At 46.4% G+C, this 144179-nt stretch overlaps 1 protein-coding gene across 3 annotated transcripts; it reads left to right on the forward strand.

The window, feature by feature from the left end:
• Nucleotides 1-1904: 1904 nt before the first annotated feature.
• Nucleotides 1905-114364, forward strand: MCFD2 (multiple coagulation factor deficiency 2, ER cargo receptor complex subunit). 3 transcript variants are annotated; one of them, XM_085612751.1, is made up of 5 exons: nt 1917-2040; nt 2912-3026; nt 21335-21498; nt 56513-56672; nt 111968-114364. In XM_085612751.1, the coding sequence occupies exons 2-5, from the start codon at nt 2940-2942 to the stop codon at nt 112097-112099; spliced, it is 543 nt and encodes a 180-aa protein (XP_085468877.1). In that variant the 5' UTR covers nt 1917-2040; nt 2912-2939; the 3' UTR covers nt 112100-114364. The 3 variants fall into 3 exon arrangements, with proteins under 3 accessions (XP_085468878.1, XP_085468877.1, XP_085468879.1); XM_085612752.1 differs by lacking the exon at nt 2912-3026 and having other exon boundaries at nt 1905-2040; XM_085612753.1 differs by lacking the exon at nt 2912-3026 and having other exon boundaries at nt 1926-2052.
• Nucleotides 114365-144179: the final 29815 nt, after the last annotated feature.

Raw genomic sequence — 144179 nt, forward strand, 5'->3', positions numbered from 1 at the left:
AATTAAGGGCGTGGCTTAAAATCACCTAAGCTAAAAATCTGTGCTTAGCATAGTGTGCCCCCGACTTGTATTTTGCTGTTTCTGTCATTGCATCCAGATATATGTTACACCTAGTAACATCATACCTACAACACTTCAGGACTATTGGCTTTGTCAATGGTTGTTCGTTGCATAAGATAAATAAGCAGCAACTATGGCTTGTATATAATATTGAAAAAGCTTCCACTTAAAACCCTGGTGACACCACGACAATGTTGCTGCTCTTGAGTTTCAAAGAGGGAAGGAAAATCCAGAGAGAAAATGACTCTTTAAAGGGTTTCCCTTCCCCTAGAACGCTTACCTGGCATGATGTCATGCCGTAACTGCTCCACTAGTGAGAAGTGAGCAGTGTGAGCACGCGCACATGATGTGCCTGCTGTCACTGCAGTCCGGAAGAAAACGGACCGCCTGCGCCAGGGCACAAAACAGAGCCCGATAGAGACCCGTTTTGAGGCCTCCTTTAAAAAACTGCTGGTGCTCAGCCCCGGTGAGACCTGGCCCACTTAAAGCACTGTATATAAGTACATACTAAAGTATATATACTAAAGTATATACAAGAGGCCTCGAATGCTCGACCTAAAAAATTAAGTCCCTAAGCAAAAAGCAATTCTGGTGTTTTACTGGACTCTACTGGTCGTTTTCTATCAAGACCGTTGAATAGAGGCAGTTGAACAAGCAGAAAGCAATTCTGGTATTTTACTGACCTCTACTGGTCGTTTTCTATCAAGACAGTTAAATAGAAGTAGTTGAACAGAAAAAAAGTCCTTAAGTAGAAGAAGACAACTCCTAGGGCTGATCTCCAGAGCCCACAAAGTACATACACATATAAGTATATACTAAAGTATATACAAGAGGTCTAGAATGCTCGACCTAAAAAGGATGTAAAGAGGTAATTCTCAAGGAGGAGTAAACCCAAAATTGCCAAGTTGGGACACAAATAAGAACCAGCCAAATTAGGGTGTAAAGGAAAACCAACCAATGGTAAGCAATAGGAGGGCGCAAAGTGATTCTACCTTCTTTGTAAGCCACAATATGTCTCGCAACCAGCAGTGCATGTGCGTTCAAGTAAACTTGGCCCGAGAATGACACAATGATGAAATAATCCGATCACAAAATGTGCACCATTATGGTGCATGTGGTATCCACAGTTAATGCCACGCGCCAGCCCTGGCGCTTGACAGTAATTGTCCACAGACTCTCTTGTGCGAGAGCCTTCACTGTCATTCTCTCCTTTCCCATTGGCTTCCCTACGTTCCACATTCCAACCCGACATCACCTCTAGCTGTCAACTGTCCTAACGGCATTCTGTTCCCCTCCTGGGAACCGCACACTGTTTGGGGTTGTTATAGAATAAAGCTTCTGAACCTTATACGCCTCCGCTTCGTTTCTACAGTGCATAAATTAGTCAACCCTGCCGAATAACTTATTCCTCTTCTTCCGTATAATTTCAGGGGTCCTGGTTTTTAACAAGGACTATCCCGTCACCTGCATGGACCTGACCCCGCAACATATGGTTACTGTCCAACCGTCCAGCCATCGCTCAGTCACCACGTGAAGCCATACTCCGCCTTGCACTACCTCCCCTCGTCCCTCTAGCATGGATTGCACGGCTCGAAACAGGCAGGAGGCAGCTGTCACCAACCGGCTAGTATGTAGTTGTCTTGTCTTCCTCAATAGCTCCAGCCCACCTAAACCCCGCACACTCGAACTTGGGAGGCATATGATACGCCTAGGCATCGGACAGAGAGAGACACGTCTAGACTCTACAGCCAATCAGAACCTCTGAATTCTGCCTGGCGCACCAGGATTGGCTGGGCTTCTCCAATGCTCGAATCCAAGGACACCTTACATATTAGCAGCACTCCCTGACAATTCACTGAATATGTACAGACGTGGGATTGGACATTACGCTGCCCAGACGAGCTAAAATTATTGCCAAATGATATGAGTTAAAAGCATAGCAGTGGACTACGGCTATGAGGCTGAACTCACTGACTGTCCGTAAGTATACAGGTAGTCTCCGTAATCACGGTAATGGGGGCTATTCTAATTCAGAATCTATCGAAGTTGCCAAGCAACTCATGGCAATAAGAACATAACACGGAGCACAAAAATCCAATGGGTTAGAGTTATTATTATGTGAAAGTACATCGTCAGTGAGTGTTGAGTTGTTGGGTGAATGACTGCGAGAAAGCAGCACCGGGGGAGCGAGTACATTGATGTCTTAGTGTAGAGTACGACGATTAGTGTAGAGATGATGGATGAACGGGTGAGTGAATGGTGGGCGTCTGGTTGGATGCGTAGATCAACGAGTGCACACTTCATTAACGAAGGAGTGTGTGGCTCAATGAACTGGGTGTGCATGGTCCAATTAATTGAGTAATTCCTGTATTGGCAGCTGAATTTGTGAGTGCTAGTATGGCGAGTCAGTGTATGCTAAAACATTCGCATGAAAAATAAGTATTTTCAGATGTAGTAGGTTTGGTAAGTACTTATCTCTCCTAGATTTGAGCGACAGGTTTGGTTTATACTACCACACATGTACATAGTGTAGTACAGAACGATGGCCCTGGCGCCTGCTTAGACTATCCACTGATTTTAAACTTATGAATATGTTTAATACTTGGCAGAACTGCGCAAGAATTTCCACACGTAAACCCACAAATCATTACACAGCTTGTTATTCTTGACTTTAAGTCGTTTATCCTGCAGCCGTATGTTTCATTTCTTGAATCCCAGTTTAATTCATCTGCCACGTGGTGTGTGGATAATAACTTTTTCAAAACTTTGAAATTTGACACGTGCTGTCATTCATTAGCTTGTCTTGCACTGTTATTACTGAATCCTAATCGTGATCCCTCTCACCACGTAGCAGAAAGAGTCACTGCTGCATACCGTAAATGCTAAAACGTCCAAAAAGTCTTGCAGGCTCCCAAATCCCTGTGACGAGGCGGCAGAATATCCGGGCATTGTCTTCTTTGGCTTTGGTAAGGCACAAAAAATGCAACCCAGACATCTTGGCTATCTCTTGCCTTGTCTGGGTGATTATTTTTTATGCATTTTATATATATTCACTTTTATTGGACTCGTCTTTTCTGAAACAATTTGTATTTTAATGTATTAAAAAATATTTGCACGCATACCTTGGCAATATCATGCCACAGCTGCCGACAATAAGCCAGGAGTGCCTATCATTAAGCTTGTTTCTACTTTAATACTGTTTAGGCAATATCATTTTTTAGTTTTCACATGTTTACTGTTGATATGGTGTAATGTGTCAGACAAGTTACCATTACGTAATTTTAATTATACTTAAGACGTGTACCATTTTAAAATGGAATAAATTATTGCATATTCAAAAGGAGGTCATGTATTGTGTAAAAAGAAATAGGAATACATGCTCATTAGTTTAGATGAGTTTAGAAGAAATGTATTTTCTGTTATTTCCCAAAGGAGAGGAGATGCGATTTGAACCCTGAGTTTGGATGGTGGGGAAGTTCTTAGCGTGGATGCCAGCCGGGAGTAGCAGTGCTTCATTGCTAAAAATGTTTTACATTTCCGAATTTCCAACTGAAGAATGTCTATGCTTTGTAGTCTTTTTAGACCTCAAACACAAGTCTTGCTAGGTACTTTAGGGTGCCCAAATGCATGTGTCAGGAAGCTAGTCATTTAGAATTTTTTTTTTGAGTGGGTTGGAAGTTGATTTAGTTTTGGGAGAACAAGAGTAATATAACTGAATTTTCTGCTAGAAGAAATGCAACGTGTTTCGGTTTTTAGTAACCAATTCGTTAAGGGCTGTGCAGGGTGCCAAGAGGGAATCTTTGAGAAGGAAACATTTAAAGCCTCACCAGCACTTTATTGTAGTGCCGAGACGGTGAGGAGCAGCAATGACCATCTGATTTATTCATGTCAGGTTCTAGTGTTGCAAAGGTTTTATGTTTTTTTTTGTTGGGTCTCCAGGATTTTTAGATCGAGCATCAGCGTGCATGCGCTGTCTGCAATACCGGCAGTTAAGCATAGAATGACTTTCTTCCCGCCTGCTACTTACCATATGCTGATGCCAGTGTCTATCTTCTTTACCGCCTCCTGACTGGTTCCTGCAGCTGCTATGTCACTTCCCTTGAACTCTGCAGAGCACTGGCCAAGCACAGTTACCTTACGCTTTGAAGGCATCTCTGTTGGTTGGACAAACTCTTCTCCTGCTGCTGTCGTTCGCCGTGCTACAAGTCCAGCTCCTGTTTGGTGCCCATGCACCTTGCTACCTTCTCGCTCCGTGCCCTCTCGCTCCGTGCCCTCTCTCACCATTACCTCATGTCACTGTTTAAAAAAAAATGCTTTTCTCGACATAGATGCAGCTATGCGCTCTACTCCCTGATGGGAGGCTTAATCATCCTGGGATTCTGGGCGAATCAATTCTTCCCTAATCAGTTAATAACCTAATTCCAGTTAGTAATGCAAAGACGTGTGAGATTAGTTTTTTATTACTTACATAACTATATTTGAAGAAGGTATGTGCGTTACTATTTGGAAACACTTCCGGAGGGCTAAAAGTAAAAAGGCTGTTTTGGATTACTTCCGAGTGACTATGGTACGTTTCCGATGCCAATGTAAAAACATTCCGACCCTTCCTCTGGGTCACGGCGTAAGAAATCGACTTAAGGAGGAGGAGCCAGCGACCATGATGGCCGCTCGGGGCTGAGGCTCCGAGGGGAACCTGCACGCCAGTAGCCGGAGCAGCGCTTTTCCGTGGTCAAACACCTCCAGAATCACCAGTCCAGTAATCGGAATGCTGGCGGATCTCACAGACTTTTAAACCGCCTTTCTGCGATCCTGATCAGCCGAGTTATGAGCTGTGATGTCCCTGTGAGAAAGTGAGCTAAGATGGCCGTGTGGATGTAATCTAGGACTGCTCCGCTGCCACCGATTTGAAACTGCAGGAAATTAGCCATCAATCACCGGCTTTTTACAGACAAACAGTTCATCCGTGTCCCAGTGGAAATCATGGGGATTCCGGCGGCGCCCGGGGCCCGTGCGAGCCCGGATGGACCTGGGGGCTACTGAGCATGGTGCACTTGAAGGCAGATGTTTTGCACACTAGCGAGCAGGGAGTCGTGAGGACCCGCTGTACAGGAGCACCGGTACCATGGCGAAAGCGGACCCTGCAGGGACCGATGCTCCGGAATGACTGCCTCATTACGGTGGTCCCCTTGGCTGTACCGGAATAGGCGGACGGTACTGTGAACATGCCGGAAACCGGGGAAACGCGGCCCTCAAGTACCTAGCGTTCAGGTGCCACGACTGGCAGTGTTCCCACATGCACATCTCAGCTGCACAACGCGGAGGTACTGTGAGAAGGGGAAACTGCCTGGGCTACGTTCCATCTGTACTAAAGCTAAAGCCGTGCCTGATGCTAAGATGGCGGCTGGGTGGCCCGTGAAGAGGCTGTGAGTGTGAGGATATAGATCCGGGTGGCAGGATACTTCTGGAGGAGACCAGCTCAGCTGAAAGCGGGTGGCCCCATAGGCAATCAACCCTGCTGACACACTTGAAAGCCTAAATGAAGTCATTGACCCCTGTGCCTGACCCTTACATGGCGACTGGAAGACGCCATGAGATAGAACAACAGCCTGAGGTAATGAAGGAAACCAAGCATAGTGAGCACACCGAAGAGACACCAGCGGGGGAGGGGTGGGAGACGCACTTTGAAACCAGGATCTGGAAGCTGAGAGACCGTCTGGAGACTAGTGCAAGCTGCATCTGAATGGCTTGCTCTGATAACATATACATTATAGAGGATACATATATCCTCTTATGGAAACAAAATTAGGTCGTTATGGCCACCTCTGGGGACAGCTGACACACCAATTTTCTAATAATAGCCACCATCAGTGCGCCCCTTTCCAAAGTACTCCTTCTCCCCTTGTTGGGGAGGGATCCAGCATTTATACCCTGGAGTCTCAGATACCCCTTTGAGAGATCCTACAGCGACTAGGGAGTCTCACACTGCAGAGGCCTGGGTTTTTACTCCATTACCGCTGGGAGCACAGCACCGTACATCGTGACCGGCGCGCTCAATGGAACTTTTTGGACTATGCCCCTCTAGGCGGAAGCTATAACCTTCTTTGTATGTACTGTGGTGCCCAAGCAACCTTTGGCCGATGACCGGTGGAGCTGTCCCACGCAGCTATAGAGGAGTTTGGCTTAGGTTCACCCCTCGGCCGTCACCTTCCCAGCCGGACGTCGGACACTGTTTTTCCTCGTCTCCCCGTTGTGCCTCCTATACCCTCCCCCGCCATTATTCTTCCCTACCTCCCCTATTCCTTCCCTCTCGCCCCTATCCTTCTATCCTCTTGCCTATTTTTTTTCCTCTTGTTTATGCTATCTATGCTTTTGTACTCATAGAATTCCTGTAACTAAGCTCCAGAAACTGATGTAACTTTGTAACCATGTTCCTCATGTAAAGCGCTCTGATACCTCTGGGTATAGCCAGTGCTATATAAAACTTAATACATAAATAAAACAGAGGGCAGAAGAACAGAGAAGGTGAAGTGCTCCTTATACTGGGAGGCCTTTATTTCATGTAGGCTGTTTTTTAAGTTTAAATTTTTACTTTACCTTTAAAAATAATAATTGTCTCAATGCACCCAACAGCCACCTTCTTTCCGTTGTAGCATAACATTACCTCATGCGTGGAACTTTTCATGACCAAAACAAGGATTGTGGTTGTCTAGTTGCGGACGTGTGGGGCGGGGTGGGAACAGAAGAGCACTTACGCCGCTAAAAGATGGTTCAGTGTAAAAAATGGTACTGTTTAAGATACGTATTACTTGAAACTATGCTATAAAAGCGAGTTTCTTTGGTATTTGCTGAGTTTCCTGGCAGAAGTGCAACGTAGGATAGAGTGGGGTCATCCTCGTCTCCCTGTCGCAGAGCCCAACAATTGCACAAGTTCCAAAATTAGAAGGAACTGAATATAAAGCTGCCTCTATACCTTGTGCACAAAATAATATCTAAAAATGCAAATAAACAGAACTACTTCTAAGGAGGTACCAGACTAGTTCAGTGAGCTCATTTGGTTGACAATATATTCATATTTCAGTTTTTTTTTTTTTTAAATAACCTGATTCTTGCACTGTTTGTATTATGTCTGTTCGTTCATCAGCACTCAGGAGTGCACAGAAGAAAGTACTGGGGTGTGTCTGGTAGTGCTGGCACTGGCACTGTCCTCCCTGCTGCCCATGCAGGTAAGCGCAAACAGTGGTTCGCAGGGAGTGCATTTATTGCCAAAATTAAAGTGTTGTCTGTGGAACAGAGAGAAAACGCTACACACGTAATAAGTGCGCAGTAAATTGCAGAGATCTTAACTATCAAGAGGGCAGGACGGGTACCATTGGTGCTCAGAGACATGAGGAGCCCCGTTCAACCACTGCGTGTTTTTTTTTAACTACCCAAGTAGGGTTAGGAGCATTTATTGATAAAATGCAGAGAGTGTGGTGTGCACATAGAACATGGACAAAAAACTGCACATATTAACTGAATTAAAGGATCACAGGCATCAAATTCAGCAAAACGTTGGCCAGGCTGGCACAAGTGGTCTGATTTATTTATATATACACCTATATAGTGCTGCCCTTACTGCCAATACATCTTCAAGGTGCGGAAATTATAGCTTACCTTCCCTTTTTAATAAAGAGGCTCTTTATTTATGTTTATTTTAGAACATTTGTAAAACTCTTTATTCCAACATATAAACTATTTCATTTTCAGACAATTTATGAGAAAGTAGCAGAAAAGGAAGAACAGGTTAATCTGGAAGAGGAGAATAAGCAGGACGAGTTGGTGATAAAAATATTCTTAGGTGTAAATTTCATTGGTTTTCCGCATATCCTGCATAGGATCCTACCATAATTTGGCGAAAAGACATTACCATTGGCAAAACCAATAGTTCTCTCATTGCCGTTACCTATTGGCTATGCTTCCTACCAGACCTGCCCCTTACATGCTGCTAATGTGTGGCTTTATTTATAACCACATCATGCCGTAAAATTCAACTGCACACCACGTAATTAAAATCCACTGCATACCAATTTACAACACAAAATACCATTCTAACTAATTACTCTTCATAGCACACAATCCCACTTCACATATTTCCATTACACTCAATACCACATAATTACTATCCACATAATTCCACAGCACACCATGCCACATAATTCAGCTACACAAATCCACTCCACACCACACAATTACACAACTAAATAATCCAATCGAACCCACATAATTGCACTACACACCTCATACACACACTCCATAACACATAGGTAATAGAGATTGCCATTAGCTCTAACTTAAACAAATCCGAGACCTATTGCATTTCCAATGCTTGTTCATTGTTTGTGAACACGGCAGCAGAGCAACATGCATTTTTGCATGCACTTGATTACTTGGCTTGATGTTGGATTATGTTTCAGTGTTGATTTAAAAGCTTGATGTAGAATGCTGACTTTTTTTTACAGATTTTGAGTCGTTGTTAACCTTTGCCCTTGGTGGTGTTTACACTACCGTGTTGACCAGGCAGTGTGACCTCAGTATTTATTGATTTGGTTACTTTCATTTGATTTCATGATCGATGCCTCTTCTAGTATCAGGAGTTTTGATTTATAATCTGAAAAACAGTGGCAAAAGACAAATGACCATTTAAACATTTCTCTTAAAGTCACAGTAAAAAAAAATAACAGAAATGCTGCGACAAAAATAGTAATGTTCACTCTGCGCTGTTCTTGTCCAAAGCATGTCTTTACTGGGCATGCTGTCTGAAATCCGTGTCCAGAACCTACTCAATCACTTAGCTAAATATTTAATATGAATCTGTTCGTAACTACTGCTTGTGCCCCTTAATATCCTCCTCTTGAGTGCCACTGAAGAAGGTAGAAGTGTGACACTGAGGGGGAGTCAACACCGGGACTGGAATGGGCACAGACAACTCCTCTAGTGGACTGTGTCAGTCTTGCAGTTCAGATATTTATTGCACATCTCAAACTTGTCTTTGAATGAAAATATTTGACAGTTACAATTGAGCATATACAATGTATCGGGTAAGACAAATGTTGTACATGTCTTTTCAGGGCAGAGGGTGCATATAAATTGAATGTAGGACAGTGGGTCAGGCTACGTTTACACTACTTGTAACAGCATGGTTTTCAGCCATCTTAACTTGTGTTTGCATGGCATTCTAAATATGTCGTCCTCTTTATTAAATAGTTCAGCTCTTTGCTTTGGTCTGGGAAGTGGGTACGATAGCAATAGACGAATAGTTTGAAGTGGGTACGCTAACAATAGACGAATAGTTTGATGTGAACTCAGAAGTTGAATTCTAAAGCACGTGGTTGGTCAAGTCTAGGACTAGATGGGGTGTGTGGATTTGGGGGATGGGGAGTCATCCAGGACTGTTGGTCTGCCTTTTAACCAGTAACTAAGCCTGGAAATACATGGCCCTTAAAAATCTACAACTTGAAATCACAACATGTCATTTGCAAAACTTAGGTGGCGTCTCACGTATCATATGCTGTACACACTTGTATACTTTCTTTTTTTCTATTGTTATATTTAAACCTTTTTTGTATCATAAAACTCTAAATAACATTTTCTGAAATAAAATCACGTTATTAGACCCACCAGGCTTCCATTTGAACTTTTTATTTATTTGATTAAGTCATAAAGTATTTTATATAGCACAACATCCACTTGTCTGGCTTTCAGAAAGCTGTACAATACATCTTAAAACAGTCCGACAAATTACTTTTAGATGCATAATACAAATTATTGAGTATCAATGAGAAATAATCTCTTAATGGGAAAGGAACACATTTTGCTTATGAAGCATGTTATAAGCATGTTATAAATAAAAGCCAATGATTTAAATATATTAAGAAGCTTTGTAATATCCTAGTGCGACCAGAGGTTTTTATCCCTCCAAGTTCAATTAAAAAGGGACACCATTTGAGGCCAAGGAATCTTTTTCTCATTCTAGCAGTGTGAATATATAAAACAATTTAAACTAACAAAATCCTTTGTAAGATCTCCTTTATTAATAAAAGCTATGCTGAGCATTGAGACACATTTAACTTTTGTATTAAGCTATTTAAATTTCGTTTGAGTTGTATTCACCGGCACTTTTTGTTCTCTAAAGATATCTTAAATTATTCATACTAATTCTTGGACACATCATTTTTTATCAATGCCTTTGCTTTTTATATTTTGGAAATTCTATATTACTGCACAATGGAACTATATGGTCTCTTTACTAAGATGTGGTTTTACAAGGTGTAGGCTAGCTTTCCTCCGTTTACAAGTGTTGCAGCCTCCTTTGGTTTGTTTGCCCAACAGCCAGTTCTTTCCTGCTGCTATAAAACTGAGGGATTTGTTCGTTTTTTGTATGACTGGTTTATATTTTTTAAGATTTGACGTTTTTCATTGTTTTGTTTTTAATTGTGTTCATGAATCTATATGTGCTTTTATAATTTTATTTATGTTCCTATGGTTTTTATTAACCAAAATAAATTATTCTGACTGACTCTGTATGTTGTAAAGTGGATGAAAAATGACCATGCTTTTAGTAATTGAGTACGACTAGGAGCAAAATCTAGTTCAATGAAGTCTTATAGTAACTAAGTTTTCATCTTTCTAAATAGAAATCTTGGTATAAGAACTCATAGATTTTTAATAAACTTTTCTAAAAACAAAAAAGAGGAAGCGTTTTTGATGTGGGTGAGAAAAGCATTCCATATTTTCGGTTCACTACTTATGAAGGATCTGTGTAGTCTGCTCTTATTCTTGACCGCACAGGTGGGAAGGAATTTCGCCATGCATGGTGCAAGAGCTTCTAGATAGTGTCAGTTTATGTGTGACATATCTGGGAATGTTGAGTTTTAGAGCCTCGTGTGTGAGACTGTTTTCATAGAGCATCTGTACCTAGCCATTTAAAGGCCTACAGAGAAGTAGTAATTGACTCCCATGAGCCTTTCATTTTTTTTGTTCAGCAAAAATCCAGTTGTGTGGAGGATAGCTCTGATCAGTGCAAGTCTGTCTTCGGTTAGACGATGCAGATGGCTTAGCCATACCCTGGGCTTGAGATTAGAGGTCCCTTAATCGCTGATTGCAAGTCATGTGCAAACTGTACATTTGTAATTGTTTTTTTAGGGTGTGAACATTTTAAGTTGAAATTGAATTAACATAATCATTGCATGATGTGATCTTTGAGATATATCCGGACGAAAATCCTGAGTATTTTTTATTTTAACAAAAGTAGAATTAAGAAGTAAACTTGATGGCTTTTTCCGTTTAAGGAAAACGGGCTGCATTTAAAAATTAAAACCTGCTTTATTTAAAAGCAGTCACAGACATGGTGGTCTGCTGAGCCCAGCAGGCCACCATCGCTGGGAGGGCCAGCCATTCCCAATAGGGCCGCAAAATGCGAGTGCCTCATTAATATTAATGAGCCTCGCATTTTGAGACCCCATTGGGAATCGCAGTCAGTGTCTCTGACACTGTTGTGCATAGTAAATTGCGACTTGCAATTTGCAACTCTCAATTGAGCGCAAGTCGCAATTTACTAGGGTCATACATCTGGCCCTTGGAGTGCTTTACTACCAAGGTGAACACTAATCAATTAATTTAAAAAATAAAATATGTCTGTAAATCGTTTTTTGCACCTCTCAGAGACTCCTGTAAATGGAAAATTCAACAAATCTTAAATGTGTACCAAAATGTTACTATTTCCAAATTGGGAATGTATTTATAAATAGAGAACATAGGTGGTAGCCTGAGTACACGAATTTGGAAAGGTATGCTGGACTTGGGAAGAGATTTCTCTTTAGCTACTTTAGTGCCTTTAAAGTTTATATTATGCCTCAAATGATTAAAAAAACTATTTTTTCTCTACAGTTATTTTAAACAGTGTGTTTCATATCTGCATTAACACCTCAATGTGCATTTACTTTAGGCTTCTCCAAAGTGAATTCTTTAAATTCAACAATTCCTGTTCCAAGAAAATGAAGTTCAGGAGTGCCTCACTTTTGTTTCGAATACAGACTGTAACAGGGCTCGAAAAATCATATACATGTTACTAGACCTGCAGGTCTAGTAACTTTAATAATCTACTCGACCTAACTGTAACGTACTTGACCCGTGAACATATCTCAAATTGTGTGATCCTAGGCAAATATTTTGTCTTATGGAGCTGCCTTTTTCTTTATTATTACTTAAGAGAGCACATTCCAATATGTAAGTTTACTATTTCTGCTGTACAAAAAAACCTCCTTTTATTTACAAGACTAAATGTTTTTTCTATGTATAACAAGAATCAAGCCTGTAAATCGGGTACACTTGATTTTTGGCTTGCCTCTTAGTCCACTAATAGCATTATTATCTGGGCAGGATCTGTAATAATTCCCAGTTCATGTTAAAAACTAAATTTCCCTAAATATATTACCAAAGCATGATGTGGTAGTGCAGTGTCATTTACAGATAGCATATTTTCCATTGAATGGCCACAAAACTTTCCCACCAACATCTAGTTTTACTAATAATAGCGCAAAAGCATTGTTTGGAAATTGGGTTTCGGCAAAAATATTTAAAATTTGCACATCACCAAGTAAAGTGTTCTAATTTGTTTTGATACTATAAAAATATTATTTTCACCAAAGAATTACAAAAATGGATCTTCATAACTAGTAAAATGTATTTGAAATATTTGAATAGTTCACTAAGCTATTTCAGTGTTAGAAAAAAAACTTGACACCTTTCATTTAACATGCTTTGCACAGTTCAGTTGTCAAAGTTCACTCTACAAAATCCTCTAACTTAAGTCACAGAAAGAAAAATAAATGTAATAAGATAAACTGACTTTTAACATCTGTCTCTGAAAGCCAGCAAATGTGACAAGATAAGAAGATTGCATGGCATTTTTATTGCTCTTTCACTTTATGACAGTGGTTCCCAAACTGTGCGCCGCGGCACCCCGGTGCGCCGTTATGAGTAGCCAGGGGCGCCGCGGCACGATGTGGGAAATTGCAGCCACAGCGCAACTTACGGGGGAGAAATGCCACCTGCATGATCAGGCAACATGGTTTGGCCCAAGCACTACCGCCATACGTGCGTGCGTATGTACGTGCTTTCACAGGCGTAGTCTCTGCATTACGCATATGCAGCTCTGATCGTTTAAGGCGCGTTATTGCTGCCCGCCATGCTCTGCTGTGCTTCGTGGGACCCGCTTCACATAGGACAGGTAAGTTCAGACCAGAGGCGCAACTAGAGCCAAATTTCGGGAGGGTGGGGCTAACCAAAAATTTCGGGGGGGGCTAAATCTTTAAACAGTAGGCAGAGTGGTGCTGATTTCAGGGGTGGGGGGGCTGAATCTAGGCAGAGTGGTGCTGCAGGGGCTCTTAGAAGGGGTGAAACAACAGCGAGGTCTCATTAACATGCAAATGGTCTTTTTAAAGACCTGTGAAGTGCTCGGGCGCGGCTTTGTGTCTGCCCGGGAAGCGGTCTCATCCCGGGCTGCCACACACGACGGGGGGGACTCTCCATGTCTTCCTTCGGTGTCTTGGGGCTCTGGGATCCTTTCCTTTTACATCCGACTCCACTACCTCTTCCTATTTGAAGCCCCGGCATAAAACCCCAGAAGCCAGAGTGAAGGCCTTTGCTTTTATGATTTCTTTAACGAGCTCCGTGGAGCCTGCCTTTTTACTGTAAAAATAATGCTGGTGATACTACTATTAATCAAATGCCATGCCGATCTTCTGTCCAAAATCAGTTTTTTACTAACTAAAACTAGATTTTGAATACTGACAAGATCGTGTAAAAAACAGTACTGGTGTCAAATCTAGTTCAAGAAAAAACTGAGGTTGGGCAGAAGATCGGCATGGCATTTGATTAATAGTAGTATCACCAGAATTATTTTTACACCAAAAAGGCGGGCTCCATGGGGCTCGTTAAGGAAATCATAAGGCAGCCTTACACAGCCTCCGTCAGTGCCGGCAGGGGCAGGGGCAGCCTGGGCCATTCGATACCTGTGAGTGGATATTTGTGCTCCTTCCTAATTCCTCTGATAATTACAGGGCTGGGAGGGAGGGGACCGGCCAGGGTGAGAGAAACATGGCGCCCACCCTCCCCCAGGGTCAGGGACACGACAGAGTCTAGAGAATCTTCTCGGGTACACCTGAGCCCCTGGACGTCACACCCTTCCCTGTTTTAGAAACTGCGTTATTCTGTCAGGAAGTGAAAGGAAAACAAAGTTGACCAAACCTTACCCTTGTTACCTAACAAGGCCCCAGAATTCCTTTCCATCACCTTCGCAGCTGCCCTGCGTCTAGCTCGGGCAGCTTGCACTCCAGCGTTGGTGGGCTGCAGGGCCCAGTGCTCAATTTGAAATATGAGTCCGGCACTCTTGGGTGTCGACATGCTCAACGCCAAGGCTGCCACGGTTTGATTCCACCTCATGTCTCTCATCCACCAGACACTATTTGCCTCTTCATCTCACTCCTGCAGGCTCTGTTTTTCATCTCGCTTTCTTCCTCGCTGTTTCGCTTTTCTCTTCCTCTTGGTTTTCCCATTTTGGTTTTTTTCTCTCTCTTGCTCTGGGTCATGTATGATGAGGGAAAATAAGTGCCGCCCCCCAACATGAGTGCCTGTGTGCCCCACATACAATCACCGGCTCAAATAAGCACTAGCTTCACCTGATGTGGAAATCCGTTTTACACATAATAAGGCTTATCACGATCATGGTGTGTATATATCTTCAGCATTTGTATGCGTTTGTGTGAATGGTAGTGTATGTATGTGTGCTCTCTTCTGTTTGCTTCGATGAAATGTGCTCTGCTGCATTTGCTACTTGGATGCGTGTGTACAGCTTGTCTCTGGCCTGCTGTATTTGCAGCATTGGTGCATGCAGGCATGTGTGAGCTCTGTTATGCATGCTGTATTGGCATGTTTGTGCTCCGTTTAAATTTGCTGCATTCATTAATATCCTCCTCTTTGCGGTACAATATGCTTAAGCCCCCGGCAAAAATGATGATTCTATTACCGATTTTTACCCTGTTTCCAAATTAAGAAAGTAAAACATATTAATTAGCCATCAATTTGAAAAATGAAATACAATCAACAGGAAGTACTCCCGCGGTCGGGCATACATCCCCACCCGCCTACCGGTAAAAAATATAGTGGGGAGCCACGGCCAACTGCCAATTAGGTCAAGGGAGCCATAGGTCAAAGTTTGGGAACCACTGCTTTATGAGCAACAAAGATGCCTTTAAATATTGTTATGTTGTCACATTTGCTCTGCTTTCAGAGACTGAGGTTAAGAGTCAGTTTGCCTTCCCTTAAATTAGAGGATTTTCAAGGGTGAGTAGTGCCTAAAAGTAGCTGTCCTGAATAAATCTTGCTGGACAATGCCAGTGGGTGAGTGGATTGTTCGAGCCCTGAATGTCAGCACTCTATTTTGTTTCCTTAGAGCTCTGTGGCGAAGTTGCAATTGAAACTGGGGAGTCAACTGACAGGGTCCTGTTTGAAGTGCATATTTCACTCAGCATGACAGACTTTATTTTTGACATGAACGAGTAGGATATTTGAGAATTTATAGGAAACCAGTCCTCTTATTAGCTATCTAGAGCACTATGCATAATTTCAATGACAAAATGAAACTTCTTATTCTGTTCATGTACTGCAGTCTCCTCCTTTAGAAATTTCTTCCAACTCTACAGCTTAGATTGTTGTAAAATGGAATTCTGGTATGCCTCAGATTTGGTGTGACTGTATAATACTAGTGCTCTTGCTCATTGAATCCTTGTGGAAATGCAGAACAACATTGGGAATCAACCGACAGACTGCTGCTACTGCTGTTGTTGGAAGTACATCTTTTATTCAGCATGTCAGCCTTTTTTTTTCTCACATGGCTGGAGAACATATTTGTGGATTTTTAGAAAACGTGTTCTCATTTTAGCTTCTGCAGCGCCTTTCATAAGTTCTATGAGGAAGTCATGTGAGAAAACAGTTTTCCTTTAAACATAGTTCAACAAATACCATCAAAGGATCAGCATTTTCTCCAGGTCATAACCACCTTGGAACTCACCACAATTCCTAAAATTAGTATTAGCGTTTACAAATTATGTGTTCTGTCAGGGAAATCTGCTATGGATTTCTATATGCTCATTTGTGTGCCCCCCAACCCAGACTTTCACAATAATCCATTTCAGTGGGATAAAAATGGCAGAGCTTTGTCACAAAAAAATCTAGTAGATATGTTTCTTATAAAGTTCAATCTATATACTCTCATCAGAAAACACAATGTGCAAATGAAAACCAGTCCCAAATAATGACATTAAGGTTATTCCCATGAAAAAACACACCACCTAACAAACACTTTTATGAATTTCACCACTAATTTTAAGTGTCTGATTTACCATAGCAAAGGTATACATCGCTCTCGTAAAAAGCCATTAGTGTGAATGACTAAATTCTAAATCCAGTAGTTCACTGCTATGCTATAGCAACGATGGGTCATCCAACTTGTTAACCACTGTTGCTATGTCATAAAGCAATTCCAAGCTACTCAGGCTGGGCTCTCTGAGAGCCTGTTAGAGCAGTGCAGGAAAACAGAGACTGCGACTTCTTGAGGAGAGGCAACTCTTATGACCCATGGGTGTGGGCATATTTCTATATATCATCTTCAGATCCAGGTAGTTATTGTCTGGATTAGAGTAGGGTGTTCTGCTTCTCCTATGGCCCTCTGACTCCATCCTGGTTTAGAACTACTTAAGACTCCCCTCCCCCTTTGATAATATTGGTTATTTGCAATTCTACATCATTTTCTTCCCTGCTTTCTGGTTTTAAAAAGGAATACACTGTCTTCCTATTTCCTTCATTTTTTAAATGATTTGTTGGGCTTTTTTGTGCATTTTATTTTAAAATTCTTTCCATGACTGGCTTTGATGCTGGTTTTCTGATGTTTTCCCCATTTTTTCCCTTCACCTTGGACTTGAAATGTTTTCTCTCATAAAAGTTTGGATTCTCATAAGTTGTAGTCTAATTTTTTCCCCATTAAATACTTAAACAATAGAATGCAAATGGAGACGGTTGTCTTCGGGGGTTAGTGGCTCACTTGGGAGATCTTTGAGTGCCAATCTTATCTATTGTATTTGGTGTGCTGCATCTTTAAATATCTTGTGGGTTCCTTGTTATTAATTAAGCTTGATCATTTATATTTTTCAACGTTATACAGCTTAACCATCTTACCTATTAAATTATTGGGGCGCTATTTTCCGTCATTTTATAAATTGGTTGTGCCAATTTAGAAGATGATTGACCTTCTTAGGGTTGGTGTGCCCAAGCATAAAGAGGAGCAGTTAAGCCTCAACTATTCAACCTGTGCTTACTGTGCTTTTAAACTCCAGTTGCAAATTACTTGCAGAGTCTGAGAAGGCTAAAATGAGACCGGAGCTCACCTTGTGTGGAAGGGATGTGATGTAACATGTAATGCCTTTTGTGTGGAAAGACTTTTGCATGGGGTTAATCCTGTTATTGGCCTAATGAGCTAAACATTAATGGAAAAGCTGCCCCCAAGAGTTTCTCACATTCTCAGAACCTTTACCTTAAACAGCTTGTTCTGTGTACCACCGCCATATGACGTTGGCAAATACTGGTATTACTTTCGCCGTTCTACACCTGCTGAATGTCTTTCTAATTCACTATAGAGATTAAGTTCAGTGCTTAACACACAGAACTTGCACACAAAACTTACCGCTGCAGGATAGCATTGTTTAGTTTTTGCTGGCCAAAAGAACAGAACAATGACAAGCTCACATAATATCCATAGCTGGCCAATTTCAGGGAGGTATTGTCACCCTGCACTGTTTTCCTAATTTCTGGTGAGCTTCTTTCTTAGCATATACTCATCCTTTAATTACCCCCTACTCTGCACCTAGGTGGGTCTCTGCATGTTATTGAATTAAATTATAGACCACCATCCGGCTCAAAATTGTTGCAACTAGATGGACTCTACTTGCCCTTGCCATACGCCATCCAGAAACCTCTCCACACTTCAGTGTTCAAAACCTTAAGATTCTACAAACCACACCAGCTCTCTTTGTAAAGTTGGGTGGGAGTACTATCTTCTTTCTCTCGCTTTCTCCCCCAGTTTGGTCCATTTTAAGACTAGCCAGAAGTATTTTGTGGAAGGGAAGCATGATCATTATGGTGGTCTGTAATAGTAAGGGGCTGACGTTTACACTGTTACATATTTCCTCTATGGCAGTGTACTCCAAAGTAGGTCGTGGAGGGCCGGATCCATGGCAGATTTTTAAGATAACTACATTTATCTAAATGGAGATATGCTAAAAATCTGGCATGGATCCGGCCCTGCAAGACCGACTTTAGAGAACCCTGCTCCATGATCACCTTTTCAACATTGAAATAGATGCTTATGTTTCTGTGTGCTTTTTGTTTCAAACTGAGTCCAGTTTTATCAGCCAAATAAAAAAGCAATTGATAAATATTAAAACGGCATGCCATTTAAGTCCTCCGCTGTTGTATTCTATAGTCGCCCGGGTCAGCCTTCTCTTGTAAATTAATTATTTTACACCTGCATTTTGAATCCACAATGCGTCCACACTTATTAATTCATTTCACGGATTTTCATTGCGCATGTCACCTAAGGAATACCTAGGCTGTGTAATTAAATATTGTGACACTGGGTCTACATAAAACTGAATATGCATAGAAACCATTCTAAACAAGGTTTAATATAACCGGTTGTGGCGGGGAGAAGGGAGTAAGATGGAGAGCAAGGAGAGAGAAAGATTTGCAGGTGGAATAGTAGACTGGTAGAAGGAAGGGGGGAGAAGTTCAAATCTGGAAGAGGGCCTAAAGATGAGAGTGGAGAAGTTGGGAATATTGGTTACTTTATCAACAAATCAGACAGAGTGGGGTAATTAGATCAAGCTGCAGGAGCAAGTGGGTCAAGTATAGCTTGAACAAGTGAATATTTTATAGTCGTTGGAAGTTGGGTTGGAACTGTTGTGATGTCTGTGGCCAAGGAGTTGTAGAAGGATGAGTCAGGTCTGGAGAAGGAATGATGTAGAGTGTGAGAGGTTCTGAATAATGGTGCTTCCAGGAGCTAGTTTTCTCTGCCTCCCAAGTTCCTCAAACCACCTCATGTCTTAAGAAGGTGGGTCAAGTAAGACATGCCTTTTGCATGGATTGCTCTGAAGGCTAAGAATCACAGCTTAAATTTGATTCTGGTCTGGATAGGGAGCCAGTGCAGATCCACGAGCATTGGGTAGATGTACTTGAGTTTTTTTGGCGAGGAGAGTAGTCTGACTTCTTCGTGTAAAATGGCTTTACGAGGGTTCCATGCATATTTAGTGGCCCAAGTAAAAACTGCATTGCCAAAGTCTAATTTAAATACCATCAAAGATGTGCAGCCATTTTCAAGTGATCAGACTGTAAGATTAGTTTAGTTTCTTTAGCATTTGGAGCTGGAAATTAGTGCTTTGAGCAATTTTGTTAATGTGTTGAACCATGGTTTATGAAGGGTCTAGCATTATTCTCAATAATCAGACCATTAGTGACAAGTATGGGGTGAAATCTGAAACTGCCTTAAAGGATTCAGGATGAAAGTGTCTTTTTTGGGGGGGGCTGGGGTTTTGGGGTGGGGGGAGGGAGGAGGGGTGTTGAGAGAGAACCAAACGATTATGGTCTTTTTAGGAAAGAGTGATAAAGTTTATATTTATCCATGTGTGAATATTGAGTAAAGTTATTCTGAAGAGGTGGATGTCAATCAGAGTTGAAGTTTTCAGGTAGATTTCGGTGTTGTCAGGATACTGGTGAATGGAGATTTAGAGGGACTGATTCACAAAGGTGTGCTTACACTTTAGCGCCATTCTGAAAGGAATTTTACAAGTAGTAATTTTTCGTCTGCAGTCTTTGCACTTGTGGATGAGACTTCCAACATTAAAAGGTAGCCAGTCATAAAGATACTACTAGTAAATTTGCTTTCTGAATTGCAAAAAATCGTAAACTTATACTAAAGCCCAAGTTTACCTTTCTGACCCCGGCCTGGTGTCTTAGAAGATTTTGGCCAGTGGTTCAGCATAAGGGTTGAAGAGTGTGGGGGATACACTGGATCCTTATGAGACTCCACAAACGATAGGTGATGGGTCAGAGACCCTGTTATTGATGTTTTTTACAATTTGAAAGCGTTTGGAGAGGAAGTAGGTTAACTATTTGAGGACGCAGTCTTTGAATCCGAACCATTGTTTCAGTACGCTGAGTAATGAGGAGTGATTGAGTGTGTTGAAGTCTGTGGTTAAATCCAGTAAGAGGAACAAGCAGGATTCAGATTCATCTAGTGTACAGTCTATGCCATCTAAGATTTGTAATGAGGCTGTTTCAGTTTTATAACCAGCTCTGAAGTCTGTTGGTGGACTGTTAGTAAGTTTTCCTTACTTATGAATTCCGCAAGTTGAAAGGAGATGTATTTTTCAATGGTGTTTCCAAGCCAGGGGAGGTTTGAGATTGGTCTGTAATATTCAGGGAAGATGGGATCTAGGTTAATTTGTTTTGAGAACGGGTGAGATTTGATTGCTTTTGAGGGAGTCGGGGAAGGTGCCTAGGGCGATGGAGCAGTTGATAATTTTGGCCCAGGTTTTAGAGAACAAGGAGAAGTAAGCCTCGATAATAGCCGCAGGGATGACGTCATTGTAGTATGGGAGACAACAAGGTTATTGACCAGGCTGGGCATGTTCTCTTGAGAAATGGTTATAGAAGTCTTCCCGGTGTTTGTTGATTTGGTAGTGATTGGAGCCTGGAATGCCAGGGAGAGGTTGGCCAGTGTAACCGAGATTTTGTTGTTGAAAAAATTCACTTGATCAAAAAGAAATTGTGTTATTGTGGAACACATATCTACCTGTGCCTTAATTTATAAAACAAAATTTATGTAATGTGCATATATGAAAAAACACCTGTACTGTTCCAAATATAGGTTTCCCTCCCTACTTTATTACTTCTGGAGTTCTGTGATCATTTCTCATTTGGACCCACACGCAATGGTTTTCTATTACAGCACCCTATGACCCAGATGGCCCATTTACGTATATAAACGTGCTGTAAAGCACTACACTTATTGCTAGGTTCATGCTGTATTAAATTCCTGAAATAATTAATTTAATACATCATTTTACTGGTGTTGTATTAGAAGCTTGTCAACTATTTTTTAATATGCTGTCATTTTATCTGGCAGGTTAAGATAATGGCTGCTTTAAGAAGTTATAAGAGTCTTTTCCTGTGCAGTATTGTTTCTGCACTCTGGCTCTTGGTTTCGGCTGAAGAACATGTGCATCCTGATGTGCTAGAAGGGAATCGCGTGAATACCCGATTCGACAAAAATATGGTTCAGGATAAAGAGTAAGTTGCATTTTCTGTGTTTAATTGCTAGATCTTTTCCCTGTTCACGTCGTCCTCCCTTTGATGTCAAAATTTATAGTACACTTTGTATTTTTAGGTCTCGTCTACGGCCCTCTTTAAATGTACACAGCAGGTCTTTTGACAATAAATAATGCCAATACTTTGAGTAGGGTTTGGGGTTCAGTCCTCGTTATCTTAAGTTGGCTTTCTCAATCTCATTTCCTTGTTTCTCATTTGGTGCCTTTCGTTTCTCTTCATGTGTCTGATCCGCCCAAGGAGCATAGCTGTTAAATATTGCTCCTGATGGAATAGTTCCACTTCCTACAGTCGGGGAACTACTTGTTTTTTGTTTTTTTTTCTGCACTCCATAAAAGTGCATGTTTATTTTTCTCTTCCACCCCCCCCCCCCCAATCAGTTCCTCCATTGCTCTGCCGCTCCTCCTTTGCCTGTCTTTTGGTTTTCAGCAGCCCCCCTCCAACAGTTTCTCAGTTGCTCTACCCACCCCTTCCTGCTTTTCTGGTGATTTTATTTGTATCTCTACCCCAACGCCACCTTCCAGATGGGTGTACATTTGTTTCTTGCGGGTGAACTTAGGTTCTTGATGCCAGAGTAGGGCTATGGAGCTGAACGTGTAGAGGGGAACTGGGTATAAACCAGACAGGCATGTGTGTCAAAGCCAAGCCAGAGAGAATAGTGAGTCCATTGTGTCTTTGGACTGGGGTTCAGGGACTCCTCTGCCAATTTGCCCTGACATACAGGATTTTGTTGGAGGGTGATAGAAGGTAGTGTGAAACTGGCTAACATATGAAGGAGTAGTTAGGAAAAGAGGGGTTTGATGCTGTGAGTGTAGATTGGCTACATTAGGATCAAAGGATTTTTAACAAGTACGAGTGCAATGAGAGTTCCATGTTGAAGAGTAGCTGATGCATGTTGAATGTTGATTGAATAAAGTGGGGAGTAGGCTTTGTTTTTTCCCCTGACTGAAATCTCAAGGAGGAAGGACAAATAAGGGGGAAAAAGTCAAGTTCTACACAGAGAGTACTTGGGGCAAAGGAAGAAGATACAGTACTGCAATGTGAAGAGAAGGAAAAGCCAAGTATGTTATCAGTGCTTTCTAGAGAAACATGGGCAGGGTCCGTAGAAGTTAATGTGTTTCGGTAGTCAAAACCTCTGCACACTCTGAGTAAATGGATGCAGGCTGCATAGCCTGCCCAGGTTTTAGAGATGGTAAGGATTGAGCTTGCCTTTTATGTGTGGTGAGTGTTCTATCTATTGTACAAGCCTGTCCTCATGAAGAGCTTGTCTTTTGATTCTTGAGGGTTTCTTGAATGTGGAAACCGTTGATGACTTGTACTGGAGCTAGTTTCTGACAACTTTTTCAAGGGAACGGAGGCAGCGATCGGATCCTTGTATATGGAATTGTTTGGCTACAAGACATGGTGGGGAGTTGTCATGTAGCCAAGGAGGCAAGCCCATCTAAGGAAGGTGGCAACGAGTATGGATGTGGCTGACAGCATGGTTGTTTTATGGCAGTGTGGCCCTGACCGTGTACTGTCCACTCAATATAGTGTGATGGTACACTGGTTGCTCAATATTGTATGTGGGTACAGTTAATTCATTATTGCCTGTGGAAGCAGTATATTGCCATTCACCTCAGTATGACGGGACACTGGTCACTAATTACTGTTGTGATACACTCTTCATTAAATATCAACAAAGGGGTATGGAACCTGTTGTTGACCGTGGGCCCACATACTAAGGAAATTATAACCCAGATGCAGTGTATACAGTGCTGGAACTGGGCACGAGCACTTGAGCTCTTTTTATTGGCAGGCTAGGCTGTGTCCAGCAGGACACAACATTCCTCCCAAATTTTATTAAAAACAAAAACCAAAAGTCCAAACAGCGGGTAGGAATGAAAAACAACTAAAAAAATGTTACGTCTAACCGCTTTGGGAGGCAATCCGCAGAACAGTGGTGGACAGGTGCAGCTGGGAGCACCAGGCATCTTGGCATGCCTTCATAATTTTACCAGGTACCTGTGGACACGAACACGGTGCTGATAAAGTTCGGATCCCTCTGCATCACATCAGTGGATGACAGTTCACCTATGTGATGTTGATCAGTCCAGCGTGCTCTCGCTGTGATTCAGCTGGTGGTTTACAATTCAAACTTAGTACATCAGGAGAGATGGTGGAGTCCAGTGCGTATGCTTGATGATGGTGTTGCTTGATCCACTGAAGACTGTCTTGGTGTGCTGTGACCTGTGGAAGTCTCTGTTACGTGGCCTGGCTACCTCCTGTAATTCATTGATGGGGCAAAGTCAAGTCTATCTCTCACGCTTGGGGAGGCCCCTTGGTTGAGTTGCCGTGGACTGCCTTTGTGCTGCAATGGGGCTGCATATGTGCCTGCATCTGGACAGTTGCAAGAGCAACTCAGAGCCCCTACCTGTATCCTGGTCAGAAAATGTTCTTGCTACCCGGATCAGGATGCAAACCAGGTAAGCAGATGGTCACTAGTTAGGTCGAGCCTGTAGCATCGCGCATGCGCTGCCCTGGCGAGACTTTTAGTAAGGGGCTTTCAAAAGCTCACCACACACACGCTCGTGCGTGTGTGGCCTATTGCTTGCGGTTACCCGCACGGACGCCATATGTTTTGAATTATCGTGCCCAGACACGTGTGCGATAATTCAAAACATATGGCCTGGTGCTCGCTCTTACGCACGCTACTCGTTGGTGTAGCCACATAAGAGTGCACAGCTATGGATTGGTATTGTTATTGATTTATTTGTAGTTTGGACATCTTTGTTATTAATGTGCAGTTTCTACTAGGGTCTGTGCACCTCCTGAATCTTTCTTGCCTCAAGCTCACCTGGTGCTGGCTAGTGGTCGTGGAAACGATAAGGGGGTGTTCCCTCTGATTGTCCGTTTTGTTACCTGTTCTTGAGCCCTACAAGTAAGGTTACCTGATTACTCCATGTCATCAGGGACACAAGCTTGCAGTCCTCTGCTTTCTTAAACAGCCCGTGAATTTTAGTAATTGCATTCCTGGTTCACAACAGTTGAACCAGTTGGTCTCATACACCTGCAAACAATGATAAGGAAAATTTATCTTCGCGTTGGACCATTGTGTCCCTGGGGAATAGGGTAATATGATGGCATCTCTTTGGAGGAGGCAGGATTGAGGGGGGGCCGGGGCGGTGCGAGGGGGAGGGGGGGCCGGTGCGAGCAGGAGGGGGTCTTCTCCCGATGATCGAGTCCAGAAGGCAGCATGGCAGGCAGAGGCTAGAAGACCTTTCTTTGTGCCCATGCTGCCTCCTTCGGTCCTGTGCCTGGGCTTCCACCACCAGGACCAGGGCTATGAAATGCTCCTCTTTGTCCAAACTCCTTCACTATGAATTGTGGGATTGTCTTTTTAGTCAGTGTTTTGAAAGTGTTCATTTCATTTATAAACCCGATCCATGAGCTTTTACTTGTAGCTCTGTGGGAACGTTTCTAAGAAGTACAAATCATCCATAGTTGTTGTGCTTGGTTATGTGATAGCAGTGGGCTGAGTATTGGTGGCCTTATCTGGTGTGAGAGGGCTCTACACAATGCTCTGCTCGGAGTATAAATGCTAATTGTGTTGGAAGGGAGATCGTGCCCCCTAGAAATGCATTGGCTAGTCAAAATACCACGTCCTTGTCCCAATTCCCGACATTACCCGAAAGTTTACTCTGTTTCTGATGGCCCTTGCTTACGATTAGGGAATGATTCTATGTAGTAATTGGCTTAGAAAATTAAATAGGTGGTTGTCATTCCGCTCTCTACTTATTAGAAAAAAGGTGCAAGTAAATTAACATTTTCAAAACTGTTGCCCTTCCGTGGTCCATTTTTAATTCATATCTCTTCCATAGTTCCAACCCTGTCCTTATGTTTTTTATAAAAAGATTCAGAAATTCGTAATTCCTAATATATAGATACATTTGTCTATTTGAATGAATATCAAAGTAAAATAAAAAAGCGAATCTTAATAGAAACAGCTTTCAGCATGTAGCATCTGGCTGTGCTACTGAATGACAGCCATGTTTGCAAGAGATCCCGGTGCAGCTGTCGAGTGTGTGCATTAAAGGTTTGTTTGCTGCATGTGCACAAGAAATCATGTTTTATGTCAGTGTATTATATTCTCTTTTATGTTCTGTTAGTCCCCTGTAGCAGAACGTTATCGTGCCACAGTGGCGTGCTAGTAGTCACAAAGATGCTCTGCTAAAACTGCTGGGGTCTGTGCGATTGGGACTCTTGTGTGTAGGAACACAAGTAAAAGTAAATCGACATTTTTGCAGTCTATACACGATGTCTGACACACTAGGACAACGTGTTAGTTCTACAAAGATTGAGATCTGATAAACAGTTGGGGGCCTCAGGAAGTCGTGTTGAGTTCGAACTGAAGCGTTCTGGCTGTATATTAAATCAATGTAATAAAGATGCAATTATGGTTTTCTTGTACCGATTAGTTGTCTTTGTGCCTTTGATGATATGAATGCATTAGCTTATACATTTGGGCCTGCTTTTGAATCCAGGACTGGAAAGGATTTTTGTAGCTTGCATTAAACAAGCATTGGCATAGCCAATAGGTCTCACCTTTGGGACCTTATAAGTGTTTAGCCATGCAACACTTGATGTTGTTGCACCAAGGATATTGTGCTGGATAACTAAACACTTATAAGGTCCCAAAGGCGAGACCTATTGGCTAAGCCAATGCTTGTTTTTCGGATTGTCACTGGTGCTTTTTGTCAGTTTGTACTGTAGCGTGCAGGACTCCAGTCTTGTTACCTGATGTTCCAGGGGTGGTGGTGGTGCACATCGCAATGATGAAGTGGTAGAGGACCTGGACGACAGGTGGCGATGACTTGCATGGGGTGAGTGTGTCTGGAGGGACTTCGCAGACACATAGCTCGTTGCATAATTGGTGCAGGTCTTCTTTGACATTTGCATTTACATGCAGGGATGCCGTTTTTCCAAGCAGCTGTTTACAGGTGGCTGGATGGCTCCATTGTGAAGCGTGGGGAAGATACTGTTCGCGCATGCAGGTGGCTTACGTTTGGTACTTCCGCTGAGCTGTCTCCTGTGATGTCACTGCACCCCAGTGGCTGGCTTGTGTTAGCAGGTGCACTCGGGCAGTGGTATGAGTCATTGTTCTTGTCCCCTTGTTAAGTTCTAAATTCTCCTGCACACCTGTGGACATCCATTCTTCAGTGTGACAGGATTGTCGCACTCCTTTCTCTCCTGTCCTTTTTATTTCTTCTTCATGACATGGCAACGTGCCACGCTTTCCTCTTCCTCGGTTCTTGCTTGCAGAATGACGTGGCATCCATCCACATGTCTCTTTGCACTTGCTGCAAAGTGGCGACAGGCCACGTGTTGTCAGCTCTTCTCACTGGGACCTCCTGCCAGTCATGTCCGTTTGACTGCGCATCTATTCCCTTCAGAGACCTCTTACAGTTCCAATCCTGTCTGTAGGACTGGGTGTCTTCTCTGGTGCGTCAGCGATTTCATGGATGACAGAAGTAGGTGTGCTTTGATGTATCTGCAGTCTCTTCCATAACTTTCATCACCTCAACAAGGTATACCATGTGCAACTCTCGATCGCTGTGGAAGACGAGTCTCCTTCCATATGCGTTGGTGGCAGCTTGCCACACGGGTATGTGCGACTCTCCTCATGCCTGTAATGGGCCGATGTGCGACGCGGTCTTAAGGCCGTGTTGGGGGGAACTCCCTGAATAGTCTTTGACTCCCTGCGGGGCGGTGCTAGTGCAGTTAGGGTGTAGATGCTGTCCTTCCAGGATTCAGACCACACGGGCCCCTCCTCTGGCATTACCTCAGTGCTTCACTTCGTAGATGTTGGGCAACCTTTCTTCCGCCTCCACTACGCTCGATAGCATTGTGCTTGTGCCTGGAGACTGAGCTGTCGTGGTGCTGGGTCCTGCCTCTGTTCGCGTGCACCTGGCAGGGTTGGTCACTCCATGTAACATTCTCCTTGATAACCTAACTGTGGCTATTCACTGCTGGGATGGCTGGCTGGCACCTTTTCCTTTGTGCACCCATTCATTGTCTATGCGCCCAAGTGAGTAAATGCTCAGTCTGTCTCATACAACGCGCATGGTTGCCCCTCCTCTCTTTAGCTTTCTGCCACTGACGACCATGAGGTGCTGTTCCACCACTGTGGAGTACTAACATCCCTCATCGTCTCTGGGGAGTGCTAATGGTGCTCATGCATCGTCTCTTCCAGGGTGCCCTTTTCTGGCACTCTGTCTACCTGTGTCATCACTCTTGCTTGCTACTAGAGGCCCTGCAGTACTTTCCTTATTTGCCGGGCCTGAATGTGGCGGCAGCCGGTCGCCGCCAAGGGCGGGGGGGGGGGCGTTCATGCAATGCTCCATTTTGTGCTGATTTGTGCCTGCAGGTACATGGGTCTGGCAGGGAGAACAGTGCAACCCTTCTCTTTGGTCTGGTCTCAGTGTGCGGTAGCAGCTGCTATTTTGGCTGTCTGTGGCGATGTCACAGGACCCTGCAGGCTCTTTGGTGATCGGGGCCGAAGGGAAGCTTTGTTGACAGCACACGTGCAATTGGGGCTGTTTATTTGCAGGCTGTGTGCTGTATTCTGGAGCTGTATTCTGGTGAAGTAGCTCAGCCAGCCTGTAGATAGCACTGCTGCCACTCTTGTCAATGCCATGGTAGCTGAGAGGAAAAGCTCTCCCTCCCGTCCTGTTTGCGGGACTGGTCTTTGGCTTACAGCATTCCTCCCAATCCCCCAGGCCTCTTCTCGAGTGATAGTACACTACCAGCAGTCATGCAGGCCAGTGTGCTAAGTAGCGATAGTGTTGCTGTGGATGCCTACCACACCAGGGCACGAGGCCTGCAACCAGGAAAAGTGAAGAGTACGGGCAAGAGGAACAGGCTGGCAGCATGAAGGAATGAATGTCCACTCACACGCAGGTAGGGACACAGTGCCGGTTTTCAACAAAGTGCCTTGTGATGGGCAGTGTCGGTTTTTTCAATTTTATTGCACCGTTGATGGTCCTGCTGAGAGCCACGTACTCGCAGCACACAGACCGATTGCAGTGCATCTAGCGACTGCTAGGCCACCTCTCCCATGTCAGCTCTCCTCAACTCCGGGCCTCCCTACAGTCTCCTTCGCTGCTTCAGTTGAGGGTGTGCGGGCTCTTCTGGCTATTAATGCTGGGCTGCTTTGCCAATTGAATGAATGTCGGCTCCGTCGGGGCTTGCCTCGTGACTTTCTGCTGTCACAGTCGACTGTGCCGATGTGGTGTGAAGGCAAACGCTAGAGGCCCTGTAGCGGCTTCATGAAAGCCGTGGCAGTCTCTTCGATGTTGTGGACAACGCAGGGCTGTATGTGCCAGCGCGGGGCTCTACTTGGCACTAAAAGGAGGCACAAGTCCCTTCCCCTGCTGGAGTGGCATCTCAAGCGATCGCAGCAAATTGCACAGACTACGGAGAAGGTAGGTCTGCTGGCTTTGTCCTGGTTGGACCATGGCCGGCGGAAGCCACTCCCACGAGCTCTTCAATGCAGCCAACCAGCTTGGGGCTCCCGATCTAATCTGCCTTACTGTGGAGGAGACTGGCAGTGTTCAGTGGGGGCTCGTTGTAGCTGCAGCACCTTGCCACCTTCCACGAGTCCACGCGGCTTATGTTCTGGGAAGCTCTAACGGCTTTGTTTGTGACTTGGCATCATCTTGAGGTGACTGGTGCATCAACCATCACCTTCCTGCCGATAGCAGTACATGGGCTTCCGCACGCTATTGGAGTGGCATCGGGCCATGATTTCTTTTGGTGGCCAGATTGGGTTATCGAATCTTTGCCCTGCTGGCAGGTGAGATGCCACACATTTGCAGTTTCCATCAGAGGCAAGGTCACAGGGGCACTTCTCCTTCGGGCAGTAACCTGACTGAGTTGCAGGGAGCTCCGTAGGGCCTTGTCTTTCGTCCCCGCTTTGCCTTCTCATGCCGAAAAGTCTGTCCGGTCATACTGGCATGTGGGCAGCACTACATGAGTTTCTTGGCACTGCTCACCTTATCAGGAGCGTGCTGCTCCTCTCTTCTCCGGCTGTGACAGGTGGCGGCAGACTGGAGCTGCCACAGGCACGCTGTTCGGTATGGACATAGCATGACATGGGCCCGAACATACCTTGTTAAGCACGTCCTCGTAGGCTTCCTGCCAATGGCACTGCTGATCGCTGTCCCTTGCTACCTGCCTCGCACCGTCACTCAGTAGGTGGACAGCAGCAGATGCAGCTTTCTCTTTCCTTCCAGCAAGGAAAAGGTCTGGCCACCTTCTTCTGGGGTTGACTGGCTCGCTGGATCGCCATAGACCTGCCCTGCCAAGGCTGGGTTGCCTTTGTGTTAGCAGCAGGTGCGTGGGTGCCTTATTTGTTCACTCTACCCTTCCCCCCCCCCCCCCCTTCCCCACACACCTCCTCCTCATGACAACCGGAAAGACTGCTGACAGCCGGCACGCGGGGTCAGACCCTCTCGTCTCCATTGATGTGTTGTGTAAGCCTGGGCGGAGTTCTGCTACACGGAACTCCGCGGAGTGGACTAACAAATCAATCGCTAACATTAATTAATTGGCCAACCAGCAAGTGACTTTATTGGTTACCCTAGGCACAGGGGGATTTAATGGCTGCTCTACTTGCACGTAGAATTCCATAGCTCCCAACTACCCGAGGGAATTCATTGGCTCCCCTGCCACTTGTGGGATTTATTAGCCAGTCAAGGGATTCACTGGCTCCCTGTAGCAAATTCGTCTTACCTTCATGGTTGCCACAGATTTTGATTTTGGCATTTCCTGGACCTTTTGTTTATTGAGTTTTACTGACTTTAGGTCTGTGTGCACTTTGCCATTGCTGAACAGTAGTAAAATGCCTGTGCTTCCCCTCTAAATCATATGCTGTACATTAGAACTCCCTATTCGATCTATTTCTCTTCCCTAGAAGTAAATAGCTTTTAAATGGTGCCTTAGATGCACCTATGGCATGGAAAGGGACTGCGATATGTGGATTGCCGTGTGTATTTGCACCACCCACATATGACAACAATCTATTTCTGCCAATAGCACCACTCTAATTTGGCTATGTGGCAGTTTAAATGCGCTCAAGTGATGCATGTCAAGGAAGAATGCCTTTGCTTTTTAGAAAAAGCCTAATGTATGTATTTATAATCACCCCTAAAATTGCCTTGTTAACCCACTTGGCAGGGTGTTCAAATATAAAAGTACTTTTAGCACTGCCTCCTTTTACTTTGCAGTGCCATGGAGGGTTTGTCCTATTCATTTCCTGAACCCTCTTAGAGAGCCCGTTCCTAGTCATAGTAGGAGCAAAAAACAGTCCTGCTCCTATCACACTCCTAAAGCTGGAATCCACTTCTTTGGTTGGGAGAGAAAACAACTCTGGCTCAGAGGACAGTTGCTTGCCTCTCGGTCCAAGAAAGGCCAATGGATGTTAACGGATGACCTCTTAGTGGGGATTAACCATCTGGGAGTGGTATGAACAGTTTGCAGAACAAAGGGCAGCTTTAGCACTACCTTTGAGATGCCAAGGAGAGTTATTCTATTCATTTCTAGGACCCACCTAGACAAGATCAAGTCGCAATAGAAGGAAAACCAGTTTTGAACCGGTCAGGTAGGGGAGGGCCAAGAAGCTGAAGATAGCCCTGCAGCTAGGTCCAGCAATCTTGAAATGGAATCCTAGGAAATTTTACAAAAGGCAAAGAGAAAGTGCCTCAGTAAGAAGTGGGGGTCTATAGGAAAAATGTTTGAATAGGGCTCTAGCATTCCTCCAGGCACTGGCAAGTGTGCAAGATACATCTGGCACCTCTACTACCACCCCTTAGAACAGAACTGGTTCTGGAAAGACACAATCTGAAAAAGGTATTGCTGGAAGAAGAATCTTAACCTCTGATTCTCGAGGGCTGCTGAATGAAAGACTCACACAGTGACACAAAGACCCCTGAATTCTGCTGGCATCCAGAATTTGTAACTGGTCTCCAAGGGTCAAGTGGTTGGCCTCTTGTGTCAGGGAGACAAAAAGTAGAAGCACACAATGTAAAAAAAAGGGCCCCCTGCGGGTAGGTGAGAGTTCCTCTGGGCATGGAAAATTGGAAAGCTTGCAAAACCTGGGTAAGCTCGCAATGATTCACAAAAGGTATGGTAAACCATATACAGATATAAAAGGGCAACAACACAATAGTGAAGATTAAATGCATTTATTTGATCAAGACATTCATAAAATCTAGATAGTACAAAATGTGTTACATACTGATTCACACCCACACTCCAGTCGTATCTACATTCGCACTCAATCGAACCATATAATAAAGGAAGGTTCACAAACTAGTATGTGGAAAAATATTTAAAGAGAAGTACTACATATGGTGCTTAATGTGCAATGCAAAAATGTTCCAGCAGGATTAATGATTTATAACAAGTAGAATTGTTTAATCAAGAAAACACAAAGGATGGCTCAACAATGACATTTCTTGCGTCCTCGATGCGCGCTTCGGCACTGAGTGCCTTCTTCAGGAATGCCACTGGTACCTGTAATTAAATAAACAATGTTGTCCCTAAAAAGAATATTACGTACATTAGGAGAAACATTTACAATGTTTGTGTCTATAGGCCAACTAAGAAAAAATTGAGAATGAAGATGAAAGAAAGAAAGAAGACCAGATATAGAGCCAAATAATACCTGGAAAAGTTGATGAATAAACAGACTTGCAATAATTATTAATTCACTAAAAGTATACCTCAAAACGTTGTACCATGTGTAAAATGAAAAAAGTACCCTGCAACTAAACTATTGAAGAGGCAAAAATATAAACTGGTACTGATGTGTATCTCCAAACGCCTTTGGAGAAAAGTTCCGAATTTGATAGTTTAAATGGGAAGGTGCCAGAAGCCTTTGGAGAAAAGTACAGATTCTGGATATTTGAAATATAAAGATACTTGTAATGAATGAAAGCAAAATGCATAAACATAGCTGAAGTGCAATTGCCTGTTCGTGTAGGCTGTAAGCACCCAACATAGGTAGATGAAAAAAGGGGGGAAACTGGTTATAATTGTTAAAGGGAAGCTGTTAATTCAGTTAACCTGTCATGAAATGAACAAAGTAGCCAGCCCCGTTAAATAGATGTATGTGGGCTAGGATGTTACCTCTGTTAGGTGACGACTATATAAATCTGTATCCAGGAATCAGTAAAGCAAGACATCTGTAGAACGACCAGCCAAGCCGTAGAAGAATACACAGCAACCAAAATTCATGCAAGTAGAGGAGCCGAGGTTGCCTGTAAGGATAAAAAGCCAAATTGAAAAGAGCTGGCATGGATCGACTCACCGATTGTACAATGGGTAGGTGAATACAAGTTCAGATGTCGCAAAATGGTTAAAAGAAGCTGATTCAAAGAATCTGCAACAAGGAATATACGGAGTCTATATTTTGTATTCTATAGCGTCCATCGGAGTACAAGTCAGGACGGACACGTCATGCGTCATCTGTCTAAAGGACTTATGATTTTCAGTTTTATTGTGTTGTGCTCTTTATTTTAAAAATGTTTTTGTGTGTGTTTTTTTCTTACATCCACTGCGGTTTCTCCTGAATCTGCAGGGTTTGCTCTGTCTCCTCCATGCATGAGGGATCAGGAGTCTCTACAGAACTCCATTCTCCTTTTAATAAGGTTTTCTTTTAATGATAGTTCCTGGTGTAAAATCAACCAGTGCCCCACAATTCCCAAATGGAATTCTGGACCAAAAGGAACATCTAATACGACAACCTGTTAAGACTCTGAAGTTGATATAAACAGAGTTTTCAGCCTGGAAACAGGCTATGACCAGAATGATATTGAAATGGGCTCTGACGAAGAGGCAGTGTCACTGCAGACACCAGAAGTGGAAGCAGTCCATTTTTTTCTCATGCTGAGGAGGATCCAGGTAACAACTTGGCCACCAAGATGACTTTGGAATCAACACCACTGATTTCACTAAATACCTGTTCATATTAGCTGCTGATTTCCAGTGAAGGATAATTAATTGGACAAAGTATAGGTGTCCCACTAGCTAGTCTAATTGGGTGATGGGAAGTCATCCATGTCATTGTACTTCAGAGAATGTGAGAAAGCGGATTATTAGTTGCAGTGGATGGTAGTCCACACAAGTAATACCACTAGTCTCTTTAGGTCCCGTAAAGATTGCATGGCACAGAGTAGACAGACTTAACTTAGGAAAATGTGCAAAACGTTTAGAAATATCAAAATGGCTAAAAAGTTAAAAACAACACAATAAAAATCCCACTCCAAAATATAAAGTATTTTAACTAACAAAGAGCCCCCAAAACAACAAAAATCCAATAAAACAATGCAGTGCTATGAATTTCCCAAGCATAAAAAAGTACAATTTGCCAACTACGGGCAATTGGTCGCGCTAGACAGAGATGATTGAAACTTTTCAGGCAGATCATGTTCGAGCGTGGTTCGGATACCAGATTTGTCCTGGTAAGAAAGTTAACCTCCTTGACAGCCTTCAAAGAAAACTGTCCGTGAGCTAGCGCAGACAGAAGGGGATGAAATTGACTGATTCCCGCATCAGGATGGAGCCTTGCTGAGACCACTGTTTTTGGGTGGGAAAAGCTAAGGCGAGATTACTTCATGTTTATGAGCCTTGAATGTTTTCGGCAGTGATCGGGTGGTGCTCGTTGCTGGTGGCATTGATTGAGCTGAGGTATGGAGTTCAAGCAGTGTCAACAGATAATGATGTCGAGCGGATAATGTTAAAAGAGCTATGCTGAAATCTGGCCCACTGGTGATGCAGACAGAGGATCAGCTGGCAGGTTGGTCCAGAACCCTCGACTGTCCTCGTGAAAAAAGTTTGTGAAAAGTCTTTACGTCCCTAGATTTAAGGTTAAGGAAGTGGAGTATACTCTTAACACCAGCCAGGGGTTCCAGAACCTCAAGAACAGCCATTTACATGGAGTCAGGACTCCCTCCCTACAGAAGCCACAACCAGGGTCCAGGTCAGGTCCATTTGAAACTGGTCAGCTAGGCTCCAACTTCTTTCTCTTGTATTTGAAGTGAGATCCACATTTAAGACACGGACAGAAATTCAGATGTTTGACGGTGAGGAACTGGTTGAATTTCAGGAGGTGGTAAAAAAAACTCGTCAACAGATTAGATGTCCCACCAAGCCTGGTAGTTTCAAGGCACAAATTCTTCAAGAGAGCAGAAAGTGAGTAAATACATTGACACATATCAGTATTATGCAATCCGGTGGCAGAATGCCAGTTTGATAACTTTAGTGAACAACTCATTTGTGACCAATTTATTTATCACTGCACAAATGGGGCAATAAAACATAAGTTGCTATCTATGGGAAATCCTTTGTTGTCCGAATCATCAATCTGAGTTGCAAAAAGCATAGGAACTTCTATCAAATCTGCAAAGGAACTGGATGACAAAACCCAAGAACACGTAAATCCTGTTTGATGCAAATAAGGTAAAGGAAACCAGTTTCTTTCAACAAACCCTTCAGTGACTAAAAATGAATTTTATTGACTAGATTTAAACAGTCCAATATATGCTTTAGATGTGGTAATCCATCCCATGTAAAAAGAGGGAAATCATGCCCAGCAAAAAATATCCAATGGCATCTATGTCGTAAAATAGGTCATTTTGCTAAAGTGTGCCAGAATATGAAATGCAAAAGTAGCAATGTCGCAGCGGTGTGTGACGAGAATGAGAGAGAGATGGATGATCTGATCAGTGATGTGCAAATGGTACTAGTTCTAAATGAAGGTGTAGTGAAACATGGTGATCCGGCACATTGTGTTGATCCTTATGTCAAAATTCTGATTGGAGACAAAGTGGTAAGATTATTAGTGAACTCTGCGGCTAGGATTACTACAGTCACACAAGAATTATTTCAACACGCTTGATGCAATCGACCATTTACTCCATCGAGCAGATCCCCAATTTCTTATGAAGGATGGAAAATGTAATTGCAAGGATATTTGAGGGTATCTTGATGTTTAAAGGGAGGCGCGTTCATGGGAAATTTTATGTTGCAGTGAATGAATTAAATATATTGGGGTACTTTCTCCAAGGACTGTTCAGCATGATATTACGTCCTGGAACAAGTAAACAGGTAGCTGTGGTATTGGACACTAGTGCAATTGAATATTTGCTAAAACATTTTCTTAAGGTATTCTCTGGTGAACTAGGGGATATAAAAGGATTCAAACACAAGACTAAAACTAAAGAAAATGCCACAGTGTCAGGGATGATTTAGAAAAAGAACTTGAGGGGTTATGTTACAGGGGCATCATCGAACCAGTGGAGTCCTCTCTTTGTCTTTCCCCTTAATAGTGGTACTCAAAAGAGATTTTGCTTGATTCTCACCCACTTCCAATAATCGACGAGATGCTGTTGACCATTTCCGGTGCAAAATATTTTACAAAATTCTACCTATCCCCTGCAGACCACCAGGTAGGGCTGGAACCTGAATCACGTCAATTGACGGCATTTGTATTCCTATGGGAACCTATCAGTATTGCTGAATGCCATTTGGCCTTGCGTCAGCGGCTTCAGTATTTCAGAGGGTGATGACCACCAGGCTTAAAGGCATAACTAATGTGTCCATTTTTCAAGACAATGCATTAATACATGCATAAGAATGTAGTGAACATGATTCCATTCGCAGACAAGTCCTCACTAATTTTGATAATTATGGTGTGGTTTAGAAAAGGGATAAATGCAAATTCTTAAAGGAGTCTGTTGAATGTCTTTGACATGATGAGGTTCGACTGAAACCAGGTTTGATTGATGCTATACTTGATGCACCACCTCCTACAGGCGAGATTGGTGTCAAATCATTCCTAGGTCGGTGTGAATTCTATTCACGATTTATTCCTGATTTTGCGCCAAGAGTCAGACCCATTTCTAATCTACTTAAGGTCAGGGTCGATTTTAATTGGATCCCTGAGTGTGCTACTGCATTTACTGATATCAAGCAACAACTGTCTAGTGTTTTTGTGTTTTCAAACTGTATGATCATAACCTTAAATGTTGTTTGACGGTTGATGTGAGTAGTTTAGGTGCGGACTATCATAGAAGTCAGAGGATGAAGAGTTCATAATTTGCTTTTCCTATAGGGTTCTCCGGGACACGGAAATCCATTACTAAGTTATAGAAAATGAGATTTTAGCTTGCTGGTGGGTCACAGAAATGTAAAAGTTATGTATGTGGGAGGCATTTTGTGCTTCAGATAGATCGCAAGCCACTCATCTCCATTCTTAGTGGTACTAATACCAAAACGAGTACACCAAGGTTGGCTAGATATGCGGCTAGGTTGTTCCAATTCATTTCGATGTAGTGCACATATCAGGGGAAGGAATATTAGAGCTGAATACCTATCAAGGTTTCCACTCAAAGTTCATTTTCAAGAAGAGGACAACGATGAAAATGAGTGTTGTCTAATTGCGGCTTTTGAGGTTGAAAAAGTTAGTCCGTTCTCGGAAGTAGAATGGAAAAAATGCCGCTGATAATGATCAAGTATTATAACCTATGTACAAGTATATAATGGAAGGTTGTCCGAGAAAAAAATCTGTGAATATTACTGTCTAACCTTATTGTAAAATATCAGATGAATTGTCCATAGAAGATGGTTTCATCATGAGATGGACAAATTATTACCCCCAGAGCTAGATTGGACACATTAATACCCCCATACAGACTTAAAGATCTGATTTTATTTTTTTTAAAAAGCTCCTGAAAGCCCTTTAAGTGCCACACTAACAAATTGCAGAGTACAAACTTAATATTCGTGGCCACAAATGGGTAGTTAAATTGGTCAGTAGGCAAAAACTATGTAGTATGTGCCATATGCGATAAATCTTCGAGAACCTCAACTCAACCACTGTTACAAATAGAATGTCCTTCTGGTAAAAACTGGGGATTGATTTAGTAGGGCCATTTAATGCACTTCCTCATCACTCACTATATACGTACATGCTCATGGATTATTATTTTAAGTGGCTTCATGTCAAGTTTGTGGGTAAGCCAAATTCTGTAATGGTGACATTTCTAAAAGATTTACTCATGTGCGCAGGATTCCCGTAGATACTAGTTGCTGATAGTGGGGTGGAATTTGTCTGATATAGAACACTTTTTAAGAGCTAGCAGCATCAAGCATTTGAAAAGTTCTTTATCACCCACAAAACAATGGGCTTGTTGAGCGCTTGAATTGTGTTTTAGTGGAGTTTTTACAATGGGCTTTGTCCTGTAAATGTGTGATTAGTATAGTGGTTCAAACAATGTTATGGTTTTACAAAACCCTATGACATTCATCTACAGGTGTATCGCCATTCGAGTCACCTAAAGATAGAAATTCAGCAACTCAATTTAGTCCTGCTTGGATGCCAAGATTGTTGAGGAATAAAATATCTGCCCACGGGTTAGATTTTATTGTAAGATCTAACATTAATACTGCTCAGCGAAAGCAAAAAATGTACCATGGTCTTAAGAAAAGTGTGAAAGAGAAACCCATTGTTGTTGGAGACCAGGTACGTACAAAGAAACCTGGATTTGTCAAGAATGGTGACCCCAAATGTTCTGATCCAGTTGTAATGGATTCATTTGTGGAGGTTCTATAAGGGTAATAGGGCGCCATTGGTAGAATGTAGCAAAAGTAACTAAAGATCCTGCCAGTCAAAAAAATGGGTCTCGCGCTTAGTCAAAGGCAAAGTGAAAAGCAGAAGCAAATAAGTCCTTCTTTTGAATTACGGTATACCGTCCATGACTCGCAACCTGTGCACAGGAGTGTAAGATGTCACAAGGTGCCCTTGAGGTATTGATAATGTACATTCCATAAGTATAGCAGCAGGTGATTAGGTTAATGTAGTGGAGCCTTGTTTTTTTTGTGTTAGTATTTATTCAGGCACCTGCTTGTTTCCTTGTAAAAAAAAAATTCTTACACATGCAGTACTTCCAAATGTTAAGTGTAGTTCTTCATAATGCGTCATAATGTCTTCTTAATGTATCATAACCTAGTTTAAAGTAAGCTATGAAAAAGAAGAAAACTCATGTAGTGATCTTAATACACGTCTTAAACTCCTGTTTTAACCAAGGTTCCATAATGGAGTATTAGGTTGTAGGGGTTCTGCAGAATGTTGGGGAAAAGACTGTTGGAGCTCTGCCAGCGATCAACCTGCGGTGACTCAACGTTGTGTGAGCATGTTTGAATAAACTACGATCTGTACACATATTAGTGTGCCATAGTCTCACTATAGACTGCTTACCTCTGCGCCGCCGCACATTTAAGTTCAGTGTTTCTTTTTCAGTGAGCTAGGTTTTTCCATGTGTGGTGAATCGCGGGTACATAATTAATTTGCCTCGGGGCAAAAAACTTTGGGCGCAAATTTTACGTGCGAAATATATAGGGACGACACTGCTCTCATAGAAAAGTTTACAGTGCAACCTTCTGATTTCTAGTATGAACACCAAATTAACAGAATCTTGGCTTTATACTCTTCTAAATTTAATCGCCGACAGAACGAATACAGAAGATTCTCCATTTGGAACCGTGCAAAGCACATTTCTGTTTCTTCTTCCGACAATGTTCATTAGCAGCTCTCTAGCCCCATCTTGTGGCAGTAACATACTACTACTTTGTATTGTAGGCAGTTTTGTCATGCTACAAACATTAAAATGAGCTAAATTTCGCTTGCTATAATTTGATGTATAAATGTATATGGCGTACAGTTCCATGACACATTTGGCATAATGCTCATCTGAGAGAAAACGCATTAAGCATAAAATGGTCATAAAAGCGAAAACGACAATAAGCAAGGCGTGCTAGATGCTAAACAAATGGCCCCAATAGGTAGCAGAAATGGTAATATAGCTGCAAGGTATATTACATTTATTTTAACAACGACAAGAACCTGATGTCTACACAGTCTGGATTACTGTCACCAATGGAATGCAAGACATCCACATGAGATCATTGTATTCTCACATTCTTCACACCCCCCCATCACCCACCCACCACCACTAGCCAGGTCCACTGATCTACCTGGTGATTTTTAGGTTGGTCGGAGACTGCTCGTGCCTGCCTTCTCCTCCGTTTCTCGGGCCAATACCACCTCGCACCCTGCCCATTTGTCATGAATCTGGTCACCTCCTTCCAGTTCCCCTGTCCTGTCTTCTTGCGAATGCGCGCTGCATGTTTGTTGTCCTCTTGGTTCAACTCTCTGCTCCTTTTAGCCTGTTAAACCCGGAGAGCCTCCGAGTGCAACTGTGGTTTCTAGGCAGGACAGGTAGTGTGGTTGCTGCCCTCTTCCTGTGGCTCTGGGGCAGTGCACAGACACCACGCAGTCACCTCTCCACCATCGTAGGCTGTAGCTGACTGTGCTCGTTCCCATCCAATAGGTCTCAGTCCCTTCTGCTTGCCACTTTGCACTTGCCTGAGACACTTGTCAAGTGTGGAGTTCGGCAGGGCTCTTTAAGTCCTACGTTATTTGGTGTGAATATAGCTCCCCTTTCTGTATTGGTTAGATCATTCAGCTTTGAGGTCATGTCCTATGCAGATGATGCCACAATAGTGGTATTTTTTTTCACATAGCGCAACCCCTGCCCAAGAATGCTTCTGTGAAGGTATGTCGGAAGTAGGTTCCTAGATGTAGGTCAACTGTATACAATTCTAAAGCGACAAACATGAGGTTCTTCTGCATGGTGGCCCATCTTCCATAAGGTCTTCCACCTGGTGGCCCCAAACTGGTCTCTACTGCACTACTACTCCTCTTGCAAAAAACTATTGGTGTCTTTGACTGCTTCCTTTCTTTCGCCACCCAAATCACCTTCAGTGTTGCTACCTGTTTTGCGCTGCTTAAAATAATAAAGAAAATCCTCTTTTCTACCACTACCGGCTCTTAAAACCATTATTCAGGCTCTCATCTCTCCTTGCATGGATTATGGAAACTCTCTCCATCTTGGCTTAACTGAATTTGTAACCAGTCGCCTACAGTAAGTACAAAATGCTGCGGCCTGGGTGATTTTAAAAACAGCCCTTCGTCAGACTGTGTCCCTCCATCTTGAGGAACTGCACTGCCTTCCCATTTGAAAGCACTCTGTTTTTCAAGAACTTTGAATGGTTCACAGAGCCTTTTATATCTCGGCACATGCCTAACTTAGGCACACACCTCTCTACTTTACCATCCATTCCCAACTTCGATCGACTAAAGCTGCTAACCTTGTTCTGTTACCTCGTGTAAAGAGTGCCCGGATGGGTGGCTGTTCTTTTTATCTGCTAATGATGGAAGCCCTTCCAAAAGCAGACAAATATCCTCCTTTAAGAAAACACTATCAACTTTGCTTTTTCAGCAAGTCTAGTCCTCCTGTCATTGGTTTAAAACTCTGTCAGTGCCAGGACGTCTGGTCAGGATATTCGTACATTTTACAAATCTTAATAATAATAATACTAGTTGTCTCCTATTTAGAAAAACGCTTACTATTACACTTACTTTGCCACATCTGCCAACAATACAGCCTCTACACACTAACTAAACTAAGCCACCTTGAGGGGAGTTGGGGCACCAGCAGACTTAGGGGCCTATTATGCTGGTGTGCGGATCGCCACCGCCCGACCGTCGGTGGCGATCTGCACGCCATAACTCCCGCCTGACCGCCAATTACCCCCTGCCATATTACCATGGCGGGGGGGTACCGCGTTGGACGGAAAGACCGTCCATCACTCTTCCGCCAGCAGGCAATCGTCACGATTGCCTGCCGGGTAGAAAAGACCCACAATATGGTGGCAGTGCCTTGCAGGCACCGCCATCCATATTATGATGTGTGCGGCGGGCATGCCTTTCCATGGCGGAGAGTCTGCCATTGAAAGGCATGCGGAGATTGACTTTGGAGGCCCGTTTGGGGCCCCCGGGGGGGGATTGAGCGGGGGGGGTGGCTGCACGGGAGGTACTTGTGGTTCCCCCCTACATTGCCATACACAAGGTGGCAGGCACCGCGCGGTGCCTATCACGTAGTGCATTGCAATGCACGACATGCACCTTTAACATTGCGGCGGGTGCTGTTTACAGCACCTCCCGCCGCAATGTTAAAGGCAAGAATGCGCCCGCCAGTGTGGCGGACGCATCCTAATTTGCCGCGTGGGACCGCCGCACCTCTGGCGGTCAGTCTCATTTTCCATTACGGTGGCGGGCAAACAGAGTCCGACCGCCATCGTAATGGTGCCCTTAGTGTCCAAGAGGCTCACAGGCAGCAATCCATGTTTCCTTATAATTGCCACTTCTTGCCACTTAAGCACCACACAAAAAGGTTGCTTTCTATTATATATTTATAAACCGGGAATGACACACTCCCTGCTCCTCTCTCGAATTGCTCAGTAGATGTGGCCAAGGGCTCTCAAATGCCAAATATACTTCTTGGCAGAACACAGTCCAGGGACTGACTACAACGTTTTATACCTACTCAGCAGGCACAGTAAAAAGTGCACAAATGGGAATTGATTTCTAAGATGTGCAACTCTTACTTCCAAAGCTGGAGAACACCAACACTAGATGACCAGATAATGCAAAACATGTACAACACAACTACCTGGAAAGGGTTATAGGTTAGTGACATTTTCGGTCTTTGTCATTTATGGAATCTGTATAATTTCTTTATAATGCTACTAGTGTTGACAAACGCACTCCATATCGCACAACACCACTGTAGGAAAGCTATTGAACACATTTGAAAAAGAATCCGTTTTCACAAAGCCCTCAGGGTTGGCTTTAATGAGCTAATTGATGCAAACACAAACGTGCATACTATTTGTGCAGGGTAAATGCAGCCTGCCTCTTTCTGTATTTCTTCTGTCTGTGGCGTATTTTTTTATATTCCTGAAGATCGTGGTTATGCAATTTGCCATCACCACAAGTTTGGGATTTAAAAACAGCAGTCACACAAACTTTGGGATTAAAAACAAGACATGGATATAGGAGGCACCGAAAAAGACAAGTCACAAAGAGATGTGGCAAAAATAGTCTAGCGTGCCTGTGTTTCTGTGGTTTAGCAGAATAAAGCTAGACCTGTTGGATTTGCCAATATTTTCTTCTTTTAGTTTTTTTATTGTATTTTGAGTTTACAAGAGAACAGAAAGAACAAATGCATCTGAGATTCCAGTTATATCCCATATCGGCGAATAATACAATTCATCACATCAATGACGCATACAACCCAGCCGTTTGATATTTACATTATAAGTAAACGGGCACTCTCAGTCGTCAGCGGCTAACATCCGCAAATACGACATATAGGGGGCCGAGAAGTCCCTCTGCATAAGTCTAATAGAGCCTTGCAGCAGGGTCGCAGCAACCCGGGCACCCAACATGTACTCGCAACCCATATTCTTGCAACTGGAGGGGGTAATAGTACATTTGCTGTAGATATTTAAAATGAATAAATCTCAAGTTGCAGTTCGAACTTAGTTTGCTCATCAGGTCACAACAAAATTCCCATTCAGCCTGTGTAAGGGGTCGCTCTAAAACCGCGTTCCAGTGGTCCAAAGGGACATTTCATTACTCGGGCAGTTTGCGCTGTGAAGCCTTGTATAGTTTGGTAATTAGCTTTTTACTGTCAGTGCAAGTGAGGAGGATCTGCAAAGACCCCAATGCCGCCGGTTCCTGTGGAAAGGAGGGAAACTGAGGCTTCATTGCCAATCGTAGTTGGTGATATGTGAACTGTATAAGTGGGGTACTTTTTTGCGCACCCACAAAGTCAGTGAGCTCGAGGACAGTCCCCCTTGGATACACTTCTCCCATCGACACCAGGCCTAGTGAGCTCAATTGGGACCAGAGTGACCGACCGAGCTGGCTGGTGTAGGAGTGGTAATGCCGGGGTTTACAAGGGGAGTTTGTTAGCTCAAGTGCCTAGTACCTGCCAGGGCGAAAAAGCAAAAGACACACAATTGATGGACGGAATGCAGAACAAATCAAAACATTCACCCCCAGTCAAGAGATCTGGGTTAAATCCATCATTCTTTTTCTCACCATGCCACCCCAGTTTAGACCTGGCCATATGCAAATCAGTCTTGACCCTGTGCCTCATGGGAACAGTCCATCCCGAACTGCCAAGCCAGGTCCTCCCTGGACCGGAAACGAGCATCCTAGGATCGGTTTCTGGGTTTCACCCCTCTTCAGCCAGGATAGCTGAACTGGCATGGTGAGCAAAAAACGATGGATTTAGGCCCAGATCTCTGTACTGGGGTGAATCTATGACATTGTTCTGCATTCTGTCCATCAATTGTTCTTTTTGCATTTGTCCCCCCCCCCCCCCCCTCCCACCCCGAGTGGGACGGGTATGCCCAGACGTGGGTCCCATGCTCTCCATGCCACTGGAGTCAAGTTATCCTGGCTGATGAGGGCTGAAAGCCCGAATCCGTTCCTAGGATGCTTGTTTCCAGTCCAGGGAGGACCTGGCCTGGCAGACAGGGTTGGAGTGTTCCCATTGGGGCGCAGGGTCAAGACTGATTTGCATATGGCTGGGTCCAAACTGGAATGGCATGGTGAGCAAAAAAACGATGGATTTAGGCCCAGATCTCTGTACTGGGGTGAATGTATGACATTGTTCTGCATTCTGTCCATCAAGTGTTCTTTTTGCATTAGTACCTGCCAGGGGCGTGTTGTGCTACGGATTGAGTTTATGTCTGTGATTGAGATACCCAAGCTTGTGTGAGGTAATATAGCCTTAAGGGAAATAGGGTGGGTGTCATCTCTTTCAATTGCGACTATACCTCTGGGGGTGATACCAGTAGTGCGCAAAGTGAGCCTGTGGACATAAGTAGTAAAGGTAAAGATCAGGGGCGCCAAACCCTCCCTGCATGTATGGTCGTGGGAGTGTTTGCCAGCGGAGTTGAGGTTGCTTGCCCGCCCAGGTGAGGGTTTTCATACATGAATTAAGCAATCTAAAAAAGGCCCGAGTCAGGGCAATAGGGATATTTACGAATATGTATAGAACCTTGGGAAGCACACCATCTTCATAATGGCCAATCTGTCAGCCAGGGATAGAGGAAGTCCCAACGATTCACCTGGCCTTCCAATTTCTAAATGGCAGTACCATAGTTCCACCAAATGACCGTCTCGAAGTCTCTTTAAATCCACATCCCCCAAGCATTTTACCGGGTCTCTACACCATTCTAATGGGTATTCAAGGACATGGGGTTCCGTACAGGAGGTCCGTGGAAATATGGTCGACTTGGACCAGTTTATACTCAGCCCGGAGTACCATTCGTACTTTTTATACTCTCGGATAACAGGCGCAAGGTTGGTGGCAGGGTCTCGGGCATACAACACCTTATCACCTGCGTAAAGTGATATGGCTAAGGGCTGCTGTCCAAAGCGCAGGGCAGCATACCTCTTTCTTATTACACACACAAGGGGCTCAAACGCCAGGGCGAACCGGATCGGAGATAGCGGGCAACTCTGTTGTGTTTCCCTGTAAATGCCTAGCGTCTCCAATGTGACACCATTAACTCTGACCCTCCCTTATCGGTTTGTATACAACCGATGAATCCAGCAGAGGAATGCCTGCGGCATACCCATACGGGATAGGATCAGAAACATATGAGGCCATTGTATAGAATCAAAAGCCTTAGCGGCATCAAGTAGTACCGCTGGAGGAAGGGATCCAACCGATGGAGAACTGTAAATAGCGTGCGTAAGTTGTGAGTGGTGGAGCTAGAGGGAACGAAGCCTGACTGATCCAGCAGCACTAATGTAGGCAACAAGGGCTGGAGGCGGGCTGCTAGAATTTTTGCAAATATTTTGACATCTGTATTGATCAGTGACAACAGACTGTATGAATTGCACTGCTCAGACACTTTGTCTGGCTTTAAAAGTGTTATCAGGTTTTCCCTCTGTTGGTGGCAGTGTGCCTTTATCATAGGCTTCTTGATGGGGATCTCGGAGGTGGGGTGCAAGCAAGTCCTGATACATTTTATAAAATTCAATAGGGAGGCCGTCACTCCCGGAGGCCTTTCCTTTCGGAAGCGTGCGGACTGCATCTTTTATTTCATTCTCCGTGATGGGTTGAACCAAAAATTACCTCTGCCACGGGGACAGCCAGGCAAGCGCAATGTCATACAAGTATAGTGCTGCTTCATGTTCAGTTGCTGAGTGCTGAGCGCCATAAAGCCTTGTGTACAAGTACATGAATGTGGCTGTAATGGAGGGGTATCGTAGTATGTGTCGCCTTCTGGGGAGACCATACTCACCACCTGAGTGTGCACCCAAGGTTCTTTGATTTCAGCTGCTAGGTGATGGCAAGGCCAACCCCCCCCCCCCCCCTCCCTTCCCCATTGACACATGCCACCTACCGATTCGGCATGTGTTGTATTTCTTGGTCTGCCATGTCATTGTATTCTGTAATTTGTGTTCGGATGTCATCTAATGTTGCTGGGTCTGGTCGGGCCTCGTATACCCTCTCCAGGACGCATAAGGTGGTCTCCAAAGAGTTCAGTCGAGTGTAAATACATCTCAACACTCCTGCCTGGAGCCAGATACATGCTTCGCTAATGGTAGTAATGAAGGCTTCCCACAATGTGCTCATCTCCCCAACAGTGCTGTTTTTATTTTCAAAATATTGTATCATTGCGGTGCGTATTCCATCGCAGAATACTGCATCCAGCAGCACTGCGACCTGCAGCCTCCACTGAAACTGCTTAGGCGTGTGTGTGCTAATAACAGCTGATAACAATACAGGAGAGTAATCTGAGAGAGCTCTTGGCATATGGCGAACTTCATCTACCCATGTGCTCACCTCCCTCGTCACCAGCCAGTAGTCCAGCCAGGAGCACATATTATGGGCAGACAAAATAAATGTGCCTTCCCTTTCCTCTGGAAGAACAGGAATACCTACCGGTAGAAGAGACGCCACGCATTCAAAAGGCCATAGTCCGCCATATTGGCGCACTATATATACAAGTAAATTGCTTATTCTGCCCGTCCACAATAGCAGGTCTGTCCATATGTGGGTCCAAATAAACATTAAGGTCCTCACCCCATATGACAGCAGAAAGATGCAACTCATGCAGTTGATTCCATACTTATGTAAAAAAAAATGTCAAGATCGTCTATGTTGGGCCATACAAATTTGAGAGTAACAGTACCGCCAAGGTTACTCTGTACAATCACATATCTACCCTGGTAGTCTGCCTCAGCATGTGTCTAGTGAAGGGTGTTCCATTTTTAATCAGGAGGAGAACGCCCCTGGAATAAGATGAGTATGATGATGTTATCCATATGTCTGCCCATTTAGACCCCACCCGCTGGGCTGCCTGTGTTGTAAGGTGAGTCTCCTGAAGGAATGCCACTTGTAGAGCCTGGCGGTCCAGATAGGCAACGTCCTGCTGAACTTTCGTGGGGTTATTTAGGCCCGCACATTCCATATGAGGAAATTAAACTGTCTTCTGGGTTGGGCCATTGAAGTCCTGAGAAATCCTGTTGTAGTGGGTGTGGAACTGTAATCTCATGATAGTATTGTGTCTTGATGGCAACAGCCATCATATAGAGAAGGAATCTCAGATAGCAAACTAATACCCCACCCCGCCCACTTTAGCACTGGAACTTTGCTAAAGCCATCCCAATGTAAAGAACACCAGGAAACGCATTCTAGGAAGAAACCAACAACAACTCGCTGGAAGAAACATTAGAAATCCAGTTTAGCAAACATTTGGGGTGCACCCTCACGGGGGTAGCCAGAGGCCAGAATACCCTCCAGATGAACGGAGGTGGCCAGGCATCTAACTCAAGGTCATTAAGGAAGGCGAGACATATCTGGCAAGGCAACACCGGGGGGCAGCAGGAGCCCCTGAATGACCTTGGCTAAAAGAAATATATCATGAATACAGTTTACAATGAATAATTTCAGCTAAATACCAGGAGCTTCAGCTCCCGTTTATCACAAATGCAATGTACAACGAGTAGTGTCAGCTGAACTCACTCACCAGCTCCCATAAGTGCCCAGTAGACATTTAACTGGTGCAAACTGTGCCAAGCAAAGGGAGATCAAGACAGAGGCGCACATAGGGTGTCAGAGAAGCACCACATATCCGGGAAGCCTCATTAGTCGTCCGTGACGGAGTCCGGCCATGGAGAGCTGCGACTGGATCGTGAGATAGTTTTAGCAAAGTCCATGGCCGCTTTCGGGCATAGTGAAGATCTTCTTTGTTCAGTCATGATCGACTCTGAGAGGGGCAGGGTAGAGCATTGCATACGGCACACTTGTCGTCTGGAGTCTCTTCTTCACTGGTAGGTATTCCCGTCAAGCAAACTGCACCACCGCAGTAAAGTCTGGGAAGAAAGGCGACATTATTTCCCTAATATTTAATTGTCCCTCTTTCTCTGGAGAAACGCAGGACCACATCGCGGTCTCGATAGTTGAGGAGATTGGCAATTATTGACCACGGCGTAAAGCCTGGTGAGGGACGCACCTACAAGGTACTGTGCGTCTTCTCCACGATAAGTGCAGAAGACAGGTGTTCATTTCCAAATACTTCTTCAGCATGTTTTCCAAATCCTTTTCCAAACCGGCTGCTGTTGGTGGACTCGAACGCCTGTAATTTGGAGGTAGCTGCAGTGCGACCGGGCCTCAAGGTCTTTGTTTTTGGCCTGGATTATCACCAACTTTTTTATCCATATTCAATTGTTTAGTGGTAAGCAACAGTATCTCGTCTTCTGAAGTAGATATTTGCTGCTCTGTTGAGGTCAGTTGTGGGGTATACTTATCCAGCTTAGACGCCATACTGTCCATTCTAAGATTCAAGTTATCAATCAATTTACTGTTGATTAACAAGTAACGCGGCCTCTAAGGTGGGAGTAATCTGAGAGGGTGTTTCTTGTTCAGAGTCCAAATGTGCATACTGCGATGATCTGGGCGTGCGTCTCTACTCAAACATGAGTCGGGTCTGCTGTTTATCATGTTTCTCCCCATGGTGAATGGGCTCACAAATGCTGCAGGTAGTAGGGTAGCAGAGTGCCCAATCCCGCCACTTGTGGGTACCAAACCTCGTTGGAATCTACCTCCACTTGCTTCCCTGCTACGCCACCCACCTCTGGGGCATTTGTTCATCTATGTGTACCGCACTTCCTCCGCTGTGTAGGGCTTCAGCAGCTGATGATAGAGTAAGCGTGGCCAGCGCGGCCCCCAGTCGTTGATCGATCGGCGGCAGCTAAACTTTACAATATGGCTGGGTCTTAGGGCACTCCACAGTCCACCCTCTGCCATTCGTCTCAGGGGTCACTTCAGCTAGACCCGGGCAGCCCAGATCTTGGCCCTCTTCTCATCACAGTTGCAGGGGGTCACAAATTGGAGCCGATGTAAGGGAGACAAACTAGCTCGCAATCCGGCTTCATTTCAGCCAGTCTGGCGGCAGGTATGTTAGCCAGGCAGTGTACCCCAGACAATCCAGGATCGACTTAAGTCATCAAGTGGCCCCAACGTGTAAAGCCCAGCACCCCAGGGGGAGAGCTGCTGTGATTTTATAGTACGGGCTAAGCCCCACCTGCCATGGCAGATAAGGCGCTCCGGGCAGGAGCGATCAGCCCATGGTCCGGAGGGCTAAGGTCCCAGTCCTTGCATCGGGTTCCATAAATCAGCAGCCTACTTTGCCAAGCAGTGGGCAGCAACCACCTCTGACTGAGGCGTCGCAGCAGTCCATAGCCCGCCCACCTAGCAATTGTCCAGTGGGGGTCCGCAGCGGCACCCCAGGCTCTTGTCAGCAGGCCTGCCCAGAGGCTGGCAGTCTCCTGGATGCCCCCAGGTGTGACGTGAAGGGTCTCCTCCTGCTGGGTTGGGTCTGCAAGGGCCAGGGCGTTTGCCCCCCAGGTACTCCTGCCATCGCCGATCAGCCACACCAGAACGCACCTTTCAGCAGCGCCGCTCAGCCTGCGGTTGCAGGATAGTTCTGTTGATTAGCTAGTGTGGCACCGCCATTTTTTCACTTCGCCTCTGGTAGGCCCCACGCAGTCACACCGGCCACAACGATGTTATCTGGCCGTCTGCATCATCTGAGCATGGCGCCGTCAAGCCTCGCTGTATAGGAGTGGATGGCTGCCTATTCAGAGGATAATTAACAGATTGGCAAGCCTGGCTGGCAGAGCTACACTAGTGTGCGACCATCTTGCCGTGGGCTCTCCAGCGTCCCACCCAATATTTATTATTACTGTATTTGGGTATTCTAGCTTTTATCATTTCCATCTACAATTTAGCATGGAGAGGGTGAGTTAACGTCATGATTTCGAAAGGAATTACGACTTGTAATGACCAGTCCAATTGGATTAGAAATTTGTATGTGCTGTTTCTTTATGAAAATTGCGTCCTATTGTTCTTAGAAAAGGTGCACTATTGTAGTAAGTGGTAGTCTGATTGAAAGGAGTTCAGGAGGGATGTGGGTGGGTGTCTGTGTCTTTTTTTTTTTTTTAAGTCCATTATGAAGTCTTCCAGGAAGATCTGGTCACAAGCGAAGGTGGTTGATCAGTGCTATAGCCTGCCAACCATCAATAAAATTGCTCAGTTCTGCAGTGTAAGATGTTCAGCCCCAGTGGTTTAGGTGTCTGTTTTTAATCTCCATAGCATGACATTGAAATGAGGAGTTGTTTGTTATTCAGGCTCCATTTAAGAGACTCCTGTTGTTAAAGGCACCCCCTCCTTGCTTGTTTTTCCTGAGGATGAGCAGAACCGGATATATGTGAGCAGAATAGTGTCAAAGTCTTGAATGTACAAATTGAGACCTCGAACCTATGGATTAGGAGGACAGCTTTGCTATAATGTATAGCAGATTGAGTACTGGTTTGAGAGCACGTGATTTCTTTGAGGTTGCTTGGCAATATGGTCTTTCAGTATGTTTAGGACACGTAGCTTTGGAGACTATGGTAATGGGATGTGTTGCAGGATCTGGGCTCTGAGTTAGAGACCTGGAGGAAAGCATTGGAACTGCTGTGAAATTTTGACTTTTGAGCAGCAGGATGTCTTCAGTGAGGTGGAGCTGGCTAGGAAAAGGAATGTAATCCTTGGGAGAAGAGTGTTCTTGGGAGAGGTTTGGAATGTGTGTTTTGCATTCTTTTCAATAAAGCATCTCAAGTATGTGACGCAGTGGCGGCTGGTGAGACTTGAAAGTGTTGAGGCGTAAAGTTTGTGATGAGTGGCTTCCCCTCTCCCCCCACCGAAAACATTTTGAAAAAATGGCAGGAAAATGGCGCATTTTCAATTATATTTGAGAAAGCAAGAAGGTTAGTAAAGCAATTGTTAAATTCTAGTTTTAAAATCAATAATGCTTACTAATATTACTGCAAATAATCTCTCTGACGACCTCACATTTCTCACATGAGTGCCTGTTTTAATCTAAAAGAAACTTTTTATATGGATGTTGCATGAAACAAACACAGCATTTCTCTGAAAAATTTCTATAATAGCCTCTCACACCACCTACATTCAAAATAAATTAAAGGAAAATCGTATTTAAAACAGTTTGTTTAAGAATGATTCAATGTCATCAGTGCAAGAATCTCTGCAGAGCTGGCTCTATAAGGGGACCCATGAAATTCTGGGGCCCGGGGCCAGGGCTGAGCCCACTTTGTCAATGCCTTAAATGGGTCTGGAGCAGGATGGACTGGGCAGGAGAAAGATAGTCACACAGGACCAGAGCATTTGGCGTGGATTATTAGGAGGGGATCCAGAGAGGCCAAAGCAGTGTGAGCAGAATCTGAGAGGTGGAGTCGCACAGAGGGCCAGAGCATTGGGGCACAGTATAGTGGTGACAAGTTCACGAACGAGGCTTCATCCTTCTAGATGGGAGCTGCTTCGAAAGAAAAGGCACTGCCCCAGCGGTTAGGAAATCAAACCAGGCAGTCTATTCTTTGTCTGGGAAGAAAGGCATTTTCTCTACAAAATTGCCAGACTGGCAGATAACCCACCAGGGCATGTATCATGTTCTATGTCCTTTGGTTATTGCTATAGGAGGTAATGTCATTTGGCCTAAGAACGTTTGATCAAAATTATGCGGAGTGGTCTGTAGTGCACCTTCTTGGCGGATTACACAGTTTGCAAAAATTATGCAAGGCTTCATACGAGTCTCATATTTGGGTTGACTGTCTGGTCAGGAAGATCGTTAATATTGATCAAACTATTTAGCATTCACCATTGAGCTTTCAAAAGCCAATTTAAAGAAGAAGATCTTCAGATTGTGATAAAGGGAGATTTGGCTGCTTTGTAAAGATACAAGCAGTGGCTGCCTATTATGAAATTTACAGCCTCCAACATTCGCTATCAAACTGGATTGTTATGAAGGTTCAACAAGGTTTAACTACTAGTTGGAAGTGAAAGTGGAAGTGGCAGGGAATGGGTACTTGCGGAGATATAAACAATTGATCAGTTCTCCACAATTGGAAGTGGCAAAACCAGACCCACCTAAAACCTTCCTGAATATAGAAGTAAACAAAGCCACCTCCTCAGGTGGTGGGCCAGAGGGGTGTCTCTTACTCCGTAGAGGTATCGAGACCACTAGCATTTTGAGGGGCTAAGCAGTCTGCTGTGCCTGTATCTGCAGAATGCAGCAAATTGGTAACTTCGCTGCTGTCACCATTGTCACGCCATGAATTTGGGTGGAGTCTGACTCAAAGATGTTGCTTATCTTCTGCCAGTATTCCTGGGCTGGGCCTGGGCTGGTTTTCATCACCGTACCTGGCCTCCTCTATCAGATGGTGATTCACACCATTAGAATATTTTCATTCTGCGTCCTAAAGTCAGAACGTGGAGCCGGTACGCCGCTGTTATTATTTGCGTAGATATCGATGGAGGGGCCAGTGCAACTAAAGCCTGGCTCAATTGTGTGCCCTGAGGTGGGCATCTGGGGTCGTTTGGCACTAGGTAAGTATCCACTGGCAGTTCCTTAACCAGAGGCCCCGTCAAATCCATGGGGTCCGGCAGTGCACCAGAGGGAACAGATGCACCTCAGAACAGCCTCATCATCACTTAAGTAATAGTGAGAAACTGTGCCGGGAACTACAGACATGCTGAGAGGAGGCCCGGCATCGGGGCTGATGCCAGCTCTTCAGCCAGGGTAATGTCCACCAACTCTGGCTGAAGCTGAAAAGAATTACACTGCAACAGCATTTTCTAATCTGCACAATTGCTTATCATATACAGTATTGGACAAAGTGACATCGCAGCAAAGCACTCGTTAATGGGGTCACTGTGACATCTCTCAGCACATGATTCTGGTAACCCGACTCATAAAATCAAAGCCATGAGTCACTCCTTTTATTGATTTTTTTTTTTTTTTTTCTTCGTGTGGCTCATTTAGTTTTGGAAAAATGTATGACTTGGTACAATATGCGTGGAATACATGATCTCCCCTCTTCTAAAGCGAGTTTAGTCCCACAGCTCTCACACAATAGCGTCATCATCCTGGAGGATAGACACCGACTTGTTCATTGTCTCTGCGCAGTGGATGACGCAGTTACTTGCTTTGACCTTTCAGAACTCCCTGGATGTCAGTGCAAGGCCTTGCAGCATCTCCTTGTTTGTCTGGTCAACAGCGTTTTTTAGAACCACCATTAATGTATACTAAGCAAAGATTACGCAAAAGCTATAATGGTTTGTATTACATTTTTTGTGAAGTAATTTTAGAAACGCAACGAGCTGCGGAATTTTTTAAGCCATTCCAAGAGCATCAACGCCAGTCGTGGCTGGCATTACTGGCAGTGGTTGGGGGGGGGGGGGGGCGTGTCAAGCGGGTTACAATAAAAAATATAAAAACTTCCCCCGGGTCCTGCGTTTTCCTGCTGCTCCTGGCCGGGTCTGCGTGTTTCGAATCCACAGGCATCCTCCTTCCCCTCCGTTTAAGCCAATCACAATGCTGCAATGGCAGCGTTGTGATTGGTGCGGAGGTCGGGCACCTGTAGGGAGGCCTTTTTCTCTATGTAGGCTGCATACATAGAGAAAAGGGAGAGTGCGCATGACTGCTTTGGTTGTCCCCAGAGGGCCGTCCAAACAGTCGGGGCCCACAACAGTGGGCTAGCGACGCCTCCCCTGCTTTACAGCAGACCCGCCCGCTCCCAACCAGGCACTACTGCTTTCTTGCAGTGTGAGAAGCAGAAACATAAAATGGTAGTTTTACCATTTTATGTTTCTGCTTCTCGCACTGTGAGAAACTAGTGGGGCAGCGTCCCTACGCCCTAATGGAGGAGCCGCCCCTGATGTGATGTAGCTTCCATTTGATGTCCACCAGTTCATTTTGGAGCATAGAAAAGAGGGTTGTGCTCTGGTCAGTATCAAGTGACTGTAATGAAAGATGAGGTAAGTCATTTCTCAACAAGCAGTAAGCATGTGAACCATGCTTACTGGTGGTCGAGTCCTTCTGTGCAGTTAGTTTATATGTTGTTGTTGTGGTGTAGCTGGACTCGGTTGAGTTTGGTTGACAGAAAGAGATCCTTTAGAGGGGTTGTGTTAGTTATTGGGAGATGCTGTGAGTATGGTCTTTGGCAGCATTTCTACCTCTGTCATTTATAGAGTTCTTATTTCCGTTTTGTGTTCCAAACTACCTTGATTTATGCTGGCATCATGCTGTCTGCTTTAATTCCTTGAGGGGTGTGTGAGTGATAATGAGGACATTAGGAAGTAGAGAAGTGATAGCTGGTGGTAGCTTAGAAATGGCATCTGTGTTACCGTCCCTAGTAAAGGTAGAATCTTTAGGATATCCACGTGTAGAAGTTAAGGTTGATATCCCAGGACTGGATGATGACCTTCCCATTAACATGCAGGGTGAGATGTAGCTCCCATTTCTCGTTGTCGTAACCTGAGATTTTACCTTTTTTCTGTAAAAGATTTTTGTGTTCTTTGAGACTAAAAGGAAAACTCCTAGTCAATCAGTCCACGCAACTTTCCTTCATAAAAAAAATAATAATAATTGTAATGAAGGACAATATGAGACAACAGCATTTGTCGCTCATGGAGGTTTCAGGAATGGCTGTAAGGGCTCTGTGTTAGCAATATTGGAGGATAGCTTTTGATTGGCCAGCTTGAAGTTGGATATCTCGGGTAGTTTATGATTTATGCAGTGTGATCCAATATGAAAATCTGCTTTTTTGTTTAGTGACAATAATTTTATCTCAGGAAAAATGTGCAGCCTATTGATCTTGGGAAGATTTAATAGGGGACTGCCACGATATGTAGCTGTAAGGTTTAACTGAGTACAGTTAGAATGCAGAAGTAAGAGGTCACGTAAGGGATGCCTCACTACAACCTCAAATTTGATTAACACTACATGGGGTTCAAAATCGGCTTCGGTTTATCATCAAAAGGAGCGTGAAAATACTCTTGGCGAGCATACACAAAGTAAGGGTAGTTAGATGTCACATTAGGTGTAAAAGGTCCTTCACATTTGACTGACATCCAGCTGAGGAGTTAAATCACCTATCGTGCACCACAGCATGATTGTGAAAAACATTCTGGAGCAAAATTTGCTCTTGGCGATGTGATATGGGTTTTTGTGTTTGCATAATGTTGCATTTAATACAGGCCTTGCTGTAAGTTGGCAAGGTCACTATTCGTGCATTGATTTCATTGGAGCGTGTGATGAAAATATATGCTTATTTTCTACGAAGACCCATTCAGTTAGTTCATACTGACATATTATGCTCTATATTGTCACGTTTTCCCAATCTCACATAGAAAGACCCTTCAAATGATATTCCATTCTCTAAACTTCTATAATAAATACGGTATCTGAAATATGGAAGCAACCTTGTAAAATCTGTCTTGATGGAAGAAGAGGAGATACCACCGCTGTATGATTTTGTGTACTGGCCATAATTGATACATAAGTATTGTTCGCTATGTAGCAATATATGTGCTGAACGCAAGATGACCCCTTTCTGATTTCATAGGCTCCCCATGATGAAAAGGATCGACTTTAAAGCCTTATGCATTGCCTTTAGGGCCTTACACCATTCCGGACCGGCATACCTAATACATCGTTTCCTCTGGTATGTTCCACCCAAAAATCTCTGATCCTCCTCCCACAATCTAGTTGAGGTCCCCAGATTCAGATTAGCTAACTGGGGTGGCAAAAGATTTATCACTACGTCTAAAATGTGGAACATCCTTCCCAGCCATTTAACAAATTGCTCAGAACTGCTTTCTTTCAGGAAAGCCCCTAAGACCTGACTTTTTACTTTGTAGCGGTGTTCACAGTAGGTCAGAGATGCATCTGTCTCCTCCCATTTAACTTTGCCCTTATGTTTTAGCACCTAGACACCGCAGTAGGCATTAGTCTGCGCTTTATAAATATAAAATCAAACCTGAAGGCTCCATGGGGCTCAACATAAGATAAAAGTAATACAGCTACACATTTAGTCCGCTAGTTACAACTTGGGGAATTGGACTACTTGATGAGGGGTTTCTGATGAAATGTGACTGCGTACCTAACCTGTGCCCTTTTTCTTTTATCATTGCTACATTCATTCTTATTCAGATTGTATCTGAAGAATACATTATAATAAATGATCATATCAGATGATGTACAATACTGATACTGGTGTGTGTACTGCTTTTGTGGTTTGAGGTGGGCCACCGTCGTATCACCTGCATATTTGTGTGAGTAGTGATCATTGTGTCCGGTGCTTAGTCGAAAAGAAGGGGACCTTGTTTATCTTTCCACCACATTTTCACAATTGCGTAATTTGATAATAATTTTTCTCTATGGTGATAAAGTAAACTGTCAGTTTTTTAAAATGAAAAGTTATTTGGACTTCCTTTGCCATTCAACGTGCACATTCTAAAGTGTTTCCGTAGGTTTTCTCTGATTTTGGTGGACAATTTAAAAGGTGGGGTGGAACCTTGTAGAGGACGCATTGTTCTAAGCTTCATTATCTTTGGGAGTTAAGTGTAACATTTTAAAATTTGAATTGTTATATTTTCAGTCACATTATGGACCACCTAGACGGTGTGATTGACAAACCTGAACAGGAGATGTCTTCCCAAGAGCTTCAACTTCATTATTTTAAAATGCACGATTCGGATGGAAATAATTTGTTGGATGGTTTGGAACTTGCAGCTGCTATTTCACATGTGCATAAAGAGGTGAGCGGGAAACATTGCGCATACATTCCTAAGCCCAAGTGATACTTTAAAATATTGAATTGGCAATACCATTAGTCTTTGTAAATAGGACCAATGGTTTTCACTGCTTAAACAGTTCAGATAATCTTATCGTTATTCATATGGTTGTCATTTACTTGTTAATGCCTCTAATTCTTCTCGAGCAGTCCACTGGAGATGGGGTAGTACTCTGAATTTACATATACAACTCTTTCTATTGAGGATTTACAATGTAATGACCATTCAACCGCCTTGCATGTGGCAACAATATGCATGTTGAATTTAGAAAGCTAGGCTCTGGCGCAGTAACAAACGAATGCTGTGCTGTGCTTTGTTGTAATCCAGGAAGTAAATCCGTTCAACCTGTAGATGAGAGTGAGCCTTTGTTGTACCATCTTAACACAAACCTGTTTTAGTTAAAGTTATGAATATCATACTTTTTAACAGCCCAACCTAGTAGGGACGGAAAGGTCAAAGGTAACCCCAAATCTTCTGCGCTCCCCAAAAGCATGCCTCAGCCATTCTGAACGCCATTCTGAATCGGTATTGCACCACCGCAGAGTGAGTGCCTACTGGCATACCAAATACCACAATATTTCTGAATTAGTACCAAGACCATTAATGTTTCACATGTGTGAATAACAAATCCATCAGGCAATATTGACTTTTGACCCATAAAAGTCAAGCCTGAATTTAACTTGGTGAGGCAGAGGAGAAGGTGTTTAAAGTATGCATAATGTTCGGCTATCCATTTTACTGATGCTGGTGTTATGAACTTAGTGATCAAGGTAGAGAAAAGCAGGTAAGGATCAGTCTCAATAAAAAAGATGATGGGTGAAATACTTGGATTAATGACAACCACTTAGAATTACTCTCGCTTACCTCTGAATTCACCTTATTTCCACAATCTGCCAATATAGAGACTGACCACAAAAAGGGAAGTCCAGCCTGAACTGCTAGGCCATATTCCCTCTGTACGTAGACTGCTCTTGTTTCAGTGGGGCCAAGACCCGTTTTCTGCACATTGGGTGCCCCCTTATGAGTGGGGATAGTTGTTGCCTCTTCAATTCAGGAGATGTGGTGACTAGTGGATTGGTGGAAGTGAGGTTATAGTTCTGGTGCACTGGATTTTTTTTTTATGTGTACCCTGTGAAAAGATTGCCCACCAGGTCTCACCTGAAACGGTCTATCAATACCATACGTGAGATAAAAAGTGTGGGATAAAAGAGGGAAGGAGAGTGAGAGGAATGGTCAAATATAGTATGGTGAATGATGGTGTCCATTTGGACTCTGTGGTTGGTGGATGGGTGGGTAGGTGTGTGTGTTTGTTTTGTACAAAATGGTAGTCTCCTTTTGATTGAGCTAGTGATGGCCATCTCGGATATCCCCGCCTGAACATACACCCTTGCTCTATCCATCTCCAAAATCTTTATACCTGGTGGTTAACAGGTAGATTCAGTTCATTTCATTGCTCTGTCTTCCATTTCCTATAGCTGCACAGTGCAAGTCTACTCCATCCACCAATGTCTGCAATGGTTTATTCAGGGTTTGTTAGATTTTGAGTTTCTGGTTGGCAGAGGTGTGCTCCCTGTCGAAGCACAGACAGACCCTCCGCTGCCGCATCCTCATCGAGCCGTGCAGTCCGTCGTCATCGAGCAACGTGTCAAAGCGATGTCTTTGAGCAGCAATACATCGTCGAGGATGCATCAGTTCACATCGGTGCAATGGAGACGATATGTTGATTGTGCTTAGTCACCACGGAAAACTCACTTCCGAGAGCCCTGGACTCGGCTGGCACCACTTGGCAGATGCCCTTCACACTTCAGAACAGGGGGCAAGACCTTTCAGTCACTCTGGGTTCAAGTGAGATGGATCCAGTCCTTTTCCACAGCAGGGCAAAGGGTAGTAGGCAACAGTTCAGCAAAGTGGCAGTCCTTGTAGGAGCACAGCAGTCTTTCCTCCTGGCTGAGTTCTTCACTGGTTCAGTAGTGCCTAGTTTGGTGGAGTCAAAGAACCAATTCTTATCCCAGTTGTGCCTTTGCAGTGAGGGGGACTTCAAAGACCATTACCGCCAGCGTTTTGAAAACCTTCCTCTCCAACAGTGTAACACCCCCACATTTCAAACATGTAATAGTTACTCCAGTCTTCAAAAACAAAATAGCTTCTACTGAGCTTTCTCTGGCTATTCTACTATCAAAGATGGGGGAAGTTCTGGTAAACTCAAGTTATCCACTTACCTGAAAGGCAGTATTATCCTAATTGCTTTTAACTTAGCATTTTGCTCAAACTCATCTGAAGGGTGAATAATGCAAATATTGTGATATGATTATATCATAAGGATTTTTTTTATAAATTCCCCACCCCCTTCTTCCTCTAGGATAACTAAGCTAAACTTAGCATCAACAGTGGCCTACGTTTATTTTCAGAGCTTTTCATTTCTCTTCTGAACAACAGAACCAATGTTCAGAAAACAAACAGAATCTGCTATTTTCGTCTGCAAGCCTGGCAGATAAGCCAGTCAAATGAAGTCTGCATATGCCGTCTATAGCGAACGAATGGTTTACAGCTCTGTATGGCCCTCCGCCTCGAGTCCCTGCTACGAAATACCTCTCTTGTTACACTCTGGTTTAGTTTATACATTGTAGCTGAACATTGTTGATCCTTTTCAGAATAAGCAATTAGTAGCAAATCCCTTACAGGCTTTCACTTACTTACACTCTGTGAAGCCTTGCCAATTGTTTAACAACAGTACACGAGAAGTAAAGATACCGATTTCTGTGAAGCCATGTTCATAACCTTTGAAGAAGAAATGTAGTGTATGCAGAAACACATGAAAATGTGCAAGCTGACTTAATTATCATGCCTCCCACATGTTTTAATGAATAAGGACATGATTAAATGTGTTCTTCTATTTTAAACATACACCTAAATAAACTGTATACAATTCAAACAGTAGGATACATAGAAGAGAAAATATGATGATTATAAAAGGAAGCCCATAAATAACATGGATATCGCATGTAAGCAGATGATACCCTGCTACTCGACCAAGATGATGATGGATATAAAGTTTGAAATGGAAGAGCATACACTGGTTTCTGATTTAAGGAGGAAGCCATGCAATTGTTCTGCATCAGGTACACAAGGTATTATAAAAACAGGTGAGTTTGCAAATTGAGGCATTATAGACCTTATCCAGGGTTTTCTTACTAATGAGTTAGTTGCCTGCAATCATCACCTCAAACCTACTGGATATTTGCCAAGCCAGATACTGTAAAGTCTTCTGGAGGTGGCTGCATATCCAGAGACTGACTCCCCTGAACACTCTCGTACCCCACCTCCTACTAGAGGATAGTATTTCAAAATCTCTATGAGCAATGAGCATGCACCTCTTTCACTGTACATGTGACTAGGACAAGGTGAAACCTGCAGGAGTATTTGCTCACTCTGCGTCACAGAATTCTTAGCTTGTCATTGATGCTCTGTAACCAATCAGATGCCTAAGCCTAATGCTGACTTTTGCAATAAAGTAGCTGTTGCAGAATCTCAGGGATGCAACCAATAAGGTTTTTATATCCTATCTTCTTACAAATGCGGTTTGAGGCTTGCTGCACACAACTGCACTTTGCCAAAGTGCTGTAACCATATTATCCATATCTCTGTACCATTGTATCCTTTGCACCCTACACACAGTAGTTGAGCCCCCCTAAATAAACAAACAAAATATTAAGCTTACCCCACAGCCGAATGCTATGAGCTGTTTGGTGAATCTGAGTTTTTCGTAAAGTTCACATAAAAGGTCTTTTCATTATATACCCTAAACGTCACAGCTGAAAGACAATCTGCCAAGTTTGGTGTACTTGAGTGGTACACGCGTGCACTGTGAACACCACACACCTGCACCGAGAAAAGCTGAAGGAAGCGTGTTTATACTCCCTACATGCAGTAAACTCAGAACATATCCAAATATTGCACATCTTATTTGTCTTATCTGAAGCAATTTTTGCTTGCTTGCCACATTCTCCCATAACACATGATGCCGCCAGCTGTGCTGGGCATGTAGTGCCCTTTTGCTTGGCCTACACTTGAAATAATTATGGGCCACATCTAGAGGCTGTATACTGTTTAATATACTGTGTGTATGCCACATATTTATTAAAGGTGCCTGCAGCCAACGGCTACTGTGGGAAAATGTTTGGTGTAGTTCTGTGGTGAATTGCTTACACGCCATTTATTGCTTGTTCTGTGCTTATGTACTAAACATGCTCTGCTTTTGAAGGTTGTCAGCATTTGCCCTGTGCACATGAACTAAACTTAGTATGCCCGTAGTGGCTGTAGGCTACAGTATGTTTAGTGTAGGTAAGCGGTACAAAAAGGATATTTGCACATTCATTGCACTGGGTTTGATGCGCACGTGCAGTGTACTTTAACATTTTCAGTGTGCATCTATATACATGAATAATCTTAACATCAATATCGATATCAATATAATGAGACACAACTGAGATTAGTAGTTTTAAACCTAGGTAGTGCTTTTTTTGCCAGGATAAACATTATAAAACGATGAGTGCGTTGCTCATATTCCACTCAACGTGTTTCATCACACCACAGATTTAATGACTCGTGATTGAGTTTGTGGTGTGATGAAACACATGGGAGGAATGACCGTGATGGTCTGTAAGGTAACAGACCATTAGTTGTGTGACCTTCACAAGTAATGGGTCCACATTCGCCCTCCACTGGGAAACAAATACCCCAATGTAGCGCTTGACTCTTTCAGGGTAGTGGAGCAGAGCAGTCCATGGCCTACTAAAGGGAGGTGCTGTGGGCTAATAATCACCATCCCCTGGTACGCAATAATAACCCTCAAATAATTGTCCAGTTTGTGCTTTTTCTTTCGAAAAAGGAAAAGTACATTTATTACACACACACTACTCAATACTGCGCAGTAATTTACAAATATACATAATACCCTTTGATGACATTGCTTAATCACCTCTGACTCCCCTGAAGGGTCATATATAAACACATTAGGTATGCCTTGAAGCTCAACAAACTTCATGTCAAAGGTTCAATCATTTTAGGAGTAAATGCAGTTTTCAATAATAACCATGGGTAAATGCACTTATTGGTGGTAATAGAGCATATGCACTGTTAGAAATTGGAGTTTTGGTTTGCTGAGGTATGCACCCTGTCCAAGCAGGAACCACAATCCTAGTCAGGATCAGTCACAAACACCTTAAATTAAACTGTGCTCACCCTCCAGTAGCTTGGCACATATCAGTCAGGCTTAACTTAAGAGGCAAAGTGTAATGTTTAAAGTATTTATCAAACACTTCAAAGAGTTAAAACACCACAGAAAAAGATTCCACACCAGGTTAGAAAAATCAAATTTAATTAAATAAAACAAACAACAAAATCCACTTAGTGGAACTTGAGACATGAATTTTTAAAGAATAAACTGTAAAATACCGCTTACAAGCAATAAGCTCCTGTTTGACATATCTGGTTGTGCTGGACCGTGGTAAAAGTCAAATGTTCAAACCACTCACTACGGAGCTCAGGCTCGGGCCTGCTGAACAAAAGTACTTTTATCCTGGTTTGCGTCGACGTTGAGGAAGATGCGGGGTGCAGCCGATGTGATGCGTTCCAATCCCGCAACAGAGGGAGAAGCGTCGGTTTTCCCCACGCAAAAGCAGCGATGCATTGGTTCCGAGAGTGATAAGCTGGTTCTGAAGGCGATGCGTCAGTTCCACTCCTTGCAACAACGGGGATGCGCCAGTTCCAATCCATTCAAAAGTAAAGATACGCCGGTTCTGATCCCCGCAAAGGCAATGTTGCGCTGGTTCCGATGAAGGTGCATGGGTTGGCTGAACAAGCACCTGAGGCCTCACTACCAAGGGTCAAGGACTTGTGTGGCACCACTTGGCAGGGCAGACTCCGAGATGGCAGAGTCCAGAGGGAGTTGCAAGTAAGTTGGAAGTCTTCCTATGTCCCGGAGTCTTCAATCAGGAGGCAAGCCAGCAAGCTCTTGTAGCCACTCTGTGTTGGAAAGTGGTTCATTAGTAGTGGCAGATATGCATTTACCACTGACAGTAATACCACTAACACAATAAAGGGCTCAGAATAGATCTTAGATAATTATTCCCATGCTCAAACTTTAGTAGCTTGGCTGCTAGCAGGAAGGCTTAACCTCAAAGACAGGTATGTAAAGCATTTAAAAACACCAATTCACTAAATAATTACAAAACGCACAATAAAAATCCAACGCCAATTTATAAAAAATAGGAAATGGTTTTATCTTTAAAACAACACCAACACAAAAACAATCCACTGTAGGGAACCAAAGATATGATTTTTTAAAGATTAAACACTTTCTAGTGCTTAGAAACTAATAGTGACACTTTTGGACATTTGATTGCCCCTGACGGAGACAAATTCACATTTAGGAGGATTTCTCACTAGACGTCGTGGAGACTCCTCTAGCAGGCCAGATTCAGTGAGGGCTCAAAGGATTGCCTTTCTGTGGGAGTCCAGTCACCCTCTGGAGCTTTTTCACAAACGTTCACCAAACTTTCCCAAACTAATTTCTAAAGTGTCCAAAACACAATTTGAGGGTCTGCAATCTCCGAGATGGTACTTGAAAGGTTGGGACCACAGTTCCCACAATGCACCCAGACAGCACTTTTAAACATTCACTGGATACACTCCAGGCAAGAGATTATTTGTGAAGTTGATGCAGGTGAGTTCTTTTAACCTGTAGCTTGCAGGGAGTCCACTGTTTAGCCCTTTTGAAGCAAGGTATTCCACAGGGCTGTAGTTTCAGATTGTGCAGCCGGTGCACTCAGTCAGAGTGCAGGTCCTGGTTGGTGCAAATCAAACTTCTTAGCCTGGACCCTTCTTCTATCTTGAGTTTCAAGCAGCAGATATGAGAGGTACTGCTCCTCTCAGATACTTATTCAGTATTGCGTCAAGCAGGAGGGCACTGCTGTCCAATGAGGTGCAGGGCAACACCTTTAGAGCATGACCACTTTCTCCAAAGTGTGGCACAAGGATATCCCAGAAAGCACTATTTCGCCAATATTCAATACTGTTGCGGGGATTCTGCTCATGCACAGAACTATGCGCAGGAAACCAGGACCTCAGTCAATTGCTGTGTACCAAAAACTTACCTCAGTACTCAGAACCCCTATCCGACTAGCATCAGTGTCTCATTCGCTCTCCGTATCATCTCAAAGCTACCAATGATTAGACAACCCAGAACATGCGACTTAGAGTACTCTCACGAATGGTGGGAATCAGAAATACCTGTTCATTATTTTTCTCATATCAGTCCACAACAAGAGTAATCAGAGACACAGTTAAGTTTAAAATGTTTATTGTATAAACTACGTGTCCTAAGATGCAGTACTTTAGCTAACATAAGCAGACAAATGATTAAGAATAAAACCATCGAGGAGGAGCCTAGCGCGCAACCAAGATGGCCGCGTAGGTGCGAAGCTCCCGAGGACCTCCGCGACCTCCTGAATTAATCCTGATTATATCCTGTCTTTGACGAGGGGACTGTGTCTGTGTACCCGAGCTGAGGCGGCACCCGTTTTCCGTTTTCGAATCGGACCCCGGACACTGGTGGGAGCACCGATCGAAGATTGCGGCCTTCTCCGCGCCGGCCCCCCGGATTGGAGTTGTGGGGCGATCCGGGGACAAAGCCAACAACGGCGGGCAGGGCTGGGCGACTCGCGTACCCCGCGCTTTCACTTTCGCTTTTGCGCCCTCCTTGCCCTCAAGCGAGGTAGGGTTGCGGAGCGGGGTGCGGTGGTGTGGCCTTGCCCCTGTGCCCGGCTGACCCGCCGGCTGTGAGTTGTCCTGCGGTGCAGTGGTCAACCCCCCCCCCCCGGAACCTGTGAACTGGTTTATCGGCCCCTTCGAGGAGATTGGCACGACTTCGGGAGAGCGACATGTCCACAAAGCAAGATGGCGACCGGGCCAAGGTGAAATCGACCCGCCGCGGCCCGGCACAGCAGTCAAACAGTATGGACCGCTACACCCTCCAGAAGGGATCCCCAGAGGCACAGCGTACATCCCCCGCGGGCCCGGCTGAGGCGTCTGCTCAACCCGCGGATCCGACCCTCCGGGACGTCATGGGCGCCATTGCCGAAATGAAGGCCTCGGTGGACCAGCGCTTTGATACTCTGGCGCAGAAGATAGACTCGGCCCTGGTGGAGGTGGGCCTGGTGAGAGCCGACTTGTCTAAAACAAATGACCGGGTCGATTCCCTGGCCCACACCACCTTAAGTCTCACTACAGACGTGGCGGCCCTTCAAAAGGAGGTGCACCGGCTTGGCCAGGCGAGCGCCATGATGGACCGTCGATTGGAGGACGCCGAGGGTCGGGCCCGGAGGAACAACGTTCGTATTGTCGGGGTGCCGGAGGGACGGGAGGAGGAGGCGGCAGATTTGTTTGTGGAAGACCTGATCCTCACCCATCTCCAGCCACGGGGGCTGAGTAAACTTTTTGCGGTGGAACGTGCTCACAGGGTCCCCGGAGGAAGACCTAAGGTCGGAGCTCCGCCGCGGCCTCTCATTGCCCGGATTTTTAACTTTCGGGACAGAGACGCTATCTTGCAGACTTCCAGGCTACAGGGACCGGTCAAGCTTGATAATATGGACGTGAATTTTTACCCTGACTTTACTCCGACGGTCCAAAAGCAGAGACTGAGTTTTCTCGGAGTTAAACGTCGCCTACGGGACATGAACCTTAAGTACTCAATGCTTTTTCCAGCTAAGCTGAGGGTAGAGGTGGATGGTCGCACGCATTTTTTTGACCGTCCCGAGGCGGCTGGGGACTGGTTGGATACTCTGCCTGGGGATCGGGGCCGGGGGGGTGGGGGGGTGCGGTTGGCGGGGAGGGCGCACCGGATCAGAACTGAGGGGTGAAAAGTAGGCCTTGCTCTGGACAACATTTTGGTTACCATTCACTGATCGTGTATGTTCCCCTCCTATGGAGGTCGTACGGGGTCCGTTGGGGGCTTTCCCTCCTCCTCTGGGGGACTAGTTAGTTTTTCATCTATGGGGCGACAGGCACACTGCACTTTGGGGGGGCTGTCTGGGCTCATGCAGGGGTGCAGGGTGGGGGGAGTTCTGTTGGGATGGGTGGGTGGGGGTGGAGTGTTGTTTGTTTGCACCGCAAGGCGAACCCTTTACTGTATTGTTGTTTTTGAGATGCTCTTTGGGGGACGATTGATGGCTTCCATGTATGATGGGGGGTAGGGACCTGACTGTGTTATCATGGAACGTTAACGGACTGGGGGATAGGATTAAGCGTGGTGTGGTCCTGCAGTATCTGAAACGAATTTCACCAGATGTGATCTTCCTGCAGGAGACACACCTTATAGGTAATTCCTTTCATGCCATGAATCGGAGAGGCTATCGCTTGGTGGCCCATTCGGGCTTCACCTCGGGCTCACGGGGGGTGGGCATCATGATTAAGAACTCGCTCCCATTGGAGATTGATGAGGTGCGCCATGATGAGAGGGGACGTTACACTGTCTTGGTGGGTAGAATGGAGGGCAGAGTGGTCGTTTTTGTATCAGTGTACGTTCCGCCGGGGTTGCAATCTACCACGTTTGCGGACCTGGGGCGCCTCCTCCTTGACCTCCCGGATGGGCTTCTGGTAGTTGGGGGGGACTTCAATGCGGTGGCTTCAGGGTCTATGGATCGTCATCCCCCCAGGGACCTCCCCCGGGCACAGGCGTCGCTGTCCGGCCTCTTAGATACACTAGGATTGGTGGATTGCTGGCGATTAAAGCATCCCGCTCAGCTGCAATACACCTTCCACTCGGGTGCCCATGGTAGCCTCTCGCGGCTTGATTATATCCTTGTTCCTGCGGCCTATGCTGGGAGGGTGGGAGAGGTGCGCCATTTGGCGCGGGGTATTTCAGATCACTCCCCACTACTGCTGCATCTGGATGTCTTCCCGAGGGGGGAGGGCAGGGTGGCCCCAATTAATACCTGGTACCTGCGCGACCCCACTATTCGAGCCGAATTGATCAAATCCTTGCAGCGGTACTTTGAGGAGAATGTGGGGTCTGTCCCTTCTGCCCTCTCCCTTTGGGAGGCTTTTAAGGTAGTTCTTAGGGGGGAGGCCCTCTCCTTTATCTCCCATGCCCGGAGGCGCGAGCGGGAGGAGGTAACCCGGGTGGAGGCCGAAATTACTGAACTAGAGGGTGACCTGGGGAGCGGGGTGACGGATGCCACATTGCATGTTCTACACCTCAAGCAGGCGGCCTATAGGGCCCTCGTCACGGAGGCGGCCAGGGGCCTCAGTAGAGAGCAACAGGGGCGACTGTATGATGTGGGTGATAAGGCTGGTAAATTGATAGCGTGGTTGGATAAAAAGGAGAGAGCGAGTCGTGTGGTTCCGTTGATCGAGAGGATGGATGGTGTATGTGTCACCGAGCCGGACGCCATTGTCTCCTGCTTCGCGGATTATTTCCGCGAGGTATATTCCCCGGTTTCTCCCTGCTCGGAGGAGGATTCCCATGCCCTGCTTCGGGACATCGCGCTGCCCTCCCTTTCGGTGGAGGACAGGGATTCGCTGGACGCTCCTCCCACCTCGGACGAAATTGCCCTTGCTATCCGCTCGGTCGCATCTGGCAAGGCCATGGGCCCCAATGGCATTCCTATCGAGCTGTACAAGCTGCGACCGGATGTGCTGGCGCCCCACCTGCGCGCGATGTTCCTGGCGGCCTGCTCGCGGGGTTCCCTTCCGCCGGACCAGCGTCTGGCCACGATCGTGGTGATCCACAAGGAGGGGAGGCCCCGTGAGCGGGTCACATCCTATAGGCCTATCTCGCTCTTGAATGCGGAGCCCAAAATCCTCGCCAAGGTGCTGGCCAACCGGCTGGTCGGCGTGGTGGGCGACTTGGTCCACCAAGACCAGTCCGGCTTCATACCCCATCGTAACACGGCCCTAAATCTGCGACGCTTGCACGGGGTGCTCGCGCGTGTTCCGTTCGTGCGGGAACCGGCCATCTTGGCGTCCTTGGATGCCACCATGGCGTTTGATACGCTTGAGTGGCCATACATTTGGGCGATGCTGGCGAAGTTTGGCTTCGGACCGGGCTTCATCAGCTGGGTCAAATTGTTGTATTCCGGCCCATTGGCGCAGGTGGTGGTGAATGGACGAGTTTCGGCCCCATTCGCACTGGGACGGGGTACGCGACTGGGCTGCCCCCTGTCGCCTCTCCTGTTTGCACTGGCCCTGGAGCCCCTGGCGGAGTGGCTGCGGTGGCACCCTTCCATCCGTGGTCTCCGTTGGACCCCCGAGCATGAGGACCGTGTGTCCCTCTACGCTGATGATATCCTTCTATATCTTGCCTCCCCGCGTAAATCACTGATCGTCCTAGTTGATGTTTTGCGCTCATTCGGTCGCAACTCAGGCCTCGTCATCAACTGGGCGAAATCCTGTGTATATGTGCTTGCCGGGGAGGCTCCGGTCCTACCACAGGACTGTCCGATCCAGATCGCCTCCCAGGGGTTTCGGTACCTGGGTATATATATTACTCTGGACCCGGAGGCCCGCTACGAGCGGAATTTGCTGCCCCCCCTCCAGCGCTTGAAGGAGGACGTGGTGCGTTGGCGGCGTCTGCCGCTTTCGCCGCTGGGCCGAGCGGCCTTGTTCAAAATGATGTCGTTGCCGCGCTTTTTGTACGCTCTCCAGAACACTATGGATTTGGTTCCGGCGCGCTACTTCCGAGAGGTGGAGAGTTTGCAGCGTCGCCTGTTCTGGGACGGGAGGCCACGTATCGCCTTGGCTAAATTGACGCTCCCGTGGTACGATGGGGGGGTTGCCCTCCCGGATATTAAACGGTATTACTGGGCCTCCCAGCTAGCTGCGATTAATCATGGCCTTTACGGGCCCGCCCTGAACCCGGCATTTGAAATGGACAAGATGCTCCTGCCCGGTGGCGACTACAATCGGGCGCTTTACTCTGGCGCGCCGGACCCTCGCCTGACGGGACCGACGCATGTCATGGTGCGTGTATGGCACGCGGCTAACGCAGCTATGGGGTGGAAGGACCGTTTGACCCGGGCGTCACCGCTATATGCATCGGCGAGGTTGGGCTCCTTGTGGACCTCGAAGGGCTTCGAGAAATGGGACACGATCGGCATCAGCACAGTGGGAGATCTCTGGACGAGGGGGGGATTCAAAACTTTCGAGATGCTGCAGACGGAGTTTCAGTTGCAAGGCAGTGAGTACTTCCGGTACTTACAAGTCCGCCACGCGCTGGGCTCCGTCTTCCCGGATGTCGCGTCCATTCCGGAGTCTTCCCCCCTGGAGGACAGAGTGCTGGATGGCCATGTCCCAGACAGCACGATCTCCCTCATATACAAAAAACTGATTAACGACCGATCGGGCCTGCTGACTGGCCTCCGCGAGGCCTGGGTTGCTGATGGGCTGGAATTGGACGACGAGGACTGGATGTCCGCGGTGGCTTCTCCGAAGGAGGTGGCCATCCCGGCTCGCCTTCGCTTCGTCCAGCTTAAGATCCTCCACCGGGTCTATGTGACGGGGCCAAGGCTTCTACGTATGGGCTTAGCTGAGGATGGACTGTGTAAGCGTGGCTGTGGTGCTTTGGCAACTTTCTTGCATATTCTGTGGGAATGCCCAAAGGTGGAGCGATTCTGGCGTGGTGTGCATGAGGTCCTGCGAGTGGTTACGCGTGTCGTGCTGTTGCCTGAAGCGAGGAGATGCTTGCTGAATGTGTGGGAGCCAACTGACTACTCGGTTCCGCAGACGCGGTGGGTGACTCTGGGATACATGATCGCTAAGCGTGACATTGCTCAATTGTGGGGATCCCAGAGGCCTCCGGCGGTGTCGGCCTGGAAAGAACACATGGATTGGTGTATGTTTCGTGAAAAGGTGGTGTATGTTGCGAGGGGTAAGCCTGGGGCGTGGGTGAAAATCTGGGGCCCCTGGAACGCCTATCGCGGGGGTATTTGCGAGCCGCCGCCGCTGCTGCCGGCTGCTTCACCAGCTCCGTCCCCCTAGCCGATCCCCTCCCCCAGCCATGGGCACGTGGTTCCCCAGTCCCTGATCTGTTCTCATTCCCCTCTTCAGAGTTTGGCGATTGGTTGGGGTCCCCCACTTAAGGAGCGCGTGCTGTCACTTGGGATTGCGGGTTGCCTTGCGGGTGTGGTTGTTTTTGTGTTGTTGTGTTTTGACAAAAGGAAACCGTATTGTGGGTTCGGAGTTATGTGGCCTGCACTACTGATATCTCCTGATTCACTCTTTTCGCACCGCCAAGAGATTTTTCTGTATGTATATGCTACTGCTACTCTAGCGGCCGGCCAGAAGGTTGTAGGCCCATACTTGTAACTATTTGAGATTGTAATAAACGGTTTAAAAAAAAAAAGACTAAAACCATCAGCATTGTTACAATACCATAGAAAATGAAGGGAGAAATCTTGTTACAAATGATAGTGGAATACAACCACCCTCCCTTCGCTATTAAGCTAGTATTATTAGACTAATAGAAGGTCTCTAGGTTTGAATGGGGAACCCCATACCGTAAATATCAGCTTAGGTGAATCACATCACAGGATCAGCTTTGCTCTGTGTCTGGAAAAAGTCTTCTCCAAAGTGAGTATCTCATGCATGCATCTGCAATATTAAAGGCGCTCGAGTTTCAGATATTTGCAGCTGTGTGTGTGTGTTAGGGCTAGAGCGTGGGCCGATCAACCTGAATTCCAAAGCATACATTGTTTGTTGACCCTGACTGTTTCTGCACACAATGTTCAGACCAAGGTCGCGGTGCACGTCTAGGGATGTGAACAACAGACCGTTCTCATGTGAAGAAAAGGCAAGAGGGCAGTTTTCAAATCATAACCTCTATCTGCAGTGTCGTATGCAAAAGCAGCAAAAGTGGCAAGATGGCGTTTTAACTTCTAAGACGCTTATGCTAACATAGCAATGTGTGTACCTGGACCTCCGTCTCCACTACAATACATCAGAATTTTCAGCAGGGAGAGAAGAGCTGGCTAATCACACCTCCAAGGTGGCTAATTTCCATAGTCTACCCCCTTCACATCTGCCCATTCCTTCCTTAAGTTAGCATCTGGAAGGGTTCAAATAGGAGAGTTGTAAATGAAGCTGGTGTCTTCTGCCTGTCTCCTCCTTCCATCCTTCCATCCCCCTACTCTGGCATTCCTATGTAGCAGAACCTTGCCGTCCCAGAAGAGCTTGTTAACCACAGGGGCAATTTATCACCACATCAAAGGAGCCTGGCTAATCCACTTAACACGTCCAATCAGGACAGACCCCACTGGAAGGCTGAATTTTGGGTTGCAGACAAGAAAGTCATAACTTCTTGTCTGTACATTTTAGGAGAAATTCAACAATATCATATTGTTGGATTTATTAATATCATTTTGGGAAGTCCTTGAATGCTATTTTATGTTCTCCTGGTGGAATTTCAAGCAGTTTATTTGCATAGTTAATTAAAACTGTTGCAATACAAAAAATATGTTCAATTAAAAACTGTCACGTACATATTAAAAAACTCTTGTATCTAAAAACCGTGCAAAAAAAACTTTCTAATTTTGTGCAGATATAGTAGCATAAATAACTTGTCAGTTTTACCAACTTGAATTTTGTGTTCGAAGTGTCCTCAGACCTCTTGCACTTTTACATATATCTTTTCTGACTAGGTTCCTATTGTCTGCATTTCTGGTATTTTGCTGCCACACAGCCTCAAATATTTTACTGTTGTGCAGGTCAATTTTGGATCACTAGGTGCAAAACATGCCAGCAGAGCTTGCCTCCTGGTGCAAATCCCGCGTTGATTGAAAGGTTGTTTCAGAAATTTCTTTCGTGCTGGTGTGAGTTCTTTACAGGCGCATAGTAGATGCAGCATGTCCCGATCCGATCCACATAAGCGGCACACAGAGCCTGCTTTGTTGCGAAGCCAGGGAGGGAGATGCTGAGCGCAGGGGAGGAGTCCAAATCTTTATATTTCATAAAAGCTATTTTTATGTGGAATTTATTAGTTAATAACTTCTTGCCTTTACCTATGTGGCAGGGGATTTGCAATGGGAAAAATGACTTGGGCCATTTTTCCAACACCAGGGCTTATAAAATAACCTATTATAAGAACCCTGCTTATATCTACAGGACCCCACCACCTCCCACTCATGGAACACCTAGGAGCGACTTACGGGGTTCTGAATATGTAAAAATATTGCAGATCCTAGCACAAAAACGATTTTGTGAAGCATTTAATCACAATGTGGGGACTGAAATGTGCAATTTCACTTAATCCAGGGCATATAAAACTCATTTTATAGGGGGCCTCCTTATAAATACCGACCCCCCCCCCCCCCCCCCCCCGGGGCACATAGGGGAGATGCTGGAGGTACCTAACATGCCCAAACATTGTAGTTTATCCATTTGTAAGTGCCCCAGACACCAAAGTAGAGTGTGGGCACAATTTGCATTTTAAAAGTAGTCCTGCAACACAGGGCTGCTTTTAAACTGACCTCAGGCTTCCGCAGTGCACACATACACGTGTAGAAAGGGCTGCTGGCCTCTACACTGCCATGCCCTATTATATACCAGGGACTTAAAGGCAGTTTCCATCCCCTGCCCTTTTATGTACTAGGCCCTTATAGGGGAGGTCATGCCAATCATTGGGGTACCCTAACCCATAGTGTACCCTAGTGTAAGTAGGTTTTTTCACTGTATTCGAAGTGTCTCTTTCAGCAAAGCACTGACCCTGGGTCTGGTTAGACAGAGCCTAGAGTCAGTTAACACCAGTACTAGTCAGCAAAATGTTGGGCGGTGCCCAGGGCAAAGGATGGCTTTGCAGCACTCTAGGTTCAAGTGGTGCAGGTCCAGTCCTTCTAACCCAGGCTGGGGAACAGCAGCTAGGTGGGTATCATAGCAAGGCAGGAGTCCAGCAAAGTAGTAGTCCGGCAGAGTGGTAGTCCTTCAGCACCACACAGTTCTTCCTGGCAGTCTTCACAGATCCAGAAGTGTACTGGAGTGATGGTGTCAAAGGTTCAGTACTGATACCCAGTTGTGCCTTTGAAGTGGAGAGACTTGAGATTCTCCCTTCCTGCCCTGACTCTAGACTGGCCCTTTATGTTTTATATTTATTTTTATCTGAAGGACACGTTAGTGATAGATTCCTTACCTTAGAATATCCCCAGGCGTCAGACTGGATTCGGAACGTTTTTTCGTCAGCAGTCCTGCGCGTCGGTAGGTGGCGTCGTGCGGCTCCGCGTCCTTCGCTGGCATCATATGCGCCGAGATGACGTCATGGAGACTACTTAGGCGCCACCCATGCGCGCTGACGTCAGTTCTTTATTTTTCCTCGCCAGTAAGCGCAGATCCGGTTAGAGCACGTAGCTTAGTCACTTTTTGACTATCTTTTTGAAACTTTTGTCTCCTGTCAGTTTGAGTCTACTTTGGTGCCGTAGGGATGCCTGGTTTTAAGTCTTGTGGGGCTTGCCGTCGCAATATGTCAGTGGCTGACCCCCACGACGTCTGTCTCTACTGCCTGGAGCGTGACCACGACTTCTGGGCCTGTATGGACTGTTTGGCAATGGCCCTGAAGGCCTTTAGGGAGCGGCGCCGGAAGCTGTTTGAGGTCCGGCAATCGTCCCCGTGCTGTTCACGATCCAGGGGCCGCTCCAGAGAATGCTCCAAGTCTTCACCCTCGGATTCGGGTAAGAGACTTCACAAAAAGAAGTCGAAGAAGTGTTTTCGCTTTCCGACATTCCCCCGTTAATCCCCGGATGCGGACGAGGGGGACCGTGGCTCTGCCCCTGCTGCTCCTTCGGAGCCCGGGAGTCCCGCGGTCTACCCACCTTACCCGGGTCCGTCGGCGACTCCCGCACAGGTGCAAGAATTTCTTGCTACCATGGACCGCCTGTTTAGGCCCCGGGCTCCCGCCGGCGCGCGTTTGGGCCCCGCGGTCCCGTGTACGGATCCTGTCAGGCCGGCGGCTCCAGCCCCGGCACCACAGGATCCTGCGCCGCTGGCTCCAGCGACGGCGCCACAAGGTCCCACGCTGCTGGCTCCGGCCCCAGCGCCGCCCTTGGCTCCGGCACCGCCCTCTGCCGCCGCAGTGGATACCATTTGTTCCGCCCCTGCCCAGGTTCTCGGACACTTTTGTCCCTACCTGGGATCAGCATTGGGACACGGCGTCGGTTCGGCGCTGTTCGCTGCACCGTTTGCTCCCTCTCCGGTCCCTGCCCTGCCGCCACAGTCTGTCCCACATACGGCGGATGGGAAGGAAGACTGGGAGGTGTCTGAGGACCCTCTTGCTAGTCAGTGTGACTCCGAGCAGGACAGGGCGGATGAGATCGAGGAGGGGGGCGGCCTTGATCTCTCCTCTGACCCGGGGTTTGCCTCCCCTCTGCCCACCATGGAGGAGGGGGCTTCGTACACGATGGTGCTCAGTCGGGCTGCGAAGGTCCTCCACCTTGATCTCCCGACGGCGGCTCAGAAGACTAATCTCCTCACTGAGGTGCTTCAGATGGCGTCTACTTCGTCGGAGCCCCTGCTGCCATTTAAGGACGCCCTCACTGACGTCTCACTAGGCACTTGGTCGCGGCCTGCCACAGGGTCACCAGTGGATAAGAATGTTGCCAGGTGTCATCGCCAGGCGACCCTGCCTTTCTGACCACTCATCCTATGCCCGAGGGCCTGGTCATCCAGGCTTCGACGTCCCAGAGTGCCTTTCCCACAGCTCCGCCAGATAAGGACTCTAAGAAGTTGGAGCAGTTTGGCAAAAGGTTGTTTTCTTCGGCCGGCTTAGGGCTGCGGTTGGTGAATACCGCATGCCTCTTGGGCAGCTATTCCCACGCGGTGTGGGATGCCGTTGCACAGGTGTTGCCTCAGTTTCCTGAGAAGGCCCAAGCCGTGCTGTCTCAGGCTGTGGCCGAGGGTAAAGATGCGGCTAAGTTCGCCATTAGGTGTGGTTTGGACACCACGGTCTCACTAGGTAGAGCTATTTCTACGACTGTGGCGCTTCGTCGCCATGCCTGGTTGAGATCTACCGGGTTCTCGCCAGATGTGCAAAGCTCACTCATGGACATGCCCTTTGATGGCACCCGCCTGTTTGGCGATAAGGCAGACAGTGCGCTGGAGCGTTTTAAGGACTCGCGGGCTACGGCCAAGTCCTTAGGTCTTTTCACAAAAAGCCCAGCCACTCCTGATTTTTGTTCCTTTCATGGCCACGGCAGGGGCGCCCAGGCACGTTCCTTCAGCAAGCCTGTGCAGAACCAGCCTCAGCGCAGCCGCTGCTTCCGCAGGGGCGGGTCTGGGAATCCGCGTAGGGGTCAGTCCACCTCCGCCCCCGCTGCTTCTACCTCCAAACCTTCCTAATTCGAGCATTGTGGGGCACCCCACGCCAGTGGGTGGCAGGATCCACCATCACCTCCCCACTGGCACGCTATCACATCGGACAAGTGGGTGTTGCAGATCATCCACGAGGGTTACTCCCTTCCCTTTCAGTCCATCCCTCCAGCCATGCCACCTCAGTACCACCGCATGTCGGGGGACCACTTGACAACTCTGCAGCAGGAAGTTGTGACCCGCTGGGCAAGGGGGCCATCAAGTGCGTTCCTGGGCCAGAAGTAGGGAAGGGTTGTTATTCCCACTACTTTCTGGTCCCCAAGAAGGACAAAGTGGGTCTCCGTCCCATCTTGGACCTCCGGAATGTCAACCGCTTCCTCCGGAAGGAGAAGTTCAAAATGCTGACTCTGGCTCAGGTCTTGGCTGCCCTCGACCCTGGAGACTGGATGATAGTGTTGGACTTGCAGGGCGCATATTTTCAGATCCCTGTCCTGCCGGCCCTCCGGTGTTACCTGCGGTTCACGGTAGGCCTGGGGCATTTTCAGTTTGCCATGCTCCGCTTCGGCCTTACCAGCGCCCCTCGGGTGTTCACGAAAGTGATGGCAGAGGTCGCAGCTCATCTGCGCAGGTCAGGGGTGTGTCTTCCCCTACCTCGACGACTGGTTGTTGAAGGCGGGCTCTCCCTAGGCAGTCGTCTCCCACCTTCAGACTACTGCCGACCTCCTGCATTTGCTGGGGTTCTCCATCAACGTGCCGAAGTCGCACGTCCCTCTCAGCAGCTCTCCTTCATCGGAGTGGTTCTGTATTCGACGCGGTTTCGGGTTTATCCTCCCGAACAGCGAGTCTGGGATATTCAGGCTATGATTCCGATCTTTCAGCCTCTGTCCCGGGTTTGTCAGGATGACCCTCCGGCTCCTGGGCCTGATGGCCTCCTGCATCCTGCTAGTGCAACATGCCAGATGGCATATGCGGGCTCTGCAGTGGGACCTGAAGTTCCAGTGGGCGCAGCATCAGGGCAACCTGTCCGATCATGTCCAGATCTCGGAGGGCACTGCAAGACAATTGCAGTGGTGGCTCACGAATCGCGATTGGGTCAATGACAGATCCCTCTCCCTTCCCCAACCGGAGCACACAGTGGTGACAGATGCGTCCCTCCTGGGATCTGGAGGCAACTTGGGAGAGGCGGAGATCAGAGGATCTGGTCTCCAGCGGAGTCCTGGCTCCATGGAAGCAGAAGTCGGCCCGGGACCAGGGTTCGATTCCCGACGCGGCAGGGTCTTGGACCAAGGTCAGCGGACACGATAATTCTCGCCTCGGTGCCCACTCTAACCATGGATCCCACTCAGCAACTCTGGGCAATAGCTTGCTTAATCTCCACTTACGGCGCCATCAGCGCAGGGGATGCTTGTCTTCACCTTGGAGATGCCCAGTAGGGACCATCTCACAGGGAAAGCCAGGATGGGTTCCCCAGCAGCACTCCGCGCCGGGACACTCTTGGGAGTAGCCGCGCGCTCAACAAATACCCAGTAACATAACCTAACATATCAACCTTTTGGAGCTTCGGGCGATCCGACTTGCACTGAAGGCAATCCCTGCCTCTGTCCGGGGAAGTGTAGTGCAGGTGTTCACGGACAACACCACCGCCATGTGGTTTTGCAACAAACAGGGCGGGTGGGGTCCTGGACCCTATGTCAGGAGGCTCTCCGCCTCTGTACATGGCTGGAATGTCAAGGCATTACCTTGATGGTTCAACACCTGGCAGGTTCTCTGAACGCCAGGGTGGACTAACTCAGCCGACGGTGCTTGATGGATCACGAATGGCATCTGAACTCGGACGTGGCGCTAGGTCTCTTTCAGCAGTGGGTAGAGCCTTGGTTAGATCTATTCGCCACCGAAGAGAATGCGCAATGTCATCAGTTATGTGCATTTGAATTTCGAAGGCGGCACTCGCTAGGCGACGCCTATACCACTTCTGCCCAGAGTGCTGAAGAAGATTCGACGCGACTGGGCCCACGTCATCCTTGTGGCTCCGGATTGGGCACGAAGATACTGGTATCCCGAGCTACTCAGCATGACGATCGATTCCCCCGATCCGACTGCCTCTTCGGGAGGATCTTCTGTCGCAGCAGCAGGGGACGGTCCTCCACCCGAACCTGTCCAGCCTCCACCTCCATGCGTGGAGATGGAGCAGCGACAGTTGACAGCTTTCGATCTTCCTTCCACAGTCTGTGATGTCATTCTGGCAGCCAGGTGTCCCTCCACTAAAACGGTATACGCCTGCAGGTGAAATAAATTTGTGGCATGGTGCACAGTAAAGACTGTGGATACCCTTTCTGCCCCTCTTTCCGAAGTTCTTCTGTTCCTCTTTTCTCTGGCCCAGCAGGGCTCTGCTCTGGGCACTATCAAAGGCTATCTCTCGGCCATTTCCGCCTTTTTAAGGCTTCCAGATCAACCTTCTCTTTTCAAGTCCCCTGTTAGTCGTTTCTTGAAAGGCATTACACACACGTTCCCTCCGGTCCCTTTTATAATGCCTCAGTGGGACTTGAATCTTGTGTTGACTTATTTGATGTGCGCTCCCTTTGAGCCGTTTCACACCTGTCCTTTACGTCTTCTCACCTTAAAGACTGCTTTCCTGGTTTCTATCACCTCTGCCAGAAGAGCGAGTGAGCTTCAGGCTCTTTCTTCCAAATATCCTTTCCTTTCTGTTCATCCGGACAAGATGGTTTTAAGGACCCGTCCTTCTTTCTTGCCAAAGGTTGTCACGCCCTTCCACATCGGGCAGACCATCACTTTGCCCAACTTCTTTCCGCCTCCGCATCCTTCAAAAGAGGAAGAGAGGCTCCACCGTCTGGACCCAAAACGTGTGCTCTCGTTCTATCTGAAGCACACACAACAGTTCCGGGTGGATGACCAGCTCTTTTGTCAGCTACGCGGGTGCCAAAAAAGGTCGGGCCGTGCACAAACGAACCATCTCTCAGTGGGTCGTTCTGTGCATCAAAGCGTGTTACTCGCTGGCTAAGAAGGAGCCTCCTGTGGGGCTGCGTGCCCATTCTACCAGGGCGACGGCGGCCACTACTGCCTTGGGACATGGCGTTCCCTTGCAGGATATTTGTCAGGCAGCTACGTGGGCTTCGCTACACACGTTTACCAAGCACTACTACCTTGACAGCCAAGTCCGGAGAGACGGCTTCTTCGGCCATTCTGTTCTCCATGACTTTCTGGTGTAATCTTATTCGCAGACCCTCCACCGGGGTTGGTATTGCTGGGTATCTATTCTAAGGTAAGGAATCTATCACTAACGTGTCTCTTTCGGATGCACAAGTTACTACTTGTGTAACAATATATCTGTTGGTGATAGATTCCTTACTGCCCCACCCATCCTCCCCGTTCTGCGAACTGATTTCTAGGGTTAAAGTCATCCCTTTCAGGGCCCTAGTTTCATGGCACCAGTGGTCAGTTTCTTGCATGGCCCTGCGTTCCTGGAGCGGAAAGTCGTGTACAGAACTGACGTCAGCGCGCATGGGTGGTGCCTAAGTAGTCTCCGTGACGTCATCTCAGAGCATACAACACAAGCGACGGACGCCACCTACCGACGCGCAGGGGTACTGCTGACGAAAAAACTATCCGGATCCAGTCTGACGCCTGGGGATATTCTAAGGTAAGGAATCTATCACTAACTAATGTCTCTTACAGATATATCGTTACACAAGTAGGATCTTGTGCATTAACACAAAAGTAGGAATATCACATGACTGTAGTAATGATGCTACATGAACCATGAATTGTATACATTTGAGAATATATCATATCACATCTTTGGTTAAGCTTAGTCTCTGACCGTTGATCTGAGAGGATTACGGGACTCAAGTCCATTACACATAGTATAAATATTTATAAACTATGCCAGTCATTTGTACAACACTTCTGTCTTTCCAAGTTGCAACCACAGTATGGAGCCTACAGTGTCACCTCATCATCTCGTGGTCTTGGAGCCGTACATGGGCTGTCTCTGTCTATTTTCCATCTTCCACATACCCTCTCCCATTTTCTGGGGCATTCCCTGCTCTCGTACACCGATCTGTCTGCCACAATGCATCAATCCATGCCTCTCTTCCTGTCGTTCTGGGTGGGAGTAGTTGTCACCCCCCCACTTTTGCACGATGTTGTGCTTAGCTACCATCATTCCCAACATTACCCATGTTTGGTTAGCTCATGCCAAGTCTGTGGCTTCCCAGATATTAAGCAGGCTAGTTTGGCCAATGATCTTATAGTAATGTCGGTGACTTCACTAATGCATGCTAGCACCCCTTTCCAGTATGTTTGGACCATTAGGCATTCCCACAAGATATGAAAGAAGGTCCCCACCAGGCCACACACGAAGGCACTCTGTGTTCATCTGTATGCCCATTTTGACCTGTGTGGTGCAGGAGACATAACTCTGTGCAGGATTTTTAGCTGTATTAACTGAAAACGGAGTCTTGCTGCGACCACTCGTGGAGGCGAGAGCCTCAGCCCAGTCCTCCTCCTGTAGGTCTTCTAGGTTTGCGTCCCAGCGCTGCTGAAGCTTGACTGGTGAGTTGTTCATGAGTTTGCAGTATGTAAGTGAGGTTGCCTTGGTGGAGAAGCGCTCCTCCTAACAGTCTATCTCCCAGAGGAGACGATTCCGGTAGGGCTTCATCGGGGGCAGTGCTGCCAGAAGAGCATGACAAATCTGTAGGTAACGAAAAGCCTCAGTAGGGGCTAGTTTGTATGTATTTTGTAGCTCTGTGTAGGGGATTACCCCATTGGGTGTAAATCTATCTCCCACCGTGGAGATCCCTATCAAATCCCACTTATCGAAACCTTGTCGTCGAGCCATCGTGCCCAGGAGTTCCGAGTCCCATGGGGGGGTTGCACCTGTAAGTCCTCTCTCCCACCCTAATTTCCGTAGGAGAGAGTGCCGTAGGGCGACCGTGAGGGCCATTGGTCCCTCCAAGGAAAAGTGACATGGACTAGTGCATAGCGCTCAACGATAACCCCCAGGCTGTAGGACCAATTGGTCCATGCGATAGGCAAGTTTGTCACTGGAATGATAGGCCCAGAAGTTGACTGTTGTCAATTGGGCTGTTGCATAGTATGTTTGTTAATCAGGAAGGGCAATCCCCCTTCATAGCCTACGTCCCAGAGAGGAGTCCTGAGTTCACTGTTAATTGTTTTGAAATATGTATGTGGTATTGGGAAGGAATCGAGTCAAAGCCATATTCTTAAACAGCGCATCCCTTCCCAATAAGGAGAGTGGGAGAGATCTCCAGTGTTAAACATCACTTTTAAGGCCTGTCAGTAGGCACGTAAGGTTTTTGGCAGTAAATACCTTGGGGTCGATAGTCACTTGGACACTGAGGTATCAAAAACTGTTCGCGGCTACTTGGATCTAGTTGCCAGGAGGAAAGTGGGGCGCCTGTCCATGAAGTATAAACATCCCCGATTTAGACCAATTAATTGGGTACCCAAAATATTCTCCAAAGATCGAGAGGATACCCATCAGCCTGGGGACAGTAGACCTGGGAGAGGCAATGTACAGGAGAATGATGTCAGCACACAGTGATATTCTGTCCTCTCTGACCCAAGCCGCGAGCGGATCGAGAATCAAGGCAAAGACTAGCGGAGAAAGGGGGCAGCCCTGACCTGTTCCTTTGTGGAGCGGAAAAGCCCTCGAGACTCTACAATTAACTACCACTCGTGCCATCGGTTGTGTGTATAGCAGCTGAAGCCAGGAAAGCAATTTTGGGCCGAAGCCCATATGTATAAGCAGAGCAAAAAGATCTGGCCATTTAACTGTATCGAAGGCCATGCGTGAATTGTGTAACAGTATAATTGCATCTTCTTTGATTCTATGCGCTCGCCCCAAGACTCCATGGAGTCGTCGTAAATTCAACGTCTTACTGTGGCCAGGAATAAACGATTCTTGATAAGGATGGACCAGTTTCGTCATCATTTGGGTCAGCCTTAGTGCAAGAGGTTTAGCTAATACTTTTGGCTTTGCATTAAGAAATAAGCCTATAGAATGCGCACTGATGTGGAGGCCTGTCTTCTTTATGAATTTTCACCACTGGGGTCAGTCGCTGTTCTTCCGGAAGTGTGCCTATTTGTCTGCTCTCTTCGAACATTTTCAAGAGCTAACATACAATTGTGGTTGCTGTAAGTTTATACAGTTCTACTGGCATTCCATTGGGCCCCACAGCCTTTCCTGGCTGTAGCGACCAGATGGCTAATGTAAGCTCATCGTCTGTGAGGTCACATTCCAAAAGTGCTGCCTCATCCAGAGATAAGGTCGGAAGGAGCCTATCGGCTAAAAAGGTCCAGTAGTCCCTCTCCGAAGGCGATGTATCAGAGGAGTATATTTGTGAGTAGTAGGTAGCGAATGAGTCAGCAATATCCTGTGGGTCTCTCAGGCTCACTCCATCCAGAGATTCCACTCTGCCACCCATCTGTTGGCCCGATCTCGCCTCTAGCCAGGCGAGTAGTTTTCCTGATCGGTCCCCCAGTTCATAGATCTTTTGCTGGGTGACTTTGTGCCTATTTCTAGCTACATCTGTCACCAAGTCCCTACACTCCTGCTGTTTCAATTGCAGGCAATGTTGTATGTCTGCTGGTGCATTTTGTACCACTTGTGTTTTCAACAGTAGAATTTCCTGTTCAAGCTTCTCCACTTACTAATTTTTTTTCTCTCTTATGTCCCACCATGAGGGACAGGACCTGTCCCATAATCACCGCCTTATAGGCTTCCCAGAGTGTTAGGGAAGAGGTAATGGAGTTTACGTTTTCTTGGAAGTAATGGTTAGTGTGTTGCTGTAGCCCCTCTCGTATAGCTGGGAGTTTTCAAAACCATGGATTTATGGGAATTGTATCCCTTACCCTTGGTTTGCCCCACAATATCTTGCCCATATGGGGGAATGGTCCGATATTCCTCTTGCTAAATGTTTCACACCTCTGATTTTTGGGAGAGAAGAGGCAGTTTAGATGAGGTCAATATGAGACCCGCTACCATGGGCCCCTGAGTGAAAGGTGAAGTGCTGTGTAGACGGGTTAAGGGTCCTCCAAACATCTTCTAGCCCCAGTGCCGTTAGGAAGTTCCCTAATTGGGTGGTTCAGGGAGAAAGCCTGTCTGGGGCAGGAGGGCATCGGTCCACATTGTCGTCCAGTGTCATATTGAAGTCTCCCCCCCCCCCCCCCCCCCCCCCATAAGGACCTCCTCATCTGGCAATTGGAGGAGGAGTGCTCCCAAATCCGGGAGAACGCCAAAATGAAGACCAGGAGGCACGTATGCTGAGATTACATTAAGCTGTTCTCCCTCCCAAGCTCCTGTTAATGGGGTGAACGTGCCCTGTCTGTCTACCCATGTCTTTTGACTCGTGATTGGAGAGCTCTTTTTAAGTAGGATACCCACCCCGCGGGAGCTAAAATATAACCCGCGTGGACTGTCATTTTCTATCCCCATCGATCAAGAGCCCTGCATGTGTTTTCCAGGAGGTGTGTTTCCTGCAATGAGGCGATGGCTGGGGAGTGTTGTTTAATATACTGTGACACCATCCCCCTTTTGATTTTGTCATCTAATCCATTCACATTCCATGACCAAATGCGGAGCTCAGGGAGCTTTACATCTATTCCAGTTGTCATTTGCTCGTATGTGAGTCTTATTACTCCCACCCAGCTCTGCCCCCAAATTACCAATATTGTTATTTTGTACCTGTTTTGGACCTGTCAACCTATATTTGTAGAGACCAGATGGTTCCACCCAAAGATGTAAGCAGCCGTGTAACAAGATAACATTCCCCGAAAAAAAGATTTACCAAAACTTTCACAACGAACCCCCCCCCCCTTGCCCCCTCCCCACTTCCCTGCATGACGGACCTAAAACTGCCCACCCCCAACTTAGCAGAGTGCCTGTCGCCCCAACCCAACATCCGAAACGTTAGGGGTGATAGGCCATCCCCACAGCCCGCCACAGATCCTCAAAATGAATACAATGAATGGCACCCTTAAGAAACAATAGTGAAACGTCTGACCTTGGAAGATCATGTTGGTCCACTGTGAAGCTCTGTAGGTCCCCCCTACCACGCCCCCAAGCCAAACTGCAAGTCTCAGTTCCCTTGTGATGCTGTTGCTGTATTTCTTCTGGCTGGACGTGAAGTTCCCAAGGGTCATTACCTTCCCCCATGTCGGTCTTTGTTTCTTTGCTCTGTATCTTCCCTCCTTGCCAGGGGGTTTTGCTCAGTTTGTGGACCTTGTGTTCCCTTCATCCTACCAATGGTCTCGCGACGTGTTCCACCTTTTGCACCGCCAACGGATCGTTAGCCCTCTAACCATTCCAATGCCTCCTCTGGAGTTGTAAAGAACCATGTTTTGCCCTCCGATTCAATGCGTAATCTCGCTGGGAAGAGCATTGAGTATTTCACTCCCTTTTCTCGCAACACCTTAACTTGAAGAAAGATCTGTCTTTGACGCTGAACCTTTATCGTGAAATCTGGGAAGAAGGATATATGTGCGTTTTCATATAGGACCGGTGGAGCTGTTCTTGCCGTTTGGAGGATGGTATCGCGCTCTCTATTGTGAAAGAGCCAGGCAAGCAATGATCAAGGCGGTGCCCCCGGATGGGGGCGACCCCCTGGCACTCTATGCGCCCTCTCGACAGAGAAGAGTTTGGAAAGACCGCGGGATGGAGATACTTGAGGATGAGGTCTCCACAAACCAGTCCGCTGCAGGTCCTTCCGCCCGTTCCATGACCTCCAAGATGCAAATGTTTTTGCGCCGGGATCTTCCTTTGAGTCCTCAAGTCGTCCTCCAGGAGTTTATTCGAGGTCTCGAATTCCTTAACATGTGCATCTGAAAGAAACACGTCAGGCTGGACCCGGAAAGATTTTTGTAGCAATACCCCTTGCGCGTCGCTAGGCGTCTTCTGCGGCTCCGCGTCCGTCGTTGGCGTCATGCGCCGGAATGACGTCGTCAGAGTACTTAGACGCCGCCCTCGCGCGCTGACGTCAGTTCTTCTTTTTTCCACGCCAGACAGCGCCGATCCGGGAAGAGCTTACCCCTTAGTCAATTTTTGACTAAACTTTTTGACTCTTTTTGGTCTTCTGTCGTCTAGACTCTTGTGCCGGTAGGATGCCTGGGTTTAAAGCCTGTGACTCCTGTCATCGACTGATGTCGGTGATGGACCACCATCGCCGGTGCCTTTACTGCCTGGGGGCCGACCACGACACGGAGTCGTGCCCCGATTGTCAGGCCTTGACCTCGAAGGCTAGGCGGGAGAGGTCCTGTAAGCTTCTCGAGCTTCGGCACTCGGCTCCGCGCCGCTCACGGTCCAGGAGGAGGTCCAGGGACCGGTCGCGGAGCCGCAGTCGTCATCATCGTTCGTCGGGCTCGAAGTCTTCGGGTAAGTCGAAGGGATCAAAGAAGTCCAAGAGGCGACACCGCTCTTCGGACGCCCATCGCTGGTCGCGCGACTTGGCCGAGGGTCAGGGTGGTCCCACCCCCGCGGCTCCATCGGAGCCGCGTCCGTCTCCATACCCGTCGGTCCCTGGGACTGACGCGACTCCGGCGGAGGTCAGTGCCTTCCTCTCGGCCATGAGGGGCCTGGCTCCGCCGTCTATGCCTGCCGGTGCGCCTTCGAGCCCCGCGGGCTCGACAGGGCCCCGGCGCCGTCAACGACTTCGGTCCCGATGCCGCAGGTCCCCGAGGGATCCAGGCCTGGATCTCTGTCGGCGCCGGTCGACCTCACGACGCCTCCTCCGCTGGCGCCGACACCGGTTCCACCTCCGGCGCCGTCTCCGGACGACACCGTTCCCCGGTTTAGCCCCTGTCTGGACCCGGCGCGGCGCCACACCCGATGCCGATGGATGAGCGTTTCATCTACCGTCCGGCTCCGATCATTCCTCCTGTTTATCAGGAATCGGATGACGGGGGCGACTGGGAGGGGTCTGAGGACACTATGGCCATCCAGGGCCAACTTTCACAGGACTGGGTAGACGAATTGGGGGATGCCAGTGGTCTGGACACTTCACCGGACGCTGGTTTCATCTCTCCTCCGACTGTGGCCTCGGAGGAAGGTGCAGCTTTTTCAGTGGTGCTGCGCAAGGTGGCCGAAGCCCTGGGGCTCGAGTTGCCTGCTGTGGCCGTGAGGACTAATATCCTCACAGAGGTGCTTCAACCGTCAGCAAGCTCCACAGAGCCTCTGCTGCAGTTCAATGAGGCCCTCATCGACGTTCTACAGGGCACTTGGTCCAAGCCCTCCACAGTTCCTCCTGTGGATCGGAACGTGGCCCGGCGCCACCGCCCTGCTCTGGGCGACCCCAGTTTCCTGTCCCAACACCCCACCCCCGGTTATCCAGGCCTCCACTTCCCAATCCTCCTTCCCGTCCGCTCCTCCGGATCGGGAATCCAAGAGGCTGGAACAGTTCGGAAAGAAACTGTTCTCTTCCCTGAGTTTGGGCCTGCGGTCTTTGAACACCGCTTGCCTCTTGGACCGTTTCTCCCACTCTCTGTGGGATGCGGTGGACTTGCTGCCCCTGTGTCCGGAGGAGGCCCGGACACGTCTCTCCCAGGCACTTGCTGACGGGTGAGATGCAGCGCGACATGCCATACGGTGTGGACTTGACACCACGGACTCGCTGGGTAGGGCGATTTCCACCACGGTGGCGCTCCGGCGCCATGCCTGGCTGAGGTCCACGTCTTTTTCGGGGGATGTCCAGAGTACCCTCATGGATATGCCCTTTGATGGCACTCGCCTTTTTGGTGAGAAGGCGGATAGTGCGCTGGCTCGTTTTAAGGACTCCCGGGCTACGACCACGTCCTTGGGTCTCTCGGCCGCAAACTTCCGCCTTTCGCCCCTTTCGTGGCCAAGGAAGGGGCGCCTCCTCACGTCCGCCTAGCCACCGGCCACAGAACCAACCTGCACGCGGTCGTGGACGTGGGTTCCGCCATGGCGGTACTAGAGGACAACGTGCCGGTCAATCCACATCCACCCCGGCAGCATCCGCCTCAAAGCCCTCCTAGTCCGAGCTTTCAGGCCCATTCCACGCCAGTGGGCGGCAGAGTTCGCCATCACCTGCTCCACTGGCGCTCCATCACTTCGGACAGGTGGGTGCTGCAAATCGTCCGAAGGGGCTACTCCCTCCCCTTCAAGAGAACCCCTCCAGCCATGCCACCGTATATCGGAGGATCACTTGAATCTTCTGCGGGAGGAAGTTACAGCCCTCTTGGCCAAAGAGGCCGTCGAGCGCATTCCAGAAGTAGGCCGTGGTTGCTATTCCCACTACTTTCTGGTTCCCAAGAAGGGCTAAGGGAGCCTACGCCCTATCTTGGACCTCAGGAGCGTCAACACCTTCCTCCGGAAGGAACGGTTCAAGATGCTAACTTTAGCTCCGGTTCTGGCTGCCCTCGACCTTGGAGACTGGAAGGTAGCGTTGGACTTGCAGGACGCCTATTTTCACATCCCCGTCCTGCCGGCCCACCGGCGTTACCTGCGGTTCACTGTGGGTCAGGGGCACTTTCAGTTCACCATGCTCCCCTTCGGCCTCACCAGTGCACCTCGGGTGTTCACGAAAGTGATGGCGGTGGTCGCAGCTCATCTGCGCAGATCGGGGGTTCCAGTCTTCCCCTACCTCGACGACTGGCTGTTGAAGGCGGGCTTGCCCCAGCAAGTCGTCTCCCACCTCCAGACTACGGCCGACCTCCTGCATTTGCTGGGGTTCTCCATCAACGTGCCGAAGTCACACCTGAGACCCTCCCAGAAGCTCCTCTTCATCGGAGCGGTTCTCGATTCGGTGCAGTTCTGGGCTTATCCTCCGGAACAGCGGGTCCGGGATATTCAGGCTCTGATTCCCATCTTTCAGCCTCTATCCTGGGTTTCGGTCAGGTTGGTGCTGCGGCTACTGGGGCTGCTGGCCTCCTGCATCCTGTTGGAACATTACGCCAGGTGGCGAATGCGGGCTCTGCAGTGGGACCTGAAGTTTCAGTGGGCCCAGCATCGAGGCAACCTGTCCGACCATGTCTTGATCTCGGAGGGCACTGCGAACCAGTTGCAGTCGTGGCTCACGGACCGCGATTGGGTCAGCGGCAGATGCCTCTCTCTACCCCAACCGGAGCACGTAGTAGTGACGGACCCGTCCCTCCTGGGATGGGGGGGCCATATGGGAGAGGCGGAGATCAGAGGACTCTGGTCTACGGCAGAAGCTCAACTCCATATCAACCTTTTGGAGCTGATAGCGATCCGGCTTGCACTGAAAGCCTTCCTTCCCTCTGTCCGGGGAAGTGTCGTGCAGGTGTTCACGGACAACACCACCGCCATGTTGTATTGCAACAAACAGGGTGGGGTGGGGTCATGGACCCTTTGTCAGGAGGCTCTGCGCCTCTGGACATGGCTGGAACACCAGGGCATCACCCTGGTGGTTCAACATCTGGCGGGCTCACTGAACGCCAGAGCAGACTAACTCAGCCGCCGGTGCATGGTGGATCACGAATGGCGTCTGAACTTGGACGTGGCGCAAGGTCTCTTTCTGCAGGGGGGAGAGCCTTGGTTAGATCTATTCGCCACCGAAGAGAACGCGCAATGTCAGCAGTTCTGCGCGTTGGAATTTCCAAGGCAGCACTCGCTCGGAGATGCTTTTCGTCGCGAGTGGAGTTGCAGTCGGTTGTACGCCTTTCCGCTTATGCCACTTCTGCCCAGAGTGCTGAAGAAGATCAGGCGCAACCGGGCCCAAGTTATCTTAGTGGCTCCGGATTGGGCACAAAGGTTCTGGTATCCCGAGCTACTAAGTATGTCAATCAATCCCCCGATACGACTGCCTCTTCAGGAGGACCTTCTGTCGCAGCAGCAGGGGACGGTCCTCCACCCGAACCTGTCCAGCCTCCACCTCCATGCGTGGAGATTGAGCGGCGGCAGTTGATGCCATTTGACTTGCCTCCTGAAGTCTGTGATGTCATTCTGGCAGCCAGGCGTCCCTCCACAAAGACGGTATACGCCTGCCGGTGGAACAAATTTGTGGCATGGTGCACAGCAAAGGCTGTGGATCCCCTTTCCGCTCCTCTTTCTGAGGTTCTCCTCTTTCTTCTTTCTTTGGCTCAGCAGGGTTCTGCTTTGGGCACCTTGAAAGGTTATCTTGCTGCAATCTCTGCCTTCTTACGGCTTCCTGATCAGCCTTCTTTTTTCAAGTCCCCTGTTGTTTCACGTTTTCTCAAAGGCATTACTCACATGTTCCCTCCTGTCCCCTTCGTAATGCCTCAGTGGGACTTGAATCTTGTTCTGAACTTTCTGATGGGCGCTCCTTTTGAGCCTCTTCACAACTGTCCCATTCGTCTTCTGACCCTGAAAACTGCTTTCCTGGTAGCTATCACCTCGGCTAGACGGGTGAGTGAGCTCCAGGCTCTGTCATCTAAGCCTCCCTTTCTTTCTGTTCATCCGGACAAGGTTGTCCTCCGGACTCGTCCTTCTTTTCTACCGAAAGTGGTGACTCCCTTTCACATCGGGCAATTTGTCACGTTGCCCACCTTCTTTCCGCCTCCGCATCCTTTAAAAGAGGAAGAGAGGCTCCACCGTCTGGACACAAAAAGGGTGCTGTCCTTTTATTTGGACCGCACCAAACAGTTCCGGGTGGACGACCAACTTTTTGTTGGATACGTAGGAGCTAAGAAGGGGAAAGCGGTACACAAACGGACCATCTCACTGTGGGTCGTGTTGTGTATTAAACTTTGTTACTCCTTGGCAAAAAAGGACCCTCCTGTTGGGTTGAGGGCCCATTCCACCCGGGCCACAGCGGCTACTACTGCCCTGGGCCGGGGAGTTCCCTTGCAGGACATCTGTCAGGCGGCGACATGGGCTTCACTGCACACGTTTGCCAAGCACTATTGTCTGGACAGCCAAGTCCGGAGAGATGGCTACTTTGGCTGTTCTGTTCGCCAGGACTTTCTGGTGTGATCTTGGTTCGCAGACCCACCACCGGGGTTGGTATTGCTGGGGTATCTATTCTAAGGTGAGGAATCTAACTAACGTGTTTCTTTCAGATGAACAAGTTACTTACCTTCGGTAACGATGTATCTGTAGGAAACATTAATTAGTTAGATTCCTCACCGACCCACCCATCCTCCCCGTTCTGCGAACTGACATCTAGGGTTAAGGCTATCCTTTTCAGGGCCCTAGATTTTTTGGCACCAATGTCGGTCTCTTGCATGGCTCTGCGTTCCTGGCGCGGAAAGCTATGTACAAGAACTGACGTCAGCGTACGAGGGCGGCGTCTAAGTACTCTGACGTCATTCCGGCGCACGACGCCAACGACGGATGCGGAGCCGCAGACGACGCCTAGCAACGCGCAAGGGGTATTGCTACAAAAATCTTTCCGGATCCAGCCTGACGCCTGGGGATATTCTAAGGTGAAGCGCGAAAACCTGACATTACTTGTTGTAGCTTTGTGAGCAACCCCTGACGAAGAACCGTTTGGTTCGAAATGCATTGGGTTTTCAGAGAGTTCATCACAGAATTGACCGACCATACATGCTAATGTAAAAGCCCGGATGGGCAACAGAAAGCATTTGAAAATAAAGTCATTTGGTCCAACAGAGATGTTTCCGGAGTGGTTCTATTAAACAGCGAAATAATGGACTTTAAAAGTGATATAAAGAATGGTGTACTATGGATAAAATTTGGTCAACTTGGAATAAGAGGTTTACTTCATAGGATTGTTTTCCTCACTTACGCAATGCAGCAGCTGAGTGTACAAAATTTACACCTTAATTTTACTATCTTTCTAAAAGTGGCATTTTCAAACTCTTAAGTTTAAATCTGACTTCACCATAAGTTGTGATTTTAAATTGAGTACAGAGACATCAAACTTGAAAAATGTATTTCTTCACAATTGAAAATTACATTTAAAATATGTGGTCAGGTAATCCCAATGTTATCCTATAGGAGAGGAAGGTTGTAGTAAAAAAAACTAATTTGGAAGTTTTTCACTACCAAGGCATGTAAAACTTAAAGGTACATGATCTACCTTTTAAATACATTGTTCCCTACTGCCTGGATTACCCAGGGCCTACATTATGGTGACTTGTATGTATAAAAAGGAAAGGTTCAGGCCTGGCAAGAGTTTATATTGGCAGCTCGAAATGGCAGTGTAATTGCACATACAGGCTCTGCAGCAGTAGGCCTGGGTGATGGTTAGAGGGCTACTTAAGTGGGTGGCACAGTGAGTGCTGGCCCTCTAGTAGCACTTAATTTACATCCCCTAGGCACATATAGTGCACCTTACTAGGAACTTATTAGTAAATTAAATATGACCATTTGAGATGAATCAATATTACCATGTTTAGGGGAGAGAGTGCAAGCACTTTAGCACTGGTTAGCAGTGATAAAGTGCACAGAGTCCTAAAGTCAGCAAAAACTAGATCAGCAAATGGAGGAGGTAGGCAATAAATTGGCAGGAAGACTGCCAGAAGTCTGTCCGGTCTAACATGCACTTTGACCAGTAATCACTGTCAACTTTATTATTTCATTAAGGCATTTAAAAATGATCATTACATGTGCCTGTGTGCTTTTTGTAGACTTTCCAATAATGAAAACATGATCCTTAAAACATTTTGATCACACAAAATGTAACCATAGACTTCACCCCTAGAGAGCGCTGTACAGCATGTGCCTTTCATTAGACCCCTTCAGGCCACAACACCTGAAGCCATATACTTAGCTCTTAGAGGGTGCTGCCCTTCCAGCTGTAGAGCACATGCTCCAAGAGCTGCATAGCAAATCCCAGCTTGGTCCTTCTTTTGAAGACCCTACAAACATAGGTCCGTACTGAAAAAGCTCTTTGGGCCCAGGGTTGGGGTAGCTGAGTTGTGGCAATCCTGCATTTCCCCACACACTTTTTTAGGTTGTTGGTGGCGGCCCGCTGTCCTGGGGTCCCCACAAGCGGCAGCGAAGATTTTGATCAATTACATCCCTGCAGGGCTTTATGCTACAATAAAGAAACAAAGTGACATTTGAGTGATGGATATCTATTGATTTATGTCTACAATAATATCAAAATTGTTATTGGACTTAGCATATTTTTTGACAGCACATTCTATTAAATCAATTATTCTAAACACTTCTGTAATGTAGATAGAAATCAATTTTATAATTCATTATCTAAAACAAATTCAATGATTACGACAAATTCAACACAAAACATACTGTCCTCATATATAATCTAATTGTGTCTAGCCGGCCCAAAAAGTATTCCTGTGTTGGGTCCGTCTTTAGGTAGTCATCAGTAAATCAACCGATCCAATTACATAATGTGCATGTGTTGCACATATAATGTGATTAGGCTGGTCATCCTTGTATCAGGAATTCTTTTCTCTTGATGTGGAATCCTTATTTAGAAGTAGTCTGCGTTTCGGCAGGTCAAATTCCAGCCTCCTCAGGACTATATAAGGAGTGTGAATCCTTTAACTGTCTCGTTTGTCAAACGAATGAAGGGCAGTCACAAGGAATAACCCTCAAGGTGATATATTACCACTGGCTGTTGGAAGCCGTGGCTTTCTGTTTGATTGTTCTTACCTCAATGCACGTGTGAAAAGCTCTCGTCTCGCCCAGGCATACGGTGTTTCCATCAGTTTCCTGGCGGCACTCATGAGCTGGGGTATTATGACCATGAGCCGTTTACACGCATATTGAGGAAAGTACAATCGCATAGAGAGCCACAGGTTCCAATCGGGAGTGGTGATTTATCACCTTCAGGGCCAATCTTTGTGACCTCCCTTCATTCTTTTGAAAAACAAGAGAGTGCCTGGTCCCACCTGGCCACCCTTGAATTCCTCCTCCATTGGGGGCAGCACAGGGAGGCCAACCCAAGCTAACTGGGGCAGTTCCCCATGCAGCCCGCACTCCTCTGTGCGCCCATGGGAGCTGGCCGCCTCTCCTAGGGTGTATCCTCTTGTGGCGGCTGTCCACTTCCCGTAGGCACAGGAGGCGCAGCAGGCCCTCTACAGATGGGGAAAGTTTTCCTTGTCAGGACCTGGAGTTGGGCATACTGAGCCCCTGGGTAACCTTTTGGCAGTGTGATGGCGCACCCCTCATCTTTGCAGCAGTGGGGGCTTGGAGTTAGGGATCCCTAGGCCTCCTAGCTCTGGCAAGAGGGCCCCATGCACACTCCCTCCCGGGGAAGATTAGGTTTAACTCCTTGCAGTGACTCCTAGGCCCTGCCCACCCAGAGGGCATGAATTGCTCCGAGCTCCACACGCTCCAACCTTGCTGGTGATCAAAGGTCACATCCTTCTTCTGTGGAACTCGGACCCCTGGAGCACCTTCCCTAGGCCTAGGCCTCCTGGCTTCTAAGGGCATGACCTTTGCAGGGGGCTGGTTCCACTGGCTCCCTGCACCTTTTGCCTTTCATCTCTCCTCCATGTTGTAACAATCCAGTCCTCCCCCTCCCCCCACTAGTCCTCGGAGTGTAAGGGGACCAGCTTAAATGGTCCTGAAAAGAGCCCCACTAGTCATGAGGGCAACTGTAGTCAGAGTCCTTAGTCCAGATGGATATCAGGGGTTCCTCCTTCCAGTTATCTACGGCTGCCACCTCCAGTCCCAGTGTCCAGCAGCAAATCACAACCAAGCGAGAGCTATATCATACAAGACATTTTAAGTGTGGCCAGAAGGTTTCAAAAGTGATGCACCTCTGGCCTATCCAGGGCTACCACTTCAACTCTCCTCTCCTGCCCCAATCGTAGTGCTCAGCCTGCTGGGACATTTTAAAATGGCGTCACCCAGTAGTCACTAGCCACATCTGCTCTAGGGGCCTCAGCTCAGCCCTTCGCTGACATCACTGACTGGGCCTTTCCCACCAAATCTGAAAAGGGAGCCCCCTCCAGTGTTGGTTCCAGAGGTCTGGACTCCCTCCTTTGTTCTGTGGGCTTGGGCTGACCCATTCCTGTTTAAGTGTGACAGCTGATTGATTGATTGATTGATTGATTGATGCAGATCCTTCATCCCTTCCCCTTTCAGGAGCTGAGTGAAGCGCTGTTAATTGCTCCCTATGTGGGTGTGTGGGGGTGTGTGTGTGTGTGTAGGGCAGGGGGTGCTCTATTGTTGCTGCTGCTGGAGAGAATTGTAATTAACTTTGCACAGCAGGGTGATAAAAGGCCTGGGCTCTGATCCTGAGCAGAGCCAAAGAAATGTGACAATCCTGGATGACTCATAAGCTGCACTCATATATTTGTGTTTGGCATAAAGATTCCACGCCAATTCGTTATGTCTCTGTAGGCCAAGGGGAAGCAAAGCTGCACTCTAAGGCAGTCTCCCTCATAGGTGTATAATTGAGTGCCACTGCAGACTAGACAGTAAACCACACTCCCTTTCCCTATGAGTGTACACTAACATTATGAGGCCTATCCCTGGTCAAGATCCAATCCTGCAGAGTTCCCTTTGTGCCAGGCTACCTGTGCGCAGTTACTAGGCTGCGCACTACAAGGGTCTCCCACATGCAGCCCTCACATGTGTGCACACATGTTCAGATGTAACCATCCTCTTACTCTTGCTGCATCTTAAAAGGCAGACACTGGGGGTAAACATGCGCAGTCCATTTACCTTGAATTTAATGTGGGTGACTCACTGGTTGTGAGGCTCACCACCAGTAAAAAGGTAAAAAAAAAACAGGTGATGGACAAAAAGTGAAAAATCCGGGTGAAATTGATGGGCAGAACGGTGTTTCATGTTTTAAATTTATAGTGGCAAAATAAAGCCTTTACAGGATTTAAATATGGTATTCTTGTCTTGAGAGCGATCCTATTCTATGTTGTTTTATCTTCTGTTATGTAACTGAGGGGTTATCCTAGCTCTTAAGCAGGAGCAGCATGGCCAGGCCTGGAGCTAAGTTGGTGGTGCCTAATAAAGGAGCCATGTCTTCAGTTTTTTTGTGGAACTTGAGAATTGAAGAGGCAGCTCTGATGTGCAATGGCAAGTCGTTCCAGAATTTAGGAGCGATGTCGTAGAAGGCCCGACTGCCAACTCTGGTTCTTCGTATGTGTGGGGTGTGTGTGAGTCGGAGTCCAGCTGAACGGAAGTGTATGGTGGGTTTGTAGAAAGTGATATAGTTGTTGAGGTAGGTTCTCCCTTGTGTAAGGCCCAAAAGGTGCTTGTGAGGAGTTTGAAAAGCGCTTGTTTGAATGTGGGCAGACAGTGGTATGGGATGATGTGGCTGTGTTGTGGAAGGTTTAGTGTGATCCTGGCTGCTGAGTTCTGTATGGTTTGGAGGCGTCTAGTCAGTTGTGTGCGGATTCCATCGTAAAGAGAGTTTTCATAGTCCAGTTTACTTGAGATGAGGCCTTCAGTGATGGTTCAGTATGTGCTGGTGTAGAGCCATTTGAAGGTCTTTTTCAGCATCTTTAGGGTGTGGAACCTGGTGGAGGTAACTGTGTTGGTCTTGGTGTTTTGCTCAAAAGTGAGAGTATTGGCTATGTGTTGGCATAGGATAGGATTTTGATTATGCGATTAAAGGTTGGGGAGCGGGGCATGTAAGTGTTATAGAGGTTTGAGCTGAAAGATGATCCTTGCGGTATGCCACGGATTAGGTTGTGGCGTCTCAGCTGTATGGAGCCAGGCTGACCTTCTGGAGTTGGTCCAAAAGGAAGGAACATATTAAGCAGAGTGCATGTGCATGGCTTTTTTCATGCTGTGGTTAGGTCTGAACCCAGAATAGGTGGTGTCGAGCAGATAGTTATTGTCGAGGTGGTTGGCTAAGCACTTTTTGATCAGCTGACCCAGAACTTTGGCTAGGCCGGGTATCAAGGAGATGGGTCTGCAGTTGCCTAGCGTTGTCTGGTCTGTGTAGGGTTTTTGGAGGAAGGGTAGCACCATGGCATGTTTCCCGCTATACAGGTAGGTGCCATTTGTGATAGGGGCATTCAAGATCAGGGTGAGAATTAAGCTGATGGCTTGCAGCCTTTCGATGAAGGCGTGGTAGAGGCAGGGGTCCTAAAGGGGTGGATGGATTGCATGATGGAGGCAGTTCCTTCTGTGGGGATGGCTGGCCAGGCCATCCGCGTGGGTCCTGTTGAGACAGGGAGTTGTGCTGCGAGGTTGCTGAGGTCCAGTTGGGGTTCTAAGTTTTTGTATATGCTGATAATCTGGTAGCAGAAAAACTGGGACAGTTTGGTGTAGAAGTCATTTGAGGGGGGATGTTGGTGGAACTGGCTATGACTGAGGTGAAATCATTCACTATGGGAAAGATCTCTTTGCTGCTGTTTGTGCTAGCATCAATGTAGTCTGAGAGTGTGGAGCGTCTGGTGGGTAATGTCTCAGGGTGGGTTTGAATGTTTTCTTGTCCCCGTTCTCCAGGCTTGCCCTTCATCTGTGCTCCTATTGCTAGCAGTGGTGTTTGGTCATCCTGAGCTCCTGCATGTACCAGCTGGATTGCGGTCTGCATCAAGTGGTTTTGGTGGATTTTAAGGGTGCCAGCGTAGGCTTGTTGCAATTGGAGATTGCGTCAGGGAGGCTGTTCATGATAGCGGGTGGTGTTCTATGAGTTTTGTGGTCCAGGATTCTTCTGAGACCTTCTTCCTGTCTCGGCGGGTAGGTTTGGCAGTGTTGAATCTGTGGTAATGTAGGATGGGGATGTTGAAACTGATGAGCGTGTGGCTGGTCCAGGTGATCTGCATTAGCCTCTTTACTGTGACCAACATGGTGACTCAGGAAATGTGGTTATAGTCTGGATCAAAAGTGATTCTTGCTGTGTGCTTATTTACATCGAATTGCTGGGCGGTAAGTACTTCTTCTCATCAGTTACATTCTCTGTTACGTTCCCAAACTGATTCTCTGGGGACAGTTCATTATTTTATTTAGTTTGTCATTTGCCTTAATATGAGTATGAAATAATTTGTGAGTTTATCACTCCGTGAGATTCCAGGCCTTCTTGTATCAGTATTTAAATGCATCACAGAGGCTGGCTGAAAAGATCAGTCTTGAGTGCTTTAATGAAAAGGTTCAGGATGTGCTAAGTTCTGATGGCAAACATGGGTATTCCATTGTTTTGGTCCTGGAATGTAGATCCCGTCTCCTTTGGTGACATGTTCGAAAGGCTGTATGTTCTTCAAGGCCTAGGTATCTACAGTAGACCTGGATGAATGAATTGATGTTGATAATATTTATTAAGCGCGCAAATGCCCAGATGTGTCTTGGTACTAGCGTCTGCCAGGTTTAAGCATCAGAAAGATTAGAGAGGAAGCAAAAAGGCCAGGACTTGAGTTGCTTCCTAAAGCGGGCGAGATTCTGCTGATTCTTAAGATCCCAGGAAAGTTTATTGCACAGTTTACCGGTGGAGTAGACCAAGATCCCACCACCCCAAGATATTTTGTTGTATTTTGGGATTGTAACTGTTTTTGATGCAGCTGAGCGCAGAGCTCTCCTTGGTATGTACCAAGTAAATTTCTTCCTCCGGTATCTTGAGCCTGTCTCATGAAGAGATTTATACACCATACAGAGTGCCTTAAGGGCTACTCGTTTCTTAACAGGGAACCAGTGAAGCTCCACTAAGGGGTGAGAGCCTGATGGAAATGTAGGTATTTTCTTGTGGAGGCGGAATGCTGCGTTCTACAAAAGCTGGAGTTAGTTTAGAAAGCATTGCTGAATGCTATGATAAAGGGCATTACAATAATCCATCCTGGACAGGTCCAATGCAAAGACCACTGATTTCTGCAGATCATAAGTAATAAAAGGAAGATTTTTTTTCTCTGTTTTCTTAGGAGAAATAAGCATAAAGAGGTGAGTTTATTGATCTGATACCTGAAGTAAGTTTGGCATCGAAGATCACCCCCAGGTTCCTAACTTTCGAGGCCGGAGTAGAAAGGGGATCACGGGACTTGGGCCACCAAGATGGGTTTCAGAATAAGGGATACTTTCCGAAGAGAAGGACCTCAGTTTTCTGTGTTTAGCTTGAGGCTCTGACATTTCATCCAGCTGACAACCTCGCATATGCAACTGTTGAAATGGTAGGAAATCTTCCCCATGTTGCTAGAAACGGAAACTATATTTTGAGTGTTGTCAACGTAGGAAATTGTAGAGAATTCAAAGGATTGGATCAGTTTGGCTAAAGGAGCCACATATATATGAAAAAGCGTAGTGCTCAGTAATGACCCCTGAGGAACGCCACAAGGCAATGAGAAGGATTTTGTTCTAAATTCTCCCATGGAGACTGACTGCTCTCTGTCCATGAGAAAGGATCGAAGGAAATTCAGAGCTGAACCGCGTATTCCTATGTTAGCTAAGTGATCTAGGACAGAGTGGTTCACAGTGTCAAAGGCTGCTGACAGAACTGAAGGATCACAGCAGCCTTCCCTCCGTTGTACATAATTTCTCCTATCTCCTCAGTTGCTATAACCACAGCAGTTTCAGTACTGTGGTGAAACCATGTTGAGCTCCGTCAAGGATCTCATTTTTATTTGGGAATTCTGTAATAGCGATATTAAGGTGCTTTTCAAGTATTTTCACTGCCGTTGGCAGGCGAGAAATTGGACAAGAATTATATTCTTCATTAGGGTTAAGAGGAGGTGTTTTTTTTAGCAGCGGAAGTATGGAAACCTTTTTCCTTTCTGCAGGGAACTGTCAAATGTACTAATATTATTCACTAAGGTGATGAGGGGTGCTTCTACCGTCTCATCTATTTCATGTAGAAGTTTTGGTGGGCAGGGTTCTGAGGGAGCTCCAGATTTGATTTGAGCAATAAGCTCGAGCACTCCGTCTTTGGTTAGAAGAGGGAACACCCTGAACTCCTGTTTGCTAGGCTCTATTGATTCCTCTCCTATGGCATAAAAGTTATTATTGCGACTCAAGCAAACAAAAAACGATGGACCAAGGTTAAGCACTTAAATTCCTAGTTTTACATATGATAATTTGGTGCAACTACTTCCAGCATCTGCCGTTGTTAGATGCTAAAAAGTCAAAAGAGTTTCCCATATAGGAAGGTGCACTTAATAAGAATGAGGCTGAATAAATACGTATAGTCCAAAATGTTTCTTTTATTTATGACATCATTTAGGAAACCGCAAACAGCCAATGCGTTTTGTTTCTTTTTTGCCACAGGAACTTCTTCAGGGCTGTAACCAATTAAAAAAACATAGAAAAAACACACAATTGACATAATACACGACGTACATAACCATATATAAAAACATTTATAAAGAAACATATATAGAAACATATAGAAAAACACTTGTATACAAAATACAAACAACCCACATTACTTCCATAAATCTAAATAACAAAAGAACAAATATAACATATCGCGTATCTATATATAATCAAAACAAATAAAGGTAGGTGAGAGAGGGAGAGAATTACACATCGATAAAATCCTATTACACATTTCCACAGAAATTACTCATGTACTACAAAAGCAGAGAAAACAACAATTTATATCACCACAGATAATAAACCACATTAGTGTGTGAGAATAATAAAAAAAGATAGAGAAGAGAGGAGGAGAAAGAAGAAAAGACAATCCAAGTGAAATAAAAATGCAAAACGGAGAATGTATTGTATAACAAAAGAGGGGAATCCCCAGCACATCTAAGACCTATGCCAAATGAAAAATATCTCGGGTATATCTATAAATTCCCAAAAATATATATATATCAGTCAAATCTCACCAAGGGTATGAAGCAGTGAAGCTACAGAAGTACGCAGTTCATAATATCCGAAATAGTGGCTAATATATATATCGTTAATTACGTTCGAACATGACACACCAACACTTGAATCTGTTAAAGTATATATATATGTGCATTAAAAAACCATCCCCTAATGGCAATCGACAGAAAGAGAGGTTTATCAAATAATGCACTGAGAGAAAAGATTCCTCAAGTGTAGGGAAACCAAAACCTTTTTATTGTATAAAATTCATGAGTGACTCTATGGGGTAGGGATGTCCCGTTAACTGCTCACCTTTATAGAAGAGATATATATAAAATCTTCGATGTTATGTAGCTGGGGCCAATTGAATACATTGTAAAAAGTCTCGCGAAGTACGGCTAATGAAAAATCTACAAAACAAATAAAAAGGAAATATGAGAATAAACATCCTATTCGGAAACAACAAAAAATAACATGTATGTAAAATACAATTTATGCAAACCAATAATTGGCTCCCCTTAAGCTTTTGAGGTATAAATAAAACCTCTAGAATAACAATACTGTGTTGGAAGATGTAATTCCTGACGTAACGGCGAAAAGTTTTATATTATCATAATCTAGGGAAAGAGAAACAGACATATAGGTAATAAAATATTACACTCTGACTAATCATAAAAGCAGATAGGAGCACGCTAGCGAACAAATCAAAAACTAGCAAATCATTAGCATAGGTGAAATGACCTGCCATAACACGTATATAGTCCGTAATAGTTTGAAAAATTCGAACAAAACTAAAGCAAGACTGAACGTCAATAGACACAAACTAATTGTCAACAAGAACCCTCCTATCTCAGAAAGTTACAGTTGAAGCCTCCCTCAAACAGCACCATCAGGCCTATCATGAAAGTAAAACAGTCCCGTCTGTGTAATCTCATTCCGTTACGTCAGAAATTACATCTTCCAACATATTATTGTTGTATTGTAAAGTTTAGAGAAACACACATTCACTGGATGATGTCATCAGTGATGTCACTGACCCTGTCATGAGTGATGTGATATGTGACGTCATCAGCAGTGCATTGCGGGTGCGTGAGTTATAGTTAGCTCAACTAACTATAACTGGTGAATTTCCCTGGTTTTATATGAGTCAAATGTCCAACTAACTATAACGTCTGTAAAACCTATGGTTTTTTTCTGTGAATTTCAAAGGTTTTTTAAATGTTAATTTAATATTTTAATTAAACCTATATTTTTTCTAATTGTTTTTTAATATTTTGCAACTCTATTATCCTTTTTTTAACTTAAAAAATTATGTAATATTTTATATTTCCCCCCCCCCCCCCCCCCAAAAAAATATGCATATCAAACTGTTTTTAGGGGAAAAAACTACAGTTCTGTACCGGCACTCTACCAACCTCGATCAGCACGCAAATCCTATCCACCACATTTAAATGATGCGCATTTCGTATCCGACAGGTTTGTGACCCCACGTCCCGCGTAACAACATGTACATATGAGGTCGCGCCAGCTGCTACTTTAGTATGCGACGGGTACGCACTACCAAGCCATGCGTTACGTCATGTACGTATAGGGTCGTGCACGCTGCCACACCCTGTGTTACATCATAAACGTACGGTGTTGCGCCACGTACGCCATTCCCTAATTTTGTTTTTGTCTCAAAACTATATCTAAATAACTTTAAAGTGTATATGAGTGCAAGCGATAATCTAACATATTTTAAACATTTATATATTTCTAACTGTAATAAACGTATATTTTAGCAATTATATTTTCTCAAAATCACGTTGGGTGCGGTCTCCTTGCGCACTAGGTGCGCGATTGCCATGTGACCATTAAAAAAAGCACTTCATTAGTTCATAACATTTCCCATTGTAACTGTTGGAAAGCGCCACCCATTTTAGTCAATCTCTGTACTGCATTTGATGAGACACACCTCTTCTGCTTAGAGAGCTTTTTTCTAACTTTTTGTAACGTACACATATCTTACACTACACACAACATGCAACCATCATCTTCATCAATATTCATGGTCTGTAAAGTAGCCTTCCACCTGTGATAACCATACACCTACAAGTTACATAACCAAAGTTTTCCCCACTACCAGAGGTAACATAATTACATACACTGCCCACAGCACAATGTAATATCATACGACCCAGGGGCACTGTCATGCATAGATAATGAACACACGGACACAGATAGATGGTGGAAGTGGGTATGAGCACATGCGCTCAACACCTTTTTATTACCAGGGTCACATATCCAGTAACGTCTGTGGTGGATGCGTGTGGAGTCAGTGTAAACCATTCCTCAAGGAATAGTTGCTGCTATCGTCTACTACAACAGTAATCATTGGATCACATACAGACATTCAATAATAAAAGAATCAATAGTTTGTACTGCAGTAAGGTAGGGACAGTAGATGTGAAGTAATACAGAAAAATATTTTATCGTAAAAGAAACACAACGTATGGTATACTGAGACACAATTAATAGATCAGAAACAATACACAAAAAGGGTCCATCAGTTTTAGTGCACTCAGAAAGCCACATCAAAATCATTCAGCATGTCAACAACCAGCAATGATGTGTGTTGTAGACGGGCAGGCCGTACTTGGAATAATATCTTTTGCCATCAACAGAACCTTATCAGCAATAGCAACTCAATCTAAATTGTGAACACTGCTGTCTACAGTGTAGGCCATCAGACCCATAGGAGTCAGTGCTTTCCACTTTCCAAATACCAAATTCCTTTCATACACACAAATTTACCTTCGCACTCCCTATATAACACCCCCTAAGCACCATACACAAGTTACAATGTTCGAAACAAAAGTTCCTCCAAGTAGCTATAACTACATGCTGACACTACTTGCACAGATGTGGCACAGTGGCCAGAGCACATGAATTCACAGCATATGACACACAGTTTGGGCTCACGCTTTCATCCCCGAGTCCGGCAGCAGCTCAGCTTAGCAGCATGAGACTCTACACACTACCTCACATATTTTCCGTACCCCAGAACTTTCAGACCAGTACGGGTCAGTAGTTCGTCCTAGTAGTTATAAACACGTGCTGACACTACTTCCACAGCTGTCCTGCAGCGGCCACGGCACATGACTTCACAGCATAAGACACACAATTTAGACTCGCGCTCTAATCCCCGAGTCCCGCACCACCTCACCTTAGCAGCATCACACTCTAGGCAATACCTCACTTAATTTTCGTAGCCTAGCACTTTCACACCGGTATGTATGATTAGTTCACTTCGTACCCCCTCTATAGCACACCCTAAACACCCCACAGAGGTTACAGTGCTCCTACCCTCCTATTTCCCACTTTTTTCACCCTTTTTTCCCCTTACTCGCTTCAACGGAATCACAAAATGGCGGCTAATACTTCCTCCTTCCATGAAACTCTAGACAATACCTCACATATTTTCCGTATCCAGAACTTTCACACCACTACGGGTCAGTAGTTCATCCTAGTAGATATAAACACATGCTGACACTACTTCCACAACTGTACTGCAGCGGCCAGGGCACATGACTTCACAGCATAAGACACACAGTGTGGGCTCACGCTTTAATCCTCGAGTCGCGCACAAGCTCACCTTAGAAACATCACACACTAGCCAATACCTCACTTAATTTTCGTAGCCTAGAACTTTCCCACCGGTAGGTATGATTAGTTCACTTCGCACACCCTAAACACCCCACAAAGGTTACAGTGCTCCTACCCTCCTCTTTCCCACATTTTTTGCCCTTTTTCCCCCTTACCCGCTTCAACGGAATCATTAAATGGCGGCCAACACTTCCTAGTTGCAAGCGATCGCCGCCAATCAGCAGCAAGCTTGTACTCGTAACGCCTCAGCCAATCAGATGGCAGAATTCCCAAATATCGATATCTGTAAATTTCGATATTTCTCAAAAACTACTGAACGGATTTACACCAAATAAACAAAAGCGTGCTTTCTAGACCAAGACCCTTCTCCCTGCCAAATTTGGGGTAATTCCGTTGACCCGTTCGACCTGCAGCCTTGTCTAAAGTTTCCTATGGAAATTAACATTGAAAAAACACGTTTTGGGACCCCCTTTTTTCTCGCACCCCCCCCCCCCCCCCCCTTGACGAATCACTCCCAAACTGTCAACATAGGAGCAGATCTCAACAAAGAATTAGTTTTGAAAATTTCATGAAGATTCATCAATCGGCACCAAAGTTATTGCGAATAGAATGTTGCCATTTTCCTATAGTAACTAGGTCCTAACTTTAACTACCTACTGGCGTCCGCCAGTAGGTAATATATATTTGGGAATTTATAGATATACCCGAGATATTTTTAATTTGTTATATGTCTTGGATGTGCTGGAGATACCCCTCCTTTTTTATACAATACATTCTCCGTTTTGCATTTTTATTTCACTTGGATTGTCTTTTCTTCTTTCTCCTCCTCTCTTCTCTATCTTTTTTTATTATTCTCACACACTAATGTGGTTTATTATCTGTGGTGATATAAATTTTTGTTTTCTCTGCTTTTGCAGTACATGAGTAATTTCTGTGGAAATGTGTAATAGGATTTTATCGATATGTGTAATTCTCTCCCTCTCTCCCCTACCTTTATTTGTTTTGATTATATAGATATGTGATATGTTATATTTGTTCTTTTGTTATTTAGATTTATGGAAGTAATGTGGGTTGTTTGTATTTTGTACATAGGTGTTTTTTCTATATGTTTCTATATATGTTTCTTTATAAATGTTTTTATATATGGTTATGTTTATGTACATCGTGTATTATGTCATTTGTGTGTTTTTTCTATGTTTTTATAATTGGTTACAGCCCTGAAGAAGTTCCTGTGGCAAAAAAGGAACGAAAAGCGTTGGCTGTTTCCTAAATGATCTCATAAATAAAAGATGAATTTTGGATTATACGTATTTATTCTGACTCATTCATATTGAGTGTACCTTCCTATATGGGAAACATTATTACGACTCAAGTCAAATTCTCCGTACACTGCCTCAACCTTCTGTTTTCTTAAACTGGCTCAATTATCACACAGCGACTGGCTAGGAGTCGCTGTCCTAGTTGGCTTGAGGCGGGAAAGCATATTGATTGTTTTAAAAAGTTCTCTTGTGGAATTTTTAGCTAGATTAATTGTATCAGTAAAATTCTCAGTTCTCTTGGAGATGATTACATTTTTATAAACTAGAATAAATGGTTTATATTTGCTTCTTTTAATTAGAATATAATTTGTTCTCCAAATCTCTTGCCTATGGCATTTTTGTTTAAATGCCGTAAGATTCAGGGAACACCAGAGAGCCTTTGGCTTGGATCTAGACTTCTTGTGAGTTTGAGGGGGGCCAGCTTTAACGCGGCTGCATTGATTCAATCAGTATAATGATCTGTATCTACTTATGGATCGTTAGACAGAGTGGGTTGAATAGCTAAAGATATCTATAAGTTCAATTATATTGATTTTATTTCACATCTGTGTTTCTATGGCCTGCCCTGTTCTGCCAGGTAGGGTGTTCGAGGCAGAGATGTTTAGGCTGAAGAACACTGCTTTATGGTCTGACCACGTTATTGGTACTATGGTTTCAAGCTGCAGGTCTGGATGGCTTGAAAAAATGCCATTTTAGACTTGGCCCGCCTTATATGTAGCAGCATTCACCAGTTGTCTAAGATTGTAACAGCTCAGATTATCTGAGTTTTTCTGTTTCTTTGTTGGTGAAATCTTCCAAATGAAAGTTAAAGTGGCCTAAGTTGGTATAATGAAAAATTTCCTAGCTATCGTAACAGAAAGTTTCAATTCTAATAAGGACTCGGATGCGAGGATTATGCCTTCTTTCTTCACTTTATTGACCTAGCAGCGTTGAAAGAAACTAACCAAGACTACGTTTCCCATGAACCATAGGGAAAAAAAGTAGTCAATCACAATATGTTAACATCCAATCAAAAGAGGATCAACGTCCAATCAGGGCATCCCAGGATCCATATAGTCCTTTGTTAGTGTCCTGTCCTCCTCTTTCGGAGCGCGAAGACAGCCCAATCATCTTCTTCAGGTATCCTGTTTGTGGGTATCAGAACCTGCAACAACAAGGACGTATTACCAGAGGAAACTAGAAATCTAGGTATAATGCAAATATTGGGTAAGAACACAGAGGCAGTTGTAATTTTCAACAAGCCTATCAGAATAGCAAAATACTCAAACCTTCCCACTTAGGGTTGAAGGAAAAAATAAATACTTACTGCAGTACGGGGAGGGATCTCCTCCAGGAGCACTGGGATAATCCTCGCCTCCGAGTCCTTAATATAATTGAAACTTTCTGTTACGATAGCTAGGAAATTTTTCATTCTATGTCAGGACTGGAGGCGAGAATTATGCTTGTTTAAAGGTTGCCCACAACCAAATGAGCCATATTGAGTATTGGCTTGAAGTAAAAACGCTTGAAGGTGGAATCCGAGGACCAATCCGCCACATTGAGGATATCCTCTAAGCGGGCACCCAAGCCAAACGCCTTAGAAGCCATGGCCCCTCTTGCAGAGTGTGCCCCAAAGTGGCGGAGACTGATGCCCGCTTCTTGCATCACCCAACGAACCCATCTGGCAATGGTGGGTGAGGAAACTGCTTTAATGGGCTTCCGGAGCGCAATGAGGAGTTGGCGTTCTCCCGGAGGGCGGTATTCCTCCGTCATCTCTTCATACGCTTTGAGGCAACGAACCACACAAAGCTTCAGAGAGTCAGGAAACTCTGGATAAGAGATAACTCTCGTGTGGCACTTAGTAGGCCGTAGTAGAGTAAACGTCACCCCATCCGGAGTGAACATCTGACTAGAAATATCCAGGGCTCGCACATCAGACACCCGATGGTAAGATACCAGGCACAAGAGCATTGCGAGTTTTGCCGACAGCTCCTTTCGCGATAGAAACCTATTAGGTTGCCACAAAAGGAAAAGTTTCAAAACCTGGTTAACATCCCATAATGCAGAATACCGTGGTTCCAGCGGTAAAGAGAGTTGAATACCCCGCAAAAGCCTGCAAACCAAGGGGTGCTCCCCAAAGGAGAGCCACCAACCGGGACATGACCCGAGGAGATGGCTGACCTAAAGGTGTTGATAGAACGATAGGCCATTCCGTCCGACGCAAGTCACGTCAAGAAATTCACAACGTGGGCCACGTCTGTGACCAAGGGATTGAAACCCCTTGGCAAACACCAACAGGACCATCTGCCTCACGCGGACTTGTATCTCTTAACAGTACTGTCCGCCCAGGCTTTGGAGATAAGCTCCTCAGCCGTTCGCGAAAGGCCCGGCGTTTGCCATCTACCCCTGAAATCCTCCACGCCATGAGCCACAGTGAGTTCGTGGACACTAGAGGATGAGGAGTGCCGTCCAGACTCTTGAGAAGATCTGGAAACCGAGGGAGTAGGATTTGAAAATCCCATGAAAGTTCCAGAAGAACTGGAAACCACACTTGAGACCTCCACAGAGGGGTGATTAGGACTAATTCCACCAGTTGCCTGCGGACCTGAGCAGTCGACCGGGTGATCAGCGCAAAGGGAGGGAACGCATAACCCTGTTCCTTACTCCAATTTTGGAGGAATGCATCCGTGGCAGCCGCCAGGGGATCGGGCCTCCAGCTGAAAAACCTCGGGAGTTGGTGGTCTAGTCTGGACGCAAATACGTCCACCGTGAAAGGACCCCAAAGGTCGTTGAGAGATGCAAAGACTGACTGGTCCAGTTTCCAGAGACTGGAATCGCGGAAGTGGCGGGACTGGAAATCCGCTTCCACATTGTCGCGGCCCGGCAGATACTCCGCCGTGACTGAAACCTGGCTGTCTAGGCAATTACATAGAGTATTTAAATCATTGTATATTAATTTGTTCATTATGATATTAGCGGTTCTATTGGTAATATTGGCTGTTTCATTTGTCATTGTAGTGACCCCTGACAAAGGGCACCAGTGGCCCGAAATGCATTGTTTTTTTTTTTTTTTTAAATAAACAACACTGCCTCTGACGAAATTGCATTATTTGTGTTTTTGTAAGACGTTCGGATGGCCCAGCTTAAGCATAAGAAAATTGGCAAACACCACCCCACGTGTGGAGAAAACATGCTGAAAAATGAGTTGAACTAAAGGGTTTACTATACGGATTACATATGGAACATTTGGATAAATTTGGTATAATTAGATGACTGCCCAGTGGGCGATCTTAGCTGTGCGTTTGGAGGGGGAGAGTTCTCGCCCCAGATTAGATGATGTTATTTACCTCTGTGCCGTTTGGGCATGGCATCGACCAAACTGCACGCATCCAGTTTAAGAATCGGATAAAACTAACAAATCTTGTTGAGGAGGTGTGCATCTCAACCTTTGCAAATTCATGTCTAGGCAATATTGCCAGAAGCTCGACGCTAGGTCTGAGAGGGCCTTTGACCTGGTGCCCCCTAGATGATTTATGTAACGGACTGCTGAAATGTCGTCCATTTTTAGGAGTACACACGACTGAACTGAATCTCTCGCCCAGCACGCACGGCGAATGAGCCTGCCAGGAGCTCGAGACAGTTTATATGTAACCTCTGTTCTTCGGGAGACCACAAACCTCCGGTGGAAAGATCTCCACACCGTGCACCCCAGCCGAGCATGCTGGCGTCCGATTCAATAACCAGATCCGGAACCGACCGGGAGATCGCTCTTCCGTTCCATGCCTCCATATGGGCTAACCACCATTGGATCTCGCTCCGCGCTTCGTCGGACAAGGCGACCTTGTAAAAGTACGGATACCCTTTCCGAAGAAAATACGCCTTGAGGTGCTGGGGGGCCCTGTAGTGGAGCGGACCCGGAAAGATTGCTTGAATAGAAGTGGACAGCAGCTCCACTACTCGAGCCAACTGACGCAGGGATACCTGCTGCCTGGCCAGAACCCGCCGCAACTCGTGGTGAATTTTTGCAACCTTTCTGGCTGGTAGACTGAGGGTGGAGGAGGTGGCGTCGATGATGAACCCCAAGAAGGTAACGGACTGTGCCCGGTCGTAAGAGAGACTTTTTTTACGTTGATCACAAAGCCGAGGTCCTGGAGCAGAGTCACTGTCATCTGAAGTTGTTCCGTCAAAAGACGGGGACAGGACGCCATCAGGAGGAGGTCGTCGAGATAAACAATCAATCGGACGCCTCGAGCTCTCAGAAACTCTACCACCGGCTTGAGCACCTTGGTGAAGCACCAGGGTGCGGAAGAGAGCCCGAAAGGGAGAGCGGTGAACTCGTAAACCCGATGACGCCAGGCAAACTGCAGAAAACGGCGGTGCGGTGGAAAATCCGGGATCACCAGATAGGCGTCCTTAAGGTCCAAGCGGACCATCCAATCTTGAGGGCGGAGGACATCTCGAAGGAGGTGAATCCCCTCCATTTTGAAATGGCGGTAAACCAACCATCCATTGAACTCGCTTAGATTTATGACAGGCCTCTTGCCTCCGTCGGTCTTGTCGACCAAAAAGATGTTGCTGAGAAAACCGCGAGGGTGGGGAGAGGTAAGCGAGATGGCACCTTTGTGGAGAAGGGAAGCCACTTCCTCGTCCATAAGGGCTGCATCTTGCGTTGAAAAATGGATGGGTCATGGAGGAACGTGTTGCACTGGGTCCCCTAAGAATTCTATATGGAAACCCCTCACTGTCTGAAGCACCCACGCGTCGTGCGTGACGGTCAACCATGCCTCGTAATAGCTGGCCAGGCGCCCCCCTATGTTTTGTGGGGAAAAAAGGAGAACACTCACCGGAGTTTGCGTTGGACGCGCCTCCCCTGAAGCCTCTGCCTTTGCCCCGGCGTCCTCTTGTGGGGTAGAAATTTCCAAACTTGGACTGATCTTGATATTGTCCGGGGCCTCTTTGGTTGGCTTGATGATTCTGCCGACCGGTCGAGCAGCCCCTGCCTCGACCGGCCGCTCGAAAAACACGGGGAAACACTTTTTTAATTGTAGACTGGGCCCTGTCTATTGAAGTAAAAGTACAAATTTACCCAGCTCCTTTATGAAGGGTTCACCGAATAAACCACCTTGGGCAATGGCTCCCGCCTCTGAATCTGCCAGGTCCCCGAGTTTCGGGTCAATTTTGATAAGGAGGGACCTGCGGCGTTCGGTGGAAAGGGCGCAGTTAGCGTTGCCCAAAAATATCACCACACGCTGAGCCCAACCGGATAGCGTTTCAGGGGAAATCATAGAGCCGGACCCTTTGGCTTCTTCGGCCATGTCCAGAATTTTAGTGGCAGGGCCGAGGACGCCCAGGAGCTTATCCTGGCACGCCCTCCAAGATCTGTCAATGCCCTTCTTGGGATCCCTAATAAATTTTTGCAAACACGTAGACATTCTAGGGTCAATCTCCGGGGTAAGGGTCACTTTTCCCTCTAGGGATAGGCGTGGACATTCAGTCCGAAGGCAATTGCGAGCTTCCTTCTCGAGAGGGTGTCGGATATGCTCTGCGACATAAGTCGCGACTTTCTCAGCTGGAACCCAGTCCGAAGAACGTGGGTGCACAATATCGTTGGGATCCAACATGTCGGAAGGAATTGGAGGGGGTTGCGAATCAGAGGGCACTGGAAGGGTCTGAGGAACCTGACAGGGCCGGGACGGATGCCAAGGCCTAGACGGGCTGGAGTTAGGCTCCCCTGAAGGACCTGGCAACACTGGTGAAAGGGCGGGGGCCGGAGACCGGGAATCCCTCGAACCTCTTACAGGCTGGCTGTCCATGAAAGCCTGATTCAGATGCTCGAAAGCGTCCACGTCAACTCCCGATGCACACAGGCGTTTAGTTGGGGGAGGGCCAGGGATGTCCTGGGATCAAGAGGACAGGGCAGGGAGTGGGGCAGCTCTACGCTCCAGGCGCAGGAACGCCTGCTCTATTTTACGCGCAAGTCTGTCCTCTAGAGGAGAAATAGCTTGATCCACTGCCCTATAGATAGAGGTGTCTACAGCCTTATAGAAAGCCTCACCCCCAAGGCATGTCTGCCAGGGGATCCTCTTCCTCGTCGTCCTGGTAATCCTCATAATACTCCATTGTGAGAGTGAGGAAGAATCAGGGTACTTATTACTGTAACAGTAGGTTTCAAGAAGAGCTGGGTGTCAGCAAAACTTTTTGGGTGGCAGGAGCCACAATTTTACAGGGCTTCAGGCCCTAGGGGGACAATTGCTGGTTAAACAGTATTTAAATAAATATTGAACCAAAACCTGGGCTGGATATGTCCCCTTTATGCAAAAAAAGCCTTATGGCCAGTACAGGACCTCTCAGCGAGGCGTCAACACAATAATTGTAATACCTGACTCGAATCCTGTGTGTTTATTTAGCTAATGCTGGAAAACGAGCATAAAGATGCAAAAATCGGCAGCGAGCAAGATTTATGGGCTCGCCTGCTGAGCACAGACTGTAATCGCCGTTCGGATCTCAGCACCAGGGCTCCCTGACTGAAAACAAGCATGCGCGCGTCTCTGGGACGTCAGTTACAAAACCCCCAGAGGACGCGTCGCGCTTGCCACTGCCTCCCACGCCCCCAGGTGGCAGGAGGTCTGGAGCCAAGGCAAAAAACAGCCAAATGCCGCGTAGGAGCGGGAAACCCCGCTCCCGCGGCGAAATACTCACAATTGAAGCGCAATGACCGCGCGACACACACAACAAACAGCGCGTCTGAACAAATAGTTTAATTATTAAATTACGAGCGGAATCACCGCTAATGTATTCACGGCGCTAGCGTCAAGAGGACCGCTGCGCACACATGAAAACAAACGCGGAAACTGAGGAGAGCTTATCTGGCTGCGCAGCAGCGAAGTAAGAGGAGGACAGGACACCAACAAAGGACTATATGGATCCTGGAATGCCCTGATTGGACGTTGATCCTCTTTTGATTGGATGTTAACATATTGTGATTGACTACTTTTTTTCCCTTTCATGGGAAACAGTCTTTGTTAGTTTCTTTCAACGCTGCTATGTCAATAAAGTGAAGAAAGAAGGCATAATCCGCGCCTCCAGTCCTGATATATAATTTGAATACTGCAAGCTGGATTCAGTAAATTGACTTAAGGACATTAGGTATTTAGCTTTAGGGCCTGGGGACCTATAGATCAAAAGACCATTAAAGGTTGAGTTGTTTGTAACTTAAGCTGAGTGCCTCGCTGTCCATAATGCTCGTTGTCTCGCATAAAATCTCTAGATGATCACGTTAGACGAGCTCTAAGCCGCCTTCGCGTTTAGAGACACTGTCCTTGTTAATTCATAGCCTGCTGGCATTGCAGCGGTTAAATCGGGATTTGATGCCACATCTCGCCTAGTCTCAGTTAAAAGGGCTGTGTCTGGGGCATAGGTATGTAAATGGTTAAAAAAAATTCATTATTATGCTTGATGACTGATCGTGTATTAATCAATACACAATTCAGCAACAGTGTGTTGGTAGTTGGAAGAGAAACTGTAATTTTATGAATTACTTTCAGCTGCCAGCAAGGGCCCAGTTTGACACGCATAGTGACAGTGAGCGCAATAAAGATTCTCCAAACCCATATTAAGGTCAAGGTTGTTACATAGCACATGCCTACCTGGGGTATTAAGCTGAAGTAGCTATTCTCTGGAATGCTTTGTGGGGGGAAATTGAGCAGGGGTTCTGGTACAAGTCCAGGCGCAGACGGACTTGCCTTTGGCGCAGCTTTGGCATAGGGCATCGACCCTATTTTTAAAATATGTTGGGCACGTGGCAGAGTCAGCACTAGAACGCTAACCTGCTCATCTCCACGGCCCAACCAAAATGGCCGATGGGAAAAGAAAGACTCGATCCCCCAACTTTTCTGTGAGTTAAAGTGCAAATTGGCAGGAAGACTTGTGCTCTTACAGGCTCAGTATCAGTGCTACAGAATAAGCAAAGTCAAAAAATAAGTATGCCCCACAGTTGTGCAAAGTAAGTTTTCTGCAGCACAAAATAGCAGCAATTCAGATAAGGTTTATTGGTCACAGACAAATGGACCAGAAAGAACTGCCTCCACATGCTGTCTGTATTGTGTGTGTATTGCAGGGGGCTTGCGGCCTCTGAATTCTTACATTTGTATCGGAGTTCATGTGCTGTTATAAGTTTATATACTGTAACTCTCTTGACGAGCATGGTTGTCCTGGCTCAATACAATGCAAAGCATACCAATGTAACCTTTTACATCTAGCTGAACACACAAATTGGGGAGCATTTCCATCTGTTTTGTAAAAGACATGAGTAGTTTAATGCAGTATTCTTTTCTTTGCTTTTGTAGGAAGGCGGTCAGCACTCGGAGATGATGAAAGATGAAGATCTTATTAGTCTGATAGATGGCGTCTTACGTGATGACGATAAAAACAACGATGGATATATTGACTATGCTGAATTTGCGAAATCCATGGAATGAGTGCCCCTTTGGTTTCCTGAAGTTGTGTACAACTGCTACCTAACATAATGTGATTTACAACTTGGAATAGTACTTGTAAACAGCAGCCTCTATGATGTAGGATCTTATTGTACAGATGTGCCAAAACATCTGCAGCTCGTTTACAGGTGGCGAGTGCTTGTTTTATCATGGAAGAAGCAGTGCGAGAATCCCCCCGCTTCTTTGTGTCTACTTTGAATTACTTTCTAGGTTAATTATTCTGCCTACTGGGTTGTCTTTTGGTCAACCATGTTTAGCTGCCTATTTTTGACGTTCTCATGATTGTATTATGTTGAAGTGTATTTTTTGTTTGTTTTTAAGTTTGACCTTGTTTCTGTAAGTCATAAAACGTCACTCAGGATTATTGCTAAATATCAGATGCAATGGTGGTTGGACCAGAGACAGACAATTAGTGTAATGTTGCTGTTCATATTGGACTGGCCAATGCGATACTGTGAAATAAACTCATCTATGATACTGCAGTATTTCGACCCAACAGATTAGGCTCGGACAAGGCCAGAAAGATTCACATTTATATTTAACCAGGTCAACCATTGCAGTATTAGACTAATAGAAATACATTACTTCACCTTTTCGTCTTATTCCAGAGTAGATTACAGTCTGCACTTGATTGTAACAAGTGTGCCTCTGCATTTGTTAAATAGTTTCATGAATATTGCTCTCAACGAAGCTTAGAACTGACGAGGCAACTACTGAACAAGCCCTCTGCCACTTTAAATTTAGTATGTTCCATCTTAAAGAACCAGAGCATGTTGCAGTCATATACAAGGAAAGTGCTTAAGTCATGCATTTGAATTTCTACTGAGGGAGTTTAAACCCTGTGTGGTAAGACGTAATTTCTGTGCAGGTCAATATGCATTCTGTGCCTCATGTTATAGAGGTTCAGTCAGTGATAGTGCTTACTAGGCTAGATCTACAGTATGAAGTGGTGTACTGTTTATCATGATTTGATCGGTTCCCACAAAGCATAAGGCAGATCTCATTTGGCTTGAAAATTAACCTTCTTTTGATCCTTCTTGGCATGCTTTTGGTTTTCAAAACATTTGAGGCACATACTTGGATTAGTGAAAGCACAAATATTACCATTAATCAGACTTGGTGCACGTTTTGGCAACTGCAGAAGCACGCAAGGGCTTATTATGAGTAGATCTGTTGTTATGGCCAATTTCTCAAAAATATTTGTTGCTTGTCCTTCTAATTTGGAAAATGCAATAATTTAGAAAGTCTATTAGCAGTAGCAGACAGTTTTGCGGTTAAGTAAGGTTGCCTCTTATTTAATATGATTGACAATTGACATGAAAAAGCTGGTAGGTTTAACTTAATTCACACAGCCATGAGATCATTGATGGAAGTATATGAAGTGGTGTGATGCATAATCTCAATTGCTAGCCTCCCCTCCCCGTAACAGAGACTGTATGATGGGCTAGCCTATAAGTGACTGAGATCCTTTCCCTGGAGCATGAGAAATATTAGTCTAGCAGTTAACATTAGCAGAAGTAGGTGAGGCTGTGGCGGATGATATAGCACCTCTGCTATCTTGTACCAATGATTATTATTATTATTTTTTTAAATGTGCATTGTGCTTACAAATACACTTTTAGGTGGATGAAACCAAATGTAATGTTCTAGTTACAACAAAATCCTACATGATTTTTTTTTTTTAAATATTCTGTCACTGCTGTCATTAAAACTTTTCCTTCAACATTCAACCATTTCTAATGTCCTTTTCAATGTTGACCTTTTATTTACAATGTACCCACTGAAGCAGTTCCTCTAGTATCCGTTGGTCTTCCACCAATTGTAACTCTCTACATAGTTAATTGGTGAAGCACGCTCAATGGATATTCACGTCATAACATTGTGTCCAACTTAATTTGGCATTGTGTCCAATATAATGTGTCCAATTTCATGGTTACATGCTAACCAGATTACGAACCACAAATTATACCATTGACCAAGTAATGTATGCCTTTTTTGAAACTTAATTTAGTTTTTCTGAACTTTTGTAAGCAGTTTAGTGTTTTCAAATCATCCTCTACAAAATTGTAGAAACTCCATGCACATTGATGATGAGCTTCATGATTTGTGTCTTCACGTTAAGCCTTTGATGTTGAATGCCTTTCTGTTAATGTTATCAAAAGCATCTTTAAAAATGTATGCTATTGAAAACAGTTACAACCATTTAAAGTGAAATTTGTTCTGTATTAAACTACACTGCGTATCATGCTTCTTGCAGTCTAAAATGTTTTAAATCAAAATCTTTAGCATATTGAATTTTTGTTGTGGATTTCAAATCTTCTGCATGAAAATTAATATTCTGCTTGTTTTTGTGTTAATGGATTTAATTCAGCTTTTTTCTCCTTAACATAAAAAAACAGAATACGAAGAAATTCTTCATTACCAAAAGGTTCAAAATTCTAAGCAATTTTTTCTTTATATTACTTGTCCTGTGGTTTGTCAGCAATAATCTCCAGTTGTTGCTACTCTTGTGGCAGTTGAAGTAATTTGGTGTTTGTATTCTTGGAAACATGTTTAATTAAGAAAATAAATATATATTTGCAGAGAAGTTAAAACCTGCTCAATGTAAGTGGAATGCTGGCCTTTGCAGAGGTTTGGGTTAGTGTACAACACAATATAATTTAAAGTTTGTTTTCCATAAAACTTTTATAAAACAATGACCATGTCGCAACACCCGAACGATTAAAAACCTTTCTTGACACCAACATTTGTAGGGAGAAAATAAAAAGGGATGGCAATAAAAACTTTCAATTACTTCAATACTCAAAAACATCGGCACCCTTAAATTCCCATTCTCATCCTATGGTTATCACTGCTTTCTAGTAGTGGGACCATAAACTGATTGTATGTCTGTTAAAGCTCGAAGATTTGAGTGTTGGTACTATGCATGTATGCACACTTAAGTCATGCATAGCATGTCCCCAGCCCTGTGTTTTGTGTGATCGTTCTTTCCTCTCTCTGCCCCAATAAATGGTGTGGAATGGAAGCTGCTTAGTGGAATATAGCCCAGATGCTTGACGTTTTTTCTATTTATATTGTGTCCTTTTCTTTCCTATCTTTTATTCAGAAGGGGTAACTTACCACTTAAGCACTGTGTTTCAGGTTGTGGGGATCACTCATTCGGGCTTCCTGCACCCTGTTTGCTACTATTGCTATGAGGGTCCATCATAACCGACTGGCATACAAAGCAAAGGTGCACAATCCCTAAAAAGACATTTGATTTCATAGCCAGAAGAAAGAGTCAGGGGGTAAGTGCATGGTCTCAGTCAATTGATGCTTTAGCAGCAACCTGCTGCACGTGCTTAGCTGACTTGAGTCGAGGAACTAAAATGCAGTTAAATCTATGTAGAAATGATTCGGAGGACTCGCTGGTAAAAGGCATACGTGCGAGAAAAGATTGAGAGGTTTCTACAGTTTCAGATATGTCCCCGAAACATCTTAACATAACCGGGGTAAATCATGTTGAGTTTTAAGTGCACACAAGGGTACAGAAACTACCTTCAGGGTATTATGCAAACATGAGGCTGATATCTGTGGTTCCTGGTCGCTGCAACATTCAGTAACATGGCTGCTACAGGGTCATTTCATTATTCTTACAAAAGACGTGGAACTCTCCCAACTCAATAGAACCTCACACCTCTAAATTGGGCCACACTCTCCTCTTTATAGACCAGGGCGGTGCTGAAATGACTGTGTCTCTATCACCTTCCCTCAAGATCAGTGTGTCAATTCTTTTGCACCCATACTTTGCTCTCGTCTCACCAACTTCAAAAGTGGTTGTTCCCTCCAGTCTATTTTTCAGTCAATTCAATTCTTCATTAAGATCTCAATGAGCTCCACTTTAAAATGAGACAAAGTATAAAAGATAATCACAGATCAAAACAGGATAGATGAGTTATAAATGATCTATTTAAGTCTTTTACCGTGATAAGTAAATTGAGTTAAATACAAAGGCGAATTGTTATTATATAAAATTTCAGTAATGTAGCATGTTCATAAAATGTCAGTTTTGTGCTCCCGGTCCAGGAGGAGGTCCAAGGACCGGTCGCCATCATCGCTCGTCAGGCTCGAAGTCTTCGGGTAAGTCGAAGCGATCAAAGAAGTCCAAGAGGCGACACTGCTCTTCGGACGCCCCTCGCCGGTCGTGCGACTCTGCCGAGGGCCAGGGTGGTCCCGCCGCGTCCGTCTCCATACCCGCCGGTCCCTGGGACTGACGCGACTCCGGCGGAGGTCAGTGCCTTCCTCTCGGCCATGAGGGGCATGGCTCCGCCGTCGATGCCTGCCGGCGCGCCTTCAGGCCCCGCGGGCTCGACTGGGCGACCTCGCGTGCCAGCGGCTCCTGCTCCAGCGCCGTCGACTACTTCGGTCCCGTCTCCGGACGACGCCGTTCCCCGGTTTAGCCCCTGTCCCGACCCGACGCCGATGGATGAGCGTTTCATCTACCATCCGGCTCCGATCGTTCCTCCTGTTTATCAGGAATCTGATGACGGGGGCGACTGGGATGGGTCTGAAGACCCTATGGCCCTCCAGGGTCAACTTTCACAGGACTGGGCAGACTAACTGGGGGATGTCAGTGGTCTGGACACTTCGCCGGACGCTGGCTTCATCTCTCCTCCGACTGTGGCTTCGGAGGAAGGTGCAGCTTTTTCAGTGGTGCTGCGCAAGGCGGCCGAAGCCCTGGGGCTCGAGTTGCCTGCTGTGGCCGTGAGGACTAATATCCTCACAGAGGAGCTTCAACCGTCAGCAAGCTCCACAGAGCCTCTGCTGCAGTTCAATGAGGCCCTCATCGACGTTCTGCAGGGCACTTGGTCCAAGCCCTCCACAGTTCCTCCTGTGGATCGGAACGTGGCCCGGTGCCACCGCCCTGCTCCGGGCGACCCCAGTTTCCTGTCCCAACACCCCACCCCCGAGAGCCTGGTTATCCAGGCCTCCACTTCCCAATCCTCCTTCCCGTCCGCTCCTCCGGATCGGGAATCCAAGAGGCTGGAACAGTTCGGAAAGAAACTGTTCTCTTCCCTGAGTTTGGGCCTGCGGTCTTTGAACACCGCTTGCCTCTTGGACCGTTTCTCCCACTCTCTGTGGGATGCGGTGGAGGACGTGCTGCCACTGTGTCCGGAGGAGGCCCGGACACGTCTCTCCCAGGCACTTGCTGACGGGCGAGATGCAGCGCGACATGCCATACGGTGTGGACTTGACACCACGGACTCGCTGGGTAGGGCGATTTCCACCACGGTGGCGCTCCAGCGCCACGCCTGGCTGAGGTCCACGTCTTTTTCGGGGGATGTCCAGAGTACCCTCATGGATATGCCCTTTGATGGCGCTCGCCTTTTTGGTGAGAAGGCGGATAGTGCGCTGGCTCGTTTTAAGGACTCCCGGGCTACGGCCACGTCCTTGGGTCTCTCGGCCCCACGGCTGCACACTTCCGCCTTTCGCCCCTTTTGTGTCCAAGGAAGGGGTGCCTCCTCACGTCCGCCTAGCCACCGGCCGCAGAACCAACCTGCACGCGGACGTGGGTTCCGCCGTGGCGGTTCTAGAGGACAACGCGGTCAGTCCACATCCACCCCGGCAGCATCCACCTCAAAGCCCTCCTAGTCCGAGCTTTCAGGCCCATTCCACACCAGTGGGCGGCAGCGCTGCTCAAGTTTTGGGGCCGCTGCTAGGTGTTTATTCTGACTCTGGCGGTATCTCCTACCTGTTATTCCAGCTTGTGAAAACGAAACTTTTATAATTGCCATTCCTGCCTATGAGAATTTTAATATTGCTTGTTTTGCACATCCATGATAGACGCTATATTTGCACATTGTTTTAAAAATATTAAAGCTGTATGCACTTACTTAAACTGTTGCTCCGCCCTGCCTAGCTGCCCCTGACCCCGTTCCGTCACGGCTGGTGCCGATTGAGCGGAGGGTCGTTGGGGCTGGTACTCATTTCCGGTTGCCACCGGAACCTGCAGGTTAGCGTTTCAGCCTCGCACGCCCCTCTCTCTATTTAGTCTGGACTAAGGGCGCCCGTCCGCGCCTGACCACAGCCAGGAGCCAGGTACTGTGGTATTTTTGGATGGTATTCCGCATTAGCGCCCTTATTATTTCTCTGTTCCATTTCCCTATCTTCACTATTTTAGCGCGATGTTAGAAATATGGGTCTTATTCAATATACGAGCCAAGAGATTAAAGACTTGTATCCCTATGCAGGCAGTTATACAGGCACATGGGAAACCGATCGGTCTAAGGTCCAGGACATATGGAGTTCTTCTGCACCTTTTGGTTGCAGGACCCCAAAATGTCCTCATTATTTCGGTAAACAAAACACGCCCCTTAGGGCGATCTACTTAAATGCTCGCTCTATTCCCAAACACTTAACTGAGGTATGGGATATATTAGATTCAAATAACCCTGACATATGTTTCATTACTGAAACCTGGCTTCATGCAGATGCTGGCCCAGATATATATGTCGCCTTTCCCTCGCAATATAAAATCATTCGAGTCGACAGGAAAGGAAAAAGAGGGGGTGGTATACTAATAGCTCACAAAGATACCTTAGCAATTACAATCTTGGATAATATAATGAATGCCCAAATGGAAATATGCGCAGTTAAGATTACTGGCCTCTCTAATGGTATTTGGAGAGCGGCTTTGGTCTATCGACCTCCCGGTGTTAAAGGTAACTTTTCTAATCAAATACTAGAATTTATTGCACCACATGTATTAGCCTCGGATAACTTTCTCCTGATTGGCGACTTTAATCACCACGCAGAGGCGTTACTAAACTCTGATACGGATAAACTAATTACCAATATGAGTTCGCTAGGTCTTGCACAGCTGGTCGATGGTTCTACTCACCAGGCTGGGCATACACTAGACCTTCTGTTCACAAATATACCTGACATTGTTATGGAAAATGAAATTGTTCTGCGCTTATCCTGGCGTAAGATCACCCCCCATCTTTTCCAAGAACTTTTTGGCTCAGATCAATAAGTTTTAGAAATCAGCACTAATCAAAGGGCGTTAAATTTGAATGAAGATATTCTGACTACTCTTGACAAAATTGCCCCTTTCAAAAAGGCCAACCCTAAGGCTAAAACCGCCCCTTGGTTTACTGATCAATTAAAAACTACTAAAAACTTGTGTAGAAGGGCCGAAAGATTATGGTGGAAAAACAGAAGACCTGCTAATGAGGAAAGTTATAAAAAACTGCACCATCTGTATATGAATGAAATAAAACAGGGAAAATAATCTTATCTGTTGAACCGAATTACTAGGGCAGAGAACTCTTCTAGAGAACTCTTTCACATTTTAAAAGATTTCACAACCTCTGCAAGTCTACCTACCATACCCGTATCTCAAGATTGGGCCGACTCGCTGTAAAAAAAATTCGAGGAAGAAATTATGACTATTCACAAGACTTTTCCCCCTATATCCAACGATAGTCACCTAATAGAACGACCCTGTTTTTTATCAAATCCATCGGGCCTCCTAGTTAAATTTATCGAATGCGATCAAAAAACTGTTACCTCAGCTATGCAGAAAATAAAATCCGGCTCCCCGGCTGACACTTTTCCCGCTAAATATTTCTCCATAATAGCACCCACTATCCTTGACAGTCTGATTGCACTTTTCAACCAATCTTTGGCTGACGCGGTGTTCCCTTCTGTCTGGAAGGTAGCTAGTGTCAGACCAATTTTAAAGAAACCAACAGCTGACCCTAAGGTACTTCTGAACTATCGTCCCATTTCATTGCTCCCATATTTTGAAAAAATACTGGAATCCATCATAAATCAGCAACTGGTAGGCCATCTGGAGAGGTATGAACTTCTGGACCCCTCTCAATCCGGTTTTTGAGCAGCACATAGTACAGAAACGGCATTGGGCGAGGTCACCGACAACATCAGACTAACCCTTGACAAACACCAATCTGCTGTGCTTGTCCTGCTCGACCTTTCCGCAGCTTTTGACACCATCTCCCATAAGATTCTTGAGCAAAGATTATGGGAGGTTGGTGTCAGGGAAAATGCTCTGAGGTGGTTCATCAGCTACCTATCCGAGCGCACCACTGCTGTCCAGTTGGGAAACTTTGTTTCCTGTGCGAGGCCAGTAAAAATGGGAGTTCCTCAGGGCTCCATTTTAAGTCCGACTCTTTTCAACCTTTATATGACCCCTTTAGCTGAAGTAATTAGATCACACGGGTTTGGTGTCATATCCTATGCGGATGACACGCAGATTTTGGTCACTTTTGGTCCTGACCCAAGCGTTACTAAAAAGCATTTTAAGGACTGTCTTATCAGTGTTGACGAATGGATGAGATTAAACCACCTTCAGCTAAACGGGGCCAAATCAGAGATCGTGCTTTTTGGAAAAGCCAGCAATTATTGGTCACAGGACTGGTGGCCTTCTGAGCTCGGAATCTGTCCTGTTCCAAAGAAAACAGTCCGAAATCTGGGCTTTCATATAGATGATTGCCTATCTATGCGCAGCCATGTGAAGCATATTATAGGTACCTGTTTTGGTGTCATGCGCAGTCTCAGAAAGGTTTTTAGATGGCTCCCCATGGAGGCGCGTAAACCCCTGACACAAGGACTGATTACAAACAGAATAGATTATGGCAATGCCCTATTGCTATCTATAAATGAAGACCTCACTGACAAACTCCAGGTTCTACAGAACACTGCTGCAAGATCTCCTTCGGCGGCCTGTTTGAATACCCTCCATTGGCTCACGATCAAAAAACGAATCCACTTTAAAGTATTATTTCTTACACATAAGTCCATTTATGGAACTGGTCCAAAATACTGGCGAAAAAAGTTGCAATGGTATCATCCGGCTAGAAGGCTGCGTTCTAGTGATGCTGCATTACTAACTCCGCTGAGAATCAACACCGTCCGTCTGCGTACCATAAAAGAACATGGTAGATTTCGTAAAGAGCTGAAAACCTGGCTCTATGTCAATTAGCCTGGTCTTTGCCCACTTGAGCAGTCTGCAGCGCCATGAGACTCTTGCCGAGTGATATGTGCGCTATATAAATTTTCCTTTGATTTGAGTTCGCCATCACCTGCTCCACTGGCGCTCCATCACTTCGGACAGGTGGGTGCTGCAAATCGTCTGAAGGGGCTACTCCCTCCCCTTCGAGACGACCCCTCCAGCCATGCCACCGTATATCGGAGGATCACTTGAATCTTCTGCGGGAGGAAGTTACGGCCCTCTTGGCTAAAGAGGCCGTTGAGCGCGTTCCTGGTCCAGAAGTAGGCCGTGTATGCTATTCCCACTACTTTCTGGTTCCTAAGAAGTGCAAAGGGGGCCTACGCCCTATCTTGGACCTCAGGAGCGTCAACACCTTCCTCCAGAAGGAACGGTTCAAGATGCTAACTTTAGCTCAGGTTCTGGCTGCACTCGACCCTGGAGACTGGATGGAAGCGTTGGACTTGCAGGACGCCTATTTTCACATCCCCGTCCTGCCGGCCCACCAGCGTTACCTGCGGTTCACGGTGGGTCAGGAGCACTTTCAGTTCACCGTGCTCCCCTTCGGCCTCACCAGTGCCCCTCGGGTGTTCACAAAAGTGATGGCGGTGGTCGCAGCACATCTGCGCAGATCGGGGGTTCCAGTCTTCCCCTATCTCGACGATTGGCTATTGAAGGCGGGCTCGCCCCAGCAAGTAGTCTCCCACCTCCAGACTACAGCCGACCTCCTGCATTTGCTGGTGTTCTCCATCAACGTGCCGAAGTCACACCTGAGTCCCTCCCAGAAGCTCCTCTTCATCGGAGCGGTTCTCGATTCGGCGCAGTTCTGGGCGTATCCTCCGGAACAGCGGGTCCAGGATATCCAGGCTCTGATTCCCATCTTTCGGCCTCTATCCTGGGTTTCGGTCAGGTTGGTGCTGCGGCTTCTGGAGCTGATGGCCTCCTGCATCCTGTTGGTGCATTACGCCAGGTGGCGAATGCGGGCTCTGCAGTGGGCCCTGAAGTTTCAGTGGGCCCAGCATCGAGGCAACCTGTCCGACCATGTCTTGATCTCGGAGGGCACTGCGAAACAGTTGCAGTGGTGGCTCACGGACCGCGATTGGGTCAGCGGCAGATGCCTCTCCCTACCCCAACCGGAGCACGTAGTAGTGACGGACGCGTCCCTCCTGGGATGGGGGGGCCACATGGGAGAGGCGGAGATTAGAGAACTCTGGTCTCTGGCGGAGGCTCAACTCCATATCAACCTTTTGGAGCTGAGAGCGATCCGGCTTGCACTGAAAGCCTTCCTTCCCTTTGTCCGGGGAAGTGTTGTGCAGGTGTTCACGGACACACCACCGCCATGTGGTATTGCAACAAACAGGGCGGGGTGGGGTTGTGGACCCTTTGTCAGGAGGCTCTTTGCCTCTGGATATGGCTGGAACACCAGGGCATCACCCTGGTGGTTCAACATCTGGCGGGCTCTCTGAACGCCAGAGCAGACGAACTCAGCCGCCGGTGCATGATGGATCACGAATGGCGTCTGAACTCGGACGTGGCGCAAGGTCTCTTTCTGCAGTGGGGAGAGCCTTGGTTAGATCTATTCGCCACCGAAGAGAACGCGCAATGTCAGCAGTTCTGCGCGTTGGAATTTCCAAGGCAGCACTCGCTCGGAGACGCTTTTCGTCGCGAGTGGAGTTGCGGTCTGTTGTACGCCTTTCCACCTATACCTCTTCTGCCCAGAGTGCTGAAGAAGATCAGGCGCGACCGGGCCCGTTATCTTAGTGGCTCCGGATTGGGCACGAAGGTTCTGGTATCCCGAGCTACTCAGTATGTCAATCGATCCCCCGATACGACTGCCTCTTCAGGAGGACCTTCTGTCGCAGCAGCAGGGGACAGTCCTCCACCCGAACCTGTCCAGCCTCCACCTCCATGCGTGGAGATTGAGCGGCGGCAGTTGATGCTATTTGACTTGCCTCTTGAAGTCTGTGATGTCATTCTGGCAGCCAGGCGTCCCTCCACAAAGACGGTATACGCCTGCCGGTGGAACACATTTGTGGCATGGTACACAGCAAAGGCTGTGGATGCCCTTTCCGCCCCTCTTTCTGAGGTTCTACTCTTTCTTCTTTCTTTGGCCCAGCAGGGCTCTGCTTTGGGCACCTTGAAAGGTTATCTTGCTGCAATCTCTGCCTTCTTACGGCTTCCTGATCAGCCTTCTCTTTTCAAGTCCCCTGTTGTTTCACGTTTTCTCAAAGGCATTACTCACATGTTCCCTCCTGTCCCCTTCGTAATGCCTCAGTGGGACTTGAATCTTGTTCTGACTTTTCTGATGTGCGTTCCTTTTGAGCCTCTTCACAATTGTCCCATTCGTCTTCTGACCCTGAAAACTGCTTTCCAGGTAGCTATCACCTCGGCTAGACGGGTGAGTGAGCTCCAGGCTCTGTCATCTAAGCCTCCCTTTCTTTCTGTTCATCCGGACAAGGTTGTCCTCCGGCCTCGTCCTTCTTTTCTACCGAAAGTGGTGACCCCCTTTCACATCGGGCAATTTGTCACGTTGCCCACCTTCTTTCCGCCTCCGCATCCTTCAAAAGAGGAAGAGAGGCTCCACCGTCTGGACACAAAAAGGGCGCTGTCCTTTTATTTGGACCACACCAAACAGTTCCGGGTGGACGACCAACTTTTTGTTGGATACGTAGGAGCTAAGAAGGGAAAAGCGGTACACAAACGGACCATCTCACGGTGGGTCGTGTTGTGTATTAAACTTTGTTACTCCTTGGCAAAAAAGGACCCTCCTGTTGGGTTGAGGGCCCATTCCACCCGGGCCACAGCGGCTACTACTGCCCTGGGCCTGGGAGTTCCCTTGCGGGACATCTGTCAGGCGGCGACGTGGGCTTCACTGCACACGTTTGCCAAGCACTATTGCCTGGACAGCCAAGTCCGGAGAGATGGCTACTTTGGCCGTTCTGTTCTCCAGGACTTTCTGGTGTGATCTTGGTTCGCAGACCCACCACCGGGGTTGGTATTGCTGGGGTATCTATTCTAAGGTGAGGAATCTAACTAACGTGTTTCTTTCAGATGAACAAGTTACTTACCTTCGGTAACGATGTATCTGTAAGAAACATTAGTTAGTTAGATTCCTCACCGACCCACCCATCCTCCCCGTTCTGCGAACTGACATCTAGGGTTAAGGTTATCCTTTTCAGGGCCCTAGATTTTTTGGCACCAGTGTCTGTCTCTTGCATGGCTCTGCGTTCCTGGCGCGGAAAGCTATGTACAAGAACTGACGTCAGCGCGTGAGGGCGGCGTCTAAGTACTCCGACGTCATTCCGGCGCACGACGCCAACGACTGACGCGGAGCCGCAGACGACGTCTAGCGATGCGTAAGGGGTATTGCTACAAAAATCTTTCCGGATCCAGCCTGACGCCTGGGGATATTCTAAGGTGAGCAATCTAACTAACTAATGTTTCTTACAGATACATCGTTACCGAAGGTAAGTAACTTGTTCTTTAAGTAGAATAATTCCTTTACCTCAAAAAATAAATAGAATTAATTAATTACCCAATTTGTTAATAGAGAAGTGACATAAAAAAGTGAGTGACATAAAAAATCTATTAGAATTTGGAAGTAGGCATAAGGATTATAGGACTGGTTAGGACCGAACCCTGGGCCCCCTAGCTAAAGCAAAAACATGAGTAATAATGGAGTATGAAAAACAAGCATTGGCATAGCCAATAGGTCTCGCCTTTGGGACCTTATAAGTGTTTAGCCATGCAACAGTTGATGTTGTTGCACCAAGGATATTGTGCTGCATAACTAAATACTTATAAGGTCCCAAAAGCGAGACCTATTGGCTATGCCAACGCTTATTTAATTAGTTTCAGTTCTAAAACAAACTCTCCCCTTCCCCCTTACACTCTTGACAAGAAGTTAAATGGACACTCGCAAAGCATTTCGGGCCAATAGGGATCCACGTATCAGAGTGACTTTGGGGGCGTTTGTAAGTAAACAGATTGTTTAGCATTCCTGAGACTGCTGAAACTGAACCGGGTGTTTCTGCAGACGCTGAAATAGTTGTGGAATGGTGAATTTGTGGTCACTAACTAAGGTAACAACCTGACTGGAGTTTAACACTCAGTGCAAATTATATCTACTTGTGTTGACATCTCAGTTTCAAGGGTGCGTCTCTCATAGTGAACCGAACACACGTACAGCGTACATCTGTTGTGCCGTTGTGAGCATCACAGCTCAGAATGAATATCTGATTCCGTGCAAGGCAGGAGCCCCGTGCACCCTGATTACATGTCAAGAAAAGTGTCTATGGCCGAAGGAATCAGACTTCGACACTGTAAAGCACTAAACCTTCTCCTTCAATCAGACCCCCCCAGGATATAGTAGCATGGATTAGCAAATTTAGCGGCACAAATATGGAAATTTAGCGGCAAAAATATGGAAATTTAGCTGCATTTTTGCGGCACTTTATTTTACTCATAATCATTCATTTTCAGCCTGAAATCAATGGAAGCTGTTTTAGCAGAGTATTCCACTTTGAAATAGGCATGTTTAAAGTGTCTGCAGCTCTACGGAAGCACAGCTCCAGTCCTAACCTTGTGGGAGTATGCTGTATTTCTCCCTGGGATGTTCTAGTGCCCATGTATGCACCCCTGTCGGGCATCGTTGCCTACGGATCCGAGAGGCAGGACACCTCTTCCTCTGGCACCCTCTTTTGCCAATTGTGGGTGCCACTGATGCCCGCAACATTGGTAGCAACATAATATATATTTTTTTAATTTTCTGCACAGATATTGGTAACAGATGACAAATGTGACAGTAAATCCCTTCTAGGTTACTCAATTGGTTACATAGAGGTTGCATTTTAAAATATCTTACAGGGTTAAGATACCTGTTGGAGAGACCATTGTGTGCCCTGCAATTTTGAGGGGATTGTAATAGAGGTAAGATAACTTTTGCTCCCAGCTGAATGTTGAAATAAGAAATCTCTCCTACTGCCTGCACGTTGCTGCACCCAGCCGAATACAAACAGCTTGCAGGCGCTGCTGAATTATCAGACACCAGGACAAATTCAGCATTTTTCTCAGGGAAATTAGCTGCCGGAAGTGAGATCAGGTGGGTTTCCCCTACTTTCCAGCACTGGTTGCCATCTCCAAAGAAATTGATAGTTCATGTTGCCTGATAATTGTAGTTTTCTTGTTGGTTACGTTGAACAGCGCATTCTGCACAGACAGGAAACCTTTCGTCATGCAGCAACAAGGTTCAATGGCCACCGCCCGTCTTCCCTGTCCTTGGAATTTTGTGAGCATGAGTATTGACACCCTGGTGCTTGCAAACGCCTATCCAATAAGGCACACGTACTACATCGCAGACAGCTGTACTGTCAACAGACCAAAAATAATTCTGTTATTTCCATTTCAATCGTTGACTCATTCCTTCGTTTTCTTGCTGTTCTGTTATTTTTCTCAATCCTTGTCGCTCCTCTTCCTTTACTCTGTTTTCATTGCCCCTTCCCTTTCTCTTCTCTTTATTTCCTACCTCCCCTTTCTCTTTTCTCGTTTTCAGTTTTGTTCTTGCTTCCATCACTTCTCATCCCTGTAATTCCCACTCCAGTGCTTCTTATCATTCTCTTTCAAATGCTCTTTCCTCCTTACTTGCTCTGTTCTCTTCTTCGTTGTTTTTTTCTCTCTTTTTCACCCCAATTTTCTGCCTCGGTTCTTTTCAGTGCACGGCTCTTCCTTTCATGCCTTTCCCTCCTGCTTTCAGTTTGTCCTTCCTGCCTCTGACGCATTCACTTCCCGCACTTCTCCTTTGTCTTCCCATCTCGTCTATCTTGTCTCTGGTTTATATTCCATCTCCCCACTTCTTGTTCGCTTTGCCCCCCTCCCCCACTTCAGCTCTCAAGCTCTCACCACCCCCCTCTATTTCATTCTCCTCGCATCTCTGTTCTCCTGTCCCACCGCTCTCTACATCTTGTACTCTTTCTCCCTTCTTCTCCCATCTCTTCCGCTCCTCTTTTCCCCCATCTCAACCTCGTTCTGCCCCCTTCAAGGCCTCTCCCTTTCCTCCCCTCTTTAGCCTCCTTTTGCACACCTAATTCTTCTATCCCATCTCTCTTTTGCCATCTCTATCTTCCTTCCCACCCTCTCCAACTCACACCTTCCATTTCTTTCCAACCTTCCCCTTTCTAGCTCCTTAACTCTAACTTCACATCTCACACTTCTCTCCCCTTCTTGTCTCTTCACCTTTACCCCTCCTCCAATCTCTCTTCCCTTCGCCTCTACATCATCCAGCCCTCCCCCGTCCGCGCCCTCACTCTTTCTCCCTTTCCCTCTCCATCTCTTCCTCTTTCAATCCTCATCCTCACGTCTCATTGGCAGCTCTCCCTGTCCACGCTGCACATCTTTCCGTCCCTCGCAGGTTGTTCTTCATTCAAATGCCTGCAGTTTCCGCTGGTCACATCAGCCCCCCTCCCCCACACCTCCTTCGCCTGCTCCACCCACAGGATGTGCAGGCTGTCCGAAATCCTTTACCGGCATCTACCAGAGATTCACCATGGGTGGGAGGGGGCGGGGGTTACTTTTAGGAGTGAAGCCGCGCCCTGTTCCCCACGAGGGCGGTGTGCAGGAATACACACATGGGGCCAACATTCCAGCAGGTCTGGCGAGATCTGCGAAAAAGAGACCTCCCCCCAGCTCCTTGAAACATTAGGCAGACATTGTTGTAACGTGTATCTGCTGATGCCTCCAAAGGCCTAACAAATATGCCACACATATTGACATTGCAGACAGCTGTCCTGTCAGAACAGACACCTAAAAGGGGCTTCCTTCCAAGAGCTGCCCAACCGTCCAAATTTCGCGGGCAGTTTTGTAAAAATCGCGGCATTTTTACAAAACTGCCGATTTCGCGATTTTTTTGCAAATCGCGAAATCCTGGAGGGTCTGTTCAAAAGGTAATGAGAGGTAAGATGTTTGTTTTCAAAAACTGATTGAGCATACCTCCTCGAGATCTTTGACCTATGTCCTCCTTCCTCCAAAACACTCATGTGTAGCACTTGGATAGTTTAGTGTTGTTAAAGTGCTTTACATAAATAAACACATTCATTAAAAGAGAAAAGGGGTTTACAAATAATAATTGTCAGCAAACTCAGAAACAAAAGGACGCAGAGACAGGTGTCTCTCCGTTTAGTGAGAATGGATTAGTAACTGAACAACCAGAACAGCCCTTAAATACATTTCATATACAAACATTGCAAATCATTATTTTCGCTATTAAATTAATACAGCGTTAGGAAGCCACCCCCTGTCTGACAGGTGAATGAACATGAGCAGTTATGTATCTAGAGATATTAACGGTCTTCAGTTCACTACCAAAAAGCTATATTGCCACACTGAGACAAATATACTAATTTCCATCTCGCTTACAGTAGAGACCTCAATTTTCCTTGCTGGATACCAATTATCTGTAGCTATTTCAAACCTCCCTCCCTCAACGTGCCAATATCCTTTAATCCAATATCTGTTGTCTCTTATTAAAACTTGCTCGAACCTTCTAAGTCTTTAGCATTTGAAGAGGCTATTTAATGCTTCCATTGTCCTTTTTAATGCGAACTGCTTTGCGTGGCAATGTGCATTCATAAAGAAGGCCATTTGCATTTTTATTTTTAAGAGTAAAGAGAGTCTGCAGAGACTTAGGACGTCCTGCCTGGACTTTCCTCTATTTCATATTTTGCTGAGAGGAATCACTTATGAAAGCTAATGGGAGCCATGGCCAGGCAAATGACAAGGCTGTGGGTGCCTGACTGTTAGGGCCAAACTTCCACTGTCCCCTAAAGAGAGGCAGTCAAACACCCTGCGGGGCACCAGATATCTCTGTTGAAGTCCCTAATACCATAGCTCCCTTGCTAACCCAACCATCTCAAAGTATCTCATTCTCTCGGTGTCACATTGGTTAATGGTGGGAGTTCACGCTCGGACGGCTTTGTCAGCGAATACCACCCTGTTTGCCTCACAATGACCAACTCACCCACGCAGAGCGCCATGGTTCCCGGTCTTAACATGCGCCCTGAGAGTTGAAACAACGCTTGGTCGATGTTCATATTGTTTGTATTAAAAATGAGCGCGCACGTGATTTTAAAAATGTTAAGTTTCTCCAGAAAACTTCCACAGAAGAAGGCAAGCAGCAGGGTGCGACGTATTCGGCCTTGAAACTTCGTTTAATAACTATCGTTTTAGATTCGGCTGTTAAGATGACCATTTATAACTGCCATATATAACGGCTCATTGCCACAACTGAGCCATTTGGAAAAAACTTCTCGAGAGAATCCAACCGTTCCTAGCTGCAGCTAACTGTATTGTAATCCGTTCCTTTACTCATTTGAGTCTGATTACATGAGACATGCCAGTGTAGATATGGGCCCTTACATTCACTGCAGAGACAGCCTGCATCTGCCTCTTGATGGCAAGAAAGTGAAAGCGACCGTGAGCAGGCAAAGTGTAAGCGGCCACGAGCAGGCAAATGTAAACGAGCGCGTGCGGCGTTAATTGAAAACAGATGGCCCCTGCGCACCGCTGCTCGCTCCCGCAAGGTGGATGCCGCCACAAGCAGAAGTGTTTGAAAAGTGCAGACCGATTCCAAAAGGTCATCTCCTAAAGCTGCGCTTGCGCGCTGCACTAGGCTCGACGTAAAAATGAAATTAAATTCCTACCTCCTGAAGCTGGTTCCTCCTTTCGGGGTATAGTTAATGTAGATAATTTATATTACGAATCTAAGACCCTGGATTTTATTTACTTTCCAATAGTGGTATGTTAAAAAGACTAAAAACAAATTTTAAAATGCCTTGAAAAATTAAACATTTTTGTACAAACTAGTTTATTTTTTGGAAAAATTAGAAACTCATGAGCAATTGGCTGGGGAGATAAACAAAATGGGATTAAGGTTCTGTTTGCCCAATTTGCACATATTACAATAACTCCTTGTATTTGTGGCAGAGGACCAATTTGCTGTTAAGTCCATTAATGGTAATAAATTCATACAAAATAAAATAAGCAGACCGCGAACACCATGTTCTAAATTCCAAGATAAGTACTTCTGTGCTAATCTTGGGTTACAAGATGTAACTATTGTTTTAAATCTTTCCTTCAACTAACAATATTTGAGATCTCCCTGGAAACTGGTAATGCAGCTATTGCTTTGTATGGAGGCTTTAAGTTCCGAGGACGGGAGAGAGAACACAAGCTCCTCTTGTGTGTCAAAATGATTTAGCGTCAAAGTAAAGTTACCTGCAAAGGAGTTTTTATCTGCCTTTGCACCAAAGATCTCCTGACACAAGAGACCCCTTATTGTATTCGGATCACTATTCTTCAGCAGATATCCCCACCGAATCACTCTAGCTAAGCCTTGAAAAAATGAGCTTATCAGACCAAATTCTAGGCAAATAGCCAGAGTCAGGACCAAAGTATTAAAAGTTATTTAGTTTATGTAAAATCTGGCCCTCTATCCAGAAAGCTCCATTTTTGTATTTAAATGGGCTCGATAGCATATAGAAGTGTTGGTGGGACCTTCGCCTTAAAAAAAGATATGTGCAGAAAGTGCCTTCAACTCATTTCATTATAAAATCTACATAGACCATTAGCATGTGACACAGCTTTAATAGAGCTGTGATCAACGTGGGATTTGTTCTTCGTATTACTTGCTATCATTTTACCTCAAATAAAGATAGGACTCAACAGTCTCAAGTTTTTCGGAGCCAATCCTCCTGACAAAATTGCTAGCCTTTCCGTTCCTATTATTTTTCAAAATCAAAACTTTACTTTTGGAGATGTTTATCTTCAAGTACGGTGCCATTGTATATTTCTGCAGAGCCATCAATTTCTTATTCAACCCTATAGTGAGATCCAAAATTACGATGCCGTCTGCATACATTAGACATAGAAGTGGGCAGCCGTCTATCTTGGGTGCATCGCTCTCCAAGGGAGAAAAACATTTAGGTAGATCTGCTACATATAATGAGAAAAGTTTCAGGCTAGCAAACAGCACTGCTTCAGGCTATTTTGTGTGTGTATGTGAGGAAGAGACAGGGGACTCTAGGGGAAGGGCCCCAAACTTTCCTTCCGTGCCGGGATACTAAAACGGTTACTAAAGAAAGAACGGACTCTCCTTGCCCCGTATGGGAAGAATATAAAAAAAAAAACGGGTTATGCCCGAATCCACCCCCCCCAAGGATACATCTGGGCAGAAGCAAACCAGCAAATGATGTCCGGAGATAAATATGCACATATTGCTTCAGCAAGAAGAGACAAAAATATTGATCCTTTGCCTGGGAGCTAAGTCCCCAATGTTAACTTGTAAAAAGTTTACTTACTCACAAGGGCATCCTCAGTTCTTTCACATATCTCTTTACTTTAGATATGGATATCTACACACTGATACATTTTACATTTCCTTTTGCCCGTACGGGAAGAAGGCAGATCAAAAGGAGCCCAGAACCAATCAGGGAATAGAGACAGTGGTAAAGAGTAAGTGACCTCACCAGACGCGGAGTCCGCCTGGAACAGGAAGCCAAACCCGGAAGAGGCCGAAATCAGCAAATCGGCAGGAATACGAGAGAAGGAGGACCCAAAATGGAGAGAAAGAAAACTCCAGTGGCGTGCGGAGACCAAGGACGTTGAGGTGCCAGAGGACTGAAGTGAGGAGTGGTGGACACGCCCGGAGTACGCGTATAAGACGTTGCGGCACTGGCAGTACATAAATAGGAACGGGAGGTGGCTGAAAGAGGAGGAGGGGTCAGGTTGCATGCAAGCCAGTTTTAGAGCTGGGAGGGTAATGGGATCTTCATGGCAAGACTTTGTGTGTGTGTGCAAACTCTCCTGAGAGAATGGGGCGGTGCAACCTACTTGCCATGTTCATTTTGTTTCACATTCCTAAGTGTTTTAACAAAGTGAAGATTAGTGGAGTTAACTGGTTGTATTTCCCTCAATACAGTTTCAGGGTTTTTATTTTGGAATTTAGTATTTTTTGTTATTTTGCCTTTATTTTTTTTAAACTCCCTGGAAAATAGGGGCTTAGGAGGGAGAGAGTATCTCTGCTAAAATCAAAAAAATGGTGGGGGCATACCTTCTCATCTATCTCGCCTTACGCTCACCAACCACCTCTGACAGGCTAGGCCTCACCACTTTTTCATATCACCGGGGTCTGGTGAAGGAGACTATTCTATCCATACACTACCTTATCCGTATAGATACTTACTGCACTCTTCTTCCTTTCCTGAGCCTCCGGGGTGGAACCTTTCAAGGAGAAGAGGAAGAAGATTAAGAAGATGACCTAGAGGGAGAAAAGAAAGAAAAGTTACAAGATAGAGAAGAAGTCTTCCAACCTTGACAGTAACTCGCATATGTCCTGAACAAATACGCCAAGATTGAGAAACACATCTGGCCTCCCCCCTTCTTTTTCCAACCTTCCCACAGCGTATTATGGCCGAAAGGCCATGATCTCCTAGTAGAACCCGAGACCACGTATTAGAGTGCAAGGCAATAATACCAGATAAAAGTGGTGCAGGCATTCCTATTTTTTCAGTTTTTTCCAAAGTGTTAGGCAATCTACCTTATCAAAAGCTGTTGTGAAATCTATAAATGCCACATGTATATGTGACCTAGGGATTAGAGTGTACTTCTCTTCGATTAATTTCAACATGCAGCTGTGTTCTTTACTAAATCCGGCTTGTTCTAAAGGAGGATTTTCTCTTCCAGACCCCAGTCATTAAGATGATCCAAAATGCGTGCAATTACTTTCCCAACTGCGTCTAGAAGAGCTATTTGCCGGTAGTTGCCCGGATGGTGCCTAAGCCCCTTTGTAAAAAGTGGAATTAAGATACTGATAGCAGGAAGGGGGGGGGGATCTTCCCTTGCTGATAGCACTATTTGGAAAGGGGAGCGAGGAGTGTGGCCCACATCAGGGGCTCTTTTTTAACTAATGACATGCAAGTTTGGTTCGGGCCCATCGCTCCTGAAGATCTCATTCTTTTAATGAGTCCTACAGCCTCACTCCTTGATGGACCATAGCTAGAATCCGGGAGAATGGAACATTTATTTAAAGAGGCAGAACGCCCCACAGAATTTGGGTTAGCAGAGTAGAGATCGATAAGATAAAATTTCCGGTCTTCATTTCTTATGGGGATTCGAGTGGGATTTTTCCCTTGAACCACAGCAATCTGAAATTATTTATCAATACTTTTTGGCATTGTTCTTTGAGGTCACCTCCTTTAGGCGGACCCAGTTAGTCTTCCTTTGCTTTTCTAAAAGAATGTTTGTTCCTAAGTCTTTTCATCTTTAGTAGGTCAATTAATTTGCATTGATCAAGGGAGAAGTTCAAGAATGGAGCGCTCACTAAACTATCTATTTCCCTATTTAAACCTAATACCGTATTTGGGAGTGGACCCCGCCGAGGTGGTGCAGGACTGACCTTGCACTCTGTAACCGGGATGGCCATACTGCGTCCGAAGGAAACCAACAGATCTAGCTGAGGGAGATGTTGGTTTCCTATTATTAAATGTTGCTGATCATCTATTAACATTGTAATAAGCCTCTTAGTTTTGAGGCTGCCTTAATATTCCAGTGAATTCTGCCATTTGTGTTTTTAAAATCCTACAGAATTATCTTCAAAATTCTGTGAGTTTACTTCTTTTAGATTCACCTCTAGCTGAAGGAAATCAGCATATGGTCACTAAAGGAATTTTCCAGAACTTCATTGTGAGACAGCCTTGATACGATTAGATTAGATAATCAATAATAGACCCACCTGAGGGCGATTTGTGTGCGACTTTTGCAGGAATATAATTTTCTAGCCTCCCATTAACAAGTAGTAGGTCTATATTTCCAAGGCCTTCTAGCAGGATCGCGCCTCTTTTATCTATCCGGCTATTGTTTGGAAGCTGAGCTGGGGGAATTTTTGAAGCGTACACTTTTTGGGCATTAGCAAACGGCCTTATACCATGGGTAGAGACTTTGGGGTTCAAATCGCCTACCAAAATTAGGTGCAATCAATTTTCTCTTGCCATGGTGGAGGAGATAAAAACAAATTGCTCCTTAATTAGGTAGGTGTAGGCGAAACCGAGGGGGATATAAGCATTTGTGATTAGCAATGAGCTCATGCTTTTGCGATCTTCCCTAAAGACTATCTTGATTGCCTGAATTAAGTTAGATACATGTGGAATATCTATATTCACCCACCTAGTAGTCCTGAGCAGTGTGGCAATGCCTCCTTTAGCGTGTCCTCTATTCTATGAGAGCACAGGATGACCTAACACAATGTAATACTCAGTAGACCAGATTCTAGCGGACATATTAGGTCCGCTTTCTGTTCTTTCAGAAATAGATATTTGTTTTTGTCGGTGAGTAGGCCAGGTGCGTTTCAGGAGATTCGTTTGAGTCTGTTACTAGGTATACGTCCCAATGGAGACCCGCATTGTTCTTTCTTTCTCCGGGTAAGGGGCAGCTAACAGAGTGAGTTCTGCAATGCCACTAAACTGGCTATTATAACTATTGAAATTATGTGTTACTTTCTTAAAAACTTTCTCCTTCAAATGAACGAGAACATTGATTCCACGACTTCACAATTTGTCACTATTCATGATTATGAGGTAAAGATCACATTTGAACAGAAGATCACTCTTGCCCCCCTGTAGTTACCATATTTTAATATTTGGACCAGGTTAAAATCACTACTCTGCACAATTTGTAATGCGGGAATGTCTGAGAGGCCTCCTAAAAGGAATAAAATATTCAATAGTAGCTCATGATGAAAGATGAAAGAAAATTCTACTGACTTCGAATGGCTGGCCAGACTGTCCCTAGTAGGTAAATTCCCACTAGGATTATATATAGCATTGTCCCCTATTGAGGAGGAATACAGTGCAGTATTGGGATTTAAATTGTAATGTCACCATTGACGGGCTGGAGACTGGAGACCTGAATTCTTGTGAAGACGAGGCTAAATCACTAAATCATGTAGGTCCCTTGGTGATGGTGGAGAGCCTCTTGTTGTGGCTACGGATTGGACTTTTTCCCTCTTTGGTGACACCGGGGGAAGATGCGAGGATAAATTTGAATTGAAACTGACACTCTTTACTCTTTTTAAAAAAAAAAAAATTATTCTGTGCAGCTTTTCCCTTTTTTCATCTCCTGTGTTTGGGCGCAATTATTTTTCCTTTCAATTTTCCTATCCACTGCTGCAGATTGTTCAGTTTTTAATTTTTTTTTATCGAAAAGACATTCTCTTTCATATTCATTTTTGTCACAGCTGGACCTGTATTATTCGCTGGTGGGGCTAAGGAGACCTCAAGTTAAAAAAAACTGCTGCTGTAGCAAGAAGGGCTGGCTTTTTTCATATAGGTCTATGTTTGCCTTGCCCTTGCTTTTCCTACCACTGAAAGCGGCACCTGCCTGGCTACCAAAGTCCCTGCAGTCATGGTTTGGGGCAGCATATACTTGGGGGGGATATAGTGTTGCAGTGATTAGACAGTGGCTGATGCTCTTCTTTGGGAGAAGCAGACTTTTTGGGGGCGTTAGTAGAGGGCGAGGTAGCTTTGTCTACTAGAGATCTTTGGTCCAAGACTTAGTCAAGGACAAAAGAGAATCCAGGGTGTACTTTGAGTTAGCTACAGATCTCTCCATTAGAGCCAATAAAGAGGACAAGACTCTTTCCAAACAGTGAAGAGAGAAGAGCTTTATTCACTGGTTGACTACTTGGCAGATGCGGACTCAGACAGGTCAAGGGTAACTGACACCCTAGAGTCTGTTGGAGATATTCCACTAGGGGTGCTACTAAAGAGCTGCATCTTAACAGTGGGTCAGACTGAGTGCCTCATTCTACAACTCCTGAAAAAAGGAGTGGTGAAATATGCGTGGGAAGATTTAATGCCTGGGGTCGATTTGCGACAACGTTCATGCTAATAGGGAGGGTAAAATCTTTAGGTAGAGCACCCTCCTCTCTGGTCGCAATACCATTTCCTGCCCCAGACCTGGTCACTCTATCTTTAGGTAGTGTGGTAATTTGATGGGGCCCGGTCGACTTATCTGCTTCAGCGTCCACCTCAGCTTTCCCCAGGGGAGATTCTGACTTAATCTTCATTGCAGCCACATTATTGAGCCCTGTCTCTCTTTTGAAACAAAAAGTGGAAATGCCGTTAAAAACCTTTCAGGGTGTTTGACTATCAACTTATTTCTTAAGGGGTTGGCTTTAGTTTTTTTGCAGACTCTTTTAAAGAGCAATCTCCCCGAGTGAAGCTTTTTGGCAGTCATTGTCCACCCATCTGCTGACCTCTTTTGCTGGCCTTGGACCCAAACAGATGCTGCTTTTTTTCTCTCCTAGATAGGAGATTCCCAGGGGCCCGAATCGTTCAGTGAAGATGTTGTGTTTCCTGCACAGCTCGGGCAAGCTGCACAGACCAAAAGCTGGCCGCTTCGCTGGTTTGTTCAAATAACCAATGTACGTTACGGCTCGTAGTGGATACTCTTTTGCTCTGTACTGAGCTCCACAACCGAGAAAGAAAGCAGGGGGTACCAGGTGAATACGACCCAGACAGACACCGTAGAAAAGTTTGTAGGTCTTAAATCCTAGTGCATAATATCACACGGGGTAACGGCCACTACAACGCGGCCGTTTCCACGCAAACCTTAACCACGCATGCATTACAGCGCATGCGTGGTTACCACGAAAGCCTTTACCACACATGCCTTTACTACATATCTCGTAGTAAAGGTATGCGTGGTAAAGGCTAAAAAGGGGGCTTGGGGAGTCTCTCCCCCCCCCCCCCCTTAAATAAAAAGAGTGGTAAAAAACTCGCTTGATGTCAAGTCGAGAAGTGCAGGCAATCGCGTCGTTTGAGAGGAAAGGGAAAGAAACTTCTGCTTCCTCCTTACGACGTCACCACGGAAGATGGAGAGGAGACGACGTGAATAGGTAAGGGGAATTTTAGTTTTGTTAAAAAAATATATATAAAAGGATTGAGGGTTAAGGGCAGGGGTAAATATAAGAAGGATTAGGGGCTGAGGGGGTCACGTAAGGGTACAGGGGAGAGGTATAATCTTTACCAAGAGTATGCCCTTACCATGCATACATTTACAACAAAAATCGTTGTAAAGGTATGCGTGGTAAAGGAATATTCGTGGTAAAGGTTTTTTTTTTTTTTTATTCTGTTTATTGTTTTTTTTTTTCAACACAGCAGCAACTTGCACAAGCACCAACACAGGCAATAATTGGCGCATCAGCTATATACATGTTTCTCCAGCATGGAAGGTCTGAGACCAGATTTCAGCACATGTCAGAGTATTGCATTGTATTTTCAATACATGAGAGACTGTTAGACTACCCCTTTGACATCATTTCCTTAGGCACAACATAGAGACCCCTGTGATCCAGGCCCCCCCCGCACCCCCCCCATCGCCCCTCAGTAACTCAGCCCATGGCTCAACACATCATTCCGAGTCACCAGTATGCTGCCCGCACCAATGACCCCGACTGCACTCTGGAGGGTCGCCTATCCATGTATGAAGTATAGGACGCTTATAAGGGACTGGCACAGCGTTCCCATCTCTGTCACCAATTTAACTGCCCGCCCCCCCCCCCTCATCAGGGGGTTCCAACCCTCGCGGGCGTGACAGTAAGTAGCATGTTAGGGGAGCCCATATGTCTCCAGGTCTAGAGGCGCTTGCCAACAATTCAGCATACGTGGTGAGTTTGTCCTGGCAAGCCACCAAGTCATCCACCCAGTCCTTAAATTTAGGTGCATGCCCACTGCCCCAGCGGCACGCCACCCGCCACCCGCCTCTTAGCCAAAAGTAAAGTAAGCGCGACATATTTGCGATGTGTCGCCTGTACTTATTTGACATATCCAAGCAACGCCAACAACGGCGTGGGCTCAATGCGCATGTTCGTCATAATGGCCAGGGCGTCAAAAATCTGTTCCCAAAATTCGCGCACGCTCGGGCAGTCCCAGGCCAGATGAAGAAAGTCTGCTCCTGGGGCCCGACACCTCTTGCAACAATCTGATTCCTGCAACTGATATTTGTGCATCCTGACCGAAGTGTAGTACAATCTGTGAAGATATTTGTAGTGAAGTATACGAAGCCTGCTACTAGCCGAAACTCTCTCAGTTTGCAGGCAACAGTACTCCCACTGTTCATCAGTCAGTGCAAAACCCAGTGCCGCGCTCCAACGCGAACGAGAGAGCACGGCCGGCAGTTTCCTCTGCACATGCACCGTCCTATATATTGTGGAGACAAGCCGTTTATTCGTTGTATTTTTTATTATGGATTGGAGCGGGGCCAGCGCCTGTGGTTCCGCCGGGAATTCCGGGATTATCGCCCGAGTGCCTGATCGAAGTCGGATATAGAGGAAGACATCCAACGAGGTTTGTTGCATGTCCCGGAAGATGTGCTCAGCAGTGCGAAAGCGCCCATCACTGAAGAGGTCCCCCCAAGTGTCGATACGAGCGCGCTCCCTGAATTGATGAAACACTTTTTCCTGCAACAGGGGCACACTCGGATGATAGCGGAGAGGCATCAATGGGGAGTAGAGCATGGTGGCATTCAACATGTGGCCAATACGCTGCCAAGCCCCCGCCGTGCCTGTAAGTGTAGTCCGCTCCCGCTCTCTGGACGGGGCTGGGTCAAATAGCACTCCCTCCAACGGTGTGGGGTGGGCGAGCCAGTGCTCAGCTGCAACTTGCGGCATATACCTTGGTTGCTTTAACCAGAACCAAACATGATGAGCCTGCGCGCTTAGATAGTAGAGCTCAAAATCCGGCAATCCAAACCCACCTTGAGCATACGGCCTAATAAGCACCTGCCATTGTAGTCTGGGCTGCTTCCCTCCCCACACGAGTCGTACCAACTCTGATCTTAGTGTCTTGAAAAAAAAAGCCCCTGGATGATAGGGTATATTTAAGAACAGATAAAGCAGCTGGGGGAGCACAACCATTTTAATTAGTGAAGCCCTACCCGCCATAGACAGGGGGAGCGTTATCCAGCGATTAATATTTTCGGAGAGGCGTGTCATGGCGGTGCCATAATTTAAGCGTAGGAGTTCCTCCTTATCTTTTGTAACTCTGATGCCCAGATATTTCAGCTCGTCATCACACCACTCCAATGGGTAATCCAGCGGGTATCGTGACACTGCCGCCGTCAATGGGAAGAAGCAGGACTTACCCCAGTTAATCTGAATTCCCGACAGAGCCCCAAATACGATAAATTCACGCAATATCTGATTCATATTCTGCTGCGGGTCTCGTATATATAAGGTGATATCATCAGCATATAGAGATATCAAAATTTGCCGCATATTACATCGCAGGGCCTTGTCATTATGGTGCTGGCGCAGCTTCGCTGCTAGCGGCTCCACTGCAATGGCAAAAAGCAGTGGGGATAGCGGGCACCCCTGTCTGGTGCCTCTAGTGATTTGAAAAGTCTGAGACATGTGACTGTTGACGAGCACCTTGGCAGTCGGCGATTGATACAGTAGTCGAATCCAGGACAGGAATAATGGCGGGATGCCCATTCGCAATAGAACTCCAAAAATATAGTCCCATTCAAGGGAATCAAACGCCTTAGTGGCGTCCAGAAATACAGCCGCCAAGGGCAACTCCGGCGCCACATTAATCATAACGGCGAAAAGCGTGCGTAAATTACGGGAGGTTGCCCTGCCGGGCACAAAACCCGATTGATCCGGGAGAATCAAGTTTTCCATAAGCAAACTCAAGCGTGTGGCAATGAGCTTGGCCAAAACTTTGGCATCACAATTAAGAAGCGATAGCGCCTATAGGAGTCACATTGCCGGGGTGATTTCCCAGGCTTCAAAAGGGAGATAATAGTAGCTTCTCTCATAGAGGCAGGGAGACGTCCTACTTCAAAGGATTCTTCATACACCTCCCGCAGAATGGGGGCCATGAGGTCTATATAGGTTTTGTAAAATTCTATTGGAATGCCATCGGATCCGCAGCCTTCCCAGACTGCAGACTCATGATAGCCTCCCGGACCTCATCCAACTCAAATGGTGCACATAAAAATTTCCGCTGCCTATCACTTAACCAGGCCAGCGTTACATCTCCTAAAAAATCTTCCAAATCCAGTCTGTCCCTCCCCCGAGTGGCGTACAGCTGGGTATAGTGGTGCGTAAAGACCTTGAGAATACCGTTAGTATCATGACACACCCCTCCGTCTAAATCCTCCAGTTCTAGAACATACCCAGAATAACGAGGCTTCCTGATTGTCTGTGCCAAGGCCCTACCAGGGCGATCTCCCTCACCATAACAGCGCGCCACCCAATATTTACCCCGGAACCGGGTCTCCCTCTGCGCCATATCCATATATTCCGTAAGCGTCTCCCAAAACTTGAGTTGGGTATCACTGCTCGGGGTCAAGGCAAGTTGGGCCTCCAGAGACCTGAGCTCCCTCTCCAGTCTATTTAGGGTATTAGTGATATCTTTGAGCACCCCCGATCCTTTTGCAATACAAAACCCCCGGAGCGTGGCCTTAAACGCCTCCCAAATGATCTCCACACTATTCACCGAATCTTTGTTACGTACAAAGAAGTCCTTAATCTCTTCTCGCAACTCTGTCTGAAAGGCTGTGTCTAACAAAATGGGGGCGTACATTCTCCAAGCCCCCCGGGGCATGTAGAATTCGGAGGACGCCAACGTGATCTTGACGGGGGCGTGATCTGAATAGGTACGTGCCAAGTGTTGTACTTGAACTATCGCTGGTCCCATCCCTCGAGACATCAACCAGAAATCTAGCCGCGCCCAGGAAGCTGCCTGCGCTGTGTAATGCGTCCCCTCGCGAGCATGTGGGTGGGTATGTCTCCAAGCATCTACCAGCTGATAGGTGGTTATGATATCCTGGAGAGCTGCGCGCGCCCTGGTATAGTGGTGAGGTGCGGGATGCGACCCATCTAATCCTGGATCATACGCCACATTCAAGTCCCCGCCCCAGATGATATCACTGGAGCCAATATCAAAAATCCTAGCCCATAACGATGTGAAAAACTCGGGTGCATCAGAGTTTGGACCATAGCAACAAGCTAATGTGACCGAAACCGAGCCCAATCTCCCCGACGCCAGACAATATCTACCCTGCACGTCAAATGCGGTGCCGGCCAACTGAAACGGTACTTGTTTCTTAATAAGAATTGCCGTTCCCCTTGCATACGATGAATATGAGGAGAAAATTCTATACTCCGTCCATTTCTGCGCAAGGTTATTGGGCTTCTGGGGAATTAGATGAGTCTCCTGTAACATGGCTGTTAGAAATGGGATTTCTGGTTGGCTAGGGCTTGCGCCAAAGCCAGGCAGAAACCACCACTCTAGTCAGGGCTGGGGAGTTACACGCCAAAGATAACCCCTGCTCACCCCCTTGGTAGCTTGGCACGAGCAGTCAGGCTTATCCCGGAGGCAATGTGTAAAGCGTTTGCGCGTGCACCCAGCAACAACACCCAAGGCCCACCACAAAGGAAACTCCACACAAGGTATTATATAAAAATAGCCTTTGTATTATACCAAAACACATTAGATAAAAACACACACTTTACAATGTGCCAACAGGCACGGGCAGAATTTACAAGGGATTATATGTACAGGGGACAGGGCCACATGGACCACTGTCAGGAATTAGCACTTTTAGAACTTAGCACTTAGAACATAGGATATAAAGTTACTGTAGCACAAGATTAGAAAATGTAGCGCACCACCAGTACCCACTGGTAACAGGTAAGTACCACCTACGCAACCCTAACCACCTTAGGAGAATATTGCGCAGGGAACCAGGACCTCACTAGCACCACCTGTACTAGGAGAAAAACAACCACCTAAGTATCACAATACCTGTAGGGGTAATAGCACAGTACACATGATGCATCACAACACATTCAGAGGTGTAGGGAAGGAAAACACATGATGCATAACATACATTCAGCGGTGTTAAACAAGGCACATGACGCATAAAAACACATTCAGAGGTGCAGGTTAGGAACAATAGCGCAAAACTCACATTAGCCACCACCTGTGGCAGTCCCTAGGCCAACTGGCCTTGTCGGGGCTAGGACGCCCTGTGTCCAGCAGAGTCAGGGCAAGGCTGCGCAAGCCAGGAGCAACTGGGCACCACCTAAACGTTGCAGCTGCCCACTAAGTGCTGGGCAGCTGGGAAAATGAGCGTGGGCACCACTGTGCCTTTTAAAACAAATAGAGCAGTCACGTGGAGCCTCTCGGGGCTCTAACCACCAGAAATGCCCCCTAGACCCTTCGTGGCTCAAGAACAATGTGCCCCCAACGTTGGAGTCCCTCTGGACTCTGAGCGAAATACTGCCCCCGTTGTTGGAGCGCACCAGCGCTCTAAAAATGATGTGCCCCACGTTGGAGCCTCGGGGGCTCTTTAACAAATGTGGGGGCAACGTTGGAGCGGCCCGCTGCCTTCCGGGGCCGCTCTTATCATCAAAACAAATGCCCCTCTAGGTTGGAGCGCCTCTAGAGCTCTCCGCTACTAAGGCCTCTCCTGGGGGCGAAGGGGACGCTCTCGTCAGTGTGCACTATGCCCCCGTCGGAGCGGCCCGCTACTGTGGCACCGCTGTGGGGGACAGGGGCAGAGACTACAACCACGCGGAGTCCCGCTTACCTGGGACTCCCGCGTTGTTTCTGCTCGGTCCTTCTCCTGGGCACTACACCAAAAGGAACCCCTGAGCCCCACTCACCGGATGTGGGCAGGACTCCTCCGGTCGCCTTCCTCGGGGCTTCACGGGACTTGAATGCGGAGCCTACGGGCTCCGCGCACGAAGGCAGCACGTCCCAGTGCGGGGTGGGCTCCCGCCTGGGTGAAGGACGCGGCGCTTCTCTTCCGGGCAAGTGCCCCGGGGCGCAGGGTAGGCTCCTGCCTGCTCCGGGGCTCAAAACCAGCCGCGAGTCTTCGGTGGGAGGCGGGGTAGGCTCCCGCCCTCCTATTTCCAGTTCCGGTTGTCCCGGAGGCCTGCCCCCGGCCCGCCTGACTTCCTGGTCGGGCGCCGGAGGGGCGATTTGCGGTCAAATGCCGGGTGTGGCACCGGCTCTTCTCAAATGCAATAAATCGAGGTGGGCACTCGATATAGAAATAATTAAATAAGCGGGGTAGGCACCCGCGAGCGAGCGCCACAATGCGGGGTGGGGACCCGCTTTAAACACGGCAAAAGCGGGGGAATCCCTACGTCGGGGTTCCCCTGCAGATTATCGTAGTGCCGTGCTGCGGGCCACAATGAAGGCACTTCTCCGAGAAAGCGCTTCTCTATGCTGGGGTCCAAATAAAGCGCTCCTAGCGCTATAAGGCAAATAAAAGCACTTCCAGGCGCTTTGAGCAAGTCCAGCAACAAAAGTCCTGGCAAAGTTTTAGGAAGGTAGGCAGGGGGGCAAGGCTGGGCCAGGGGCCAGCGCTGGGCCAGGGGCCAGCTTACTGGGCCCTCCAGGCAGGAAGGCAGTCCTAAGTGGCGGTTCCTCCTGGCCTCCAGCAGCAGCAGCCCCCCTCAGATAGGATCCTGGAAGAGAACAACTTGTAAGGGGACACAGCCCCTTCTTATACACCTTTTCCCTTTGTTCTTGGTTCAGGGTGAGGGGGAAAACCAGTCGCAGCTGGTTGGGGAGCACCCTTGATGTGCTCAGCCCCTCACTCTATTCACTGGCAGGGCTAGGGTCATCAGTCGCACCACAGGGGGCGGAGCCAGCATTGTGTAGGGAAAGCCCTGCCCTATTCAGGACCAAGGTGTACTCCTCCCCAGCCATCAGCATGCTAATCTCACACTCACCACTGGGGCAGACCCACCCAGACTCTTGGAGCCAGGCTCACCAGCCAGCTCCAGCCAATCACACGCCAGACACATTTTACACTAATGTGCCAACTCCTAGAAGTCCTTCGAGATGTCCTTGGCAGTAAGTTGCGTTGTAGACTTAGCATTTAAATAAAGTTTGTTGATACACATGCGCGCACTGAACGTTGTTCAAAAACCACAACTCCCAGCGGCAATAAAGATCGCGAGAACAAGCGGGTTACACATGCAATTCAATTCGGAGAAGGCGC

This window comes from Triturus cristatus, chromosome 6 (assembly GCF_964204655.1).
Source record: "Triturus cristatus chromosome 6, aTriCri1.1, whole genome shotgun sequence".
Lineage (NCBI taxonomy): Eukaryota > Metazoa > Chordata > Amphibia > Caudata > Salamandridae > Triturus > Triturus cristatus.

Excerpts from the sequence above, each read along its gene's own strand:
- MCFD2 (XM_085612751.1), top strand. The coding sequence starts at position 2,940 with ATGCTAAAACGTCCAAAAAGTCTTGCAGGCTCCCAAATCCCTGTGACG. Across the intron at positions 21,499-56,512 it reads AATATGGTTCAGGATAAAGA|TCACATTATGGACCACCTAG; the intron begins GTAAGTTGCATT and ends TTATATTTTCAG. Across the intron at positions 56,673-111,967 it reads TTTCACATGTGCATAAAGAG|GAAGGCGGTCAGCACTCGGA; the intron begins GTGAGCGGGAAA and ends TTGCTTTTGTAG.